The sequence below is a fragment of the Chanodichthys erythropterus genome, chromosome 15 (genome assembly GCF_024489055.1).
Source record: "Chanodichthys erythropterus isolate Z2021 chromosome 15, ASM2448905v1, whole genome shotgun sequence".
NCBI lineage: Eukaryota > Metazoa > Chordata > Actinopteri > Cypriniformes > Xenocyprididae > Chanodichthys > Chanodichthys erythropterus.
This window is the reverse complement of record NC_090235.1, coordinates 21153491-21285785: the sequence shown is the minus strand read 5'-3', so window position 1 is coordinate 21285785 and position 132295 is coordinate 21153491. Positions and strand designations below refer to the sequence as shown.

Here is a 132295-nt window from a genome sequence, read left to right as displayed (position 1 = left end):
TTTTGGGGTGAACTAACCATTTATTTGAAAATAAAAATATTAGTCAAAGTCAATGAACAACAAATAAACCCATAAAATGTAACAGAACATGTTGCAGGTCTGTTAGTCTGCATTTAGTGCACGCATCTATTTTGAATATCCCCCCATCTATTGCTATGGTTATCACCATGTCAATCAATACAATTTTGGAATCAATACCACATTTAAATATATTTGTCATTCCTGAAACTTTGCAATGTGTACTTAGCAGCATGAAAAATAAAACTTTTATTCAAATTCTGAAAGGGTTATTTACAGACAGCAAACAAAGAGCGAATCCTTTATAATCACTAAAGCTGTCAATCACTTCAGCACAAGCTCACTGAGTTCTGCACTGTTAATCAAATGAAGCTGATAAATTTTATCATCAGTTGTCAAGGTTTTCCAGGATGGCTGGGAACCCTGCAGATGCATACACTATTAAAAAAAAAGAAAAAAGAAAAAAAGAAATGTACTGGCAGAAAATTACTAGGACATGATCTAGTAATTTTACGGACATTTCCGTTAACCCTAAATCAGTTCAAAATTCAAAATACAGGATAAACACCTGTAAAGAATAAATACGTAAACATCCATCAAATTAATACAGTACATTCTGCCCTATTTTTACAAAAAAATTGTATACATGTACACTTTTTTTTATTATGCAAACAGACAATTACAATATTTACAGATGAGAAATTAAATGCAAAATACAAAGTCCAACAAAACATACATAACAGCCAATAAGATTTGTGTGTGCGTGTGTGTGAAACTGTAAGTGAAACTGGGTGTACGAGTGGAAATATATGAATAAAGGAGCATGTAGGGAAGTACAACAGACATAACCAGGGTTAAAAAATAAGAATAAAAAGATAAATAAATGAAATGACAATTTTTTTTTAATGACAATACTAATGATGATGATACTAATAGTAATAATCACACAAAAAATGGAGAATGGAGGATGAGGAGAGTGAAAATAGTAATAGTAATAGCAATAATAATAATAATGATAAATTCAATTAATAAGAAATGACAACGAGTAATAATAGTATTAGTAATAATAGTAATGATAACCATATTAACAAATATATTCATTTCATCTGCACTGTAAAATGTTTATTGTCAAATTAACAGTAACTTACTGGCAACAATTATCCAGTAGTTGCTGTATTTAATACCACAGTAAAATTACCGTAAAAATAACTACAGTAGTTTTACTGTACTGTACTATAAAATAAAGTATAATGCTGTACTTTATTTTACAGTATGCCTAAAACTACTGTAGTTATTTTCACAGTTAATTTTTATTTATTTTAAGTTAACTGTTATATATTCAATAACACAAATTATTGCTTCAGATCAACTTTATTTAGGTTTCATCTTTTATATTTCTGAACTTCAATACAGAAATTTACCAGCATATTAATTTCATCAATTAACAAAAAAATACAATTAAATTCATACCACTAAAATCACATTAACACATTGTGCCAGTGGAAAATAAATGTTATAAAATATAAAAATAAAGTTTGAAGAGTTAAAGTACTTAATTAGTAGCAGTATACAACAATAACCAGTGAATACATATCTTCTTACATCTTAAAACCACATTCCATAAAGAAAATTGTCTTCTTTATTGCGACGACTCTTCCCCCCGTCTCACGATGGTTCAGCCCGTCTGCCAGCGCCGCTGCAGGAAAAAATGCTGTCAGCACGGCTTAACTGGGAAATAAGCGCCAGCAGCACCAAAAGTATTTATACCTTTAAGTTGCAAACAACATTGCTACAAAACAAAAAAAGTGATTACATGCGTTTTGACACAAGTTGACCTACCATTTTCACGAATGCTTTTCGTCTTCATAACGACTCTTCCCGCCTGTCTCACGTTAGTTCAGCCGGTCTCTGAAAGCGCCGCTGCGGGAGGAAAGAGCTACTTAGTGCGGCTTAACAGGGAAATGAGCACCCGCTTCGATGTTCTTACGGATATTTATAAACTAAAACATATTTATACCTTGCAAACAATATTAGTACAAAACAAAAAAAAGTGATTACATGCGTTTTAAAGTTGACCTACCATTTTCACGAATGCTTTTCGTCTTTACAACGACTCTTCTGTCTCACGTTAGTTCAGCCGGTCTCTGCCAGCGCCGCTGCGGGAGGAAAGAGCTACTTAGTGCGCCTAACAGGGAAATGAGCACCCGCTTCGATGTTCTTACGGATATTTATAAACTAAAACATATTTATACCTTGCAAACAATATTAGTACAAAACAAAAAAAAAGTGATTACATGCGTTTTAAAGTTGACCTACCATTTTCACGAATGCTTTTCGTCTTCACAACGACTCTTCTGTCTCACGTTAGTTCAGCCGGTCTCTGCCAGCGCCGCTGCGGGAGGAAAGAGCTACTTAGTGCGCCTAACAGGGAAATGAGCACCCGCTTCGATGTTCTTATGGATATTTATAAACTAAAACATATTTATACCTTGCAAACAATATTAGTACAAAACAAAAAAGGCGATTACATGCGTTTTAAAACTGACCTACCAATTTCAGGTAATAGGCTTTTTGTCTTCACAACGGCTCTTCCCGCCTGTCTCGCGATGGTCCAGCCGGTCTGCCAGCGCCGCTGCGGGAGGAAAATTCTAGTTAGTGCGGCTCAAATGGGAAATGCTCACCCGGTCCGATGTTCATACATATATTTATTAACTCAAAAGTATTTATACTTTGCAAATAACATTTGTGTAAAACAGATAAGGCAATTACATGTGTTTTAAAGTATACCCACCTACCAATTTCACGTAGGCTACTCCGTCCTCGGACTTTAATCTTCACCACGCTGCAGGAGGAAAATGGCAGAAAATGAACGCTTACTCATGTATTTTTATGGAAATGTATTAACTAAAACGTAGCTTTATATCTTGGAAATAACATCAGAATAAAACATAAAGTGAAAAAAAAAAGAAAAGTTAACCTACCATACTGTTGTAGGCTTTCATCTTCATGATGAGTCTGTCATGCGTGAGGAGGTGTGTGGTTGTTTTTCGCGGTCATTTAGTAGCCTACTGTATTTACATATACAGTAGGCTAATATTTTCCCAGAATGCATTGAAAATCTACAGTAACATACTGTACACAGCTTATACAGTTGGAAACTGTTAAGAATACAGTAACAAGCTGTGAAAACTACAAAATCTACAGTAATATGCTGTACTCAGATTCTACAGTAGGGAACTGTTGAGAACACAGTATAATACTGTGAAAACAACGGAAATCGTTTACAGTGTGGAATGAGGGGGAGGTAAAGGGATCAGGAAGAGGACAAATAAAAATTATAATAGTAGTAATAGCAATGATAATAATAATAGTAAAAATATTAATAATGGTAATATTGATACAGCTATTAACGATAAGGTATTATAAAGCTGTCTCTGATCCCTCCATGGCCACAGCATAGGTTAGACCCCCGCCAGCGTCATATTGCAACGGGTCATCAAGGTGAGGTGCTGCGGGGCCCAGGGTCCCAAAATCCACACCCATCTCCAGCCGCCCCACACATGCCACGCTTACCCCGTCTTTGCATTTTTATTATTATTATTATTATTATTATTATTATTTTTAATATGGCTGTATTCATTGTTATACTCATGGTAAGTGTATGTGTATGTCAACTAGTGTATAATGTTTTTAAGGATAAATATAACTATAATAATTAGAAAATTATAATATTTTTTTTTATTTTACGGAAAACTTGCAAAAATGAAAAAAATGCAGGGTTACCTGTAAACATGCAAGCAGCCTAAGACTATAATTAATTAGAAAATATTATATTACTATGATAAAAATCTGTGACAATAATTTCTTTATTTTTGTCAGGAGGTATGCAAAATCAAAAATGTATTTATTTTATTTTATTTTTATTTTATTAGTTTATTTAACAGGGACAATGCAGTATAACATTGCTACAATTTCAAGCAGCCGATGCTCCACATACAGGCTTCTAGCCAAAGGCTGATTTGCAACCCCAGTCCCTGGTTAGGCTTTTAACAGCAGTTAAACAATAATCACAGAAAAAAAAAAAAAAAAAAAACCCTAAACAAAAAATTAAAAAAATATAACAATAATAAAAAAGCTGAGACTGTGCATTACCATCAGTGTTCACAAACCTGCTGTTGTTTGAACCACTTTTTTAAATTTCTTTGAAAAATGTTTAACTCTGTTTGCATTTTCAGTTCAGCTGGCAGGCTGTTCCAAAGCAGTGTACCTTGAACTGAAAATGTGGATTGTGCAAATTTTGTTTTCCTTTTTGGTATTGTGCAATTTTGATTAGTTGCACCTCTAGTGATCCCCTTACTACTCTGTTTTAATATTAATTGACATATAATTTCTGGAGCAAGATTATGTACACATTTAAACACCATTTTAATAAGAGACAAATTTATACAAATTTTAAAACTAAGCAAACTATATTTTTGTAAAATATTACAATGATGCCATCTATTTGGTTTCTTGTCCAAACTTTTTAGTGTTTCTTTATATAGAGATCTAACAGGTTTGATAGTCTGTTGAGAAACCTGACTCCAGACAATCACACAATAAGATAAATGTGAGAAGACCATTGCATGCATGTATAATGTAGCTGCTTTTAGAGATATATGTGGTCTAATCATATAAAAACAATTCAGGTTTGTTCTGATTGTTCTACACAGTCTCTTCACATGCACATCAAATTTCAAATGAGAATCTAAAATAACACCTAAATATTTAAAATTGATAACTACCTCTATTGCCTTTTGATTGATCTTAATTATAAAATCATTCATTTCCTTCCTCCTAATTGAAAAACACATTGAGACAGTTTTTGAACAATTCAAGGTCAAACAGTTGTTTTGCAGCCACTGTGACACGACAGTCATTTCATTTGTTAATATATCGGCCGCTAAGCATGGATTCTGTGCTGATACATAAATGACTGTGACATTTAGATTCCTTACAACAATTTGGTAAATCATTGACATATGGAAAACAACAGTGGACCCAAAACTTACCCTTGACGGAGACCCATCTCCTTGTTTTGTAAAGCTGATCCTGAATTATTTGTTTTAACACACTGATCCAATTTATTGCCTGCTGAGAGAAGCTAAACAAATTTTATTTATTTAAGAGAATTTCATGATTCACAGTATCAAATGCCTTTTTAAGGTCTAAAAACACTGCACCTACCACATCTAAAGCTCCCTTCATAAATTCTGTGAGAAAGCAGTTTGCCATTTCTGTGGAGTACTTAGGCCTAAAACTGTTTAGAGTGAAGTAGATCATGCTTTTCTAGATAGTTTATAAGTTGTTCAGCTACCAACTTTTCAAAATTTTTGAAATTGCAGGGAGTATAATAATTCTGAACCTCATCAACTGACCCTGCCTTAAAAATTGGGGTTATAATAGAAGTTTTCCAATTTGAGGGGAATTTACTTTCTCTAATAGATAAGATTATCAAATTTACCAAGGGCTTTAGTAGATAAGCACTATATATTTTTTTTTACAAATGTGGTATCCATTCCAAATATATCTTTAGCCCTTGAATTATTATCCAGAGCACTTACTACTCCCTTTGTAGGGAGTTTTGGGTTTGGGGTTGGGGGAATAGTACAGTATGAACAAAATATTTAATGGAACTGCAAAGATTTTGTACTGGTGGTTGGGGCTGTCTGGGCCAATTTTTTGTCTCAGTCCAGCCCTGCATAAGAAAGCTGACCAAACTTGACATTTTCCACTCAAATTCAGTGAGGCTGTGAAGTAACGTTATTACCCAGGAGAGCAACTTTGGCCATGCACTTGGTGCCCTTTTTCAGTTTGTCAGCAAAAAGCATCCCAGCAGGTCTTGGCTGGCCTGCCTCCATACTGGTAAACCACTGATGGGTGATGTGTGAATGTGTGAGAAAATGGTCATGAGTTTATCTCATCTAAATTAGTTCATGGACAGACAGCCGTTTCTCAATATGCGCACTTGTCTGTACTTGTGGACGTTATCAGTCGCTGTCCAAGTACTGTTCCAATTCAAAGTTAACATTTAGCCAAGTACAGTTCAAATCCAAGGATGTGTTCTTGATCCGCCCCTTTTATCGAGGATGCATCGAGAGGTGACTTGTGCAGATTTGAGACAGCCAGGTATCCCAGAATGCATATCACACTAACCAGCAAGCGTCAATAGTAAAGGAGAAAATCCGCATAATTTAATGATATGTAGTTTTAAGAGTTTTTCAGGCGAGAATGTGCTGGTTTAAAGCTCAAATTTGTGGTTTATTGATAAAGATAGCACCTTTCTGAAAATTTGATCTGACGTTGTCGGAGTTGTGAGATCCAGGCGATCACCGGACGCTCAGCGCTCATGTACCCAGCCGAGAGCAGCCTTACCTCGGCTAGTCCTTCTGACGTTTGCCGCTGGCTCCGTTTTGGCTGAGGGCAACTTGACGTTTCATAACTTTATACATATGGCTATTTAACTTTTGTGTCCTACAAAAGCGCTGATTTTGTACGCTTGACTGGATTGTTTGCTTTATTTCTTATACGTTTAATGTCTATTTTTGATAATTAAAACATTTAACAAAAAGAGACAGGGTTGTGTTTTATGTTATAGCCTATTTAATTACAGAAAAGATAATAAGAATATGCACAAATAGTATTACATTTGATATTTTTGAAATATATACGAAAAGAGGCAGGGTTGTTTAATATTTCGTTTTGTTGCAGACCTTGCAGAATCAATCACTCGTTGGCTGTGGCTATTAATATGTTTTTGTTTGTTTAATATGTTTTAGTGGTGTTTTATTACATACAGAGATAACCGGAGAAGCCAGGGCGAGCTGAGTGACGTTATCAAGTACGCTGCTGTTCCATTTCCAGAATCACCGGACTTGCGTCCTTCCGTCCACCTGAGTCCTTTCTCCTGAGTGGAACTTGCCAAGTCCTAACTACCAAGGACGCGAGTCCGAACTTTGCGAACTTGGTTTTGAGAAACGCCTAAGGTAACTACGTGTACAACGTGTGAAATCATGAAGGCCCATCCCTAAACCAAGTCCCCAATGGATTAGAGCAAATGCCGGTTGAAAATGCCCATTGTGGTTTGTAAAGGTCCCACTGTTTAGGAAACACCAACTAGAGTTTTGCAGAGATGCATACCTGCATGATCTTGTGGTCATCAACTACAAATCACTGTTAGTTCAATGTCACTGTCTCCACCCATGTGTGCTGTCAGCTTTCATCAAAATTTCAATGCTGATCCAACACACTTTAAACATTGAAATTTCAGTCTCAACCAAAAACCAAAACTCAACATTGTATCAATGTCACCATTCGATCTGGGTGTGCACTGTATAAATAAATAAATAAACAAATAGGCTACATAAAACAAGCACATGGAAGATGATTTACAGTCACTTTTTCTTTGGAATGATTGTTTATAATATTTATTCCAATAATATTTTGTATAAGCACTGAAGTACTTTTTAGTTATAATAATGGAATTATTTTTGGTCTGTGAATTGCTAAATTATCAGGGATAACTTATGACTTGTGATGTTTTCTTCTGTACTTTAATTTTCTTGGGACCCCTGAAGAATTTTCTCTTGTATTCTGTTCCATTCATTCTGGTATTGTTTCTTAATTAAAAAGTGTAACTAATTTACCTGATTTATCTTTACTTAATATGGTGTGTGGTAAAAGCTTATGTCACTGTTTTGCCTGTTCAGTGTTCTAGGACATTTATTTTGAAGTGTATTTTCTGTTTCCAGTGAGGGTTTCCCCTGACTGTTCTGGGAAAAGATTAAAAACTTCTAGAGAGTCGAAAACAGTGCCGTCTGGTGGTTAGTAAAAAATAAAGCAGCCAAAAGCTTGTGGAAGAAGTTCCTTTGGATGAAGCAGCCACCTCTGTAATGAATCGGGACACGACGTGGGATCCATGTGCCGGCTTTATTAAGCAATATTCGTGGTCAAACAAGGCAGAATCGTGGTCGTGGAACAGGCAGTAGATCAGGGCAGGCAGATATCAATCACGAGTCCAAATCCAAAGGGCAGGCAGCAGAGAATCGTACACGGGAAACAGACAGGATCAGTAACAGGCAGACAAACACAATGACAAACGCTCAGAAATGCAAACCGCAGTAATACAAGACCTTGCAATGAGTGTGAGAATGAGAGTGGCTTAAATAGTCCAGGTAATGTGCTGCAGCTGGGTGTGGGTGATTGCTGATTGGTGGAGTGAGTGCAGGTGATTGGCAGGGAGGATTATGGGAAATGGAGTCCGGGAATGACTGGAACTGTGACAACCACACACTCCATAGATATGAAATAATATAATTTAATATGATGTAATAGAAGTATAATATAGACATATTATGCCTAACAGAGTTGCATATGGCAAGTATTTTGCCTGAAATAATTTGTATTCTTCATATTAGTTGTATGACTAGTAAAGTAAAATCTGGGGTTCGAACATGCAAAATGAATCACGTGATTTTACAGAAAGTGAAGGTGCGTTCACGCGGCCTCGTAATTCCTGTAGTTACGAGATTCTAGCTTGTAAAAAGTGTTCACGTCCTCGTAGAGCTCGTAATTACAGTTTGTAAGCTGGGAGTTTTCTGAAAGCTCCCAGATGTACCATGTGCCGCTGTACCACCTGACTGCTGTAGATTCATAGGCGTTGATTGTGGTGCCATGGAAACGCATAATTCTCAATCCAAGGACATGAACAGCTCCAAATATAACGTCACATGTTGTCATCTCAAGATTCCAGTAAATACGAGGTGGCGTGAATGCAGCATGAGTCTATAGGTGTGTTCGACATCGACTGCGGCTGGATGCAACCGATCGTCCAGAGTAGCCACGTGCAGGCGGGGAGGAGCTGAAAAGTTGGACACTTTCTGCTTCCCGTAGTGACGCTTGCACTGCGTTTGCATACTTTATCACAGCTGAAGTGAAATGAATGCAATATTTCACTAATACACTGATGGGATATCATTCACATTACTATGACAGGTTTGGCCTCAGTCAAGTCAAGTCACCTTTGTTTATATAGCGCTTTTTACAATGAAGATTGTGTCAAAGCAGCTTTACATTGATAACTGGTATATCATTTTGGCTGCATAGCAGCTCTTAAAGAATAGTGTCAATGCAGGCAGATCAAAGCCTCGTTGAATATCAAATGTCAAGTCAAATGTCAAGTGTCCCCAACTAAGCAAGCCAAAAGCGACAGCAGCAAGGAACCCAATCAGGTGACATCAGGTGCAAACAGGTGGCAAATAGGTGTTAAAATGGAGAGAAAAAAAAAACCCTTGGGATAACCAGGCTTAGTCGGGGGCCAGTTCTCCTCTGGCGAACAGTGCTTTGTTACGATTCAGGTTGCTATCATAAGTCCGATAGGATCGCAACATTCAAAGTATTTATTTCAGTTCCATCCAGTTGAGGATCGTATTCATCACGCCGGTATGGACGGTCTGTTGAGGAACTGTGCCACTGGCTGTCTTGTCGATGAGGACTTCACAGTGGATGATCCAGTTAACTCAATCTCTGCTGATACTTCAGGGCTGCGTTGTGGTCGTGTCAGGGTGCCAGTCCTCGATCTCACCTGGATACGGCCCGGATTCGGCTGACTACGGTAAACCTCGGGATAAACAGAAAGACTAATATTAGCATAGATGCCATTCTTCTTCTGATGTAACGAGTACATCTGGTGTTATAGGAAGTGTTCCCGGTTCCAGCTGACCTAATTTATGCAGCCTAATAATTTTGAAAATATAAATTTATAATGTGTTATGTGTATGCCAGGTTAAAGAGATGCATTTTAAGTCTAGATTTAAACTGAGAGAGTGTGTCTGCTTCCCGAACAATGCTAGGAAGATTGTTCCAGAGTTTAGGTGCCATATTCTAGGTATTATCAGCTGGCCTGAATTCTGAGATCGCAATAGACGTGAAGGACTATAATGTATTAAGAGCTTGCTTAGGTACTGGGGGGCTAAACCATTTAGTGTTTTGTAAGTAATTAGTTAGATTTTAAAATCTATACGATGTTTAACAGGAAGCCAATGCAGTGATGACAGAACTGGGCTAATATGGTCATACTTCCTAGTTCTAGTAAGAACTCTAGCTGCTGCATTTTGTACGAGCTGTAGTTTATTTATCAAGCGGGAGGAACAACCACCCAGTAGAGCGTTACAGTAATCTAGCCTTGAGGTCATGAACGCATGAACTAACTGTTCTGCATTTTTCATTGAGAGCATATGTCGTAGTTTAGATATATTTTTAAGATGGAAGAATGCAGTTTTACAGATGCTAGTAACATGGCCTTCAAATGAAAGATTGGTATCAAAGAGCAGGTTCCTAGCTGATGACGAAGACTTAACAGAGCAGCCATCAAGTATTCGAATCTCTGTTTTTTCTGAATTTAGTAGTAGGAAATTACTGGTCATCCAGTTTTTTATATCAGCTATACATTCTGTTAATTTTGCGAATTGGTAAGTTTCGTCAGGGCGTGAAGAAATATATAGAGCTGAGTATCATCAGCGTAACAATGAAAACTAATGCCATGCTTCCTAATGATATCTCCCAAGGGTAGCATGTACAGAGTGAAAAGCAACAGTCCTAGTACTGAGCCTTGCCAACCTCAGTGATGCTTGATAACTTTTTTCTTATGCCTTATTCATTTGCATTGTGAATATAAGACATCTCTGTCAGTCAGAGGGTAAGATTATAAATGTCACAAGGATGAGGAATTTATTTTTATTTTCACAACTGTCACGTTACTTACAATAAATTAGTAACTAATAACAAAATGTTTCTAACAATAAGTTTTGTACTTTGCAGGAATCTTGGCATAGTACACTGAAATACACGTTTCAACAGGAAAACTCTTGTAGACCTGAAAATCATGGATTGCATTTTATGTTGCAATAAAGTAAAGGTGTGGTTACATTTGTGAAATTCCATTGAAAGTTTGTTGGCATAAAAATCTATTGTCCAGGTGTAGTGATGTAATGTATGAAGCACATCTCGCACAGAAGTCACTTTCAAGCAGCTTTATCTTGGTCAATGGTGCAAATTTGAGTGACCAACAAAATTTTGTGTGGATTCCTGTTGAAATACATTAAGATAATTCAAACTCATTTTCTTACCAATAAAATATACTTGTATTCCAAACTAGTATGCCTGGTATGGCCTTATGGGATTCAATTACGGTACAATGTTGCCTCAAGGCAACATGCCATTTTTTGTAATGTCCTATGATACATTTGATGATATATAATGCAAACGCAAAGAACTGGGCAAATACTTTGCATATAAAATGTGACTATTAATATGTTTAAATGGAAACTCTTCAGTGATCAGTTTGTAAGAAGCTAGCTTAGGTGTTTTATTTCATATTGGACTCATCAAAGTTTAAATAAAAACAACAACACAAGGATACAGTTTCAGTTCTGAGTTTATTATATCATTGATAATACTAATGCGCTTTGCATAGTAGTTCATTGTTTTACAATGTTGTAGCTATGAGAAAGTCAGTGCATTGAAGCGGAGTACAAAAACTTCCTGTAAAAGATTCATTCATAAACACTGATTAATTCATGAATAAAGTACCATGTAGATGGATGATTAAAAATACGTTCTCAAATGCAAAATCATTTATTAAATGGCAAATCAATTTGACTGTAATTCTATTAATGTTTATTTCACATGAATTAAGTTTGGATGTTTGATTAATCAATCCTCAAGAGTTTGAAAGCCTCTTTCACTTTGACAGTTTTTGAAAAGAGGTTCCCCGAGGTCATGGGAGTTGTTTCCTTACAACACCAACTCTATAATAGATAGAAATGCAACTTGTAAAATGAGCAAACACAAAACTATACATTGCATGAGATAAATCTATTAATCATTATTTCAGCTTGATGATTAGGCATGATTAATACAGCAACATGAAGTTTGTTTTACCGCTGCAGCACCCCCACTGGCCAGTCGCAGTCTTGCAGCAGAACTTCTCAGCTGGGCAGTAGACATTTCCTTCACAGTGAACGGTTTCAATTTCGTTCTGCCTTTCAAGATCCTGGTCATTTCAATTCACAGGAATTATGTTAGTAAACACCTAACCATAAATTCACCTGCTTAGAAAAATCTCTAAATGAACCATTTAAATTTTTTTTTACAGCTTAAATAAATAGAACATAGCAGAATAATCAAACAGAATGAACTAAAGCATATTTCTGCTTTTAAACCATCCAGAATTCCATTGTTTATTTTCACAAACAGAGAGAGAAATTAAAATGACTATTTATGATAATCAAAAACATAGAATGTTTTTTGAAACCCAACTATTTCTTTAAAGATTAGAAGAAGTCATATGACATTGTCTGTAAAGATTGTCAAGTATGTAGGTCATTGTAACATGATAGCTTTACTTTAGAGTCTGAGTACTGAAATACCTGAGTTTTCTGGATAGCTCTGGAGGCCGGCTGAGGAGAAGACGGCAATCTCAACCACCCCCTCAAACAGTGGGTCGATGTCGAATCGCAGTGATAACCATGACGGCAGCAATGAACTCCATCTCTGCAGCACTGACCCTGAAGGAGCGGGCAGAAAAAACAAAGGTTAAACCTTAAACTTAATGGAGTATAAAACAGTTACACATTTTACTGTGATTTACCATTGAGAATGGACAGCAGCTCCACACTCCATAAGGACTCAGACAGCATGTTGTTCCATCAGGACACACAGTAGCAGCATCACAGTGAACCACAGAGACAGACTCACTATCAGAGAGATCCATCAGTGTCTCATCTGCAGCTACAAGAGCTGCCATGAGTAACATCAACACTGGAACCATCTGAAAATATGACATGAAAATATAATAATATAATATGTTACAATATTGATTATTGAAAAAAATGTTAATCTGCTTTAACATGTGATATTACTGATAATGTGGCAAGGTCTAAAGTCAATTACAGATCGATTGACAGTAAGAATAAGAACATTTACCTTGCTTTTAGTCTGGGTTTCTTCTTTGTGGATTGTGTTTTGCTGCTGTCTGAGCTGTCCTGTGATGTTCTGATTGTATCTCTTATATATATACACACACACACACACAGCTCCTCCCCTGTAAAACAGGAAATGTGTTGAGCCAAAAATTTAACCATGAAGTTTAGATAATGCTTTTTTTAATTTTTTAAACATACGGAAGTCCTTATATGAATGTCCTGTAATAGGATATGAAAGAATGGCAATAGGAGTAAGACAGAAACATACATGGGTAGTAAGAGGATCACTTCCTCTCATCCCATCATATACATTTAAAACCATTTTAAAACCACTTTCAGAAATCATTCCAATAATTCTGCTCTCACTTTTGATCAATTTAGTGTGTCCTTGTTGAATAAAAGTATTAAAGGTGCCCTAGAATCAAAAATTGAATTTACCTCAGCATAGCTGAATAAGAGTTCAGTACATGGAAATGACATACATTGAGTTTCAAACTCCATTGTTTCCTCCTTCTTATGTAAATCTCATTTGTTAAAAAGACCTCCGAAAAACAGGCGAATCTCAACATAACACCGACTGTTACGTAACAGTTGGGATCATTAATATGTACAATATTTGCATATGCCAGCCCATGTTCAAGGCATTAGACAAGGGCAGCCAGTATTAACATCTGGATCTGTGCACAGCTGAATCATCAGACTAGGTAAGCAAGCAAGAACAATAGCGAAAAATATCAGATGGAGCGATAATAACTGACATGATCCATGATATCATGATATTTTTAGTGATATTTGTAAATTGTCTTTCTAAATGTTTTGTTAGCATGTTGCTAATGTACTGTTAAATGTGGTTAAAGTTACCATCGTTTCTTACTGTATTCACAGAGACAAGAGCCGTCGCTATTTTCTTTTTTAAACACTTGCAGTCTGTATAATTCATAAACACAACTTCATTCTTTATAAATCTCTCCAACAGTGTAGCATTAGCCCGTTAGCCACAGAGCAATATCAAACTCATTCAGAAATCAAATGTAAACATCCAAATAATTACTATACTCACATGATCCGAAGCATGCATGCTGCATGCATGACGAACATCTTGTAAAGATCCATTTGAGGATTATATTAGCTGTGTGAACTTTGTAAATACACTATATTATAGAGAGAGCGCAATTTAAAGGGGCCGCAGCCTAAATCGGTGCATAGTTAATGATGCCCCAAAATAGGCATTTAAAAAAAGTAATTAAAAAAATCTATGGGGTATTTTGAGCTGAAACTTCACAGATACATTCAGGGGACACCTTAGACTTATATTACATCTTTTAAAAACTGGTTATAGGGCACCTTTAAATAAAATCTCACTGATGACAAACAAAATGATACTTTTTTTTTTTTTAACTTGGGAAGAGTTCAGCCATCAATATTTGGTGGATTAACCCTGATTTCCCATCACAGTGTTTTAATGTGTCTTGGCATGCTAACTACCAGACTTTCACATTGCTGTTGAGACTGTGGAGTTTGGGCTGGTCATGATAGGGTCATGATCTGCTGGTCCTCCATCCACACCTTGATTGGCCTTGCTCTGTGCCATGGAGCATTGTCCTGCGGGACAAACCAGTCCTTCAAGTTGGAGAACATTGTCAGAGCAGAAAAAAGCAAGTTTTCTTCCAGGATAACCTGTATTGAAGGGAAAATGGATGCCGAGGAAAACCCTCTGCTAGACAGCTGAAGATGGGCAGGTCATTCACATTCCAACAAACATACCGCCAAAAGAACAATGCAATGGCTTAAGGATAGGAAGGTGAATGTCTTTGAGTGGCCAAGTTAAGTCAGAGCCCTGACTTAAATCAGATCTAGTGTAACCGACGTAGGCTGGTAAGAGCTGTGTGTGTGCTGCGATGTTAGAGCACCCGACACCCATGCCGGCGGACCAGGGTTTGAGTCCCATTTAGAGCGGGCGGTTCGAACAGGAGGGGTTATATTGGTGCCGTGACCCTGATGGGAGTGAGCTTTGGGGGGGGGGGGGTGAGTGGGGGGGGGTGAGTGTAACCGACGTAGGCCGGTAAGAGCTGTGCGTGTAAACCTCACTCCCCTGATCTCAAGAGCTGATCTATCGACTGATACTAGAGACTGTGGTCTTTAGCCCCCTTGTTAGAGTGCGATACTCCCATGCTGGCAGACCCGGGTTCGGATCCCACTTAGAGTGGGCGGTTCAAACAGGAGGGGTTACACTAGGAGTGCAAAGCTAGTACAGACATATCCAAAAAGATTAATGGCTGTAATTATAGCAAAAGTTGGCTCTACAAAGTATTAAATCAAGGGACTTTCCAACCCTGTTATTCTATTTTTTATTTTTTTTATTAACTTTCAGAACTTTTGCATTTTCTTTCATTAGTTTGATGTTGTAAGGCAAAATTTGTAAAGAAAAAGAAAAAGAAAAAAAAAAGTTAGAAAAGGTTTTAGACCTTTTGCTTTTGATTTCAGGCTGTACAACAAATAACTATTACAAATGATGATATTCTTTAGGCATATATGTATATATATGTATATATATATATATATATATATATATATATATATATAGGCCTATATGTTAACTGAGAATGAAAAAAATATTTGCTGTAAAAAACATTTTCACTCAGTAATTGCTGGTAAATTTCAAAAACAATTTAAAAGAAACAGTAAGTAACACATTTTGGAAACAAATTTGGAAATAGAAACACTGAAATAGTATTTTCATGTAAAGTGTACTCCAGTAATCTTTATTTACAACTTCAAAAAATCTTTCTTACAGTGTAGTTCCATCACAGGTACATAAAAATAATCAAAAACATGTGCTTCAAACATCTTTTGAGATTCAGATAGTAATTGTTATATAAGAATTTTATGTGAGGTTTGTTTTAAAGCTTCACATGATTCCTGTTCTGGTTAAAATGTCCTAGCAATGAAAGTTACTTTGAACAAAACTTAAATTTGTCTTAATGCCAAGGGAGTTGAGGAAATTGCACCTCAAAGATTTCCTAATTAAAATCTTCCAGATTTGATACAACATTTGCAAACCGGATATTTTTAATCTGATTTTCCCGTTCACTGGTTATAACTTTGAATATAAACATATATTTCGAAACCACACTAACTGCCTACACTTTCACTTCACTTTTTTTAATGAAAATTGAGCAATTCCTACACAAGGAAATATGACATATTTTACATTTTGTGTCCATGGTTAGTGTCTTGAGGTTGTCAGTCTGTCACAACCTGATATACAGTTGAGGTCATACAGGACCTAACTACAGACTACAATTTTGCAAGTATCAAGTGCAAACTTTGTCTGATTTCTTTTGCCCTATTTTTGATAATCTATTAATCCATTATTAATCCTATTCTGTCAAAACATACTGTTATGTGGTTTAATTAAAAATGATTATTCATACATGTAAATAGGCACTACTTTAACATTTTCATGATCCCAGCCTGTGTTCCTCTGTGGTTACCGCAGGATGCAAAAATAAAATGCTATTTAAGTGCAGCAGTCCTTTATTAAAAATAATTCAAAGCACTCAGAACAAGAAAGCAGATATATTACTATAACTATAAACTGACAAGATGCGACAAAGAATTGAACAAAATACAGGGCTAAAATACTGAGACAAACTAATCAAAGAAACAAGACCCAGCTGTGACAACTTAATCGGTAACCAGCAACAAACTAGTAAACACAGAGAAACGAACTGAAAACTAGAACACAGAACTGAATACAAAACCCACCCCAGAAACAGAATATAACACAGAAACTCATTACACCCTGGTTCATGTGTGCATTTTTATGTTTCTTCCTGTTCTTCGCCATATCTTGCAAACATGCCCCTGTGGGGCCCATGCTGGCTTTTTGCGGGCACAGTAGGGCCAGCCCACACCAAACCTAAACAGGCCCAGTGTGGGCTTGCCCAGGCGAGGCCCACAGCTCTGGGCTCACTGCGGGCTCTCTGTGGGCTGCCCACTAGCAGACTGCCCTTATTAAGCCCATGCCAGCCTGTTCAGGCCCAGAGCAATTTACTCTCTAACCCCCTGAAGGTCAGTGAGTAATTCACACCCTGACTAAGACACATTGGGGGAAACATTTCAATAACCCTGTGAATGCATATAAAAATGCTGAATCGAATCAAATTAATCGAATCGCATCGAATTTTAATGTGAATCGTCTCGAATTGAATCATTCTGAATTTGCAAAAATCGAACATGAATCGTGAATCTCGCCAAAGATCCACAGCCCTAATATCAGCTCATGCATGTGTATTGTTGCTAGCTAATTGTTAACTAAAAGAGATTTACATTTTACAGAGGATGATTAAGGATATTTTACCTTAATTTTACAGTTTTTGTTTGGCAGATGCTTCTGCCAGTCATTGACAGTTGCCAGTAATTTCTTTTTTAATGATCTTTAAAGGGGCTCTATGTAGGAATGACACCCAGTGGTCGAAAAAGGTACTGCAGTCCGAATTCAAAATATTGTTTGCCCCGCCCCCTCGTTCAAAGACGCGGGTGGCCAGCTTTAGGACACGCAACAAGAGGGAGCGCAATTGACAATGAAAGCTGAGGAGACTTACACACTGTAAGCTGATGAGTTGATTTATCTGTGTTTTAATATGCTGTCGTTCATAGAGATTTTTAGATGGATGCAGAGGCTTTTTAGGTCGGGTAGAATCTGCGATTCTCTAACACAGTTTGTTTGCTGGTTTCTATGGCTGCAATACGCAGTGTTTTCCACCAACTGGCAACCTGTGATGTCCAAATACTATTGGATAAACTGGCAGCACGCGGTTTCGCACAGACCAAAACAAAGACAGACATTCCGACACGGAACGCACATTTCAAAGCAGAATGTCTGGCTGTAGCATTGTTTTTCTGAGAAACATGTAGGTGAACTTAGCATGTTTCCTTAAATATCTGCAAACATATTGGGGTATTTTTATGCTTTATTAAAGTAAAAATCTTACATATAGCCCCTTTAACCGTTATTTTCATTAATGGTAAACATTTGGCACCCTGTGCTGCCAGGTTTATTATTGTAGATTAATAGTGCAGGCCCTGTGTGGGCTGCCCATGCAGGGCCAACATTTTGCCAATGAGCAAATTCTCAGGGGCCCTGCGCTGGCAGCCTGCTGGAGGCCCTTACGCTAGCCCTAATTGGGCCTGTAAAGGGCCAGTGCAGACTTATTTGCAGGGTATTTTGTAGTTTTCTCAGTTGATTAGTTCTGTGATCAGGTGTGTCTTGTTTGCCTATTACCCCCTCTATATTTATATCCCAGTGTTTCTCGTTGTCCTACATGGCTGTGCTTTGATGTGCTCATTCTGTTCCCTGGATCACTGGTCTCCATGTTGGATTGTTATTATGTTTATTCTATCATTAAACTCACTGCATATGGATCCCTTATTTTTGAGTTCACCAGCGTTACAAACATCGATGCAAGGCAATGTAGCTGGTGTGGAAATGTCAGGAATGTCTGTAACCAAACAGGTCTCATTTACTACCATAGTAGGAAAAATAAATAGTATAGTAGACAATGGGGGTGAGATCTGCTTGGTTACTGACATTCTTCTGAACATCTTCCTTTGTGTTCAGCAGAACAAAGAAATTCATAGAGGGTTGGAACTACTTGAGGGTGATTAAATTATGGCAGAATTTCCATTTTTGGGTAAACTATCTCTTTAAGAATAGCAGTCACAGCAGCAATCGTTCTCCTTTTTGCCATGTTTAAAGTTCATGGCACGGCCAACTCTGGGCATCAAAATTAGCTCAGAGTTTCCCAGTAGTAAATACAACTTGAGAGGGTGGTGACGTCCAATTTCTGACTAGGAAACTTGTATTTATGATAAATCTGATAACACTTAAAGGCAGCTTTATTGCTGTGCTGGCAGAGCTGAATTTTCAGCATCATTACTCCAGTCTTTAGTGTCACATGATCCTTCAGAAATCATTCAAATATGCTGATTTGCTGCTAAAAAAAATAAATAAATTCTTATTATCAATGTGGAAAACAGTTGTGCTGATTAATACTTTTCTGGAAACTGTGAAACATTTTATCAGGATTCATTGTCTCATTTTATCATTTTACTCCATTATCTTTCTCCATCCCTTCAACAAATCCATCAGATCAACATTTTTACATCTACATTTTTTTTTTTTTTTTAAATAGAAACTAAAAGAGATTTTGCCTTTCTAACCTCTTAATAATGGTTCCCATCAAGTTATGCAAAATGTCTTCCTGTCGAAAGTTACAAGATTTCAACACCAGCCTAACTCCCCAACATTTCACATCACTTTTTTGAGTAGTAATAAACTGAGAAAAAACATAACACCACCACCAGTATTGCATGAAAATTACCTTAATCGTAACTTGAGAAAGCTTGCTGAGCTTCTTATATAGAATTCAAATGCAGAGAAAGACCATCTGCTCAGGAGATTGATAGCTGATGTTGAAACTCCACGTTCGGCTACTGCGGTGGCTGCCTCAATCCTGAAGAAATGTCCAGTACATAGAAGGGGAGATACAGTAGATTACAGTTTTCTAAGACAGTAGCTAAGTGAGTATTGAACCAGGCCTTAGTAAGAGGTACTCCATTAGATAAGATAAATAGGGGAAGTGATCTGAAGTTCTAGGACGAACTTTGAGATATTTAATCATGGATGTGAGGTGAAGGAAACCATTATTAATTTTTCTTCATGGAACCATCAATGCCTTGTCTGGCTATCACCAGACCAAGCTCAATTTAAAATTGAACATTGGTCTGCTATGTATTTTCTACTGCACAAGAGGCGTGATCAAAGAGCATTATTCACGCAATTGGATAGTCCTTCAACCAATCAGATCAACGATCCGGGTGACGTACTTTGCAGAGCAACGCGAAAACTCCAGACAGGTTTAGTTTGTATTGGTTTGTAGCATTGATGCAGAAGCAGCAATGGCATCGATGGCATAGTTTGCTAAACTAAAGAAGTCATTCAGCATCGTCGAGAGATTAAAAGGAATTGGATTGACGGTCGTGCTTTCCGTCTCTTCTCCATCGTCATTGTGTTATACCCGCCAATAGCGAGCAAGGTGGATAAGCCAGTCTGTGATTGGTTCCCGCAAAAGTGTAACAGAAGCAGTAGAAATGAATGTACAGGTTTCCAGACTGAGGTGCCGGGCGAAATCAAATCGCCGGCAGATCAGGTTGGGTTTACCCAGTCTAATCAATGCCAATTAAAACCTTTATTTTTAAGAGTGTAGGGTACAGAATTTAATTAGTGCAGCTGTTTGGTCAAGTCAGGTGATCTATGTCGATCACAAGAAAATTGCATTGAGATCACAAGAAAAAAAAAGTATGTTGTGGAGATCACAAGAAAATTATGTCAAGGTCATGAGTAAAAAAGAAAGAAAAAACAATGCAGTGCCTCATGGCTCATGCGGTTTTAAGAATCTCATTGACTAACTTTGACTCATACAAAAGCAGAAGTGCCTTTAATGTACTGTTCTGTCAGTAGACACTGAATCTTATTTCTGTGCATTTTTATAGTTTGCATTGGTTGAAAGATGTTGAGCTAGAAAAATATTTTAGTTTCATACTCAAAATGCTTTTCATACCCTATTTTGGAATCCATATTAAAATTAAACATGAACTTTATTTTTCTCAATGAAATAAATTGCATGGTATCCTCTACTATGAGGTTTTGAATCAATAAAAAATATTTTTATACTGTATATAGTATAACAAGCAGTTACACATACTCACCCATTATATACTGTATGTATATGGCCATTACATCAGGATATTGTTGCATATTGTTTATTGGCCTTGGATACAAATGTACTCAGGGTTTCAGAGCTGCTTGTTTTTGTAACTAAAGGTAATAAAGTGACAGTTTGTAACTGATTACTTTCCTCTGATATTTTTTATATGGATTTTCTGTTATTCTTCTATCTTTTCAAGTGTAAGACTTGATTTTTCTGCTAAGACAAAAGCTGAGATCAAGCACCCTGCAATATAACTGCCTTGCCTAAACTCAGCCATTGGGATCTTCTGCAGCCATTGGGATCTTCTGAAGTTAGAAAACCCCGTGCAGTGATGGGTGAATGTCTGAAGACACTAACACACCACTGTGTGATGCATTTCTACTCTTAGAGTCATTTTTGAGCAATTGATGTTATGTATTTATTGTTTCTGAATTGGCTTCTAATTGTCTAATTAGCATGATGCATTTTTACCTGAAGAATAAAATGTTATATTTGATTTCCTCTGGATTATTCTGAAATCATTCTGACCAGTAGATTACTGGAGTCCATATTTCCGCAAATCTGGTCAGGATAGGTCAAACTAAAGGCTCAATGAAAGATGTGAGACCTTTTGATTTCTGTCTATCAGTGACTTAGCAAGTTGCAGTATTGTGACTAAGAAAACTGTGTTTTTGTATGAACAAGCATGTGACTCAAATGCATCAGTAAACTCTGCATCCTCTGACTAAGAATCAGAAACTGACAAATTTGTGTTGTGAGAAGTACATATTCGGCCGATGTAACTTCCTGTGCAATATCGGGTCCATAATGAACGAATATTCGAAAGTACGGGTTACCCAGAATAATCAAATATTTAAATTAATACATGACCAATGATTAATTCCTAATTAGAAACACAATCTAAGAGTAATAGTCATTTGAAATTGGAGTCAGATTAAATGAGCAGCTAAAGTAAAATTGAAACTAAATTTCAATTTAGCGCTGAAAAGACATATGAAAAGACATACATGCATTATACCTTCGCCCACACTGTTGGATTCTGTTTATTGGGCTGATGGGTGGTTCTTACAATGCAAGCCACCTTTCCCACACTTTAAATCACAAATTTGCCATTCTTGCAAGAGTGTAGTAGGCGAACAGAGCGGTTAAAGGTGTATATTGTTAACCTCATAGCATAATTGCCCAGATCATATTTCAAAGGCAGATATCACAATTTGGCCAAAAAATGACTTAGGCAATTATGCTATGAGGTTAACGATATGCCATCAAACAGTTGTGAACTTAAAACAAAAGTAAGAAGTGGATTCTTCCGGATGAAAAAAAAATAAATAAATAACAGAAGAGGAAGACCAGAATGACAATATGTTGGAAATGTTCAGTTCTTATCAGACAAAATGAGAGACTATCAGATTGCGGCTTAATAGATTTGAAAATATTTCTGCTCCACTCTTAAAACTTCATTGTGTACTTCATTAAGTTTTGTCATGACCAAGATTTCTCAACTGCAAGTTCTCATAATCTTTCCTGTTCAAATAATCAAAAAAAGACAAACAGCTTTATTTTTTTATTTATTTTAAGCTTTTAAGCTTTCAAGCTGTAAATGAACCGATTTATAGTTATATAGTTTATGGAGCGGTTGTTATAGTTTATGGCTACTTTTGGCTGGTGCTCCTTCAGTGAATTCTGTGAAGTTAAACAGAGACTTGTTTGCTTTGAGTCTATGCAAAATGGAAATACTCACATGACTTTCTAACTTTTACGGGATACAACAGTAAGACGTAAGTTATGCGCTGAGGAAAACCACATAGCATCTGACATGAGGTCAAGCCGATTTATAAACATACCCTATTGAGTGAGTTTGAAGCACTTTAATTTAAAGCACTTTTAGTTTGTTTTTTCATGTTTAGGACATCTTGGACCATGTACTTTTACTGCAGCAGCTCAATCTGTGCCCTTTGTTATTTTTCAGATGCGTTCGTAACATAATTTAGGCCTAAACGGTTTTGTGGGGGTGGGGAACAAAGAGTTTCAAATTAACCACTGCACATGCAAAACTTCATACACAGAAGCTCCACACGTACAGTGGTTAAAACAGCTGCATGATCTAAATAGGTCGATCTATTTTATATTCAAAAGTTTGGGGTCAGTATGATTAAAAAAGAAGATTAATAGTTTTATTTAGCCATGACACATTAAATTGATCAAAAGTGACAGTAGACACTATATTTCTATTTCTATTTTACTAGATTTCTATTTCAAATGGACGCTGTTCTGTCAGGTGAGGTTAGGGATGAGTGAGAAATGATGGGCCCTATCATACACCCGGCGCAATGCGACGCCAGGTGCGACGCAAGTGTTTTTTGCTAGTTTCAGCCTGACGCAGTTATCATTTTCACATCCAGCGCCTACATTGTTTAAATAGCAAATGCACTCACGGCCATCTGTTCGCCCATAGGCATGCTGATCTGAAAACGAGGTGCATTGTTGGCGTGTTGCTATTTTGAGGCAACTGAAAACGACTGCGCCATTGACCAACAAAAACCTGCTCTAAAGTCAATGGAGCAGTATTTTTTTGTTATTTAAAGGGCACGTGAGTAAGATGTGCAGGTGCACAACACTTGTACACTCTACTTGTTACACACACAGGGATGCGCAGCAGCACACAAACATGCCAAATATTAAAAATAAAAGGACTACAATGTAAATGATTATTATTGTGAACATGAAGATAAAAATGCCTACATGTCATAATGGATAGTCATTGCATGTATCAGAATTACCTATTTGCAATAATGACGAATGAAACTGGCTAATTATTTGACCAATCGTGTAATACACACATGCATTTAAACTGACTCGTCAGGTTGAGGGTGTCTGTATTCTGCTGTGTAAATACACTCTAAAAAATGCTGGGTTAAAAACAACCCAAGTTGGGTTGAAAATGGACAAATTGGGTTGTTTTAACCCAGCGGTTGGGTTAAATGTTTGCCCAACCTGCTGGGCAGTTTTATTTAACTCAACTATTATTTAAAAATTGCTATATGGCTAGCTTAAAATGAACCCAAAATAGTTGGGAAATTAAAAACCAGATGCAATTAGAGACAACAATAATAGACAAAAGGTGAATGTTTATTAATAAGCTTTAATATTTTATTAATATAAATTTAATAGTTTATTAATATAAATTTATGAATAAGCAATTTAATAAATGTTTATTGTTTAATAATTATTCATTGAACATTAATAAATGTTCATTTCCAACATACTTTGGGTTAATTTTAATTAAGCAATACAGTCATTTTTAAACAATAGTTGAGTTAAATAAAACTACCCAGCAGGTTGGGCAAACATTTAACCCTACCGCTGGGTTAAAACAACCCAATTGCTGGGTTTGTCCATTTTCAACCCAACTTGGGTTGTTTTTAACCCAGCATTTTTTAGAGTATAGCGAATCCATCATGGTGCAAGCGCAGCTGGCTTTTAAAGAGAATGGGAGATGACGCTCTTATTGGTTTATTGTATGTTAAGTCCAAAACACACCCATGACTCATTAAGAGACTTGGTACAACCCTTTTGAACCATGCCAACCATTTTTTTTTTTGTCGTTAAACTAGCAAAAGTGGATTCGGACATGCCCTAAGTGCACCTGTGCCATGCGCTTTAGACCATGAGCTTAGTTTGTTAAAATAGGGCACAATTAGTAACACAATTAATTACTTTTTTAGGGAGTAACACAATAAAAAGTATCTTTCCCCAACACTGAATTTCATGTAGGAAGAATTGCTGACAACACACACAAGAATTGATGCAGGAAATAACTTGGATTGGATTTCTTCTTGTTGAAATGATGCATGTAAGAAGCTTGTTCAATTCAATTCACATTTCTTTGTAAAGCACAATACAGCTTTAGAGAAAATGCATGTCAACATTACAATTTGGAGTGATCTGTTATCAGAGGTACAAGTTATGTAATTTCAGAAATGTAATTATACAAATCTCACAGTTAGCTAACAATATATTAATTTAAACAATGTATTCATTTGAGGAAGGAACATTGGGCTCAATGAAATAATAAATACATGTAAACAATGATTAGGATATATCGGAAGATTTGCATTGGTGCATGTTGATCCAGAGTTGTGATCGGTTAAATAAACAGGAACTAAACTTAAGGGCCTTATAGGTCTGTTGCAGTACTTTATAATCGATGCTGAACTTAATAGGTAACCAGGTGCATTTTGGACTAATTGTACTTTGTATATTGAGGATGCAGGACAACTACCTAGTAATGCTTTAAAGTAATCTAGTCTAGACGTCATGAAAGCATGAACTAACTTTTCTGTAACAGAAACAGATAACATGTTCCATAGCTTAGCAATGTTTTTGTGGTGGAAGAAGGCTGTTTTTGTGACATTTGAAATATGATTTTCGAAGGACAAGTTGCTGTCTAATGTAACACCCAGGTTTGAGAGGATGAATTAACAGTACATCCTTCTAAATGCAAATTGTACTTTAAAAGATTCTGTGTACCTCCGTCTTATCTGAATTTAACAAAAGAAAATTACAGGTCATCCAATATTTTATATCTTTAACACACTCTGCCACACTCATCTGGTCATGTTGAAATATATAACTGAGTATCATCGGCATAAGAGTGGAAACTAATTCCATGTTTTCTTATAATATTACCTTGTGGCAGCATATTGAAAATAACACAGATCCTTGTGACAATTTACTGACGTTATCTTAGATTTTTCCCCATTTAAATAGACAAAATGGTGACGGTCTGATAAGTATGATCACCTTAATGCCTTTCCCTGAATACCAGTATAATTTTGTAGTCGATCTAAGAGTATTTTATGATCTATGGAGTAGAACGCAGCACAAAGATCAAGTAAAACTATTGGGCTCAGTATTGAGATACAGCCTTGGTCAGAAGCTAAAAGTAAGTCATTTGTAATTTTAAAGAGTGCAGTTTCTGTGCTATGATGAGGTTTGCATCCCGACTGAAGCTTGTGATCCAAGTTGTCTGTGCGCTGAGAGAAGGTTTGCTTGCAGAAGCTATGCTTGCTGATGTTGTGTTGCAGATCTATAACTCTTCCCCCTGAACTTTCCTTTGCCCTGTATTTTGCGCTCTCATTCACTGTAGGTCATCGCCAATGTTATTTCAGGTCAAAAACACATTTCACACTGCATAACTTTGAGTTGCAGACATTTAGCATGCTAATATTTCATAGTTATCAGCGAGGCATTTGTTGGCGATTTTCACAAATTTGTTGGAGAGTGAAAATCGGGGCTAATATCATGCAGTGTACCGACAGAAAACAGTTGCTGCAACAATGTAAATTATAAGAAAAATAATGAGTTTTTTAACATAAAGCCCCAGTTTCACAGACAGGGATTAGCCTAAGCCAGGATTAGGCTTTAGTTCAATTAGGATATTTAAGATATATTTTTAAAAAAATTACTGGTGTGAATCTTGAGACAAAACAATGACTCTGATATATATGTGAATTAGCATAATAGGTCCTTCTATAAGCATCATAAGCATTTTGTCACATGAGGTCATTTTGCTCCAATGGCAAAATTATCTTTTTATGTTCAATACAACATATTTTGCACAGTATACATACTATATGCTTCAACAACAGTAAGTTGTAGTAGGATATTCTATTCTGAATGTAGCTGAGGAGACTTCAGTAAAGAGAAATATGAGTACAAATATTAATTCATAAACACTGATTAATCCATGAACAAAACACTACGTAGATGAATGATTAAAAATACACTTTCTCATTCTCAAATCATTTATTAAATGGCAAATCAGTTTGACTGTAATTCTATTAATGATTATACATGAATTAAGTTTGGATGTTGAAAGCCTCTGTCACTTTGATAGTCTTGATAGTTCACCGAGGTCATGGGAGTTGTTTCCTTACAACACCAACCCTATAATAGATAGAAATGCAACTTGTAAAATGAGTAAACACAAAACTTGACATTCCATGCATTTTTATTATAAATATAGGTTATATTAAATCTATAATGCATCCACATTTATTTCAGCTTGATGATTAGGCATGATTAATACAGCAACATGAAGTTTGTTTTACCGCTGCAGCACCCCCACTGGCCAGTCGCAGTCCTGCAGCAGAACTTCTCAGCTGGGCAGTAGACATTTCCCTCACAGTGAACAATCTCAGTCTCGGTCTGACTTTCAAGATCCTGGTCCTTTCAATTCACAGGAATTATGTTAGTAAACATATAACAAAAATGCGTAGAAAAATCTCTAAATGGGCCGTTTATATTTTTACAGCTCAAATAACATTATATAATGAACTAAAGCACATTCCTGCTTTTAAACCACCTAAAACAAAAACAGAGGGATGAATTTGAAATGACTATTTATGATAATCGAGAAAACATAATGTTTTTGAACATCTTTGAACAACCTTTTTGTATTGGTCACTGTTTATTGTTTGCAGCAAATGTTGATTAGAAGTCATGTTACATTGTAAAGATGGTCAAGGCCATTGTCAGGTCAGTGTTACATGATAGTCTGCATTTCTGGTTGCCGGTTTCTTTACTTTGGAGTCATAAATAGAGTACTGGCATACCTGAGTTTTCTGGATAGCTTTGGAGGCCAGCTGAGGAGAAGATGGCAGTCTCAACCACCCACTCACACAGTGGGCTGATGTCGAATCGCAGTAAGAACTATGAGGACAGCAATGGCGTCCATCTTTGCAGCAATGACCCTAAAGTAGTGGGCAGAAAAAAAACATGTTAATGTTAATATGATAGACAGTATAAACAATTTCGTATTTCCATTCACTTACCATTGGGTACACACAGCAGCCCCACTGTCCGTAAAGATTCAGACAGCATGTTGTTCCATCAGGACACACAGTAGCAGCATCACAGCGCACACCAGAGACAGAGTCACTATCAGACTCTGAGCCTGTGAGATCCATCAGTGTCTCATCTGCAGCTACAAGAGCTGCCATGAGTAACATCAACACTGGAACCATCTGAAAATATGACATGAAAATATTATGTGTATAATATAATATAAAAATATTAATACAGGAAAATATATAAATATATAGAACATGAAAACATATAAAATAACCTTTTCCATCTGCATTTGACATGTGATATTACTGATAATGTGACACGGTCGAGTCATTAATAGACTGATCAGCAGTGAGAATAAGAACATTTACCTTGCTCATGGGATGGGTTTCTTCTTTGTGGATTGTGTTCTGCTGTCTGAGCTGTCCTGTGATGTTCTGACTGTATGCCTTTTATTTACATACACACGTCTCCTCCCACTGTAAAAACTGTGAATTTACCAATCTGAAATTGGCCCACTCCTGTTACCCCATACGCTCACATGTTAAGTGATCACTCACATGATTTTTTTCTTGATTAAATATTTTATTTATACATTAATATTTACTAATTATTTTAGAATGGTGGATTATGCAACAGATATTATACAACCTTCATCGGTTTGTTATATCTGGCTTTTAGGATTTAAATTGATCAAAAATTGGCCAATTAACATTGGTGGTGGCCGATATGCCAGTGCATTGTAAAAAACTGAAAATGAAAATGAAGAATTCTGTCATTAATTACTCATCCTCATGTCGTTCCAAACCTGTAAGATCTTCATTTATATCTGGAACACAAATGAAGGTATTTTTGATGAAATCCAAGTGTTCTATGACTCCTCTAGCAATTTAACCAGCAATGTCAAAGTCCAGAAAGGTACTTAAAATAGTCGACGTGACTATAGTGGGTCAACCTTAATTTTATAAGGCTACGAGAATATTTTTTCTGCGCAAAAACAAAACAAAAATAACTACTTTATTCAATAATCTCTTCTCTTCCCTGTCAGTTTCTTGTCCGTTTTAAATAAAATAATATTATATTATAACTTAATCTTAATATTTTATTCACAAGTGTCATGTTTGTGAGTTTTATTCTTCATGTAGGACAGCTTCTGACAAAACATTAGTCTATGGCAAAAATACAGTGCTTCTACTGGGCAATTTAATTGAATTAGTGCTGCTGTATGATAACAGGTCGGATGTTTGTCGAAATCACAAGAAAAAAAAATCCATTATGTTGAAATCACAAGAAAACAACTTTCGTAATGTTGAGTTCGCACTAAAACTTTGTTGAGGTCAGGAAAAAAAACAAGAAATAAAAAATAATGCATATCCTATTTTATTGTTTCTAATTCTCTTGATTTGACTCATACAAATGCAGAAGTTCCTTTTATTTACTGTTCTGTCAGTGAAATTAATTTATGTGCATTTCTGTTGTTTGCATTGGTTATAATATTTTGAACTAGACAATAATATTAGTTTGTCCGCAAAAATGCTTTTTTTATCCCCCATTTTAAAAACCCTTTAGAATGGAACATGAACTTTCTGATAATATCATCTACAATGCTGCACTCAAAAAAATATTTAAGCATGTTTAAGGTTTACGCATTTCAATTACTTTCAATAAATTCCATCAAACTGAATTAATCCTTAAACTATTTACATTAGAAATTAAGAATTTAAAATGATTATAAAACTCCAGTTTATTGAGCTTAATAAAGTATTTTATTAATTCTAATAAGTGGGAATGCACCATTTCAGTTTATGTGATTTGTGTTCATAAATTTCAAAGAATTTAGGTTTTCACATATAAATGGTGTTAAAGTTTACACATTTTTTACAGAATGTGCTAATCAATGACTTTAACACACAAAACAACACACATGAAAAGGGAAACAACCCCCGCTATATGCACAAACACAGAATAGACATGGAGCATGGGCATCAGGATCCCAAGCGAAACCAGACTAGACAGGAAGTCAGGATCCAGACCGCATGTTCCAAACACGACAAATGACAAGAAAGCACAGCCAGGGAAAAAAAACTGAAGTTGTGTGCATGCCAACTGAACATAAGAAGGACAGGAACATAAGTGTCAGGATCCTGATAAATCACTATATTAGAAGGATTTCTGAAGGATTTCTTTTTTCATCCTTGTTGAGCATATAAAGACTTAAAAAAAAAAAAAAAAACTTTAAATAATTTTACCGACCCCAAACTTTTTAACGGTAGTGTAGGCCTACCTAATATATATTTTATATACCTATTTATAAATGTACTTAATTATGGACCCTTTTCGTATTTTTCACTTTGTGTGAGAGGTCTTCCTATACGAATTTTCTCCTGGGCCCAGTCATTAATCAGTCTGTGTGTACCACGATCAACCTCAAGATGGCGCCATTGAATCACTGTGTATGTATGCAGTGTGTGTTGAGCTTCAAAGAGAAACAGGAAGGACATACCCTGTAATGACAGAGACAGGTGTTAAGATTGTATCTAAATGAGTAGTGTGCATATGTGTATTTTACAATGGCTTGCACACTTTGACACAAACACAACTTTGTGTAACAGAGGCCAGCTAGTAGTTGCTGCGCAAGTAAACCTCACTGATCTCAAGAGATGCTCTAGCTACTGATGCTGTTGCAGCCTTTAGCCTTCTTGTTAGAGCGTCCGACTCCCACACCGGAGACCCAAGTTCGAGGCCCACGCAGAGCAGGGCGAGTAGGATCTCGGTGAGGGGTTACATTTGCTTGGCATTTATCTGTGGTTTGCTTCCTGTACATTTGCGGATGGCTTCCTCTGCATTTGTGGATCACAGTAGGGATTTTTAAACATTTCTAAAATCAAGACAAACCTGATTGTAAGGCAAATCATTGATTGATTGATTGATTGGGGTGAAAGTGTGCGACAATTGGTCAGCAATGGGGCTGTTATCTGATTGGCTTAAGTAAATGGTGGGTGGAGTCTAGCTATTTGTGTGTGTTTTGACCACTTCACAACTTATTCAGAGAAATAAGGCTCAGTGACTGCATATGGATTTAAATACACAAAAACCTAATTTCCAAGCATGTATACTGTCGCTCCCAGATGATGCATGGTAAACCTTGGATTTTTCCCAGTTATTGACTGACACTTCTCCTGTCCCCATGTTGAGAGAAATCGGGAGTAATGCAGAATTATCGTAAATAGGTAAAAATTGCACATAAATGCCCTCTGATGTCGTGTTTACCACTGGAAAGTTCGGAAATAATTTTGATTTCCCAAATTCCCGAGATGGGTGTGCCATAAACTTTACACATGGGGGAGTGGAGAACTAATGCTGTGACAGGTATGATTTATTAGTTAATAGATAGATTGTCTTGTTATTGATGTAGTACATATTTACACATGTGAATAATCATTTGAAGCGTATTTTATACACAGCGAAAATAGCCTGTATTATTTGACCGATATTACAGAATCATCAGCAAACTGACTATCTAGATAGCATCGTGAATGTTTATATGGTTGTCAGTACATGGGACACTAAATATAATTTTAAAATTTTGCCAATAAATAGGGAAGAATAAACCGTGTGTCTTCCATGATTCATTCCGAAAATAAGCTCGTAATCACGACTTCTGAAGTGGGAATTATGAAATTTCCCATAGCACGTGAAGGTAGCATATGTGCCGAGGCTGTGTGAGCTTTGTAAACATGATGGTTATTGTAGTTCTAAATGTGGGCATGTATTTACTCATCTCACTTGCACAAAAACAGATTCACTATTCCTCAAAATTAATAAAAACTGTGAAATGCAAACTCAGAACATTATGCAAACTTGCAAAAGTTAAAGGTGCCGTCGAATTGAAAATTGAATTTACCTCGGCATAGTTGAATAACAAGAGTGAGATACATGGAAATGACATACAGTGAGTCTCAAACTCCATTGTTTCCTCCTTCTTATATAAATCTCATTTGTTTAAAAGACCTCAGAAGAACAGGCGAATCTCAACATCATTAATATGTACGCCCCCAATATTTGCATATGCCAGCTCATGTTCAAGGCATTACACAAGGGCAGCCAGTATTAACGTCTGGATCTGTGCACAGCTGAATCATCAGACTACGTAAGCAAGCAAGAACAATAGTGAAAAATAGCAGATGGAGCAATAATAACTGACATGATCCATGATATCATGATATTTTTTGTGATATTTGTAAATTGTCTTTCTAAATGTTTGGTTAGCATGTTGCTAATGTACTGTTAAATGTGGTTAAAGTTACCATCGTTTATTACTGTATTCACGGAGACAAGAGCCGTCGCTATTTTCATTATTAAACACTTGCAGTCTGTATAATTCATAAACACAACTTCATTCTTTATAAATCTCTCCAACAGTGTGTAATGTTAGCTTTAGCCACTGAGCACTATCAAACTCATTCAGAATCAAATGTAAACATCCAAATAAATACTGTACTTACGCGATTAGACATGTTGCATGATAAACACTTTGTAAAGATCCATTTTGAGGGTTATATTAGCTGTGTGAACTTTGTTTATGCTGTTCAAGGCAAGCGCGAGCTCCGGGGGCGGGGGAGCGTGAGCATTTAAAGGGGCCGCAGCCTAAATCGGCTCATAGTTAATGATGCCCCAAAATAGGCAGTTAAAAAAATTAATTAAAAAAATCTATGGGGTATTTTGAGCTGAAACTTCAGACACATTCAGGGGACACCTTAGACTTATATTACATCTTTTAAAAAGACGTTCTACGGCACCTTTAAATAATACAAACATACATTGTATTTAATCTTACTTTATTATGATCCAATTAAACCTTTTCCTGCAGTTTATTTGAGCGGTGCCCTCTACTGTACAGGTGTGAATTTGCATTTCCTTTTGCTTTTGAACTTTTGGGGCCCTATCAAACACCTACTGCAAAACAGCGCAAAAAAGTGTTTTTTGCTACTTTCAGCCCGACGCAGTTATCATTTTCAAGTCCAGTGCCCACATTGTTTAAATAGTAAATGATCTCACGGCCATCTGTTCAGGTGCATTGTTGGCGTGTTGCTATTTTGAGGCTGAAACTGAAAACGACTGCGCCATTGACCAACAAAAACCTGCTTTAAAGTCAATGGAGCAGTATTTTTTTGTTATTTAAAGGGCATGTTAGTAATATGTGCAGATGCACAACACTTGTACACTCTACTTGTTACACACACAGGGATGCGCAGCAGCACACAGACATTCCAAATATTAAAAATAAAAGGATTACAATGTAAAAGATAAAGATAAAAATGCCTACATGTCTTAATGGATAGTCATTGCATGTATCAGAATTACCTATTTGCAGTATTGACGAATGAAGTTGGCTAATTATTTGACCAATCGTGGCAATACACACATGTATTTAAACCAACTCGTCAGGTTGAGGGTGTCTGTATTCCGCCATGTAAATAGTGAATCCATCATGGTGCAAGCGCACATGGCCTTTAAAAGGAATGGGAGATGACACTCTGATTGGTTTATTGCACGTTACGCCCAAAACACACCCACGACTCATTAAGACACTAGGTTTTTTCTGTCGTTAAATTAGCAAAAGTTGATTTTGAAATGCCTTAAGTGCACCTGCACCATGAGCTTCAGACCATGCTGATGATCACTATGAGTCCTCCACCTGAACTTTCCTTTGCCCTTTATTTTGCGCTCTCATTCGCTGTAGGTCATTGCCAATTTGTTATTTCTGTCATATTGTGTCTTTGATCTTACTCACTACATGATTGGCACTCACGTGAATGAGCACCGCTTTGCCTCCGATTTCAGGCAAATCTTTTGGTGAGTGAAAATTGGGGCTAATATCATGCAGTGTGCACTGTGTACCCGACATAAAACAGAGCATTCAGACAGAGGATGAAAGATTGCTGATTGCTGCAACAATGTAAATTATTAGAAAAATCATAAGTTTTGAACTTTGTTTTGAACATTAAATCATGTAAACATATTGTAGTGAACCACAAAAAAGTATATAAATTATCATAATAGGTCCTCTTTAGGCATCATAAGCATTTTGTCACATGAGGTCATTTTGCTCCAAGGGCATTATCATCTTTTATGTTCAATACTTACAGAAACAATACATGTTGTGCATAGTATACATACTATATGCTACAACAACATTAAGTCGGACAGTAGTATGCTAGTAGGCTATTCTATTCTGAATGTAGCTGAGGAGAAATATGAGGAGAATAATTTCCCTTAAAAGACTCATTCATAAACATTTATTCATTCATGAATACCATGTATGGTATTCCATCCATGTACCATCCATCAGAGGTGTAAAGTACTTGAGTAAATGTAATTAGTTACTGTACTTAAGTATCTTTTTGGCTACTTTGTAGTTGTACTGAGTATGAAAGATATCGTCAACTTTTACTCTCTACTTGACTACATTTTTGAGCAAGTAAATGCACTTTTTACTCCACTACATTTGTGATGAGTAATGCAATTACAAATGACATTTTTCATGGCAGCTAACTTTTTCTGCAGCAGTTTGTTTCTGATATAAAGAAGCAATATCGCCATCTAAGGGCATTGAAGGTACTTTACTTTACTCACCCAAAACTTCTCAACAAGGATACTTTACGTGAATGTGAACGCATTAGCAGGTAGTTTCTGATTGCAGATGTTTTATTTATTAGATGAGGAAATGACTGCAGCTGGTGATGAGGCACAAACCAGCACATACAGTAGACTTTGACTATTTAATTTTACTTTACATTATTTTATTTATCTGCTATACTGACAAGATCGTTTTGAAGATTATTAGTTTACTTATGGCCTTTCTGTGCACTTGAGCTTAACTGAGACTTGAGAGTTTGTAGACGTTTAAAAGGTTGTTGTGTCGACCTTGATTTAATGCAACATTGAGATGTTCAGTTTTATTTTGAGTTCAGAAAATAAACTTGATTTCTCATCTTACAAATCAATTGTTTCTTATTTTCACTGGCATGTCTCGCAGTGCATCTCCGAGCCTACATCCAGCATGAGTAATCATTCAAAACAGAATAATTTTCGATGGAAGGTATCAGTACTTTTACTCAAGTATGGTTTTCAGGTACTCTTTACACCTCTGCCATCCATGTTTGGTGTAACATCCATACCAAAATACCATGTATGGATGGATGATTAAAAATACAAACACTTTCTCAAAACAATCATTTATTAAATGACAAATCAATTTGACTGTAATTCCATTCATTTTTATTAGACATGAATTCAGTTTGGATGTTGGATTCATCTATTTTCTCAAGAGTTTGAAAGCTTCTTCACCGAGGTTCACCAAAGTCATGGGAGTTGTTTACTTACAACACCAACCCTATAAAAAGACAGAAATACAACTTTTAATATAAGCAAGCAAAAAACTTTACATTGCATGAGTTTTTTTTTTTTTTTTTTTTTTAATATAGGTTATATTACTGTAAATCCATAATTGATCCACATTTAATTTAACTTGATGATTAGACATGATTAATACAGCAACATGAAGTTTGTTTTACCGCTGCAACACCCCCACTGGCCAGTCGCAGTCTTGCAGCAGAACTTCTCAGCTGGGCAGTAGACATTTCCCTCACAGTGAACAATCTCAGTCTCGGTCTGCCTTTCAAGATCCTGGTCATTTCAATTCACAGGAATTATGTTAGTAAACACATAATTAGAAGTTTACCTGCTTAGAAAAATCTCTGAATTAACCATTTATATTTTTACAGCTCAATCTTATATAGCTTTATATAGTATAATATAATTAATTAAAGCATATTTCTGCTTTTAAACCACCCAGAATGTATTGCCCCATTGTTTACTTTAACAAACAGAGGGAGAAACTAAAATTACTATTTGTGATAATCAAGAAAATAGAAACATTAAACATTTCTTTAGCTGTTCCAAAAGTCATATCATATTCCTTTTTTATTGCTGTTAATTGTTTGCAGCAAATGTTGATTAGAAATCATATGGCATTGTCTGTAAAGATGGTCAAGGCCATTGTCAGGTCAGTGTTACATGATAGTCTGCATTTCTGGTTGCTGGTTTCTTTACTGTCATAGATAGAGTACTGACATACCTGAGTTTTCTGGATAGCTTTGGAGGCCAGCTGAGGAGAAGATGGCAGTCTCAACCTTCCACTTACACAATAGCTTGATGTTGAGTCGCAGTAAGAACTATGAGGACAGCAATGAAGTCCATCTCTGCAGCAATGACCCTAAAGTAGTGGGCAGAAAAAAACAAACATTACATGTTAATATGAATAGAGTATAATAGATTAATCCATTTACTTACCAATGGGTATGGACAGCAGCCCCACTGTCCGTAAAGATTCAGACAGCATGTTGTTCCATCAGAACATGCAGTAACAGCATCACAGCGCACACCAGAGACAGAGTCACTATCAGACTCTACTGAGCCTGTGAGATCCATCAGTGTCTCATCTGCAGCTACAAGAGCTGCCATGAGTAACATCAACACTGGAACCATCTGAAAATATGACATGACAAAATTGTAAATATACTGCATTTTAGAAATGATTAAAACTTTTTACTTTAACATGTGATGTTACTGATAATGTGACCAGGTCTAAAGTCAATAAGAACATTTACCTTGCTCATGGGCTGGGTTTCTTCTTTGTGGATTGTGTTCTGCTGCTGTCTGAGCTGTCCTGTGATGTTCTGACTATACACCTTATATGTATACATATGTCTCCTCCCACTATAAAAACAGGAAATTTATCATAAATAGTCATTTCAATTCTCCCTGATTTGGTAAAATAAAAAATGAGAATTTATGAGTTTTTAATCATGCAGAAGTCCTTGTATAAACAGGCTGTAATAGAATATAAAAGAATGGGAATAAGAGTAAGACAGAGCCTTACAGATGTAGTGGGAGGATCACTTCCTCTCATCCAAACATATATTTAAAACTAAATTCGTAATGAAAAAAAAAATATTATCACTGTGGTCTATTTTTATATACTTGAAAATTTAATTTATTCCTGTAATGCAAAGCTGAATTTTCAGCATCATTACTAAAGTTTTCAGTGTCACATGATCCTCAATCATTGATCAATACAATCATTCTAGTCTCATTTTTTATCAATGTAATGTGTCCTTTTCAAAATCCACAGTTTTGAACATATATATGCTAATTTTTACATGACGTGCCAATTTGGTTGAGAAATGTTTTTATTTGACTCAACCTATCCAAGAATCAAGCAATAACAGAGTTTCCTACCATGAATGCATTGAGTTCCTTTGTAATGATTTTCATTGGTTAAATATATAAATACAAATAAATAATTAAAAAACCCACAGACAGACAAAAAGGGTGACCAATATGATTTATGGGAAAAATAATGATTTATGGAACGAAATATAGACACACATTTGATATATAAACGAAATATAATATTCCAAGGCTCTGTAGACACACACACACACACAATACACTAAAAATGTCAGTTTTCACCAGGAATTGTTAATAAATTTCACAATTTAATTGTTAGCAGTATTGTTTCTTTGTAATTAGTACAACAAAATAATATACTGTCAACATTTTCACTTCACATTTTTTAATGCAAATTGTGACTTTTTTTTTTTACCTCTAGACAAGGACATGATGGCATGATTGTGGTATAGTAAATTGCATGGTTAGTGTCTTGAGGTTGTCAGTCTGTCACATGTTTGTCTCATGTACAGTTGAGGTATATTTGAGGGAAATGACAGCTTAAATGTTGACATTTGAAAGTGGACAGCAAGTAGATAAACTGAAGTTTACACTGTAAAAAAAGAATTGTTGGTTTAACTTAAAAAAGTAAGTTACCTGGTTGCCTTAAAATTTGGAGTTCGTTGAAATTAAAAAATTGAGTTAATACAATGAAGGCGATTGTTTTAATCAACAGAAACTCAAATTATGATGTTATCTGAACCACATTAATTATCTAAGTTGATTTGACAAAAGAAAAAATGTTGTGATAAATCATGAAAACATTTTTTTACAGTGTACCTTCAGCACTCAAGATTATTTGGGCATGTAAATTACACGCCCAGCCAACATTACAGATATAAGAGAGGCAGAAATTAATAAAAAACAAAACAAAAAAAAAAGACAACATGACAACCTTCAGAGATTATTTTGCTATCAAATATTTCTTCTTAACATTAACTCGTATATGAACTCATACTTAAATTCAATTGGAAATGTTGAAACCCTTAGCTGTGCCACCCCCTCGTTGCAAATGGTGATTTTTTTTTTTCATGGTCTTCATCCAAACCAGACTGCAGGCATTTTCACTGTTTCCGAAATACTCCTATTCATGGCTCACATGTTAAGTCATCACTTACTTAAATTACTCCAAGCTTTACTCACCCTCAAGCCATCCTAGGTGTATATGACTTTCTTCTTTCTGATGAACACAATTGGAGAAATATTAATAAATATCCTGATGCATCTGAGCTTTATAATGGCAGTGAGTGGGATCAGTGAGTATGAAGCTGAAGAAAGTGCCTCCATCCTCATCCCCGTTTTTTCATAATTTATGTACAGAAGGTGGTCTGGCAGGAATGATCCTTCAGAAATCATTCTACTATGATGATTTTAGCATCCGATAGAGTTCCTTTTATTTTTATTATCCATTTTAAATAAAATTATATTATATTATAATTTAATCTTAATATTTTATTTACAGGTGTCATGCTTGTGAGTTATATTCTATACAGCTTCAGACCAAAAATATGTTATAAGTCTACAGCAAAAGTACAGTGCTCCTAATAGGCAATTTAATGTGGGATAACAAGTCGGGTGTATATGTTGAGATCATGAGAAAATAACTTTCATTTTATTGAGATCACAAGAAAACTTTGTCGAGGTCAGGATAAAACAAGAAAGAAGAAATAACGTATATCCTCTTAGGCCTTGTATTTTCAGATTCTCTTTGGCTAGATTTGACTAGACTACAAAAAACCTGACTATAAAAGCAGAAGTCCCTTTAATTTATTGTTCTGTCCGTGGACACTGAAACCCATTTCTGTGCATTTCTATTGTTTGCATTGAAGATGTTGAGCCAAACAATAATTTCAGTTTTGTCCACAAAACGCTTTATAGCTACCCCATTTTGGAACCCATTAGAATGGTACATGAACTTTATTTCTTTCTGAATTAAACTGTATGATATCTTGTACAATGCTACACTCAAAAAATATTCAAGCATGTTTAAGGCATTTCAATTAATAAGTTTCCACTTTAGTTGCCGCAATTAGAAAAAATGAGGATTTTCCTGGTATTGTAGCAGGGGGACAAATATATAAGCTTATGCTTTATGCAGATGACATTTTATTAATTGTCTCTGGACCTGGTAGGTCTATACCTCGTCTCCTTAGAACAATTGACATTTTCTCTAAATTTTCAGGTTATAGGGTGAATTGGTCTAAATTGGAAGCCCTTGCACTGAATTTTTGCCCTTCCTCAGCTTTTCATCCTGGCATGTTCCAATGGCCTAAGTCAGTCAGGTATTAGATATTTTGGAATTCTATGTCCCCCAAATTTAAATGACTTAGTGAGAGCTAATTTTGACCCCATAATGAAAAAGATTTCCTGCGATATGGATAGATGGGCTCCACTCCATGCAAAAGTCAATGTAATTCAAATGAGTTGTATGCCAAAATTGAATTATTTATTATTTATTACAGTCTCTCCCAATACAAATACTGCTTTACTATTTTAAACAGTTTTAAGCATCCTCAGATGCATTCTAATAAGTTACAGAGACCTGTTGAGAAAGGTGGTCTAAGCCTGCCTAATGTTTTGTTTTATTATTATGCTTTCAGTTTCAGACTCTCATTGGTCACTTCTTCCTGAGCAAGCTCCTCCTTCATATATGATTGAACAATCTGTCTTGCCTTCGATTTCATTATTGCAGAGTCTGTTCATTAAACTGGATAGAGAGGTGAAAAAACATCCTATTATTTCACACTTGTATACAGTATGGTTAAAGATTTCCCGTCTGCGTAGCTCTGACCCTTACCTGAATGCTTGTTCAAGTATATGGTTGAACCCTAAACTGTGTGTTAAAGGGATAGTTCACCCAAAAACAAAAATTTGATGTTTATCTGCTTACTCCCAGGGCATCCAAGATGTATGTATGTATGATTTTTAACTCCAACCGTTGCGGTCTGTCAGTCGTATAATGCATGTCAATGGCAACACAATCTATGAGAGTAAAAAAAAACATGCACAGACAAATCCAAATTAAACCCTGGGGCTCGTGACGACACATTGAAGTCCTAAGACACAAAACGATCGGTTTGTGTGAGAAACCGAACAGTATTTATATCATTTTTTACCTCTAATACACCACTATGTCCAAATGCCTTGAGCATCCGATTGGTAAGGTCTGAAAAAGCGCTCTGATGACGGAAGAGATCTCTCATGCTTTGCTTCAATGAGTGCAAGACATCACTTCCGTTGTCAGAGCGAGTTCAGATCTTGCTAACTGGGTGCGCAACGCAGTTGGACATAGTGTTTTACTGTTGTCAGTATTCAGTTCTTTGTCCAGCTCAGTTCAGTTCTTGTATATCAGCGCCAATAAAATCAGATAAATAATGTTGTTGGATATCAAGTGTCCCCAACTAAGCACGCCAGAGGTGACAGTGGCAAAGAATCCAAACTCCATCAAGTGACAGAACGGAGAGAAAAGAAAAAAAAAAACCTTGGGAGAAACCAGGCTCAGTCAGAAGGGCCAGTTCTCCTCTGGCCAATGAATGAACATGGTGTGATTATGATTCAGGCTGTATAACGTGTTGTTATGGCAACACGTCAAGCTTTAATATTTTTGGGGTGTTTTTTTGAGACAATTAGTATGCTTCAAATTACATGAAACTTGACACACGCATAAGTGTTGTCAGCCAGTAGACATAGGCAAAGCCTTTAGATATGGGCATGTAGAAGGGGCTCAGTAGCACCACCTTTGACTAAAGTGGTGGGTTAGTTTTACCTACAGTAACCAAACTCGGTACATATATTGTTCTCATCAAGCCAGACAACTTTCTAAATGTATTCCACTTTTCCCACACTTCAAATCAGAAACCTAGCATGAGTATAGTCATTTTTAAATGTTGCTTTTAAAAGTAATGCATTACAATATTGCGTTAGTTACTTTTCATGAAAAGTAATGTGTTACATTACTTTTTCTCACCTGGGCTGTGTGTGTAATTAATTTAATATAGTTAATTATTACAGGTTTGCATATAATTCTGAGATTTCGTTTCACTGTTTTTATTCATTTTGAGGAATACTGAATGTTTTCATGCAAGTGAGATGAGTAAATGCATGTTCACATTTAGACCAGAACTACAATAACCATCTTGTTCACACAGAGCACACAACACCCCTGAACTTTATTTCTCTCAACATGAGGATATCTGTCAGTCAATACATGTGAAAAAGTAACTTGCGTTACTTATTTGAAAAAGTAGCTTGGATATTTTGTTGTAAATTGAAAAAGTAATGTGTTACTTTACTAGTTACTTGAAAAAGTAATCTGATTACGTAACTTATGTTACTTGTAATGCATTACCCCCAACACTGTATATTTCACAATAGAGTTTTTTTTTTTGTTTTTTTTTTTCATGAAAGAAAATAAGAGATTTCTTTCAAAATCTTACCGACAATGTATTCCATCATAGTTCCTTTCTGAATTTTTGACGGTGTGGGAGATTTAAAGTCCTGTGTAGGAGAATCTTCTAAAACTGTGCCCAGCCATTTATCATTCTGTGTGTACCACAATCAACCTCAAGATGGCGCCATTGAATCACTGTGTGCCACTGTGTATGTCTACTGATCACTGAGCTGCAGTGTGTTGAGCTTCACAGGAAAACAGGAAGGTCATCTCCTGTACAGTGACAAAAGCAGATGTTAAAAGATGTGAATGTTTGTATCTAAATGAGTATGTTCTTGTATCTAAATGTGTATGTATGCATTTTTCTTTTTCTTTTTCTTTTTTTCTTTACACTTGCTTGGATAGTTGTGCTGAGCATTGGTCTTCTGCGTTGACACTGTGCAGGATGGAAAGATGTGGCCTGAGCCAAGAGAGACTGGAGGGAGGCCACAGTGACACTGCAATGAGCCTACTTCAATGAAGATGAGGTATTGCTTACTCATGTAATTTCGATGGTCCACTTTAGACATTCTATTAACTTTAAGTAACTTTGCCAACTACATGTCAACTAACTCTCATTACAGTATTGGTTGACTGTAGTAGACTCTTTGGTCAGGGTTAGATGTTAGGGTTTGGGTTGGTAGAGTAAGTTGAAATGTAGTTGCAAAGATACTTGTTTACAGATATTAAGCAGATATAAGCAGCTAATAATACTCTAATGAGAGTTAGGCCGCATTTACATGACATTGTTTAAGTGATTTTTTTCCCCTGAATATGACCCAAATGTGTAAGCAGAAAAAAGAACATGGATTCCGATATTCTCAGATCAGTTTCAGGCCTCATTCATATGTGGAAATAAATCTGATATGAATCGGATATGTGCATTTGCGTCTACCAGGTAAGCAGACAGATCGGATATTCCCCTGTCAATGTGAGTCATTCATCATTGAAAAAGCGACGGTGGCGAATGAGGTCAACTCAGGTGGACACCAACCACGATCACATGACTCTTTTCAATGCCCAGGATGCAACAAGGGCTCTCCTCTCTTTTCTCCACCTTAAGAGAGCAACATTTTGCTGACCTTTAAAGATGGTGCAGAAAGCAAAACTAACCCTCATCACATGACCCTTTTCAGTGGCGCAATGGAGGACGAAGGCCCCACTCAATGTTTTGCTGACCTTTTAAAGATGGTGCGGAAAGCAAAAGCTTGTATTATCATTTCATCTGCGTCCATTGCAAATCGTAGCATTTTTATTTCCTTTTTGTCTTAAGATTTTCCAGGTCAGTACATCTACCTTGGGTTATTTCGCCAAGTGTATAGTGTAAATGTAACCAATATAGTTAACCAATCGGAATTGGGCATCAAGACCTGCAGTGTAAATGCAGCCTTAGTTGACATGTTCAGTTGTGGACAGTAATGAAGTATTTCTACTTTGTTACTGTCAGGGCTTGACATTAACTTTTTTGCTCACCAGCCACTGTGGTTAGTGGTTTTCCAAATGTACTAGCCACTGAGCATTTTCACTGGCCACAATTTTGATGTTGGTAAATTACATTTTATATGATTAAAGTTGATTTTGTTATGCTTAAATTACTTTATTTTGAGTCATTTTACTTGATTTATAAGATTTAAAACCCTTTCAAACTTTTAAAAGCAGATTGACCACCCAAATCAAGACTACATTGTATATCAGCTGGTATGTACAGGTGGGCAAGAGGTGGACAATATAAGCATGGGCTAATATGAGAAATTGTATAAGTTATTTGTGTTAGGCTATATAAAAGAACAAAGAAGCAAATTACAAAAACAATAGTAAATTAAAAATAATCTTTTTTCAGATTATTTAACATCTTTTGTTGTTTGATTAACATTAATGACAGAGATGTATTTAATTGGGCTGCTGAATGCATGGACGTAACTGACGCATATCCAGTTATTACCCACCTGTTTACGTCCACTTAAGCCATAACCGACTGTATTCACGCGAGATACTCCACACGATGGACATTTAGACATCTGTGTGCACTGTTTAACTATTCAGGCGCGAGGAGAACTGATCGCGCGCGCGACAGAGCGCTTCTGTTGTGTCATTCAGCGCAATTCTGCCTATCCCTCATTCACTAACTGCACGTAGCCTAAATAACGAATTGTGTGATTGGATTTTAATTTTGTGCTACGACGATCTTCGACGATCATTTGGCTGTAAACTGAAATTATATTCAACCAGCCAAAGTGGCTAGTGGGAGTGGCTGTCTTACCCGCCACAGCTGAAATCATCTACCCGCATTTGGCGGGTTGGCGGGTGTTAATGTCAAGCCCTGGTTACTGTACTTAAGTCCTTTTTTTCAAGTATCTGTACGTTATCAGAGTATTTTTGTATTTTTAGAAACTTTTACTTTCACTTCACTACATTCCAAAGCATAGTATCATACTTTTCACTCCACTACATTTCATGCAGGTCATGTGTCAGATCAGTTTTGCAGGTGAGGTGTTGCATGTCACTGCTCTACATTAGCAACAAGACCCTAGTTGCGTCCCAAATGACGCACTATACACTACACACTTATACACTATGTACTTGTGCACTATGCACTCATTCATGTAGTGCGTGAATTATATAAGGTTATTTTGTCATTTAACAACGGAGTCCGATCCTCCCTTCCACTCCACTACGTAATTAAAGCTGCGACAGTTGAGTGCATGAAGTGTTCAACATTCCACACTTCGTTTTTCCGTTAATTTAGTGCATCATCCGGGTATTTAAAGTGTACTTTTTCTTTTTGGAATTTTCTGTGTGAACGCACTACTCACACTATTTATATTTAAAAACGTCATAGAATAGTGCATAAGTACACGAATTGGGACGCATCTCCTGTTCTTCCAACAGAAACACATCGAAGTCCTCCCTGTCAGACGCCCTCCGCTCTGAGGCCAAAAGCTCCAGCTGCAGACTCTCAGCACTAACTCACACTAGGAGCCAACATCAAGACTTGAGCCCCTACAGTGCCTCACACTTGCGGCTGGGAAAAGGCTTCGCTTCTCTTGATTATCATTGCAGTCAGGCAATCTGGTTGGCACTTTCACTGGTCAGTTATTCTCCTCACAACGGCAGGATTTTATCCCACAACATGTGAGACCCTGAGATAATCATCCGGCACGTCCAATCTCAATGACATGACTGTACATGCGGCCCTGCACTAATGTACTCTAGAGGCTCTAGCCATACAGACGTCATGTTCTGCTGTAGTTTTCCTCCCACGTTTCTTTAGTAATGCTGTGTTTGACTGATGGTCTGTGGCGTAAGAATACTTAGTCATGCCTGAAGCTGCATGTTTTACATTGTCACACAATAACTCTGTTGCTGAACCCAAGGCATAACCCTAACTGAAATCGAACCTCATAAATGATATTGTGGAATGCTTTATATACAAATATCTAATACAGCCTCTCCCCATGCAAAGCGCACAGGAGACTAGACTATCCGCTTGTTAAGTTGTGACCGCATCCAAGACTCTCATTTCACTTGAGAATATTATCTCAACAGCCGCTTATTATTATGAGCACTGTTTATTCATAATATAGATTGAAGGTAAACTTTTAAAAACGTAGGGTGTACACTACAGTCTCTTTATAAAAAATTAATCACTTTTTGGCCATCAGGGATTTCGGTATTGAGATAAATTTAGGATCAGGATTTTATGGTAATTTTACAGCACACCGTGAGTGTATTTGTACCATTTGTTGATTGCTTTTGGCATCTTATAGAGCATTTGGACCCTAAAGCGGTGAAACGTGACATCGTTAACAATCGGATTGATGTCAATACAGGTGACAGAGGAGAAATCATGTGAGAATTTAAATAAGCATAAATATACATAATAAACACACATTTTTATTTTCACACATTTATTACACATTCAATTATTTTAAACATTTTTTGTTTTACTTTTCACTGTTGAATGAACTTTATTATATAATTCTCATTTTGTGCACTATCTTGGGTTAATTTTTTTTTTCACTGTGCTTGTTGCAGTGCATTATGGGAATGCATTCTCTGCTAAGGATAACTTTCATAACAGCCATTGTTTAGAGAGTCTATGATGGCTTAAAATCTTGCCTAATGAGAAAAAATTCAAGGCTTTGGTACAGTGCTTGTGTGTTAACACTTTTTTGCCTTCTTGGGGCCTCTTGGGGCCAGCAGAGTGAGGTTTCCCTGCACAGCTCTTACTAGCTAGCCTCCATTACACTCAACCCTCTAAACCGCACTCTCATCCGGGTCACGGCACCAAATGTTACTGGATCTACTCAACCCACTCCAAGCGGGATTCGAACCTGCGTCTCTGGCATGAGAGGTGGGCATGCTTACAAGGATACTAAAGACTGCAATCTCTAGTGTCAGTTGCTAGTGTGCTTCTTAGAGCCAGGGGAGGGAGGTTTACCTACACAGCTCTTACTAGCTTGGGTCATGGCACCAAATGTAACTGGTCCTACTTGACCCACTCCAAGTGGAACCGGCGTCTCTGGCATGGAAGGCGGGCGCGATAACAAGGACACTAAAGAACGCAGTCTCTACCGTGCTTCTTGAGGCCAGGGAAGTGAGGTTTACCTGCAAAGCTATTACTAGCTAGCCTCCGGTACACTCAGCCCTCTAAACCTCACTTCCATCCGGGTCACGGCACCAAATGTAACTGGTCCTACTCAACACACTCCAAGTGGGATTCAAGCCTGCGTCTCTGGCATGGGAGGTGGGCACGCTAACAAGGATGCTAAAGACTGCAATCTCTAGTGTCAGTTGCTAACGCGCTTCTTGGGGACAGGGGAGGGAGGTTTACCTGCGCAGCTCTTACTAGCAAGCCTCTGGTACACTCACCCCTCTAAACCTCACTCCCACCCGGGTCACGGCACCAAATGTAACTGGTCCTACTTGACCCACTCCAAGTGGGATTCGAACTGGCGTCTCTGGCATAGAAGGCGGGCACGATAACAAGGACACTAAAGAACGCAGTCTATACCGTGCTTCTTGAGGCCAGGTGAGGGAGGTTTACCTGCGCAGCTCTTACTAGATAGCCTCTGGTATACTCACCCCTCTAAACCTCACTCCCATCCGGGTCACGGCACCAAATGTAACTGTTCCTACTTGACCCATTCCAAGTGGGATTCGAACTGGCTTCTCTGGCATGGAAGACGGGCACGATAACAAGGATGCTAAAGACTGCAATCTCTAGTGTCAGTTGCTAACACGCTTCTTGGGGACAGGGGAGTGAGGTTTACCTGCGCAGCTCTTACTAGCAAGCCTCCAGTACACTCACCCCTCTAAACCTCACTCCCATCCGGGTCACTGCACCAAATGTAACGGGTCCTACTCAATCCACTCCAAGCGGGATTTGAACCCGTGAGGTGGTCGCGCTAAAAAGGATGCTAAAGCTCGCAATCTCTAGTGTCAGTTGTTAGCGTGCCTCTTGGGGCCGGAGAGGGAGGTTTACCTGCACAGCTATTACTAGCTTGCCTCTGTTGCATATGGAAAAACATTCAGATGATGAATGGGAGAAACCATGATACTCAGTATAGCAGCTGTTTCAACTACAGCCTTTCAACTACAAGAGCCAATCATCTTATTGATACACTCTTAAAATGAATGTTCCAAAAAGTAGGGTTTCACAGCGATGCCATAGAAGAACCATTTCTGTGCCACTGAAGAACCTTTCAGTCAACATTCTAAAAACAATTTTTTTTTAGTGTGAAGAACATTTTAATGCTCTAAAGATTATTTTTCCATTAACAACCTTCTGTGATATTGAAAAGTCGCAATAAAGAACTGTTTTTTTGTAAGAGTGTAAAGGCATTGTCTGTTTGTTTGTTTGTTTTGTTTAATCTACAGTGAGCATGTGCATTAGCTAGATTATATTAAAAATATCTATTTTTTTAGCATGATTAATGCTGAGGACTTGTGTTAAAAGTATGTTCTCAATGTCAGAAACCTCTTGACAAATAGTTTTGGACATCTATGGCTATTTTCTACACAGAAAATGCTGCTTTGGAGACTCAATTCATAAATGCAGGTAAAGAACAAAATATACATAAAGGAGGAAGGGATAACTAGAGTCTCTAGAAGGGATGACAGGGGGCGGAGCCATCCTATCAAAGCAATCTTTGGCTTTGAGCTTCATCTCACTAAGAATATATATACACATACACACATGGGCTACATATATATAATTTCTGTGCTGTATTTATTTATATTTACATACTATGGGAATATAAATGAATTATTCAAGTAGGAATGTGTGTGCATCAGTGATTTATTTTCTTCACATCAAGCACATTTCCCTCATTCTCTAAGTACTTGGCCTCAGCCTGCCCGCCTTGTTGCACAGCTTTGCCTGAAAACGTCTTCACATTCTTTACTTCGTAACGGCTCACACAGTCAGAACAGTAGTGTCTATGTGTGTGAGAGTGAGAGAGACGGCGACGTCTGCACTTCTGCCTCGCCTCTTTAACGCATTCCACTTTCACTCAGCTATCTCGCCCACACACTCGGCATGTGACTGCCAGTGACAGGAAATCAAGGATGTCAAATCCTGCACTCAGCTATGCAGCTCCACGCTCTCTCCAAGAAGGCCTTCTCCAAAGCTCGCAGAGCATTACCATGTTGTCCAATTCCAGAAGTTTTGCATTAATAAATCAAGAATTCCACAGTAAAAGTTGGGATAAATGCAGGTTTTTTCCATAGCTTTCAGTTTTGCACCAATCCCTCACATGCATATTTTTGTAACCTTAAAGGTGCAGTAAGTGATTTCTGAGAAACACTGTTGAAAGTGGATCGGACCGAGCACTACAATAAACTTGTAGCCAGTCAGCAGTGTCCACTCATGATGGGGGAGGAGAGAGAGTGAGCAAGAGGGGGGTTTGAAGGAAGACTGTAGAAAGAGAGATTGTGGAGAGACATTACAAAAAAGAAAAGGTCAGAGGAGTATCACTGGACCTAAGTGGGAAGGCCTAAAAATGAAAAAAATAAATAAATAAATAATAATAATAAAAAAAAAATAATAATGTGAGTAACTTTTTGAGTGTGTGCTACTGGCGACTAACAACAAACTCTTGCTTCACTCTAAAAAATTCTGGGTTAAAAACAACCCAAGTTGGGTTAAATATCCTAGCGTTTGAGTTGTTTTGACCCAGTGGTTGGGTTAAATGTTTGCCCAACCTGCTGGGCAGTTTTATTTAACTCAACTATTGTTTAAAAAATACTATATGGCTAAAATGAACCCCAAATAGTTTGGAAATTAACAATCAGACACATAATTACTAGAGGCAACAGTAATAATCTAAAGGTAAACATTTATTATTAAGCGATTTAACAAATGTTTATTATTTAATTATTATTTATTAAACATATTAATAAATGTTAATTTATTAAACATAATTTCCAACCTATATTGGGTTCATTTTAAACAAGTAATACAGTAATTTTTAAACAATAGTTGAGTTAAATAAAACTACCCAGCAGGTTGGGCAAACATTTAAAGATGCCTTAGAATCAAAAATTGAATTTACCTTGGCATAGTTGAATAACAAGAGTTCAGTACATGGAAAAGACATACACTGAGTTTTAAACACCATTGTTTCCTCCTTCTTATGTAAATCTCATTTGTTTAAAAGACCTCAGAAGAACAGGTAAATCTCAACATAACACCGACTGTTACGTAACAGTGGGGATCATTAATATGTACGCCCCCAATATTTGCATATGCCAGCTCATGATCAAGGCATTACACAAGGGCAGCCAGTATTAATGTCTGGATCTGTGCACAGCTGAATCATCAGACTAGGTAAGCAAGCAAGGACAATAGTGAAAAATGGCAGATGGAGCAATAATAACTGACATGATCCATGATAACATTATATTTTTAGTGATATTTGTAAATTGTCTTTCTAAATGTTTCGTTAGCATGTTGCTAATGTACTGTTAAATGTGGTTAAAGTATTCACAAGAGCCGTCGCTATTTTCATTTTTAAACACTTGCAGTCTGTATAATTCATAAACACAACTTCATTCTTTATAAATCTCTCCAACAGTGTGTAATGTTAGCTTTAGCCACGTAGCACTATCAAACTAATTCAAAATCAAATGTAAACATCCAAATAAATACTATACTCACATGTGAGTACTTTGTTTATGCACTGTATTACAGTCGAGAGCTCGGGGGGCGGGGAGCGCGAGATTTAAAGGGGCCGCAGCCTGAATCGGTGCATAGTTAATGATGCCCCCAAAAAAATTAATTAAAAAAAAATCTATGGGGTATTTTGAGCTGAAACTTCACAGACAAAATCAGGGGACACCTTAGACTTATATTACAGCTTGTGAAAGATGTAACCGAACCACTGGGTCAAAACAACCCAGTCGCTGGGTTTGTCCATTTTTAACCCAACTTGGGTTATTTTTAACCCAGCATTTTTTAGAGTGTTGTTTATACTTGTGTACCTTTTTATTTGTTCTTCCTTGTCATTTGTTATCCGCTTTATTTTGCGTGTTTGTGCATTTTGCGGACGGAGCAATGAAGTGAGGTTTTTGGGGTTTCAAATATCAACAGTGTTCAACAATGACTCTCAGAAATTGCTTACCGCACCTTTAAAATACTTTTTTTATGGAATATTGCAGTATTTATTATAAATTATCTGTTCACATCATTTTTTTTTTTTTTAAATCTTGCAGCGACATCTCTTCTCTGATGACATGTTTACTGGTGTGAGGGCAGGACAACCTGTCTCTCACATGACATCACAGCAACAGCAAACCACAACCATCCAATCAGTTCCCAGTGGACAAAATCAAGTTCCGTCCTACATTTTTTTTCTTGTCTGAGAAGCCGTTTCACTCAGATATATGTCACAATAGGGGGAAAAAAAACTATATCAACTTCCATTTCATGACAAGTGTAAAGGGCAATGGGTTATTTAAAAAAAAAATTTACAGTTCCCTAAAGTGTTTAGCACTGACACTTCTCGGCTGTAGTTCTGTAGAGCTGAGTTTTAAAGAGCCACATTATGATCTCAAATGATGTCATTGTTGTTTGGTCTGGAGAAGACTGGTTTGAAAATTGGTCAGCTTGACAGCATGAAGACTGGTCAGTTTTCCACGCCACTCATTTGAACCAAACCACTCTTCTACAGCTAGATCAGAGCCCATAGATTTTAATGGATTGACCTGACTGTTTTTATTATTATTATTACAACAGAATTACCAGAGGTACAAGAGGGCTGTTGTTCACTTGGAAAGAGTGGGACGTGTCCACAGTCCCTCCAAACGCCCACAATATGATGTCATATTCAAGAGATTGGAGGTAAAACAGTTCATGTCTTTCTGAGGTAGCTGAGATTTGAGAACTGTAGCTGCTATAAATCATTCTGTCAAGTCAAGTAATTTTGCTCAGCTGTGGTAAATGCAATGCAACTACCCACCTGACCTTCCTCATGCACTCACACAACTCACGTGTTGTTCTCCTCCCTCACAGACTGAGTGGATCAAGAGATGATGAAAATACTCAGAGGGAAGCCAGGGCAAGTTTGCACTCATGTGATGTAATCAAAAGACATGGTTTTCCAAATATGCAGCATGCATGCGTTAGCTGCCAGACAGAAAGAGCCAGAGGTATTTTGGCTCATGTGTTTACTCTGTCACCAAATTATTTAAAAGACAAGCCAGATGGGACTAATTTAACGGCACACACACATATTGCTTCACCAAAAGGTTCAATGTTACATTCTGTGGTTAACACGACCATGATTCATGTAAATATGATAGATTTCTAAACATGTGGTTTTATTATTTTGAAAAAAGATCTCTTAAACCTTATTCACGCAGGTAAATCATTCAAGTCTCATGGGAGGCATGATGATTGGAGAAAAACTGGCACTGCATTATGCATTGTATAATGATTATGCAAATTTAAATCAAAGTACCGGTAGCGGCACATTCAAAGGCCCAATCAAAGTCTTTAAGATAAAATGATCCTTTATTTCCTTTTATGGCATTCATAAAGGACAAAACTATAAAGGACTATATGAATTTATGACTACAATATTTATGCAGTGTGGTTACTTGGCATATTGCACAATAAGGGTAGTGACAAAGCGATAACACAAAGTAAGTGAGAATATGATGAGAACCACAGTTTCCACTGGAATGTCATTGTTGACAAAGCAAGCAAAAGCAAAGCTGTTGCTAAGCGACAACATCGGATATCTTGCACTCATCTTACACAAAGAAAATGACACTTCCTTCACTATGTTGGTTGCTTCTAAGTAAATATTTGAAGTAGCATTCTGCAAAACAGATGTAACAAGTGGCATACAAATGCCTACAGTAAAATGCAACAGATAAAAATATATTCACCTTAAAATGAACACAACACAGTACTGAACTGAATGGAAATATGAAATTGAAATATTGCGTGCAGCCCGCGATGTAAACTGAACAGAGGGACGTGTTTTCTTACCATTATTTCAGGACATGATCCTTTTTTACCTTGGATAAATAAAAAGGTCAGTTTAGGATTTTAACAATGCTATCGATATCGTTCATTACTCGGTATCCATATAGCCTATACATTCCCCAACCCTACTTATTATACAGTAAAGCAAATTAATAATCACTTCTCTCAGCTGAAGAGTTTGAGAGTCACAAAGTGTTGGGTAACTGATTACATGATGTAATCTGGATTAAAGGGTTAGTTCACCCAAAAATGTAAATACTGTCATTTATTATTCACCCTCATGCCGTTCCACATCCGTAAGACCTTAGTTAATCTTCAGAACACAAATTAAGATATTTTAGTTGAAATCCGATGGCTCCGTGAGGCCTCCATAGGGAGCAATGGACACTTCCTCTCTCAAGATCCATAAAGGTACTAAAAACATATTTAAATCAGTTCATGTGAGTAATACAGTGGTTCAATATTAATATTATAAAGCGACGAGAATATTTTTGGAGTGCCAAAAAAAACAAAATAACGACTTGTTTAGTGATGGCCGATTTCAAAACACTGCTTCAGGAAGCATCGGAGCACAAATGAATCAGTGTGTCGAATCTGCTGTTCGGAGCGCCAAAGTCATGTGATTTCAGCCGTTGTCAGTTTGACACGCGATCTGAATCATGATTCGACACACTGATTCATTTGTGCTCTGAATCTTCCTGAAGCAGTGTTTTGAAATCGGCCAGCACTAAATAAGTCGTTATTTTGTTTTTTTGGTGCACTAAAAGTATTCTTGTCGCTTTATAATATTAATATTGAACCACTGTACTCACATGAACTGATTTAAATATGTTTTTAGTACCTTTATGGATCTTGAGAGAGGAAGAGTCCATTGCTCCCTATGGAGGCCTCACGGAGCCATCGGATTTCAACTAAAATATCTTAATTTGTGTTCTGAAGATTAACGAAGGTCTTACGGGTGTGGAACGGCATGAGGGTGAGTAATAAATGACAGAATTAAATTTTTTGGGTGAACTTACCCTTTAAGTAATCAGATTCCAAAAATTAAGTACTTAGTTGTAATTAGAATATATTACATTTTAAAATACTCTTAATCAGACTATAGTTACTATTTTATTGATTAAATGATTCATAATTTATTGATTCTCCCCAATTCTTCTTCTTTTTTATGTTTTCAGCTAATTAAAGGTGCAATATGTAAGCATTTTGTAGTAAAATATCCAAAAACCACTAGGCCAGTGTTATATATTTTGTTCACTTGAGTACTTACAATATCCCAAATGTTTCCAACTATTTGTAAATCATGAGGAAATTGCAGTTTTAACCAAGGCTCCGAGACGTGTGAGGAGTCGCCTGTCAATTGTGTTATACCCGCGTTACCCTCGGTTTCCGGGTTTTATTTTGTAGAAACCATGGAAACACCAAAGACGCTTTAGTACATGTTTTATTAGACAAGGAAACAACTGTTTTGATATATTTATAGACAGAAAACGAATTATTGTTATATAGCTTAGTCTTATAACTTATAACTTAGTCTTGTTTAGTCTTATTGTTTAAATCTAATTTTCTTGATTTTTTGCGAGTACCATGCTTTACCATGCCTCAGAGAAAAACACTATTTTGTCAAGTAGCTAACATAGCATAATCAGATGCAGCTTTATTTTTAGTGACAGTAATACAGCATTTTCTCCATCATCCAATACGTTTTAAAATGAATTCCATGCCATTTATCAACACAAGCCATCCAGAATTTAATATGATATTGAATCGATCTAGCTTACTGTAGTGTGCAACAGTGTCTCACAGCAGCCGCTGAGCGAACGCACAGAGTAACATTATAACATCATTTTCAACACACTCAAATGTATCTAATATGATAAACAGAGCTGTGTTACCTCATACTCATGACCAGAAAAGCGGAAGCGGCGCCGGCGACTGTGGCATAATAAAAGTTCCGCTCCTCGCAGCGTGTGTTGCGCAGTCGCTCCAGCGGCCTCTTTCAGCTCCCACAACACTCGCTCCTGCTCTGCTTCATACTACAGTAACGTTAATAATCGCATCCATGAACATGATTTCTGAGTCCTATCCCTATAATTTTCCACCGGCTTGTGAGTTGAAGACCACATGTCCCAAGATTCCGCGCCCAAAATTGGCGTCATTAAGCTACTTGTTTTGAATTGGCCTCTAGCGACCTCTAGCGGACAGAAAATTTTACGTACTGCACCTTTAATTATTAGCTTTTCATTAAACTCACAAACCCCCTGCAGTTCCTTCACGAACACCAGCCGCATAATCTGTTTTCATGTTTTTTAACAAAGAATGAAATATATTTTCTTTCTCTTTGTATTTTTATATAAATATGGTACAATATTATCCTATTCAATTCAATGTTGAATGAACAACTTAGGTCAAAAGTAATCTAAAAGTAGTCAAAAAGTAGTCGGATTACATTACCTAAAATGTTTTTTACGTTACTAACTAAATTTTTTCGTCATGGAATTTGGAATCACTAATGCACTACAATTTGTAAGTAACCTACCCAGCACTGCACCTTAACTGACCCCAAATGAACTCTCACAGTCATTCATAGCCTATGAAATGATGTACAGTATACATCTGAATTTCTCCAAACACAAACGTACCCTGGTTTTGGAACAGTGCTTCATTTTCACATGAATGTGAGGAGCAGCTGTCAGTTTAGACAGTTTAAGGGGCAGCTCTGTGTGAGCTCTGCTAACCCAAGGCTCGGAGCCGAATAAACAGTAGACAGCTGGCCTGGGACAATGGCACCTCAGTTAATGATTAATGCTGTTAATGAACAAATCAAGAAAGCTCTTGATACTTTCCAGAACTCTTTACTCACAGCCAGCGATGTGTTGACCCTTAAAGGCCCCTCGTCACGGGTCTGTGGTAGAAGTGCATTGGGAAGGAGAAGCAGAAAATTTCAGTCACTATTTGTATCATTACAGTCCCCCCTGAAAAACACCAGATACGCATGAGTCAGCACGGTATGGACTGGCTGTCTTTTTCATGTTTAAACAGTACTAATGCAACATCGTTACTGCGTTTAGCCCCAAATGCTGATGTAATCATCACAATATACGCAATTTCCTGTGCTGAGGAAGCTTCTGCTAAGAACATAAATTCTGATCTGCCACAAAACACAGCGTTAGCATTGATTCTCCACTGCGACAGTGAAAGCTTTGAGATCTATGGGATATCCTTACGATGTTTATTCCGCCAGCGCACAGTCCCCTCACAAATCACTGATAAATGGCTATTCATGTAAGTGATAACAGATGTGAGGGTCTCATTGAGAGCCAGTGAAAGTGTGTTCTGTATGATGTGTAAAAGCGCTGTGTGTTCGGCCCTCCATTTGCAGAGGTGGCAGGTGTTCCTCCGTTCTCCAAAAAAGCAAGTTTTTATGTTCCTCCTCAAGTTAGTTACTTGGTTTCCATGGAAATGCTCAACAGAAAGAGTCTTGTCTTAAGGGGCCTGTGCCGGGGAAGGCTTTACTAGCTGCCTGGACCGGACTTTAGTGAAGAGGGAGAGAAAAAAGGGGAAAAAAAGATGAAAAATCAATCCAACATGGAAAAACAACTGAGCATTGTCTCTGTGCCTGATGCTGAGATTGAATGGAGATGTTCAGAGCAGATGTTTCATATGAGAGAGTACTGGTTCTTTCACATCATTTAATCGCTTTCAAATTTCCTAATTATAAGTGTATTTAAAGTGGTCCTATGCTTTTTTCTCTCTCTCTTTTTTTTTTTTTTTTACATTTTCAACTTTCTTTAGTGTGTAATGTTTCTGTTTGAGCATGAAAAATGTATGCAAAGTTACAAAGTCATTTCAAAAGGAGTTATTCTCTATATCAGTGTGTTTCTGAACGCCCTGAAACGCATCGATTGTAGTTTTGAGTTTTCACAATATTCCTCATTTAAATAATTCCCATCCGAGGCATATGCAAAAAAGGGGCAGGCCTGGTTGAGTTGCATTAGTAATGCGTTAAAACTTGTGGTTATGGTAAGGGGCGTGTTGATCAATCACAACACATTGGTCCATCCGACCAATCAGAGCACATTGTACTTGTATGGTGTTTTTTAATATATATTAATACTTTTATTCAGTAAGGACAACATAAAATTGATCAAAAGTGACAGTAAAGACATTCAAAATGTTACAAAAGTTTCAAATAAACTTTCTATTCTTCAAAGAATCCTGAAAAAAAAAACCTACATCACAGTTTTCCCAAAAATATGAAACTGTTTTAAACATTGATAATAATAAGAAAAAAAATTTAAGGAGCAAATCAGCATATATTTCTGAAGGATCATGTGATACTGAAGACTGGAGTATTAATGCTGAACATTCAGCTTTGCATCACAGAAATAAATTACATTTTAAAATATATTAAAACAGAAAACAGTTATTTTGAATGGTAATAATATTTCACAACATTACTGTTTTTACTGTATTTTTGATCAAATAAATGCAGCCTTGATGAGCACATAAAATCCAAATCTACAACTTCTGAGGAACACAAAAGAAGATATTTTGAAGAATTTAGTAGCTGTTTTTGTCCAAACTATGAAAGTCAGTGGTTCCAAAACAACATCACTGGACCATTTGACTTTAATTTTATGGACAAAAACAAACTAAAAAACGCAGGCATTTTCGAAATGTCTTTCTACTGTCATTGGTCAGAGAGTAATGCTTTTTGGTGTAATGTAATGTAATCTCCTTCATGCATAGATGTAAAGCAAACATAAGGTTGTTTTATCATTAACAAACCACACACAGATGCTGCATTTCGGGTGTGGTCAGCAGTTATTCTGTGCAGTGAGGGGACAGTGAATCGACTAAGAGTAACATGAGGACTATCGAGATCACTTTCACAAATGCTGCCTCCATGTGTGGCTGAATCTGATTTGAGAAAGCTGATCTGCAAGGCTGCTGTCGGGCCGACTGGTGTCTGGTCAGAAGTGTATGGGGTGGAAAGGTAATCTGGTAGAATGTCACCTGTTCTCCAATGGAGAGAGTCTCTCTTACATAGACAGACTGATCCCCATCTGCCACTCAAGCTTCTCAAATAACCGCAGAGATTGTCATTTAAAAAGCACTGATAGTGTATGATTGGACCCTTTCATCCAGTCATTGTAACGATAAGCAAAGCATATGCAAAAAGACACATAAGACGATTGAACTCGTGCAACAAATGGTATATATACTTTCTCTATTTAAAACCTCAAATCCCAAAAGCCGGAAAGCTTTAACATTAGCGAGGCAACAGAATTCGCATCTCCTGATGCTTTTATGCAGTACTGTGCGACCTTTACCTTGTTCATAATACACAATATAAACATGAATATTGTGAAGGGTGTCCAAAGAGTCACTGAAAAATAGTTCTTTTAGAAGTAAAAAACAGGAAATTCTCACCGCATTTACATATTCGCCCTAAATTGTTCACTTTTGATTTGAAGCATGTGTTTGTTTTCATAAACCATTAAAGCTTTTACTGGGAGACAATTAAAATGCCTTGGTAAGAGATAATTATCTCAACCACAAAATTCCTTTTCATCCTTACACATAAAGACAAACGTTAAAACAGCGTGCTTGTCCCCAAGAATGATTTAATGTTAAACATTTTGATCATATTTTCTGCAGTCTTATTTTATGTATCCATTCAGTGACTCATCTGAGTCTTGTTTTATGACATCCGTCTCGCACAGAACGTGCAACTGTTTCTTCTTTTTCAAAATGACTACTTTGGCATGGCTCAAAGGACAGTGAGCATACCACACACAAACCAATTTAATTGTTTTGTTTTTCACTGCCTAATAAGCATGTGTATGCATCGTAATGTATTCAATCTGGGAAATGGCTCTCAGAGCTCATTTAAAATGAACAATCATGATGCATAAATGTACAGGGAAGCCTTTGCAGTTATTGGTTTAGAGCCCATTGTGTGTAAAGTGTGCTTTGTGATGCAAAAAAGTTGAATTTTAAGTTGACAAGAGGGGGCATGCATGGGGAAACTGTATTGGCAGACAAACCTACTTCAAACTCATCATCTGCCCCCATGCCGAACTGCTCTCACTCAAATCAACAAGCGTTCGGTTTCTCTGAATACTGAAGACGAGCAGACTCATTCACCTCATCGAACCACAAAGCCCCCCCACTATACAGTTCATTTAGGAAGATTCACCCATATTCTCTGCCTGATTGACTTCTTTTTGTTTTAAAGTGCAATAGAGGAACCTGGCTTTCATATGGCTTTGAAATAAAATATAAAATGAAAAAAGCCTTTCAGTGGAACAAACACGCATACATTTACCGGCCACTTTATTAGGTACACCATGCATCGGTTTGGACCCCCTTTTGCCTTCAAAACTGCCTTAATTCAGATTCAACAAGGTCCTGGAAACATTCCTCTTAGATTTTGGTCCATATTGACACAATAGAATCACGCAGTTGCTGCAGATTTGTCGGATGTGCATCCATGAAGTGAATCTCCTGTTCCAGCACATCCCAAAAGTGCTCTATTGGATTGAGATCTGCTGACTGTGGAGGTCATTTGAGTACAGTGAACTCATTGCCATGTACAAGAAACCGGCTTAAGTTGATTTGAGTTTTGTGACATGGTGTGTTATCCTGCTGTAAGTAACCATCGGAAGATGGGTACACTGTGGTCATGAAGGGATGGACATGGTCAGCAACAATATTCAGGTAGGCTGTGGCGTTTAAATGACACTCGATTGGTACCAAGAAAATACACTCCATACCATTACCACCAGCCTGATTACGACAAAAATCCATAACATCTGAAAGTCGCAGCAGAAATCAAGTGTCATCAGACCAGGCAACGTTTTTCCAGTCTTCTGTTGCCCAATTTTGTTGAGCCTGTGTGAATTGTACCTCAGTTAGCAGGAGTAGCACCCGGTGTGTCTTCTGCTGCTGTAGCCCATCTGCTTCAAGGTTGGATGTGTTGTGTGTTCAGAGATGCTCTTCTGCAGACCTCGGCTGTAACGAGTGGTTAAGTTACTGTTGTATTTCTATCAGCTCGAACCAGTCTGGCCATTCTCCTCTGACCTCTGGCATCTACCAGGCATTTTAGTCCACAGAACTGCTGCTCACTGGATATCTTCCCTTTTTTGGATCATTCTCTGTAAACCCTAGAGACAGTTGTGCATGAAAATCCCAGAAGATCATCAGTTTCTGAAATACTCAGACCAGCCAGTCTGGCACCAACGGCACCAACAGTCTGGCCATGGCACGTTTAAAGTCACATAAATCACCTTTCTTCCCCATACTGAAACTCAATTTGAACTTCAGCAGATATATCTACAAACCTAAATGCAATTGCTGAAATGTGATTGGCTGATTAGATATTTGCGTTAACAAGCAGTTGAACAGGTGTACCTAAAAAAAGTGGCCTGTGTATGTATGTATGTATATATATATATATATATATACATTAGTGGTCAAAAGTGATGTCTGGCTTAGGAAAATTGACATCTTTACAAATTTAAAAATTTGCTAAAAGATTTTGTAAGCATATTGCGTAGTTGTGACTGGAGTAAATTGTTTTATTTCTGATAATGTGAGGACAATTTTTTGTCTGGCTGTCATACAAAGAAATTATGAACACATGCGAAAACAAGAGAACCACTGAAATATTAATAACTGATTATATCGTAGTCACTGTGAGCTTTTTGTTTTTCTATGTATTTTTTTTATTTTTTTGTATAATTAAATAAATACTGGTACTGTAGTTTGTCCTTTTTTACCAAATAATTTTGTCAGATAAATACTTTAACCAAGTTTTCTTCTTCCCTCTTATTTAAAATATGAAAAAAAAAAAAACTATTTACCTCATATTTTGATGGCTTAATCGAACTTGTAGGTGACAAAATAGATGCATAAACAGTGTCCAACAACTTGTGAATAGATTTAGCTGTTTTACCAACACATGTGACAGTAAAATAATGCACTAAACATCATAATATGTAACATAAAACTCAATAAATGTACATATCTGCTAAAATGATAAATTATTTACCATCATTTTTCATTCACAAAGAAACAATATTTTATGCAATTTATAACCTTTATAGTAAAATTACATGCAATTTCCTGTTAAACTACTGTATGTTTATGACTAATAAAGTTTTTACTGTAGCATTTCCCCCTATAAAACATACACATTTGGTGCATCTCAGCTTATCAATCCGCAGTGCAAAAGCTTTATTTTTACCAACCTGATTTAACACGTTAAAGAAAACCAATGATGCGATTCAAGATTGCAGTGCAGTTATTGATAAGGTAAATTTACTGTATGCATTATTTAGAAGAGGTCATCCGTTGCCTCACTAATGTGGATTTTCAGATCCACAAAGTTTCCATTAGATGCATCCAATAACCTTTCCGCGTCCCAGCTCTTTCCCCCGCGGTGATCCCGTTTTGACACCGAGACAAAAACAAAAAAGCAGTATGAATGGTGAAGGAGCGAGCAGGCAGGGAGAAAGCAAGAGGAGGCGGTTAGTCTTTGTAGTCGGTGAGGAATGCGGAAACGCTCCTGCTCTGTGTCAAACTGCTCTGAAGGGGGTCAAGGCACATTCAGCCAGCGTGGGAAAGCGAGGAGGAGACCGAGCACACACACACGCTGCATATTCCTGCATAGATGGGAAAAACATAAAGGGGGAAGGACGGCCACAGCAGATCGATGAAAATCAGTCACTTTTTTGTATACACTCTGCTTTCTTGAGGGACCGATCAGACGTTCTTTTACTTGATCTGCTGTTGCAGTGGTACTGCTGGGAGATGGGGCTTAGCGCGTGCACCATCCGACTACCTGTGTGGCCCGTTGCGAGGACACTGCACGAGCTGTGATGCGTGTGGAGACGCTGGGAAAGTTACTGAAGTTTATGAATGACGCGACTCTCCGGGAGGAATATAGGCTAACAAACGGGGTAACTATACTGGCCAAACTCCTATTCACTTGTGTTACTTATATCATTGGACGTTCATTGCGCGTTTGTACGCGCATGCACGCACGCGAGATGGTTTATTAGAGTAAGCAAAAGTAGGCGCTTTAGTTCCAGAGTTTATTGATATGCACAGCTAAACAATGCAATCAGTAGATTACCACGTGCTCAAGGCTGTGTGGCACAAAGAAGAGTAGGACTTGTCATTAGAAAGCTCAGATCGTTTATCTTTTATTGACAATAAGCGCACGTGTTAGATTCAAAACTTGACTTTATTGCAATCGCTTACTGTACGGAGACGAGTTATATTAAGCACACCTGAGTTGACTCAAAGGTTAACGAGTAATTCTGTGTTAGTGACGTGAAGAAGTTCAAGTTATTAAAAAAATAATAAAAAAATGCAAATCATGATTTAAATAGTTTTTTTTTTCCTGTGTTGAACGTTAACTTCTGAATTAAACGCTGTGGTGATGTTATTTTGATATTATTTTATTTAAATAAATTTGATTATATATTTAAAATCATTTTTACTTTGAGTAATATATATGTCTCTATATTTGTGGGGCTTAAAATAAAAAAACGTCAGGGTGGTCTAACTGTTCTGGAGGAAAAGTCCTGTTAAAAGACAATTTTAGCTTACTATTTACTTTTACTATTTTTTAGTATTTTGAATTATTTAGACTATTTAAAGTTGTGTTTTTTACAGTAGGCTTATTATTGATTGATTGATTTAAAAAAAAAAAACTGTCAATGTGGTCTAACCAGCATGCAAGAAGCCATTTTGTTGTCATGTGACACGAAAAAACTATAAATCAGGAAATGATGTCACAGTGAGGTCCCCTGTATAGACGCATAACTGTCATTATTATTATTAATAAATGTACATATTGACTTTTAAATGAAAAAGCACGTTTTGTTCAAGTCAAATTGAGTAAAAAAAAATAACTTTTCATATTTTTGACTTGAAAAATATTTGTGGGGAAAAAAAGGACACTTGAAAATATAAACACTCTTTGAAAATGATTAAGCTGTATACAATCACATGACATATTCAAGCTGCAAAGTATATATTTTTTTCTTGATGGTAATGCCACTTGATTAAGCTTTATGATTTGTAGCCTATGGTATGAAACCAACTTGAATGCAAAGGTTGAAATTATAAGAATTTAGCAAATGTGCCAAAACTAGACCTTTTAAAAGTTTTTTCTTTTATATTATTCGAGACATCATTCACCCACATTCTTTATTACTGTGTGGACTCCAGATATAGCTATGTTGATATATTAACTTGACTTTTCTTTATATTTGGCTATAAAAGCGGCTTAACTAGCTTTGTGTATGTTGTATATTTATGGTTTAAGACACATATCTGTTATCTTTAGTTCTTAGATAAGCTTTGATTTAACTTTGATCACATTGGTGTTTACCTCTGCCTCCTTTTGTGCTCGCGCTCTACAGGCAGTGCACGTGCCAGCGCCGCTCTCCCAATAATGCCTTTGTGAAATATCCGCGCGCTCGTCACGTTTCGGGATTCCCCGCAGTACCTCGCCGTGTGAGAAAAAAAAAATGGACAAAGAGAGCTTAGCCCAACAATATGAGCCGGTGGCTGAGATCGGCGAAGGTGCATATGGAAAGGTGTACAAAGCACGGGACTTGAAGAACGGGGGCCGCTTTGTAGCCCTGAAAAGAGTTCGGGTGCAGACCGAGGAAGAGGGAATGCCGCTGTCAACAATCCGCGAGGTGGCGGTGCTGAGGCAGCTGGAGTCCTTTGAGCATCCCAATGTGGTCAGGTAAAGGAAGGGAAGGGGAGGGCAGGGGGGTCCTGTTTTATTTTGTTTATAAATGATAACTTCACATACTTCCTCTTGTTATATGCGTTTCCTGCTAGGGTGTAGGTTTGTTTGAAAGTTGGACATATTACAAGCAGACAACCCTGATATTATAATTTTTTAAAACAAACCAGTGATTAAAGGACTGATGCAGAGGACATTAATCACATCCAGAATGTTGTTAAGAAAATGAAAATAACATTATTCCTCATATGAGTAGTTTCATTTCCTGTATGTTTTTATACCCCACAATATTAAAGGTGCCATAGAATTGAAAATTTAATTTACCTTGGCATAGCTGAATAACAAGAGTTCAGTACATGGAAATGACAGAGGGTCTCAAACACCATTGTTTCCTCCTTATGTAAATTTGATTTGTTTAAAAGACCTTCGAAGAACAGGCGAATCTCAACATAATCATCAACAGATCATTAATATGTACGCCCCCAATATTTGCATATGCCAGCTCATGTTCAAGGCATTAGACAAGGGCAGCCAGTATTAACGTCTGGATCTGTGCACAGCTGAATCATCAGACTAGGTAAGCAAGCAAGGACAACAGCGAAAAATGGCAGATGGAGCAATAATAACTGACAAGATCCATGATTACATGATATTTTTAGTGATATTTGTAAATTGTCTTTCTAAATGTTTCGTTAGCATGTTGCTACTGTACTGTTAAATGTGGTTAAAGTTACCATAGTTTATTACTGTATTCACGGAGACAAGAGCCGTCGCTATTTTAATTTTTAAACACTTGCAGTCTGTATAATTCATAAACACAACTTCATTCTTTATAAATCTGTCCAACAGTGTAGCTTTAGCCCGTTAGCCACGGAGCACTATCAAACTCATTCAGAATCAAATGTAAACATCCAAATAAATACTATACTCATATGATCTGATGCATGCATGCAGCATGCATGACAAACATTTTGTGAAGATCCATTTTGAGGGTTATATTAGCTGTGTGAACCTTATGCAATGTATTATAGAGTTGCGAGCTCAGGGGGCGGGGAGCGCGAGGATTTAAAGGGGAAGCAGCCTGAACTGGCGCATATTTAATGATGCCCCAAAATAGGCAGTTAAAAAAAATTTATAAAAAAAAAATCTATGGGGTATTTTGAGCTGAAACTTCACAGACACATTCAGTGGACACCTTAGACTTATATTACATCTTGTGAAAAAGCATTCTATGGCACCTTTAAATATGTTTGCTGATATCAGAGGGTATTTCACTCAAAATCCTGTCATTCACATGACATCGCAGCAATAGAACTTAATCAGGGTAGTGTCATATTTAAGTTTTGACAGGAATAAAAGCGAGGCTGTGACGGACAGAAGAACAGTGCGTTCAATGTATTGCACTGTTGTTTAACAACATATATTTTTCAGCTGACAACTTTCATTAGACAAAAACTCAATAAAACGGTTTTGAAAGTTGTGAGTAGAGTTGTCAAAAGTACCGACCACGATACCAAGTTGGTACTGTAATTTTACAAATGTGACACTTTGAGTGCTGTTGAGCGGATTCGTAAACACCTCTGATTGGCCTTTGTGTTCATGTGCTCATCAGATATTCTGTGATTGGCTACAATGATCAATGCACGGGAGTGTTTGAATTTAAAAGCATCTTGAAAGCGAGAACAGGAGCGTTTGAAACGCCGGTCTGCTGATAGACGCCTGCTTTCAAACACTCCCATGTGTATCTGTGTAAGCGCTCGGTGAAGACCATCATTGATGTCTATTTACAACATGTTTTTGAAGTGTTGATCATTGTAGCCAATCACAGACAGGTTTAGCGCATGAACACAATTGCTAATCGGAGGTGTTTACGAATCCGCTCAACAGCGCTCAAAGCGTCACGTTTTTAAAATTTCAATAACGACTTGATGTCACTGTCAATACTTTTGACAACACTAGTTGTGAAAATTATGTGGTCTAGGACCTTTATACAGTGTTTGCCATTGTAAGTACCACAAATTTATCCCTCACATCCTTGTTTTCATCTACATCAAATTCAATATGGCATCTAAACGTAACCACAATGATCCAATCAGTCCCCAATGTACAAAATGAAGTCCCCTCCTACATTTTTTTTCTTGTTCAAGAAGCCAATTCCCTCAGCTATACATCACAATAGTGAAGAAAAGACTATAGCAACTTCAGTTTCATGCCGACTTTAAGTACTGGCGGTCATGTAAACGGGAGATCTAGTAATAGGCGAGATAGCATGGCAGCTGTCACACGTTCCTTTAAAACACTTCACCAGAATGATTTCTAGTGTGTAGGCATTTCACACCCGTTATTTCCTGTCACATCATTTTGCCCTCATCGACCCTTGTTCAAGGGAGATCCCCGAAGAACTTCGAAGACACTCCCCTAACAAGACACGTTTTTTCCAATTGAAGCTAACTGCAAAATTTGGTGGATTAATCTCCATCAGTTTGTTTTGTTATGGAGCAATGTGTGGGTTTTCTCAGGTACTGAAATAACTCAAGTGTGGGGAGCTTGTAATTAAATTCACAATAGACTGATATATTGGGCAATTTGAGATTACTGGCGTTGGATGATAGTCATGCTAATTTAAGAGCAATGAGTAGTTTTCAGATTTTTTTATTGAATTGTGAGTAAATATGATTTAGAGTTACTTTAATTTGAGCATTCATGCAAATCTTTTGCAATATTATCACCATTGGCCCCTGATGCAACCATATCTGTCAATCACTAGCCACCATAATGATTAAATAAGTAATCTTTCCAATGTATAAACATGTTAAAAAAGCTAAGCACCTTCTGCAAAAGATCATCTAGTCAACCCAAACATTTAGGATTAGGATGTCTGCAAGGAACAGCTATGCGGGTCCCATTGTTTTGATAATTAGATTGTCAAATGCAAATGGTACCATTGACGCGTGCACCTCTCTGACAATTCACCTTTCCTGGGCAACTGAAACGATATCCATTGTTGACCTTTATGTGCAGATGTGAAACCATTGTTGCGCAAATATCTGTGAGCAGTCGGCCGTCTTTCTCGACAGCGAATAGATGCATTTTAATTCCTCATTGTCTGTGTCTGGCATCAAGGTCGTCTTGTATTGTTTTGGTAATGTGTGTTGACTTTTTTCTTTTTTAGCTTGGTAGCTTATGAATGTCAAAATGGGGAGGTGGAAAATCACCGATGTCCCTATCAGGAGAGTTCTTGCAACTAATGGATTGAAGGGCTTATCTACATTCAATTGATGACAGAACTCACGTCATTGGCTGGCCTAACTCAAGGCCTTAACCTTGGCATGGAGCATTGCGCACTAAAAGCTGCTGAACATGCGCACTTCATTCTTTTGACTAGACCAGACAAGGTCTGGATTGCAAATGTAAATTTTGGTGGTTTGTAATTCGTCCATGGATGCAGATGAATCTTTTTCATGTATAGGTTGTCAGTTTGCTTTTCCCCTTTGCATTATTGACAACAGCGTTTGAGGTGCATGAACTTGTCAAAAAAACCTGATGATCATGTTCTTCAGCATGATTTGAAATGATCCAAAGTGTATCTTGAGGTTCAATGGAAGAACATGATTTGTGCCATAAATTTGCACATTTGATTAGTGACCTATTTCTCATCCACTTAAAACTGTTCTTTCATTGGGGTTCCAGACTTTTGAACCCCAATGTATTTTTGAGTACATAAAGTATATTTTTGTAGAGTGCAAAGTGGAGAAGAGAATGCAAGAAGAAACTTGTTTTAAATTAAACACTAAAGGATGTAGGGACTCCTATAGGGTCGTGTGTTTGGAATGCTGTGAAAGTGCAGGCAACCTCTCAATGCTTATAATGAGAATATTATTCATGCCATATGTTTTGTTGGTTAAGAGGCTTCATTGTGGAGGCACAATCTGGATTCCAGCAGAAGCGTTTCCTGGAGAAGTTCAGTTTATGATGTCATGGGATCGGGTAACTTACCATGAAAGAATCTTTTCGTAGATTAAGGATACTTGACTTTGTCTGTCACTAAAAGTCAGGGATAATTCATTATCTTCGCAAGTGATTATCTTCGAAATTTGAGAACTCATCCCCTTCTGTCAAATATCTTATCTTGTGATATAGCATGCATCTATGTCCTTGTAGACCAATTTTAGTTTTGGGATTTGGCCCTCTTGCATTGAAAGGTCTTGCCAATGTCAGCTTGAGGACAGTATAAGCTTGTCTTTTTGTAGAAGGTTTCTGCTCCTTTGAACTCCTCATCGAAGATCATATTGTAAAATCATATTGCATATGCCATTCAAATGTATTATATGAACTTGTCAAAGGTGATACTTAAACACTCAAACAGCTTTTAATGAAAGTGTTCTTGATTATGCTTTTCCCTCATCTAGGTTGTTTGACGTATGCACAGTTTCCAGGACTGACCGGGAAACCAAACTAACTTTGGTCTTTGAACACGTGGACCAAGATTTAACCACATATTTGGAGAAAGCACCTGATCCAGGAGTGCCACCTGAAACCATAAAGGTACCTTCATACCAGCAGATTCATCTCAGCACTTATGATCAAGCAAAGAAACTGTAACCTGATGCTTTTAGCCCAGAACTGTAAAGGTTAAGGTCAACATGAAATCAAAATGAACCTTTTTTAATGCACATATTTAATGTAAATCCTAGTCTTATTGTGCACAATTCATAATTATTGTTTCATATGATTTTAATCAAAATATAAACATTTCCTCTGCCTCCTAAAACAACTTTCCTTATATAATATCTTCTCACGTTTTACTATACAGTTTTATTCTTAAAGGTGCAGGAAGTGATTTCTGAGAAACACTGTTTAAAGTGGATCGGACAGAGCACCAGAACACACTTGTAGCTAATCAGCATTAAGGGGCGTATACACTCATTAGGGGGGAGGTGCCTGTGTTGCATAACATATTTGTGGATTTGGGGGCGGAGCTATCAAGATAGGGGTGTGGTCCTTTTGGGTAGGGGCATGTTTGTTTTGGTGATTTCAAATATCAACAGTTTCTCAGAAATCGCTTACTGCACCTTTACCCAAGTCTGATTATGGAAGTAAAGCGGGTTGCAACTAATTTCATATTAGCTTTGTTTCCATCCACCTATTTTTATTTGCATTTTGGGATGTTGCATTAAAAAAAAACACTGGATGTAAACTCCTAGATGTGTATAATTTCTAAAAATGTGCATAACTATTGAGGTGGATAAATTTTTTATCCGCTGAGAAGACAATGGAAACACATTTACCAAATAAATTCCTAAATGCGTGGATGTGGATGTAATTGGATAACTGGCCTAACCAGCAGAGCAGTTTCACTGCACTGCATCTCAAATGTTGGTTTAATCATTTTGAAATGCTTGAGCCAAAGGCCCTTGTCTTGTTGACTCACAATGGCCACTGCGTACGCAAGTCCACACGACCGTAGAGTGTCCCATTCGTCATTTTAGCTTTCAGAAGGGTGCTCGCGAGCGCCCCCCTATGTGCCCTCGATGCGCACTTCTGCTGAGCCCGCAAGTCTGCGAGCTACGCAGAGGACTTCTAACCGGCAGTCAAAGCGGCATTACGTCACGAAAGTTCAGACTCAGAGGAAGACCGTGATGGTTTAGGGTACCATTTGGGATAGGGCCAAAGTCTGTCATCAGAATTATTTTGTATAATGACCTCCCAGAACTCTCTCATAATTGTGTTCCTAAACACCAGGCATCTGAAAGCAAGATAACATGACAGCATTTATTGCATTTCGTCTGCATGCTCTGAGATGCAAGTCTTTTATGATGGAGGAAAAAAGAGCCACAGTGGCTTCCTCAATTGCAGCAGCTTCCATTTTTATTACAGATATTTTGTGTCAGTTTCCTAGGAAGTGATGGTTATGTTCTCTTAAACCAGGGGTGTCCAGTCCTGCTCCTGAAGAGTTTAGCTCCAACCCCAATTAAACACACCTGAACAGCTAATCAATGTCTTACTAGGAATACCAAAAACTTACAAGCAGGTCTGTTGAGGCAAGTTGGATCTAAACTCTGAACTGTGGCCCTCCAGGACATAGTTGTACACTCCTTTATTGACTATAATAACTAGCTTTTGGCAGATATCCGTACGCATTGATTTGCGACAGAAGAGAAACCCCTGACTCGACGCATGACACGATGATGAACGTGGAAGCGCAGAGGATAGAGCAAAACAAAACACCGGTCATGACTTCTAAAATGAGAAATTTTATAGAGAAATGTCAGAGAATTTCAATAGAAGAGGAGGTGGAGTTTGTTTCACAGCGTTATTTGTTAGAACCGCGAGAGGCGTCTAAGCTTACGTTACTCCTACATCCTACGTCAAACATCACGTCAGGGGGTTACTCTTGTGGCACAAGTTGGCTTGCGCAGTATGTGTACGGTCGTCTGCCGGAAGCTAGTTATTTTAGTTAAAGTTTTAAATATGGATATTTCGCTTCAGAAGGCTTTTATTAACCCCTTGGAGCCGTATGGATTATTTCTTCAATGGATGGACAATTTTTTTTGGGGCTTCAAAATCACGCCCCCCATTCACTACCGTTATAAAGCTCTGAAGAGACAGGATATTTTTAAATATATGCCAGATTGTTTTCGTCTGAAAGAAGATAGTCATATACACCAAGGATGGCTTGAGGGATCGTTTTCATTTTTGCGTGAACTATCCCTTTAAAGCAGATTTTATTTCCGTTCTCTGTAATTTTACATTTACATTAATGCATTTGGCAGACGCTTTTATCCAAAGGGACTTGCCTTGCATTCAAGGTATCCATTTTATCATTTCTTGCTTTCCCTGGGAATTAAACCCATGACCTTGGCATTGCTAGTGCCATGCTCTACTGTTTGAGATACAGGAAGGCTACTCTGTATCTTCTTCAAACAGCTGTTTATAAAATCAAATAAAAAATAGGGACATCTTTTTTTTTATTTGTACTTTGAGGCCTTTAAGAAAAAAATGGGTGTTTTGGCATTCTAAGTCAGCAGATGAAGGATGGAGCTCCCTCAGATCACAGAGTCTTGTCCTTTTGATGGGCAGTGCATGTGGTGGATGGGCTTCTAATTAAAGGCTTGGGTGCCTGTATGCCTCTATTTTCATTCAGCTCTGGCTTTCACCAAAGATTGGCCAGAGGAATGTTGTTTCAGTTTATGTGTGCATGCAAAGCGTTTGTGTAAGTGGCCTCCCTCTCAGCCTTTCACTAGTATAAACCTGTGGACTACAAGGGGCTTCCTTAAGTCATTCAAGCCAGATATCATTTTCCTTAGACTAGAAATAATCCTGCTGCGTGTCGGTGTCCTCTTACGTTCATCTGGAAAGGTTTGAGCGGAAACGTTGGATTTGTTTTGTCCTGATCATCTACTCTCCTGTAATCTATTTTGACTTTTTCCCACATGGTAGTCTTACAAATCCATTCATCATATTTCGCTACCTCTCCCCCTAGGACATCTTGCATTGAGCGCTGGAACGAACCGTATCTCTCTCTTTGTCATTTGTGCCAAATTGAAATAGAAACAGAAGCTATGAAACATTTGGGGTTTCCTAAGGGGTTTCCTTTGTGAGTTTTGTGTATCAGTAAGGAAGGATTGTGTATCGAAAGGGACTTTCGAACATAACGCAGTCTTGGTTTGAGATAAATGTGCGGTTTTGCATTTCCCCAGTGATCTGTTATATATCAATTATTTATTTTCTAATTTCTAATAAATTCTGTTCTTTTGAATTTTCTGTTCATCAAAGTATCCAAAAAGTATTGTCTCCACAAAAATATTAGGCGGCACAACTGTTTACAACATTCTTCATAATAAATGTTTCTTGAGCAGCAAATCAGCATATTAGAATGATTTCTGAAGGATCATGTGACACTGAAGACTGGAGTAATGATGCTGAAAATTCAGCTTTGATCGCAGGAATAAATTATGTTATAATATATTAAAATAGAAAAAATATTTTTAAATTGTTTTTTTTAATTTTATAGTTTTTACAGTTTTTTTATCAAATAAATGCAGATACTTCTTTCAATTATATAAATTATATAAAAATGTATATAGTTTTCCTCACATTGTTAAAATTAAATAGAAAATAAAGTAAATTAGCAGAGATGATATTTTTATATGTATAAATGAGTAACCATTTATACGCTCTAAAAAAAAATAGCTGTAACAAATTTACTGTTTTCCATTGAAACGGTAATATACTACCGTGAAAGCAATGCATTTTGGGTAATTTTATCTGTCATTTTCGAGAAAGTATGACAAATATTAGCCAGAATGCATTGTTTTTTACGGTATATTACTTCTATATATTACAATGCATTCTGGATAATTTTTCATTTTCGAGAACGTAACTTATAGGCTACTTTCTCGAAAAACAAGAAATATTAACCAGAATGCACTGTTTTTACGGTATATTACTTCTATATATTACAATGCATTCTGAGTAATATTTTTTGTCATTTTCTGTGACAAATATTGCCCAAAATGCATTGTTTTTACAGTACATTACTGTTTCAATGGAAACAATGTTTTACTGTGTAAATTTGTTTCTTTTTTTTACAGCTATTTTTTAAAGTGTAGTCAATGTATGCAATACACAGGCTTCCAGAGTCTGAATATTTTAACCTAAGAGCTTGTGAATATGCATTAGTGAGATTTCATTTTGTCGGGCCACACAAGCATCAGATAACAGACATCAGTTGCAGACTGTGCGGCCCTCTCAAAGATGCCCGGCAACCTTATTCACCACCCTCCTCGGGACACCAGATTGCAGAGGTCCCAGCCTCCACCCCATTCCAGCCCCCAAACTGCCCACTCCTGCCCCATTTCAGACCCACCGCATGCTAATTGATGAGAGAGGCCCCGGGAATCAAATGAGCTGGAAGGAGATCAAGCGGCTGGCCCTGTGTTGGGGAGTGCGGCTAGGCTCTCCGGCCCCGCGCCTTCCCGAAGCCTGTCTCTGGCCCATAAAGGAGAGCCTAATGAAGCATGGGGAAGGAATTACACTAACGCTAACTGGCAGATGTCCTGCATTGTGCCGGGGTACAATAAACAATATGGCTGCCTCTCATGAATTAGCATGAGAAAGGGGGGTGCCTTCTGGAAGCTCTGTTTTGACTGCTGTTTTTGGGGAGTTTTTTTTTCCACTCTATCCTCCTCGGCTTTATTTCCTCCCTTTTTCTGAGAAGAGGTACTTTAGGACAGGTGCTATCAAATCTTTCCTTTGTTTCGATTGTGAATGCCTCTCAACAAAGCCTGGTTATTTCAGGTTGGTAGTGTTGGTTTTATTTTAAGGCTTTAATGTTTTGATTGTAAAATGCGGTTCCTCTGTTGTGTGAACAGCATGTTACAACAAAGGACCTTCTCCGAGGAATCATTCAGATTCCACCTGTTGGGTTACTCCTTTTGAGATTACAATAACAGATTGTATGACAGGTAAATCAAGCTTGATTTTCCACTTAACTAAAGTGCTTTCCAGAGTATCTCTAAAGCAGATCAATCATAATTACAATGAAAATAGTAACACCCCTTAAAGTACTGTTAATAATTGAGGAATCTGCACCCGCAGAATTCTCCAGAATTCAAAAGGCCTTCATTTGCAAATGAAGCATGTGTTCATACATTGGGGCTAATTATTACTTATTAATTATGAATTATTTCTAACGTTCAAACGTTTTGGGTCGGTGCGATTTAAAAAAAATAAAAAATAAAATGCTCACCAAGGCTGCATTTAATATGCAGTAATATTGTGAAAAATAACTGCAATAATATATTTTAAGATGCAGTTTATTCCTGGGATGTCATTCAGTGTCACATGATCCTTCAGAAATCATTCTAATATGCTGATTTGCTGCTCAAGAAACGTTTACTACTATTGACGTTGAAAAAAATTGTGCTGGTTAATGTTTTTGTGGAAACTGTGATATTTTTCAGGATTCTTTGGTGAATAGAAAGTTTAAAAAAAAGAATAATTTTGTAATTTTATCAGTGACTTCACCATCACTCTGCATCCTCGCTGAATAAAAGTATTAATTTCTTCGACCCCAAACACTTGAACAGTAGTGCATATTTATTATATAATATTATATTAAGCCACCACTTTATGCATTTTAATGACGTAATCTGCAGATTTTCCTCCAAAAGTGGTGCTGAAAATGTGCACATTTGTCATGATAATTAGATCACACGTCCATAAAAGCTACACAAGTACTTAATAAGTATTTAGAGGAGGCGAGTGTTTATCCTCGGGTCACGCTTCTGAGGTGGTTGTGTACCTTTCCTTTTCTTTTCACTTTTGTCTCAAGCAAAGTGGGCCAACCGTGGGCCATTTTAGGCCAAGACAGAGGAGCTGGTAGGGGGTGATGCCGTTTTAGGAGCTCCCAGAATAACTGCCTGTGCCTGAAGGTCTGAGAGGTCATGGCTGGATGGGCATTCAGAAAGGCTCCTTGTTTATGCTGGCTGCCTGACTCTAACACACGCGCGTTCCCTGGTGCAGGCCCCCAGCACACACATTGTGAGGACCTCTGTCCCCTTCCCCTCGCCCGGTCTGACTCGCGCCGTTTGCAGTTTTCTGCTTGAGTGTGCACCCCATTGTTTCAGTGGTTTTAATCACTCACCAGCTGGTTGGGGAATGAACAGTGCTGTGGGCTCAGATCCATGTCACTTGTGAGGTCTTGGCAGCGGGTTTCTCAGGGGTAGGCTGCCACCGCTTGATACCTCTGCTTTGGAACAAGTCAAGCAGCAACTGTGAGCAAATGCTCCCCGCTCGGCACTCCAACTCCACTTCTTTTTCTCTCCCTTTCTTATGCACAACCCCTTTTTTTCTTATCTGTTTTTCAGTTAGGGCTTCCACGGCCATTATTGTCAGTTTCTACCAAAGGAAATGGCAGTTAGGTTGCTGTCTTTTTCCCCACCTTCTCTTGAGTTTCAGTATCATGGTCTGATTTCATATTGGCCCGTAGGCAGAACGAGGCTATTCACAATTAGCTGTGATCCCGGAACAGCTGCAGGGAAGCGGAGGCCTACAGGGATGGAGCCTTACGGCAGCGTGTCTTTCCTGCTCAGCCATCATGTTCATTATTAACATCTGCCAAACTTGAACTTTAAAGAGACATGCTCACTTTTTCCCCCCTCCACACATATATATGTATTACACCCCCTTTGAAAAGTAACATTTTAAACAATATCTCAATGAATACAAAAACAATTTCCAAAATGTTGACAAGACTATGTTAATATAACATCTGTTTAACTTATAACATGAAAGTAAGGTAATAATATAACTTGGATTACACATTTTTCAGTTTTACTCAAATTAGGGTGATGCAAAAGTGAGTACACCCCACAACAAAAACTACTACATCTAGTATTTTGTATGGCCTCGATGATTTTTAATGACAGCACCAAGTCTTCTAGGCATGGAATGAACAAGCTGGCAACATTTTGCAACATCCATCTTTTTCCATTCTTCAAGAATGACCTCTTTTAGAGACTGGATGCTGGATGGAGAGTGATGCTCAACTCGTCTCTTCAGAATTCCCAATAGGTGTTTGATTGGGTTCAGATCAGGAGCCACTGAATCACTTTCACCCTGTTCTTCTTCAGAAATCCAACAGTGGCCTTAGATGTGTGTTTAGGATCATTGTCATGTTGGAAAAGGGCACAGAGTGATGGTAGCATCTTCTCTTTCAGCATAGAGCAGTACATCTGTGAATTCATGATGCCATTAATGAAACGCAGCTCCCCGACACCAGCAGCACTCATGCAGCGCCACATAGGACACTGCCATCACCATGTTACACTGTAGGAACATGCATTTCTCTTTGTATTCCTCACCTTTGCGACGCCATACAGTTTAGAAGCCATCAGTTCCAAAAACATTTATCTTGGTCTCATCACTCCAGAGTATAGAGTCCCAGTAGTCTTCATCTTTGTCAGCATGGGCCCTGGAAAACTCTAGGTGGGATTTTTTGCGCCTGGGCTTTAGGAGAGGCTTCTTTCGTGGACGGCACCCATGCATGCCATTCCTCTGCAGTGTACGCCGTATTGTGTCACGGGAAATAGTCACCCCAGTTTGGCTTTCTACTTCTTTAGATAACTGCAGTGAACTTGCATGCCGATTTTCTTCAACCCTTCTCATCAGAAGACGCTCCTGTCGAGGTGTTAACTTCCGTGGACGACCTGGACGTCTCTGTGAGATGGCTGCAGTTCCATCTTTTTTAAATTTTTGTACCACTTTTGCTACAATATTCTGACTGATAAGTAAAGCTTTGCTGATCGTCTTGTAGCCTTCACCTTTCCCAGGTCCTGTGACATTTCTCTTCCATGTGCTGCCATTGCTGACAGCATGAAATGGGAAGGGGTTTTAACACCCTTTTATAGTCAACTGTCTGCTGGACACCTGTGTAATGAATAATTAGACTCACCTGTGGTTGAATTCTTGTTAAATTAGACATTTGTAGTCTAAAATTTAGCTTTGCTCCAGAGACTTTCAGTGGGGTGTACTCATTTTTGCATCACCCTAATTTGAGTAAAACTGAAAATTTTGTTCTCTACCTTTTATATTATTAACCTTACTTTCATGTTATAAGTTAAACAAATGTTATATATAACTTAGTCTTGTCAACATTTTGGAAATAGTTTTTGTGTTCATTGAGATATTGTTTAAAATGTTACTTTTCAAAGGGGGTGTACTCATTAACGCTGAGCGCTGAAGAAAAAATATATATATGTATATAATATTAGATATTCTCTTGAGCCTCTCTTGGTACTGTTCCATCTGTTTTTTTGATCCACTTCAGGTTATTAAAATATATTTTAGACTTATATATTTGGAGTGGCTCAGGTCTTTTGGTCTTGTTTTGGCAGGATATGATGTACCAGCTGCTGCAGGGTCTGGATTTCCTCCACTCTCACCGTGTGGTTCATCGAGATCTTAAGCCTCAAAACATTCTAGTCACCAGTGGAGGACAGATCAAGCTGGCTGATTTTGGTCTGGCGCGGATCTACAGCTTTCAGATGGCTCTTACTTCTGTGGTGAGTAACGGGGTTGCACAACTGTCTTCCATAGTGAATGAAGCAGTACTATTTGTTAATTTTACAGGATGTCACACAAATGCTTCACACACACACGTTTCACTATATTAGTGAGGAAATTGCATAGACTTCCATTGATTTTATATGATTTTTTTTTCTATCACCTAAAAAACCAAAACCCCTTCCCTTAAACCAACCTACCCATCAAAGATACATGCATTTTAACATTTTAATTAGTGAAGACCAGTAAAATGTCCTCACTAGTCGGCTGTCATAATATTTCACGATATAAGTGAGGTCATTTGGCCCTCACAAGTATAGCCAAACACACACAATAATTAATGGATGAGACCCAATGTGTAAAGCCCGGGACACACCAAGCTGACGTCAAAGAACTTGCAGTGACGAAAGCTGACTGCGTTGTCACCTCTTGTCGGCTGCGTCTTGGCCAAAAAGCTGCGCTTGAACACACCAATAGGACTAAAGGAGACCGTCAACTAGCATGTGCGCTCTGCGCCTGCATGTAAATATCTGTCTATATCAGCAGGTGTTATTAGTCTATTTTCACAACATTCAAAAATGGAAACGGAAACTAGGACTGCAGATATACAAACCGTAAACAAAGCTTACCATTTTGAATATCAATTATGCCAATCAATTTCTTCATTCCAGTCAGCTCATGTTATTATGAAAATATTCGTGCATTGAATTCTCGTGTAAGATGACATAAATTTAGTTTATTCTCGTGCACTGACTTACTGTAGCTTGTCAAATTTGCCCCTATTTGGGTGAGATCAAAAACCGCCATTTTGTGTGTCCCTTTAAATGCAAATGAGCTGCTGCTCCCGGCCCCCTTTCCAGAAGAGGGCGGAGCTTTAACAGCTCGTGCTTCAATTGCTCAACAACAGCAAAGCTGGAGAATCTCACACAGCCAAAATGAGGATTGTCAGTAACGGTGTTCAGCCTTACATTGTTCAAACCGGAGTTGACACTGATGGAGAGACTCGGGAAGAAGTTACAAATTTTAGAATGAAACTGGACGTTTCTGAATGGTTAGTGGATAAATTTATGTGGTTGCTGTAGAGTTGATTCAACTCATCCACTAGCATGTGCCGTCATGTTAATCTTTTGTGCAAATCCAGCATTGAATTGACCCTCGTTTGTGAAGCAGTCCGGCGTAAAATGACGGCATGTCAACAATACTCTACTACAACAACGTTTCCTCCTCTCTAAAGCAGCCCAACATGGCCTCACCCACTTTGTTGCGTGTTCCCAGGGGCGGGGTTTATGTAAATTTTGTGGTTTGTGATGTCACTAACCCGGGAAAAAGCTCTGTGTAGTCCCTATCAGCTGTTTGTTGTAGTCCTTAAAAAGTGATTTCTTGTACAGAAAACATCTCCCTTTGAGCATTGTAACTTTGCAGATGTTGTTTATGCTCAAACAGCAACATTACACACTAACTAAAGTTTAAAAAAGTGAAATCATAATCAAGGACCCCTTTAATTCCCCTTGTGTACATTATGCAGATGACACAGCAAACTCTGTCTTGGTCTACTGTAGTACAGTATAGACATCTTCGATGTCCTCTTCATAGCTTCTAGGGGTGTGACATGCCATCATACAGATAGATCCCTTGAGACACATATGGATGATGTCCAATCAGATGTGGTAGCACTGAAAGGCCACCCATCAGACATGTGCCTGAAAGCGAGCGCATAATGTGTAAAATGATCCCTGCTGTCCTATGTCTTTGGACGCACAAAGTGACCTAAGCTGAGATGAAACGGACTGCGATTGAGTCCCATCAATTCCCTCCTGCCATTCTTTGAAGTCACATTCTCTTGAGGACGGCTCTGATGTCAAAAGATAGCACATAGGCTTTGAACAGTCATTGTGGGTTTTTTTTTTTTTTATGCTGCTTAGAGATCTTGTGCAAGTTAAGTCACTGGCTATTTTAATTTTTTTTATATTTTGCGTATATTTTACATGGCTGATTTATCACATTCTGTACATTTTAGTCAAGATGTTTACAGCGAATATTGAATTTCTCCTATCTAATTATAGTCGTTACCATGGCCATATCACATGCACAAGGGAGTGCAAGAGCATGCTACATTAACCCACTTTTTTCACATCTCATTCAGTTTGCAGATTCTGAATGACTGCCAGCGCCTTCTGTCAGTTGTGCGGTTTCGGTGGTTTTGGTTGCTGAGCAAAATAACTTTGTTTCAGTTCTTTAATAAGGGGCTGCTGGCTGTTAAATCGTTGGGCGGGTGATTCTCTGTGAGTTCACCTGGGAATCTACCACTAGAAAATATCCCCACCGTTTCACCCCACCCCACATATACTGAGAAAAAAAAAAATCGTGCAGTAGATAAGGCAGGGGGGTGCTTACAGTGATCATGGACTCTCTGGCTCTCCTGATTAATGTTCCTGTGCCTGGAATCCCCCTATCACCCGCCCTTCAAGCAGCTAAAAAAAATCCATTTCCTCTCTCTCTTGGCAGTTACAGGAATGTCGTTATTGTGTATGCAAAAGCAGACGTGCTGTTATGGCTTTTGGCTCCTTGTTCTATGACAACATACAATGTTAGCTACTAGTTTGCCATGCTGACATAAACTGTACATTAGAAGACTTGAGAACTGCTGAATGGACCAAACACGGTTGGCTGAGTCATAACTGCCCACCAGAACTCTTGCGGAATTAAGATGATTCAAAACAGACTACCGTTCTCAATGCAAAGGGGTTCAGTCAGGCTGTTTATATGAAGTAAATGATACCTGTTTTGCATAAAGCATAAAGGAATATCCCCTTTGGGGGTTTTTGTGCAATGCCGTATTTGTCACTTCTTACCAAATATTATATGTATATATTTCACACCGATTTACAGAATATACTTCTTTTTGTCATTGTTGTTAAAGGTGTTAATAGGAACTACTAAACTCCGCTTTAGAGGTTTCCCACTCTGCCCACGCCATGTAGATGAGAAACACTGAGCAGTGTTAAAAGTATTTGAGTAATGTATATAGTTACTGTTCTTAAAGAAACATTTTCCAACTCCCCTAGAGTTAAACAGTAGAGTTTTACCGTTTTCGAATCCATTCAGCCGATCTTCGGTTCTGGCGGTACCACTTTTAGCATAGCTTAGCATAGTTCATTGAATCTGATTAGACCGTTAGCATCGCGCTTAAAAATGACCAAAGAGTTTTGATATTTTTCCTATTTAAAACTTGACTCTTCTGTAGTTAAATCGTGTACTAAGACCGACAGAAAATGAAAAGTTGCGATTTTCTAGGCTGATATGGCTAGGAACTATACTCTCATTCAGGCGTAATAATCAAGGAACTTTGCTGCCGTATCATGGCTGCAGCAGTGCAATGATATTACGCAGCGTCTCTCACTTGACTCTCCTGTAGTTAAATCGTGTACTAAGACCGACAGAAAATGAAAAGTTGCGATTTTCTAGGCTGATATGGCTAGGAACTATACTCTCATTCAGGCGTAATAATCAAGGAACTTTGCTGCCGTATCATGGCTGCAGCAGTGCAATGATATTACGCAGCGTCTCTCACTTGACTCTCCTGTAGTTAAATCGTGTACTAAGACCGACAGAAAATGAAAAGTTGCGATTTTCTAGGCTGATATGGCTAGGAACTATACTCTCATTCAGGCGTAATAATCAAGGAACTTTGCTGCCGTATCATGGCTGCAGCAGTGCAATGATATTACGCAGCGTCTCTCACTTGACTCTTCTGTAGTTAAATCGTGAGAGACGCTGCGTAATATCATTGCACTGCTGCAGCCATGATACGGCAGCAAAGTTCCTTGATTATTACGCCTGAATGAGAGTATAGTTCCTAGCCATATCAGCCTAGAAAATCGCAACTTTTCATTTTCTTAGTACACGATTTAACTACAGAAGAGACAAGTTTTAAATAGGAAAAATATCAAAACTCTTTGGTCATTTTTAAGCGTGATGCTAACGGTCTAATCAGATTCAATGAACTATGCTAAGCTATGCTAAAAGTGGTACCGCCAGAACCGGAGATCGGCTGAATGGATTCGAAAACGGTAAAACTAACCTGTTTAACTCTAGGGGAGTTGGAAAATGAGCCTATTTTCAAAAAAGGTGGAGTGTTCCTTTAAGTATCTTTTTGGCTACTAAGATTTTAGCGATGTTTTCTTGTCTAAATTTTTGAATAAATATATGTACTCTTTACTCCAATACGTTTGTGATGAGTAATACAATTACTCATTACATTTTGTGCTGTCTCGTGTAGTCAGACCTGGCGGTAGAAGGTCTGGAATCCATAGCAGCTTTAATTGGCCAAGGACCGCCCAGAGGCCGTCTGACTGACATGTAAAGCAACCAGTCGCAGTTCGTTTTGTTACGTGTCATGTTTAGGGGCATGAAAATGTAACATTGATGTTCCTACAATAACGTTTAAAACTCTAAACACGATTGCTTACTACTTCCATGAGGGGGTTTGGCATCACGGCAGCTTTGTTTCCAGGTGGACCATTAAAGAATGCGTCACACACCTCTCCAGAGCATCCTGTAGAATTAAACCAATCAGATGACGACTTTGAAAATCCTGAAGAGTTTCCAGTTAAAAGGGATAGTTCACACAAAAATGAAAATACTGTGATCATTTACTCACCCTTTAGTAGTTCCAAACCTGTATGAATGTCAGATCTCGCCCCCACTTACTACCATAGTAGGAAAAATAAATACTATGGTAGTCAATGGGGGCGATATCTGTTTGGTTACTGAAATTCTTCCAAATATCTACCTTTGTGTTCAGCAGATCAAAGGCATTCATACAGGTTTGGAACTACTTGAGGGTGAGTAAATGGTGAAAGAATTTTCATTTTTGGGTCAACTATCTCTTTAAGTGTGCCATATGCAAAAGAAGTGATATCGCCATCTACAGGGCACTGAAGGTATATCTTGTGCGTTTTGCCCTTAACCACCCAAACTTGTCAACGAGGCTACTTTTTGTATGCAAGTGCATTAGAAGGTAGTATGTCCAGTGCAGGTAGGCTTTGACTTATATTGAAGAGACATTTTTGAAGGATATACTGGTTTACTCATGCTTTTCTGAGCACTTAAGTTTAACTGAGAGTTGAGTGTTTGTAGACATTTAAGAGGCTGTTGTGATTTATTTTAAGGTGTTCAATTTTAATTTGATTTTAGAAAATAAATGTGATTGCTCTCCTCACCACTCAACGGTTTCTTGTTTTTCACTGACATGTCTCTTAGGTTTTGAGGACTAGTGCATCTTTGAGCCAACATTCAGTACAAGTACTGTTAAAATTTACTTTAGTCGAATTGGAATTGGTGACTTGGAGTAATTTTCACTCTAAGGTAGGGCTGGGCGATATATCGAATGCTTTTGTCACGCGCATTTCGTCAGTAAAGCCGGTTCCCTGATTACCGCTAAATCACCATCACCTGCTTTCAAATGAAGTGGCATTTAATAGATAGAGCCGTAGTTCACTGATAAGCCACGCAATATCGCGTTCAATATCGACGGCGATTTATATCGTTATTGAACGCGATATTGCGTGTCTTATCAGTGAACTACGGCTCTGTCTATTAAATGCCGCTTCATTTGAAAGCAGGTGATGGCGATTTAGCTGTAATCAGGGAACCGGCCTTACTGACGAAATGCGCGTGACAAAAGCATTCGATATATCGCCCAGCCCTACTCTAAGATATCTGTACTTTTACTCGAGTATGGTTTTAAGGTACTCTTTACACCTCTGACACGGGGTGACCAAAGACTGGATGGACCACCCATCGGGTGCCCTAAGAGGTGGAGATTAGCCTGACCTTACAAATCTCATGGGTCTGTCGCATTGTTGATTGTTAGAATGACTCTGGTTCTCTCGGTGGCTTTTGTCCATCTCTGATTGACAGCCTAAAGCACAAACACAAAACACACTAACGTTTATTTCCCCCCTTTTGCCTTTTTGGGTGCATTAAAAATGCAATTTTTTTTCCCAAACCCAAGCTCACTGGAAAACGAGCGTTCAGTTTTATCTGAAAAAGATAAACTTGAATCTGGCAACAATTTTATTACATCGGTGGCTGTATGAAATGTCTAGTGAGGGGCTCGTAAAGTTAATTCTCTATCGCATTTGACATTAAACACTAAACGACGATAATCTGCCTCTGAAAACATAATTTGTGTGAAAAGGTATAAAAGTTGGTGTTTTACTGCCAATAATATTCATTTCAGCTGGAAACTGCAGCTAATTGTATAGGTATGTTTTTGGAGGTTTTTTTTTTTTAAATATAGGTACAGGCATATTTTTCTAATTAGCCTATAGTTGCTTTTATTTCAGCTCATGTTCAGTCAGAAGCTGCACTTGACACTACGATGCATGCAAACTGTAATCTAGCTATACTCGATGGGGTTGAAATCGATTGTGGCCTCTTCCTTAATACCAAATGGAGTTATTGTAAAAATGGAGGCTGCTGGGATTGTCCCATGAAAGCGATTAGGATCCTGCTCAAGCAAACATCATGTGCGCCACATTGCTCATGAAATTGGATTTACGGAACAGCAGGCGAATGCCTCAGATCATTTATCCGACTGATTGTTGTACAATTTTTACATCTTTTAAGTGTTAAGTAAACATACTTTAATCTATTGCTATGCTGCATCTGCAAGACCTCCAAACATTTTTGCATTAAACAAAGTGAATGGGCTTCCCTTGGCCATTTATCATCTTATAAAACATATTTATAGGCCTTTCTGAAGTAGTTGCCATCTGCAAAAGTGATCCAAAAGTGCAGGAGAATCCTGCAAGGCCAGGCTGCTTTCAGTGGGTTGTGTAGATTTGCTGTACAAGTGGCTGTCATGGCTCAAATTATGCTGAGATAAAAAAGAATCCCTCTTTTCCTGCAACCGTTTTTCTGCATACCACAAACTTCATAACAGTCTGTGCTGTGGGAGTCCTGTGGGCCCTGTCACTTCCTTCCCCTCTGATGGTAGAATGAATCCCTTATGTTTGTATCACCTAGTGCTCATAGCTTGCTAGACTTTCGTCCTCTAACCCAAACCATCCCACAATTCGATGCTGATTGAGTTTCAGTGAACAAATGTGGACGATGGATGTGTTCAAATGTGATGCAAATTGTGTCATTTGACATCTAATGATGTTGGGGCTTCAATTTACAAATAACTTATATGAGCCATTTGTTTTTAGTGATTCAAAAACATAGTGTGACCGATCGATGCCTCTTATGAGGTGATTTTTATGGAATGGTACAAGACTCTCGAACTTAAGAGCAACTGTTTTGAATCAGACTGTTTGAACTGATTCACAAACAAATGACTCTTATGAGTTAGTTCTTAATTGTTAAAAAAGACAAAACTTATTTTTTCGTGAATAAGGCTAGACTGATCACAATGTATGTTAAAGGAATTTGAGTCATTTGTAAGTTAATTTGTAAGTATGTTAAAGCTGTAAGAGTCATTTGTTCCTGAATGAAACCAATCTGTTAGTATGATTCAGTCAGAATCATTGATTCAGGAACAAATTACTCTTATGAGCCAGTTCTTGTAAAGGAATCATACAAGACTCTCAAACTCAAGAGCAACCGTTTTGAATCGGCCTGATTGAACTGATTTACAAACAAGTAAATCATAATCATAATTAATTTTGAAAGACTCACAAAACTTACAACTTAATGATTCTGACTCAATCACACTAACAGATTGGTTTGATTCAGAAACAAATGACTCTTATGAGCCAGTTCTTTTAAAGAATCATTCTCAAAGACTTGCATCTTCCTTCTGACTGCCTTATATCATGCAAATATGAGATCAGATTCATGAACAAACAACACTTGTGTAATGATTATTTCAAAAAGACTCCTAACTTACTGGTTTGAATCATTCTGCCATGATTAAATCATACAAATAATGTTCAATTCACAAACAAAAATGACATTGTGAACCGATTCCTTTAATAAATCGAAAAGATATTTGAAAGGAAGTTCGAAAAGACTCAAGTTACAATCTGAATTAGTCTGACTAATCCTTTAGTGAATAAACTCAGCTGCCTAAGCTTTCGGGCACAGCTAGTGATGTCCGTTTCAAAAATTAAGCAAGTTTTGTGTGCTTAAAGGGATAGTTCACCCAAAACCCATAACCAAACCCATAAGACTTCCATTCATCTTCTGAACACAAATGAAGATCTTTTTGATGAAATATGAGAGCTTTCTGTCCCTCCATAGATGGCTAACCAACTGACACTTTGATGCTTCAAAAAGTTTTTAAAGAGATTGTAAATCTAATCCGTATGAATTGAACGGTTTAGTCCAAGTTTTCTGAAGAGACTTCATCACTTTATATGATGAACAGATTGAATTTAGGCTTTTATTCACATGTAAACATTAATCAACTCACACATCAGTTGTGGTAAACAGAAGCTCAAGCATGTTCACATGACGTGCAAGAACCAATGAGGTTCATTCTCGTGTTACGCAGAATGTTTGAGCTTCTGTTTATGTTCGCTGATGAATGTTTATATGTGAATAAAAGCCTAAATTAAATCCATTCATCGTATAAAGTGATGAAGTCTCTTCAGCAAATTTGGACTAAACCTCTCAATTCATATGGATTAGTTTTACGATCTCTTTATCTGCTTTTGGAGGCATCAAAGTGTCAGTTGCGTAGCTGTCAATGGAGGGACAGAAAGCTGTCAGATTTCATCAAAAAGATCCAAAGATGAACGTAGGGCTGCTCGATTATGGCAAAAATCATAATCACGATTATTTTGGTCAATACTGAAATCACGATTATTTAACACGATTACTGGTGGGTGATATGATCAGTCTTATTTCATGATATGAGTCATTTTAAATGTCACTGAAGTTTCACAATTATCAATACTTCAGCAAACATTATTAACCTAGTATTAAGTTAATTAAAAAGTCCTCAAAACATCTACAGAAGACAATAAACAGTCAATAATTAAATAAGAACAGAACAAAGAAACTAATTACAAACAAAGCAGACAAATACACAAATGAAATAAACAGTGCTTTAGGTTTCAGATAGATGTACTAACAGTGGTATTCAGATAAATAATACCCAACAGAAACTGAATAAAGTAATCAAATATAAAATAACTGCTGTATACATTAAATATAGACTAATTCTTATTTAAAACTAAAAAAGTTATTCATTCAAGAGCAGTGAGTGATTTTTATGGAAGAGGATTAGGGCCAAGCAATAATAAAAAAAATTAAACCATCTCGAGATTAAAGTTGTTACATTTCGAGAAAAAAGTCGAGATAAAATGTTGAGAATAAACTCATTAAATTACGAGAAAAAAATCATTAAATTTCGAGAAAAAGGTAGAGATAAAATGTTGAGAATAAACTCATTAAATTACGAGAAAAAAATCATTAAATTTCGAGAAAAAGGTAGAGATAAAATGTTGAGAAACTCATTAAATAACGAGAAAAAAGTTGTTAAATTACGAATTTGTTCTCATAATTTAAGGACTTTTTTCTCGTAATTTAATGACTTTATTCTCAACATTTTATCTTGACTTTTTTCAAAAAAATTAAGAGTTTTTTCTCGAAATTTAACAAATTAATCTCGAGATGGTTTTATTTTTTTATTATTGTTTGGCCCTAATCCTCTTCCGTAGATTTTATCTTCGTCTTTTCTTGTTAGATTAACAATAACTTTAGCAACCATTAATGTTGGCTGCTGTCCCTTTAAGAGCTGCACGGACCCAATATAAGCCCACTGTTATGCTGCCTTCATGAGGTCTCGGAATTATGGTAAATACGAGTTTTTCTAGGTAAAAATTGCACATGAACACCCTTTTTATTTTTGAAACATGAATGCGATGAGTTCATAATCACGACTGCAGTAGTGGTAATTATCAAATTTCCAATAGCACGTGAAGGCAGCAATACACACACGCACTTTCTCTGTGTTCACTTAAGACATAAGACATACCGAAACTGCATTTCGATATATTTCTGTTGGCTATTTGACTGTTTAGGCTAGTGTTGTCACGATACCAAAATTTTGACTTTGATACGATACCAAACTTAAATCTCACAATACTGATACTCAAACGATACTACAGCAAAAACCTAAAACGGCAGGAAAAGTAAGTAAATTACACATATGACAGAACTTCTTTCTTCACCAGTGTACAGGCTGATAATTCTGGATTTGAGCTTCATTGCCGTGAAGTTAGAGTTAGATTTAATATAATTTTAAATGTTTATTATTTTCATGCTCAGTAAAATTGTAAATTATTTGGTGTTATTTGCTGTTTTTTATACAATGTGTTTTTGACCGTAAGATTATTGTAAAAATTAGATTGTTATATATTATATATATTCAATGTTATTAAAGCATAAATTGGTTTAAAATAACTGTATATACCCTTCACATATTTATGTATTTTTAAATTTTATTTTTGCAACCAGATATCACTTATTAAACTTAGACTCAATAATACACCCCAGGTCTGCTTGCACGAGTAAAATAAATAAAAAACACTAATTTAATGTTTGAGAGCATAAACATAATGCTGGTATCACACTAACCTGTCGCTCTTTAAATTCTTTGTACAAATCGGGATGTTTGTCAGCAAGATGCTTTTGACACCTTTCGCTTGCGTTATTTTGTAACAATCTTTTGCAGACGGGCTTTGTAGTGTCGGCAATGTAAGCAAAATAATGCCATATTTCGCTTTGTGCATCTGCTTTCTAAACAATTTGTGGATGGTCTGCAAGAGAACCTGTATATGCAACCATACCTCTCGTTTCGTCACCATAAAAGCCATTGCGCAGTTGAAAGGAATAAAGACGCACTCAATTTGCCTTAGAAGCGGCGCGCTGCAGGCACACTGCCCCCTGCTGTCGCACTTTAGGAAATACAGCAGGCACTCAAAGTACCGGTACTGATAAAATGAAGAACCAGACCGTTTTTAAAAGCAGGGTGTCGCGATACCTTTCTAGTATCGGTATATCGTGCAACACTAGTTTAAGCGCGTATCTGAAGCCCTTTGCTATGCACGTTCCGCACCGTCTCGGTGGCCGCCTAGGGAACTGCATCCGTTTCGCTGCTTAATGTGCTTTTAATAGCACTGTTTGTTTAATATCAAGCACGTCCCGAAGTTTAGCAACAGTAGACTGCATTTTACATCCCTCTCTTAGTCGGCTGATTTGGATGCTAAGTTTGTGTTAGGGAGGAATGAAAGCGCACTGCTATGGAGGAAAGGACGGTGTGCTGGACGGAATGTGGCAGCGGTACATTGATTATCTTGTTTTCATAATCGTTGGAAGCCAAAATCGAAAATACGATTAATTGCACAGCCCTGGATGAAAGAAAGTCTTATGGCTTTGGAAAAACATGAGTAATTAATGACAGAAGTTTAATTTTTGGGTGAACTATCCCTTTAAGTTCATAAATATAATTTCTGACTGGTTGTTGTTCATATGACAATGTGTAAAGATATACATTTTTTCAACTTTGTTAATATTTGAGTTTTGACCAACTTACACAAAAATTGACTGGCACTTCTTAATCCTTTCATGACAACTGTAACAATCGTGTATAGTAGCTACTTATTCTGGCAGATGAATGAGATGAGCCAAGGCTTTTTTGGCTATCCAAACAGCTTGACAGAGAAGGGCCACAGTCCAAAAAACTGATAATGCAATTAACGGTCCACTCCATCTGTCCTCTCATTAAGCACGTCTGGTCAGATTTGCATTCGGAGACTCGCGCTTCTTCTAATCTGTCCTGGATGCAGGCTGTTGTAGATGATAATCATTGTGATGCGAGTATGAATAGGAAGAGGCGCACAGACAACCTGTTGTGTTTAAAAGTCCCTGCTCTGACTGAAAATGAAGCAAGCCATCCTTAAATGAGCCTGTAGTTGTTTCAATACACGTGTGGGCAGGGGAAATGACTCATTGTTCAACAGCAGAAATTATTCAACCCCTTTTACGAAATGAATCTGCTTAATGGGATTTCCATTTTGAGCTCAGCTTCACTGTCCACTGCAAACCAACTGTATCTAATCAGATCTTCCCCTTTCAACTAGTATGTAGCTTGCTAGATCAGCGAGGGATAAGTATGATGCCCAGATGAAGCTTGCTAACGGAAGTCTTAAAGAAACTTAATAGTTTAAACATGTTTAAACCGTGTACGTCCCATTTTAGCTTTGTGTTTGGAAACGTTTGTTGTGTGTCATGACAACGAAAAGCTAGTGATGCTCTATTAAATATTTCTTAAAGGGATAGTTCGGCTAAAAATAAAAATTCTGTTATTTACTCACCCTAATGTTGTTCCAAACCTGTGTAACATTCTTCTACTGATATTTTAATAAGAATAAGATAACATTGGACTCCGTTGACTTTCATTGTAGGGATGATAAATAAATAAACAGACACATCATCTTTTGTGTTCCACAGAAGAAAGTATTTTATACAAGTTTGGAACGAGATCACATTCTCATCATTGCTTGGCAGGACCCCTTGTCCCACTCCTACACTTCAAAAGAGGTCACACTTTTGCAGGAGATACGCGGGACACATGCGCTTTAGTGTTTCTACTTGTCCAAAAGAGTTTCGTTCGTGTTAAACCTTTCATGTGACCATGAAACTTGCAAAAAATGCAGCCAGGCTGAAACAAGCTCTGGGTGTTTGCCATTGAAACAAGGTTTGAAAAGCGCTGGGGGGTTGGTACATTGAGTTTTCCCAAATAGTTGTGTTTCTTAGCAAGACATTCTGTCCAAATCATAAATCTTAATTATGAAAAATTGTTTAGGTTCAGCTGAATCCATCCAGATTTTTTTTTTTAGACCGGTCTTGGTTTGAGCTGAGCGCAGCAGCTTGTTCGTTGCCAGACAATGTGCTTCTGCTTTGGACAGACTCAGAGGCAGCGGCATGTCTGGAAAAAGGAAAACATGGCACGCAGGAGAGCACGTGCGGCACACTTTGGGAATGTTTAGATATCTCCCCCGGTATTCCAAAAAGGAGAAAGGAAGAGAAAAAAAAAATCCAGCGGAAAAAGCGGGGGGCTTCCAAACACCAACAGACACACAAAGAGTGCAGCAGCACAATGCACAGGGAAGGTCTTATTTGGTATTTCCTGTGTGACCTCGTTTGCTAGCGGTCCACAGAGAGCGCTGAACCCTTGCTCCAGGACCTTGTCAGGATTATTTGTTGACGGGCTGATGGATGCAGGCCAACCGGGAAAAGAGAACTGATTTGGGGGTACATTGCAGGATCCAATGGCATCTGGATATTAAAGCCTTGCCTGTACCAGAGCGCAAAAAAAGAAAAAAAAAAAAATTACAGCATATATCAGGAATTTTCCAACTAATGATGTGCGGATGTGGTAGCGCTGGGGAAAAGGAGTCTGACTGTGCTTTCTTTGTTCGCTCAGAGAGGGCCCCATACAGCATTCCTGTAAGCTCTGCATACTTTGGCAACAGTTGTGGAGTTTTTTTTTTTTTTTTTTTTTACTGTATACAGTTTATGAATGCTGCTTACTTGAGCTTTCATATATCTTTCTCCAATCTCCAAACCTGGTAGTATTGTTGCCATTTTAAAGGGATTTTTAGGGGAAAACCCTCGGGCTTCACAATAACAGTGTTTACAGCCCGTTTGGCTGGGAGGGAAAGAATGGCTTGTCCTAAGACAAAACATGGCTGGAGGTGAGGAGGGAAGCTTGTTCAGTACGACTGCAATGTGCAAGCACAGCGAACACAAAAATAGCCTGTTTTTAGTCCCAACTGTGAGTGTATAATTAAAATTTTATTACTGAAAACTTTCAGCTCCAAAATATAGCTCATCTTAGCTATTTTGCCATCATAACTACTAAATTATGATAAAAAAAAAATGATGCAAAAATGCACCTGTTCATAGGCATGGCCAATACATGATATTTAAAGAGCGCCATATACAATAGTGTACGGGAATGTCACCAATTAGTGAGGTCAGCTAGTTTAACTTGGCAACACATAACACATAACATAACATAACATAACATAACATAACATAACATAACATAACATAACATAACATAACATAACATAACATAACATAACATAACATAACATAACATAACATAACATAACATAACATAACATAACTTATTGTAATTTGTAATGTTTTATTTTTAATACATTTTATATTTTAAGCACCATCACTTCAACCAGTCATGCATCTCGCCATGATCTTAGTTTAGCATTTTTATATATACACAATGATCAGGCATAACATTATGACCACTGACAGGTGATGTGAATAGCACTGATTATCTCCTCATCACGGCACCTGCTAGTGGGTGGGATGTATTAGGCACATTTTGTCCTCAATGTTGATGTGTTAGAAGCAGGAAAAATGGGCAAGCGTAAAGATTTGAGCGAGTTTGACAAGGGCCAAATTGTGATGGCTACACGACTGGGTCAGAGCATCTTCAAAACTGCAGATCTTGTGGGGTGTTCCCGGTCTGCAGTGGTCAGTATCTATCAAAAGTGCTCCAAGGAAGGAACAGTGGTGAACCGGCAACAGGGTCATGGGCGGCCAAAGCTCATTGATGGACCACATGGGCCAGCCTTCGCTCCCCGATTCAACAGATGAGCTACTGTAGCTCAAGAAGTTAATGCTGGATCTGATAGAAAGGTGTCAGAATACACAGTGCATCACAGTTTGTTGCGTATGAGGCTGCATAGCCGCAGACCAGTCAGGGTGCCCATGCTGACCCCTGTCCACCACTGAAAGCACCAACGGTGGGCACGTGAGCATCAGAACTGGACCATGGAGCAATGGAAGAAGGTGGCCTGGTCTGATGAATCACGTTTTCTTTTACATCACATGGATGGCCGGGTGCGTGTGCGTCTCTTACCTGGGGAAGACACGACACCAGGATGCACTATGGGATGATGTCAAGCCAGCGGAGGCAGTGTGATGCTTTGGACAGTGTTCTGCTGGGAAACCTTGGGTCCTGCCATCCATGTGGATGTTACTTTGACACGTACCACCTACCTAAGCATTATTGCAGACCATGTACACCCTTTCATGGAAACGGTATTCCCTGGTGGCTGTGGCCTCTTTCAGCAGGATAATGCTCCTGCCACAAAGCAGAAATGGTTCAGGAATGGTTTGAGGAGCACAACAATGAGTTTGAGGTGTTGATTTGGCCCCCACATTCCCCAGATATCAATCCAATCAAGCATCTGTGGGATGTGTTGAACAAACAAGTCCGATCCATGGAGGCTCCACCTCGCAACTTACAGGACGTAAAGGATCTGCTACTAACATCTTGGTGCAGATACTACAGCACACCTTCAGGGGTCTAGAGGAGTCCATGCCTCAATGGGTCAGGGCTGTTTTGGCAGCAAAAGGGGGACCGACACAATATTAGGAAGGTTGTCATAATGTTATGCCTGATTGGTGCATATGTATATGCATCAGTTTTTACTTATTTTTAACAAACAACAACTTTTAAAATAGTCGTAATAAACTTTTACAAACTCCTGCATTCTGTTCCATTCCAGTGTGCTTAGCTGTTTTTGAATATAAGAACGTCTTATGTTCATTCCCACATGAGAAATGCATAAATATGCAAGGATTTCTTAGGTTTGGCTTGTTGACTAGTCATTCATGCAATCAACCAACTTATCAGTTTTGAGCATATGTTGTTTTGCACATGGCTAATGTTCAGAGGACTTTCAGGAGCTAGCTAATGATATCACTCACTGATCTATTACCAGCTGAATAATGGGTCATCATGGAGGCTCATTTTTAGTGAGCGGCATTGTGCTCTGCCAAGTTAGTGGACTTGCCCCTTTAAAAGTGTCCGGGGGCGGCCTGAAAGAATGCGGATGAACGTCTTGTGTTGAAGGGGCCTTTCATCCTTCGCTTCCTTTGAGAGAGACAATGTAAACAGAGGCTCCAAGCCAACTCCATCAGCCAGGCTTATTCTGAATCACATTGTGTCTCTATTGTTTTAAATATATCGGGGTGAATAAAAAGGAGGGGTTTGGGTAATGGGTGCTAGAGTGCATTAGCTGGAGTGGGGTATGGAGAAGTGCAGGGTGGCCCAGTGCAAGAGTTGATCCGCTGGGCCGTTGTGGATATGCTTGGTCAGTGGCGCTGAGAAGAGTTTTTTGGTTTCCCTCGTGCTGAGACGGCCCACACTGTCTCACCAGATAGGAATGCATAGAATGCTCTCTTTTAATCTGGAGTCAGCCAGAGCTGCTTTATCTGACCCTTTTATTAGCGGACAGTTTCAGAAAAACCTCTGTAGGCTATCCTGTCGCACAACCACTTGCACGGTTCGAAACTTAGAGAGGAGGAGAGAGAGACTTTAAAAGCTAGCATGTATTCATGCTCAATCCAAAGGATACAGACTGGAATTGTCTCACTGAAAGGACATTCTTTCAAAAGCAACTGCTATATGCAATCAAATCAAAAGCAAACCACATCCAAAGATAAAATATTTTCAAAATGTTAATGCTCACATTCATGATGTCGACTATTCAACTAATAGCCCAACAACCAATTAATAAGATTGACTTGTGAATCTAGATGTTGTGATATGCTACATATACACTATCTTTCAAAAGTTTGGGGTCGGTATACGATTTTAATTGTTTTTGAAAGAAGTCTCTTTTGCTCACAAAGGCTTTATTTTATCAAAAGCAACCACAGTAAAACAGTAATACTGTGAAATATTGTTACAATTTAAAACAACTGTTTACTGTTTGAAAATGTTTTAAAATGTAATTTATTCCTGTGATCAAAGCTGAATTTTCAGCATCATTACTCCAGTCTTCAGTGTCACATGATCCTTATGAACTCATTCTAATATGCTGATTTGCTGCTAAAGAAATGTTTCTTTATTTTTTAGTTAAAGGTTCTAAAGAGGATGTTTTGTTTTATACATTTTTGCAATATTACTTGAAACTGTCTTTACTAACTGATAAAAGACTATTTATTAGGTGCACTGAAAGGAATAATATTAATATACATCATCTGTGCACGAGGTAGGGCCTTAAAAACATCAGCCAATCATTTACGCGATCATCGCGTAAAAGGTTGGCCCTCTGGCTTGTCAATCACTGCCGTGACGTTCCTTGTGAAAGACGTGCGCGGCTGCGCTCTCCAGTAACTTTCCACACTCCACAGGCGCCGCATGCAATGTTTTTGTCCGGAGACAGGAGTAACAACTGCAGATTATGAGTTACCTGCGGTGAGTCCGACATAATGAATCCACTAACACGACACAGCGAATGCCGGTGGTAAACACTCGTGTTCCAATACTCGTGTTTACGAGTTTTGGGAGGCGTTCCTTCGAAGGAGGGGGTTGTTCTTACGCATGCGCTCATTTCAAAAACTCAGTAACAGTCTTTGGTTTCTCAGTCAACGAAAAGATCCTCTTTAGCACCTTTAACTTCTAATAACTCCTGTTTTCTGTTCCACTACATTGCAGCTGTTTTAGAACGCACCTTGTCTTTATTAGAATTATTTGCACAATCTTTCTTGTGAACAGGGCTTAACATTAACATAGGGTGACCATTTGTACCATTTTCCCAGGACGCGTCCTGTCCAGGATTTCTAAATTGCCTAAAATGGCTTGAGCCCTTGCCTCTTTAATCCTGAAAGTGGTCATATCGATGTCGCGATTTAGGAACACGATTTCTAAACGGAGGTCTGTGCAAGCCACTGTTCTTATTGACAGTCTTCATGCAATGCATTAAAATGTTGTCGAATTTGCAATGCTTTGACCGTTCTCTGTAGATCCAGCCTACTGGCAAGCCACGATTGGTCATGTATAATACACGCTATTGGTAAAATAATTTTTTAGTCATTACCTTCCGCAATTATGAAAACAAAACCAAAACTACATTTTATGCAACTTAGAAATCCTGGACAGGATGTGTCCTGGGAAAACAGAAGTCTAAATGTCCATCGTGTGGAGTATCTTGCGTGAATGCAGTCGGTTATGGCTTAAGTGGATGTAAACAGGTGGGTAATAACTGAATATGCGTCAGTTACGTCCATGCATGCAGCAGCCCAATTAAATAGGCCTACCTGTCTGTCATTAATGTTAATCAAACAACAAAAGATGTTAAATAAATGTAGGCTATATGTTAAATAAACCTACTGTATCTGAAAAAAATATTATTTTTTAATTTACTACTGTTTTTGTAATTTGCTTCTTTGTTCTTTTATATAGCCTAACACAAATAACTTATAAAATTTATCATATTACCCCATGTTCATTTTGTCCACCTCTTGCCCACCTGTACATACCAGCTGATATACAATGTAGTCTTGATTTGGGTGGTCAATCTGCATTTAAAAGTTTGAAAGGGTTTTAAATCTTCTAAATCAAGTAAAATGACTCAAAATAAATTAATTTAAGCATAACAAAGTTAACTTTAATCATATAAAATGTAATTTACCAGCATCAAAATTGTGGCCAGTGAAAATGCTGAGTGGCTAGTAACTTTGGAAAACCACTAGCCACAGTGGCAGGTGAGCAAAAAAGTTAATGTCAAGCCCTGCTTGTGAACATACTGTACAGTTTTCATGCAATTTAAGACAATTTAAATTTGGCAACTTTAGTGACTGATGGGCACACATGTCTAGAACAGAACCTCTCATTGGAAACTATGCAGACATTGAGATAATTTGGCATTTTCCTCACTGGTCACTAAATAAGCCAGGTGTGACAGGATGAATTAAACACCACCACATTTTCCAGCAACTTGTACAAAAGCTTTCAAAGTTTGTCTGCTTGTATGCAAGTTGACTTTAAAAAGTCACCTAGTTTTGCGTAGCCAGATCTTCAGACTTGGCAGCTTTAATTGGCCAAGGACCGCCCAAGAGGCCGTCTGACTGACATAAAGCAACCAATCACAGTTTGTTTTGTTCAACATCATGTTTAGGGGCGTGAAAATGTAAAGTCACTGTCCCTACAACAACAGACCGGCAACAAACTCTTGGACAGGAGCCTATGCCGTGAACTTCACACATTTTTAGAAATCCAGTGTTCGGTTGATCCTGATAAGTGCTTATTGTCACAGTTGTAAACAAAAGGGCTTTTGGCATCATGACGGCTTTGTTTCCAGATGGACCATTAAAGAATGCGACACACACGTCTCCTGGAAATCAGATGATGACTTTGAAAATCCCGAAGTGTTTCCCATTTTGTGTGCCTTATGCATCAGACATCTGAGACTGAATACAATACTTACATATGCTAAAAGAGTGGTTTAAAGTGCCTCTATTATGCTTTTTCGAATATTACCTTTCATGTAGTGTGTAATATAGCTGTTTGTGGTTGTAAAATGTAAGATTAAAGTGCACACAACAAATAAAGTTATAGTCTCCTAAAAGAAACAATCAATTCTGAACTTCGGAAACGAGTCATCAGCAATTCCATTCTTACTTCCGGTTACATATTGCATAACAATGTAGCAAATTTGTATAATGCCAGTCTATGGTCTTCATCAGCTGCCTGCGAACAGCGTCTACTTTTAACAATGTTGTTGTAGCTGAAACTGGAAGAGTTTGGTTCGTGTTTTAGACAAGATGCCATTTTCCGCACTACAAATCCACTTTGCATGCTATTCAAAAGGATGAGGACTTGTGCTGGAATTTATACGGAAAAACCAACGCCATCGTTACTGTTCTGATCACTGTGTATCAAGTGCTGAGGAAGAGCTGAAATTCAGATATGGTAATAGGCGCTTTGTTTGCGACCTGCACTGTAAGGGGTAGACCAATCACAACAGAATGAGCCGTGTGACCAATCAGAGCAGAGTAGGCTCTCGGAATGGTGTGGTTTAATGAGCCTGAATTTTTGAACGAACCATTTACGACTCTGAGAAAAGAGGTGACGTGCAGTGTATATTATGAGACAATTAAAGTGTTTTTTGACCTTGGATGCATGTAAACCTATTGTAGGAGACCTCTAAAAAAACAATAGTATAATAGAGGCACTTTAAATTTAGTTGCCAGTCAGATTAATCTTGATTTTAAGCTTCCTCAAAACTTTTATTAACTTGCATAACCTGCTTTGCTTTCATCTAACTTATACAGTATGATGATCATGATAAAACTGTTCTTATTCTGCTTGTCTTTGTCAATTCACGTCAGAAGCTTACGTGTGTGTTCTTTGAGGTCATAGAGTACAACCGCTCTGATCTGTCCCGTTTGACGAGCTCGAGTGACGCGAGTACACTGCATCGTACGCTTCCATTGGTTTCGTGATGCAAACTGTGGCATGTGCCGTTTGACAGAGGAACTCTGTGGGTAAATGTTCTGTTGCCATCTTCGAGTGTAACCCTTGAAAGAAACATTGAAGAAAACCACAGCTCTTGCGTGCATTCTGACATTTTCAGAGTGCATTTTTATTATGCCTCTTTTTATGATAATTCATCTGTAGCGCTGTTAGTTAGTTCATCTTGTACTTCTGAGGGTTTACAGTGTTTAATCACTGCAGTGTATCTTATCCTTGCTAAGTAAGCTGCAGCCTTCTAGCAAGATGCTGTGTGAGCCAGCGAGTGCGTGTCTGTGTTTGCGGTGTGGCCTTTTATTAACACTCTCATACAAGCGGATATACTTCAGCTTGAACATCAGTTAGCAGTGGTATGTGGTTCTTCCTAGAAGTCAAGCAGCGTACCCTCTTTTTTTTATACTTTTGTAGTGTACATTTAGATAAGACATCAGCTTAGGGTTTGTTTAATTGCAGTTAACATACTCAGCTGAGCCATGATTAAAGATGACAGAGTCAGGTTGGGCCTGCAGACTAGCCCTCTGAAATGATTGTTCACGTTTGGCTCAATAAAAAACGTCTTTTAAAATTCTTTAGAGTTTGATATTGAAGGAGGCGTTTAGATGAGCCAACATAAACTTTGTTGTCCTTATCATAGTGGGTTGTTTTTATATTAATAAACAAATTTCAGTCGAAGTCTGACTCAAATGGTTTGACTCACCACGTGTCTGATCTGGGACTTCTAAAAGTCAGAAAAAAATGAAATTCACCAGAATAATCTATTTTAGAATATGTTATGTGCTTTTTCTGTGGTCACATGGCAACAAAGAGGCCAAAATGTTTCATCCTTTTTATTTCACCTTCAACTTCCTCTCCATTTCCACTAAACCAGGAAGACTTAAATGAGAAAGCGTCAACACAGCACATGCGGTCCTTTCACTAAATATAGTCTGTTATACATATGAAATACGTGATCGCATTTCGCACCGCGACCATTGTAACATCAATGAGTCATTTTGCTGTTAAAAATTCAGTTCAAATGAATTGGAGCTGATGATGTCGTCATCTAGAATTGATTCCCTGTCATGTCGTGTTTTCTCATTGCCTATAGACCCCCAAGATATTATATTGAAATTACATTTTAATTCAGTATTAGGCTTAATATTAAATTATACACTTAAAATGCTAGGTTTACAACAACCTGAGTTAGGTTGAAAATGGACAAACCCAGCGATTGGGTAGTTTTAACCCAGCAAATGGGTTGTTTTAACCCAGCGGTTGGGTTAAATGTTTGCCCAACCTGCTGGGTAGTCAGTTTTCAACCCAACATTTTTTACCGTTAAAAATATGGTGATAGTGTTTGTTATTACAGGATGGCATATTGCTGCATCTATATTTTACAACTTATAAAATTTTGTTTATAAACAACCCTAGTTGGGTTGAAAATGGACAAACCCAGCAGTTGGGTTAAATGTTTACCCAACGTGCTGGGCAGTTTTATTTAACCCAAGTATTGTTTAAAAATTACTATATGTCTGGCTTAAAATGAACCCAATATTGGTTGGAAATAAATAATCAGACATAATTATAGAGGCAACAGTGATAATCAAAAGGTGAACATTTATTAATAAGCCATTTTAATAAATGTTTGTTTAATTATTATTAAACTTTTTTCATAAATGTTAATTTTCAACATATTTTGGGTTCATTTTAAGCAAGCAATACAGTAATTTTTAAACAATAGTTAAGTAAACTATCCAGGAGGTTGGGTAAACATTTAACCCAACCGCTGCGTTAAAAACAACCCATTTGCCATGTTAAAACAACCCAGTTGCTGGGGTTGTCCATTTTCAACCCAACTTGGGTTGTTTTTAACCCAGCAGTTTTGTACTACGGTACAAAACTGTTGGGTTAAAAAAAACCCAAATTTATTTTTTTTAAAATGACATTTATTTTTTAAAATGACAATGGTAATATACTAATCAACTTAAAGTACTAAAACCTGCTTTTCACTTTAAAATGTACTGATAATCAGGGGTTTATCATTTGGATGTGTTTTGTCTCGCCAATTAACACATTCAAACGATTTTAAAAGTGGAAGAAGAGGTGAAAATCTTGACTTGTGAGCTGTTATCTGTGAGCACAGCCTCACATCTCCGATGACAGTCAGACAGGGCTCGAACACTGAATTAATTCCTCTTTCACGTTTACTTGCACTTAAACGGACACACACAAACACAATTATGTCAAAATTCCTGTCTCAGCAAGTTATGTCATAAGTGAACAGTTGAGAAAGAAACCAGATGTGTATCAGTTATTCGGTCCACGCTTTCCTTCTTAAAGTGATAGCAGCCTAATATTCTTGCTGTTGTCTGTCATTAATGTTAAAAAAATTCATTATCATCATCTACCATGTTTGAGAGAAAAAAGGATAGTCAGGGAGAAAGTGATGAAGACATCTTTTAGGATAAGTGTGTCGTGTAAAGTGTGAGTACCAAGCAACATCTCCAGGTGCTCCCTTGAGAACCAGACCAGTAAAGTTATGTACACCCCTGCTGATAATCAACTTTCCCATTCAGAGGCGCATTTTAAAAACCGTTGGAGGCTCCCCCCACCCCCACCCCAATGTTAAAAATAGACAAAAACATTGTATACAATTCAACTCCAAATTCTTTCTCTCTGTTAGACCTATATTTAACAACGTTATCTCATATTTCACTCTTACCACCAGAATACAGACTGTAAAATCTGCCTTATTTTTAACACAAGACTGTAACTTGTCATTTGTAACTTGAATGTATGAAGCTTCCATTATCATCCACTTCCAGTTATTTTAGCTGTACAAAAACAGTTCATTATGCTGCTTGACATTGCCAGCTAGTATTTATGATATTTAATTTATGATCACAATCATGAACAAACTGGATTGTAGCAAAAATAGTTTACCATTTACTGCACTTAGTTATTCTTCTAGTTATTTACCTATAGCGGCTAATGAATCGGAAGTCTTGCACATTGACAGAAAATGGCTTACTTCTGCATTGGCAATACTCGTTTAGGGACGATGCACAAGGTCACACTCACAGAGAAAAAACATCATCATGGTAACACACATGGCACTAAAATAAAGATCACAAAAATAAGAAGAAACAAAACTATTTATATAAAATATAATCATATGTGATCTGTCAGGCAGGGACTTCTGGGAATGTCATTTTACTGTTTTTCGCCATTAATTATATGGAATTTCATAGTTTTTACTTTCAAAAACTGTAAATTTGACAGTTTTACAGTAAAATTACATATAATACAATGTTAAAAAATGTACAGTTTTTCACTGTATATGGAAAAGTATTTTTTCTGTAAGTTTAATTTTTTTTTTTACAGTATAGATATGTCTGATTAATTAATCAAACCAGTCCTTGATGCAGCTTATCTTTATAATGTCAGTTACAGTGCGTTTCGCTGTAAGGACGACCCTCCGTTTATTTTTCCTTCAATTCCTCTGGCGTACCCTCGAGCGCTGCGAGTTTTAGGATACGAGTCACTGATATACGCTCTAGGCTTTGCTTACAAACACAGGCCTGACTGATTTGGCTGATAAGCCTGGGGGTTTCTGGGCCCAGAGCCTACTGGGAGGAGAGTGAGAGAGCGCTGAGGAGGGAAAGCACCTGGAAGCCGTCCACCCTGGAGCAGGGTCACTGAGTTTTGTCTGGAGGCTCTCCCTACTGTAGCTGTTAACAGCAGAATCATGCATACTGAGTATTCCTGGGCTCCTGCAGCCTGTATAAGGACTTCAATTGGTCAGTGGGGTCTGTTTAGAGTTAGAGATACAATATAGAATGAAAAAATGCTTTTGTGTGGACATTGCCAGCAGTGATTTCAATCTTTTGTGATTCTAATTGATTATACAGTACAATTAAGAAATTGTAAAATTAACTTAAAATATTATATAACTTAAAAGCACTTTATTTCGATGGTCCACTTTAGACATTCTACTAACTATAAGTAGCTTTACAACTTCATGTCAACTAGCTGTCATTAGAGTATTAGTAGACTGTCTGCTTAACATCTGCTAACACTTTATTTTGATACTCCCAACAGACATTTAATGACTAGCAGTAACTACGTCATCTTGTTCTTCTAATACTCTGAGAGTTGACATGTAGTTGCAAATTAATGAGTTAGTTGACATGTAGTTGAAAAGTTACTTATAGTTAGAAGAATGTCTATATCAAAATATAATATAATATTGTACGATATTTAAATCTTATTTTATGTTTATGGTATTATATTTTATTGGACTAATTTTCTAAAAGAATCGTCACTGATTATATAGACAAGCATCTACTGCCATTTTAGACTTATAGGGCCATATTTACTAACAGATTGCGCCAGCGCAAACCCTCTTTTGGCGTTAAAAAAACTACTGTCGGGATTTACTAAAGACACACAGTGCAAAATTAGCGCTGAAAAGGCGTGGCCTGAGTTGTTTTTGCGGCTGACCTTATTGCATATGCATTTGTAGGACTTTCCCTTTCAAATTCATGGGAGGAGAGTATTTAAACGAATCACGCAATGTGATTTACTAATGTTTGCGCTAGTCAAATTACTGGTATTTGTGGCATTATTTAACGGCCAAAAAAGCATGTCTTAACCCATTTTGTGACATGGCTGCAATTGTTGCTGCTAGGAGGAGACACTGCAGAGAACAGAGAGCGTGTGGTAGAAGGGAGAAAATATTTTCCACTCCTTTCCAAATATTTTCCACTCATATTAATTTCTTTGGAATGCCAGAGGAAGACGTTATCCCTATATTACATGTAACAAGTTGCGCCTGTGTCGACCTGCACCAGATGAGCATCTGCCCTGCTTATTTGTGACCCAACGCTAATTTGCGCTGCTCTTGTTAGATTGTTGCGTTGGTTCGATTTGCAGTAGATCACGCGCAAAACTTGCCACTCCCATCGGCGCATTTGTGGATTTGCACTTTCACACTAATTTGCCCTGTTTAGTAAATCTGGCCCCTAGGGGTTAGTGATCAAATTTTTATCATAATTTTTTGTATGTTTGCAGGTTGTGACGTTATGGTATCGAGCTCCCGAGGTGCTGCTTCAGTCCAGCTATGCTACTCCTGTGGATCTGTGGAGTGTCGGCTGCATCTTTGCTGAGATGTTCAGACGCCGGTAAGTTTGCGCAGCATCGTTATCGAACTCGCTCGCTTATAACCCTGACTAGCTGACTGTAAAATGAAGAAAGATGTTGGATGCTCAGTTAAACAAGTCTAGCATGGATGACCTGATTGCTCGCATGTGTCTGGCACAAGTGTAATGATTTCCCTTGTGTCTATAAATATTGCACAGGGTGTGTCTTGAATAATAATAGGCTTAAAATTAAAATATTTGAAATGCATATTTTAAAGTGCAAAATATTACTTTAATTTCTTTTTGGTCCACTTTATTAGTGATGGGGCCAACTTTCCATTCACACTGAAGAATATTTTATATATATATATATATATATATATATATATATATATATATATATATATATATATATATATATATATATATATATATATATATATATATATATATATATATATATATATATATATATATATATATATATATATATATATATATAAAGGTGGCATTTTGAGTTGTTTTTTTGGTCCATAATCCAGACTTTAAAATGGAAATCTGACATAAAATAATAATGAAATTGAAAAGCACTGATATTAGATAGAAAGATGGTAGAAATTAGATATTTTTCCCCTTTTATAGTTTTATGAAACTGTTTTAATATTATATTTTATTGTTTAATGTTCATGGTATTGTATTGTATTTATCAAAATCTGAAAAAGAAAAGAAAAATCAGAAATGCTAAAAGATAAAACGAAATTTTTAAAATGGATTTTGTAGTGCCACACTGCTTCTGACCACATTTTTGCAGGAGGCTGAGGTTATTAAAACAGACATAAAAAACCGTCACTGTGGTTGTGACAGGCACTGCAGACCTGGAGTGATCCGTTCATCTGTGTGCGGTTTAACGAATCTTTCCAACTGCTCAACTCAACACTGGCACATTAATAAAGCTGCTCAATCTAGTGACAGCAGGATTTAATGGTTCAACGGTTCTTTCTTTGTGGCTTCTAATGTACTTCATCAGCTTGTAGCATATTATAAGGCTCTAAGAAGAGAGAAATATTAAGTTTTGCAAATTATTTTTTTTGTCATTTCTTATTTCAATGAGAATACTGTAGATGGAGATGCTAATATCCAGATGAGGTTCGTAAAGCAATTTCACTCATTAAATTGTTGACCAATTCAAACATGTGAGAAATCCCTTCTTAAGCGCCAGAAAGGCACGGATTTCAAAACAGATACAAGTGTATATGCATTGCAGTGTTATTTTAGTTTTATTAATATTTTGAATTAGCTTAGTTAATATTTTTGTTTAATTTGTAGTAATTTGTAGTAATTCTGTTATGTGCTCTTGTCATTTTGTTAGGTTTTGATATTATTGATATTTAGGTTTTTATTTCCAGTTAATACAAAGTTCTGTCATGAATCTGCTTGCAATCACATCATTCTCTATAGGGCACAACTGATTGGTTCCTGTTACGTCAGCAGCCAATGAGCTCGCTGCTCAACCTTCAAATACTTGGTCAGCATTTGCTGTAGCAGTTTGCAGCATGCTTTCAGAAACCCTCCACCTTCCCCAGCTCCACCTGTATAGATCTGCTATGGGTAATTCATGTATGCTATATTGTACAGCAGCAGTATGTCTTACTTGCTCACAGCAGTGTGTTGTGTTTGTATTGGCAGTAGCAAGTCCCGTACCTGATCTGCTGCAGCAGCATAGCAGATCAATTTTGCCAAGACTTTAGTGCTTCAACTTAAATATTTCAGTTATTGCCAGGGCAACAATTGTTTAGTTTAAGTTTTTCTACTAATATTTATGTGTCAAGTGTTGGCAAAAAGAGTCGCAATGCGCACAGGCTAATTTCGAGCTACAGGCAAAACAAGTAATACATTTTTGTCGAATTTGAGGTTTTCACAAAATTGAGTTCATTAAGCCCTCGTTTAGTGATCCCAACGCTCCAAATAGCAATTAAACCTCTAAAAGTATCTTTATTTGTATGTTTTATGAGAGGAGTACCTTTCCCTTGTCCATGAAAATTGCAGTTTTTCTCTGCTCACTTCTGGACGTTTGGTATAGACCCCTTAATCGCCTACGTCACTGTGACGTCACCGCTCTAGCTGGAGGCAAAACATAAATAAGATCTCATAGCAGGCACGCTAAAAATTTGAGTTTTGACTTTAAAATGTTGTCTTGTTGTGTTTTTGGCTGCCAGAATAGAAGGAACCGGACTTTTGGTTCAAAACTAAAGTTTTACCAGATCCCGGCAGACATTGCTTCACAGAAATCAAGTTGACAATTGTGGTTGAATGCAATACGGCGTACAGACTGGACTGACATGATCATAAATAATGCTTGTGTTTGCAATGCACACTTTATATCAGGTAAAATAATCGGTGCATATGTAATGGTGTGTTGGTTTTATCTAGTACAAATCAGCAAGTTTCTGTTTTATAGGTGAACATCGCCAACCTTCAGCGCACAAGCTAGCTTAAATGTTAAACAAACATACAGCGATAGATGAGTGTGCCATCCTTTGAATGGTCTCTTAAAATAATCCACATAGCTAGCCATAATCATAGTTAGCCCAGCGTTAGGTTACATTAGACAATAAGCCTTGACAAAATTCCCTGAACCATCCGAAAGTAATTCATATGTTGTCTAGGAAATATCCTAAACTTAAGTTAATTTACAAAAATAGCTGTCACGGTCCCGCAGAGTCAGCGACTGTACATATTCGGACAGTTCTGAACCTTGTTCTGCATCTGTGTTTAATAAATCCCTCCTAAAACATGCTAGTGTTCGCTTGTCAACATTGAGTCCAGCGTCTCTTTTTGCCTCCAGCTAAGCCCCGCCCACCAGGAAACCTTGCAATGTTTACAAACTTTTAAGGGGTCTATTGTTATAAAGCATTCCAACTTTGTGAATATTCATAGTGAATTCTCAATAGCATGAGTCTGAACCAATGAAATGTGATTTTCAAAGTCATGCTGATGTAAACAAAACAATCTTAATGACTGACAGATCCGAAGCGGGCGCACAAAGACGCCTCAAACAGCGCACAGTCCCGATATACACAGAATTACAGTATTACAAAATATCTGTCTGTCTTAGCGAGTATTCACACAAACATTATCTGTTGTGTCTTAAGTGAACGTTTGGTTAACTGGTTAATTTCATTTCATGTTAATCAAACAATTGTGGTATCATGGAAAAAATAAGTTGAATATATATTTTTCCTATAGATATTTGGTTTTGATTTGGTGTGTGCAAAATCTGGTGTTATTACCAGGGATTTGAAGGTATGGTTGCTAGGTGATTTTGTTTTGGAACCTTCAGAAAACTTTAACTAGATTTTTCTCAAAATTGACTTTGCTGATTCTATCGACTTCAAACAGGTGTAGCTCAGTCATTTTTTTTTAGCGTGAAAATAATTGCGACTCATTTTGCCAGCACAGGTCACATATTTTATTTCAGCTTTATTTCAATTACCAGAAAAGTTTTTATCAGTTTTAGTCACCGATAATAATGCATTGTTAACCCATTTCATTCTAGCCTGTCGATGATGTTGAATTACCCGCCCCTCCTCGTGCCGCTGGGGGCGATTGCGTGGGCTGATGTTTTCCTCTCCTGACGCGCCATAACAAGTGCATAATCGGATGAACAGGGAGATTTGTAATGGAAAGCGCAGACACACGAGCACGGACACACTTTCACACACATCCTGTGTTTCACATTCTAACGGACCCACCTGTCCGCGCCTTCCGCCATCCATTGATGGTGTTTGCTTTGCAGGAACGGTAGATAAACATTAGCTGACTCAGTGCTTAATACAATAATCCCATAGTTCAGATAGGAAAGTTATGTTTAGTTTCGGGCGCATAACTATCTGTTTAAATAGTGGCTTTGCATTTGTTAATTACTATGGAAACCTTAAAACAGCAGTTATATCCATTCAAGTGTTTGGTTTCCACTCTCTAAAGCCATGTGCCATAAAAACGCCACTGTGCTGGGCTCCTGGCATGCCTCCATTAGTGCCTGGAGGTGGGAGGGTAAGGGGGGCTTTCATTGCTGCTACCAGCACACCTTTTCTCCTCCTGCAGGTGATTAAGAATGCTTTTTAAAAGGCCACCTGTTGCAGATTAAAGGGCACCTGGGACCCGGTTTCTCCTCTGATGTTTGAGAAGTGCACCGCGCTGTAAGCGCCAATCCCAGTAATGGATGTTTTCGATTCACCTGAGAGTTATAAAGATGTAGCACGCCTCAGCCAGCAACATATTGTATGGCTTTGTTTAAGATGGAACTTTAACTGTTGATGGGACAGCATTTTCCTGGAGAGGGAGTGTGTAATGTGGGCTGTAGAGTCTGCTCTGCTTCAGTTGTTTTGTTGAGGGTTTTATAAAAGATCTTTACTTGTCTGATGCTCGCAGTGTGCAAAGTTTAGAATCAGACATACTTCGTGCAAGTCTGTATCTTTTGGAGGATGTAGTGATCAGTCAGTGTGTTTCTGAATGACAGAAAGTGCTTTTGACATTCTGCTTTTCCAAGGGTTGAACATATTGCGTGAAGGGTCAACATGCGATGGCTTTCAGATCCTCATTTGCTCTCTCACAACCTTAAGCTGCTCTCTCAAAAAGTAGAGATACCAACTATGTCATTTATTGTCATTTATTAAAGGTGCAGTGTGTAAATTTTAGCGGCATCTAGCTGTGTGGTTGCGAATTGCAACCAAAGGCTTAGTCCAGCACTCACCCCTCCCTTTTGAAGCACATAGAGAAGCTACGGTGGCCGACACAGGACAAAGATGTCGTTGTCTGAGACAGAAGAGAGTAGCCAGTCAAGCAAACGCAGTTTGTCCATTTAGGGCTACTGTAGAAACATGGCGGCACAAAATGGCGACTTCCATGTAGGGGGAGTATACGGAGTATGTAGATAGAAATGGCTCATTCTAAGTTCATTATGTAAGGTCTTTATACACCACTGAAAACATAGTTATGTATATTATATTGCATTTATATCAATATATCCTCCTATATATTACACACTGGACCTTTAATTTATTCAAAAATGAATTAAATATATTAATTTATTCCAGCACACACCTCCCTAAATGTTTAGTATTTTTCAGTAGGATGCAGAATTGCATTACAGTTAATGATTTTGACCTTTGTTCGCCAAATCAGAAACATGTAGGGGGGAAAAAATATCCCCCGAGATCATAGAGAGGACCTCTGCAGAGATGTGTATAGGAATATATATGTATGAATATTAATTTTTTACTCAATGGATATACCACATGACATTTTAGACTTTTCTTGAAATAGTATAAAAGTTTTTCAAAACCATATGAAACTAACTGACATGGACACAAATGAGCACTTTTTTAAGAAACTGGCATGTGTGTTTTAAACTAAATTTGCCTCTTATTCGCCAGGCAAACCAGTTTTCACAGATTCGGATACACCGATGCATTCCAGAGGTCGCGCGGGTGGAATGTGGATAGAGACACTGGCACTTGGAGCGTGACTCAACTGCGTGTACTGGCCTGGTGTGAGCGCCGTGTGTGTTGTGCCCACTCACTCAGGAAGCTTTTGCCCAGGCATAATGTCTGCCTTGTGCAAAAAGCCACTAATTCATTCAAACTACCAAGTCGCCCAAGGGAAGGCAAAATGTGCTCTAGAGATATTCAGCCATACTTGTTTTGGCATGACACTGCTTTAGGTGAGATCTTCCCCCCTTCACTGTTAGAAAATAGAACAGCTTTTGTCTTGCCTTAACTACTCGGGACTGACTTTTTGCCTTTGAGGGTTTCAGCAGTTGATGCTGCATGTGAACGGCACAATAAAGGCAATTTTCTTTTTAACAAGCGAGTTCAAAGAGAAAAGGAGCGCGAGAATCTAATGCGTTCGCCTCACCTGTGAAGAATGTTCAGCATCTGAACCGTAAAAAGATGTCTCTGCATAGTAGCTAGCTAATTATATAGTTTTAAAAAATCGTTCTAAACTTAAAAGAATAGCAAAGTCCACATCACAACTATAACAATAACGACACAAAGGAACGATATAATTGGAATTACTTTCAGAACTTTTTTTTCCAGCTGATAAAAGAATATATCCTGCTTTAAAGAGCTTGAGCATTTAAAGTGGCAGACAACAAAACTATAGAACATGCTTAGAATAGACCCGATTCACATTTCCGTGTTTCCAGAGACTACACAGTAAAATCCCCAGAGTTAAATCAACTCTGCTCAGAGTACATATGGTCCCTCTCTAAATTGTGTTAACGTTACACTGAAGCAGAGTTAAAGTTGAGATAATTAAGCAATTAAGTAATGATTGTGCCTTAGTGATGAACACCTGCTGTTAACAAGCAGAATCACTGAAGAAATAAGAAAAAAACACAAAAACTACAAGTGACTTAAGTCACAGCCTTATTAATTGCTTAAAAGTGCCCTCGAATGAAAAATTGAATTTATCTTGGCATAGTTGAATAACAAGAGTTCAGTACATGGAAAAGACATACAGTGAGTCTCAAACACCATTGCTTCCTCTTTCTTATGTAAATCTCATTTGTTTAAAAGACTTCCAGAAAACACTCGGATCTCAACATAACACCGACTGTTACGTAACAGGATCATTAATATGTATGACCCCAATATTTGCATAATGCCACAACGCATTAGACAAGGAAAGGCAGTATTAACAGCTGGATCTATGCACAGACAAGGTAAGCAAGCAAGAACAACAGCGAAAAATGGCAGATGGAGCAATAATAACTGACATGATCCATGATATCATGATATTTTTAGTGATATTTGTAAATTGTCTTTCTAAATGTTTCATTAGCATGTTGCTAATATACTGTTAAATGTGGTTAAAGTTACCATCATTTCTTACTATATTCACGGAGACGAGAGCCGTCGCTATTTTCATTTTTAAACACGTGCAGTCTGTATAATTCATAAACACAACTTCATTCTTTATAAATCTCTCCAACAGTGTGTAATGTTAGCTTTAGCCCGTTAGCCACAGAGCATAGCCTCAAACTAACACAGAATCAAATGTAACCATCTAAATAAATACTGTACTCACATAATTCGAAGCATGCATGCAGCATGCATGACGAACATCTTGTAAAGATCCATTTGAGGGTTATATTAGCTGTGTGAACTGTGTTTATGCGATGTATAGTTGAGAGCTCATGTGGCAGAGGAAGCGCATCTCTTAAAGGGGCCGTGCTGAAAAAATCAGTGCATAGTTAATGATGCCCCAAAATAGGCAGTTAAAAAAAATAATGTAAAAAAAATCTATGAGGTATTTTGAGCTGAAACTTCACAGACACATTCAGGGGACACCTAGGACTTATATTACATCTTGTAAAAAAACAATCTAGGGCACCTTTTATTATCTCATTAACTTTAACTCTGCTTCAGTGTTACTTTAACACTATTTACAGAGGGACCATGAGCAGAGTTGATTTAACTTTGGGGATTTTGCTGTGTATAGATATAGAAAGATTGTTCAATCCTGTCAGATATGAATGGGAGAAACTGCAATGGGCAATGTGGCGGAATACATCCCGCCTTCTAAGTAAAAGAGCCAATTGCTGATTGGTAAAGTCATTGCGTCACTGCAGCTGCTGTTAGAAGCTCCGATTCCCATTCCCATATCCAGACTCTCACTTAGGACTGCACATGCCATTGGCTTGTATAGCCTGAAAAATAAGCTTTTTTTAATGCTATTTATGCATAAGAAACAACATATATGGGATAATTCATGTCAGATTTTGTTGTTTATTTGAAATATTTTATTTAATTGTGAGTTCACCAGCAATTTTTGAGATTTCAGGCTTCCAAATATGGCCGCCGAGTGAACAGACTTTCCATGAAAGGGACGTGGGTGTTTCTCAGAAGCGGAAATCGTTATAAATGTGTAAACTTTTATAGTGGTGAATGAGAGACTACATTAAATATATATTTCTGTGTGTGTGGAGCTTTTCTTTTGCGCACATAGCAAAAGAAAAGCTCCACAATAGTGTTTTCACAACTTTCAAAAAGACGGGAAAAAATGGAGAGCGAATGATAGCGGCAGTCAGAAGAGAGAAAGATGTCATTTTTACCGTCACTCCCATTGCTGCTGTATTAGAAACACCCTCGCAGCAGTATTAAAGGCCCGCTGAAGTGTCTTGGAACACACAGCATGAAACAGGAAGACAGGGTGGGACATATCAAACAGCTCTGCCCCTTTTTAAAAATAGCATTTCGTTTATACCACAGCTCGGCCAGAGCCGGTAAAACCTCAGTTTCCTTCTAATATCTAACCGTTTCTCCCAAACGTGCCACACAAGCATAGACAGTAAAAGAAATGGACACAGCGACCCCATTGGAACTCAATTGAGTCAAGTGAAGCCCATTTTTAGCGATTTTTAGCACTTCCTTTTCTGACACGCAGACTCACACTAAGCTTGATGACGTCCGCAACCTGTCTGACAGATGTAAATCTTCTAGTAGCTGTGCATGCAAACTGCCATCGTTAATCTTGCAGAGACGGCGAGCTTGAGCGGGGAGTTCTTTGGCGTGAGTGAGCAGGAGTAAGTATTCTGATTAATTAGTTTGTATAGTATTTTAAAATGTAACGCCAGTACGCCATATTAAGATAATCTCCCAGATTGCCTGCGAGCTTCTCCTCCTGTCTGTACGGTAATTTCGCTACTGTGCGACAGAGAGTCGAGTGGTTATGACGCAATCGTTAGCCTATTTTTACAAAAACTGTTTCTACGGGGCCATAATGTAACATAGAAGGTAATGGAGCCCTTTATACATTGTCGTGTATCTTTGGAAATAAATAATAGACAAATGGAGTCTTTAAACGCCTCAGATGTAAAGTTATTCGCTGTCAAAGTGACGCCAAAATGAATGGGAGTCAATGGGGATGCTAACGCAAGTGAAGTTCTGCTACAAGATGGCGGCACGTGGCCGACTTCAACTTCCGGTCGACTTCCTTGGGCACTGCACACAAGTCCTCAAAAGTGAAGCCAAAGCATCTCGATCGCCCCCAGGTGGCTGGAAGCAGTATAGGTCATAAACCCTGCCCTCTCTACGAAATGTAATGGGACCTGAGACAAACTAAACAATCAATTTACACTTTAAACTTGTTTCTGTCATTTTAAGCAGTTTTTTTCACCCTGTTAGTTCAAGTGTTTGTTCTTTAAATAAGTTTGGTTTTAGTTAGTTATTTGATGCTAGAAAAACAGGGGTGAAACGTCATGATTGGCAGCTTAGGTTGACAGCTTCTGAGTGAAGTAGTCACTGAGGCGCCAACAGACCTTTTTCTGGATCTTCGTGAGGTGATTGGATCTATAACTTTAATTTCTACATTTCCATAACTGTTTATTTCACACCAAAAGTTTTTCTGAGTTTGGACGGGACCTTGATATCGCGGCTCCATTTTTTGCTCACTACTGCGTAGACTCGGGCTCCACGTTCACTATGCACAGACTCGAGACTCAAGATGTCAGCGCCATTTTGGCACACTGACGGCTTCAGTTACTACAATGAAAGAGAGTGAAGGTGTGTCGTCCATATTCTTTTACAGTCTATGGTTTCTCCTCATAATCTCCTCTATATCTCTTTAAAATACAGTGTTCTGTGCAGTATTCAAATGGGTCCGATACCTTTGTGGTCTGAGCCGACTCGCGGTCCGCGAATGTGAGCCGCTCTTGTGTCTTTGGACCAGAGCAGACTGTGCTCGCTCTGCAGTGGTTCACGTGACACTAAAGTGAAAACGGACTTGAATGGAAAGCATATTTATACTGTCTGAATCGTTCACTATTCTCTATATAGTGCATTCATGTAGAAAATAGTTAACGTGTGAACAAGTGAACGATTTCAGCCGCAGCTTCAGCGTCTGTTGACAGTGTAGGAGGGGGGCGGTACTTCAGATTCTAGAGAGCATTTGATTGGACGGAAAATCTGACTGAAGTGCGATGTGATGTCATGAAAATCCGTGATCTATTTTAGCGGAAGTGAGAGACTGTAAGTTTTGAATGCTTATATGTCCTAAATGCGAATTTTGTGATTGTTTTGGAACATACCAGCTTATTCATAACATTAAGGCTAACATATTCACACTAAAAGCTAAAAAACTTAAATTTTGATTTCAGGTGGACTTTAAATAGTTTTTTGTAATGTAATATAAATACAATACTATAATATAATGTAATATAATACGAAACACAGTGTTAAATGTACATACATTTAAAAAAAAATGAAAATATAAAAAAACTTTGCAGGATTTACCACATTGGTGACTGTTAAAACGCATCATCACAGTCTGTGAAAAGAGTCAGACCAGGTCATATGTCATCTTCCGTTAGTGTGTACGCTACACTTATGTAGTAACGTTATAGTTATTCTTTTTTTACTGGAAAATATGCAGACTTCTGTCTGTCTGTTTCTCACTAATCTTTAAATAAAGTCTTGAGGGCTGCTTTTGAACCTCATCATGCAATAATGGAGGCGTAAGGAAACCGTGCACGTGCTCACTCTGGCCCTTTGTCTGATTACAGTTGAGATTAAGTTTGCTCTGTGTGGCTGTGAAGAAAGTGACTTTGAGAGTTTGCTGCTTGACTTGCTGTAGGGCGACATCTGGTGGCGACATGGGAAATTGCAAGCGCATTTCTTGCAGCTGATTCAAAGACTTGACTATGGAAATGATTTAAGAGTGAGCTTAATTTAGTTAATAATTCACGTATGTCTCTGTTTCTGTACTTTTGGTTTTGTTCTTTCACACGGTTCATTTTTGCTCTCTCACATAGAGGTTTGTGGAGAGCGAAAGCAGACGGCAGGGATAAATAGCTTTTTTTCTGTCTCTTTTACTCGGTGTGGTGTGTTTTGGAGACTGAGCCCTGTGCTTGTGGCTCCTGGAATTTGTGTGCATGCCAAGGGAAGCATGCCCGCCCACGGGTGTCCTAACTGGCCTGAAGCCACAGGCACCAGTAGCAGTCCGGGCGGGTGGACTCCAGCATGTGCTGAAAAAGCCCTCAGATCTTTCAGCCTCGGGCTGGCCAGGAAACAACACATATACAGTGGACCAATGTCTGTTATGTGGCTTTAGGACCTTATTTATACAGTGCAGCCTATAAGGATGTTCTTTCTCTTTGCCTTCTTTGCCTCTGGCAGACAGGCAGGAGATATTCATGATTATTGCAGAATTAGGAGCGAACATCTAAACACATAACCTTTGTTTGTTTTATGACTGTCACCGGCCTGCAGCCTGGCATATGGTGTTTTAATCTGTGCATTAATTATTTATTTGCTTGTTTATTTCATTTTGCATTTATTCATTTTGGTTTTATATAAGATAATATATTTTATTTTTATTCATTTTAGTTTATTCATTTCCATTTTATTGAAGATCAAGATCAATGTATATTATTTTAATTTTATTTTATTTTATTATTTCTGTGTTATTTTAGTATCATTGAGATAATATTATCATTTTTTAAATATTTTAAATTAGTTTTTATTTTTATATTTCCAATTTTATTTTAATTCTAGTTAGTTTTAATATTACTAATTATATATATATATATATTATAGTTTTTTTTTTCTTTTCGATTTTAGTACATATAGTTACATAAACTTATTTATTTCAGCTAGTTGCCATTTTAAAGTTTTTTATATTATATTTTATTTGAGTTGACGTCTATTTTATTTCAAGCAACAAAACCTTTTTTTATGGCTTTAGTTTTAGTTTCAGTTAACTATAATAACTGTTTTTTTCTTTATTTTTCTTTATTCCGTTTTATACAAGATTATTTATTTATTTATTTTAATTGATCTATTTTAGTCTATTTATTTTAATTGATTCATTATGAGTAAAAACTAAAGCGTCATTTAGGTCTAGTTACTGCTGTAAAATCAATCATGAAATTAATTGCAGTCTTTCACCTTTCTCTTCCTTCAGCCCTCTTTTCCGTGGGAACTCTGATGTTGACCAGTTAGGCAAGATTTTTGAGTGAGTGCTATTTAATGAAAATAATATAATGCTCTAATAACATGTTGATCATGTGTTTATGAAGACAGCGTTGAGATGCAGTACCTGATTGTTTTGATTGTGATATTCCAGTGTGGTTGGGGTCCCTTCTCCAGAGGACTGGCCACAGGAGGTGGGTTTGCCCCAGAGTGCCTTTTCCCCTCGCCCTCCCCAGCCCATAGAGGACCTCGTGCCTGACATGGACGAGCTGGGCAAATCACTTTTACTTGTAAGTAGGAGATATCAACGCTGAGGATATGTTGAATGTCATTCTGTGAAAAGATACCTTTTCTAGTTTGATACATTATCACATGATGTTTTATTGTTAATAAATTGCATTGTGCTGAATGAATGCATTTGATTAATTTCAGTATATACTGTCAGTATATACTGATATTTTTTGGGATGCAATTATTTCTTCAAGAAAATATGGACTGTTACAGTGTAAATATTATATGTTGTGAAACTACATGGTAGCTTCTTTTTAATCATCTTCAGTCACTTGCTATAGGGTACAATCATAACAATAAAAGAAAGTTGTAAAGAAGACTTCAAAGTGTCCCTATTATGCTTTTTATGTTCCCTTTTATGTAATGTGTAATATAAGCTATATGTGAATGTCAGAGGTCTGAGAATGAGGATGTGAACAACTCATCTACAATGTACAACAAACTAAACAAAATACCACTTAGAAGTGTCCTGCTACCGTCTTTACTGTTCGTATCACTGTGCTGAGGAAGCTTCCAGAGCTGAAATTCAGATATGGTAATGGGCAATTGGTTTCAGACACACACTGCAAGCGGTCGACCATTCAGAACAGAGTGGGCCGTCTGACCAATCAGAGCAGAGCAAGCTCTCAGAAACGAGGGGTTTACAGAAACTGAATCCTTGATCAAACCATTTCAGACACTTTGAGAAAAGAGATTTTAATGATTTTTAGAGATTTTTTTTTTCACTTATTTTAGGAGACTCCAAAACTAAATTAGGAACCTTTTTAATTCTGTCATTACTGTAATTACTCACCCTCATGTTGTTCCACACCCATAAGACTTTCGTTCATCTTCGGAACACAAATAAAGGTCTTTTTGATGAAATCTGAGAGCTTTCTGTCCCTCCATTGACAGTTTACGCAACTACCACCTTGACGCTTCAAAAAGTAGTCGTAAAACTAATCCATAAGAATTGAGCGAATTTTTGAAGAAGAGATTTGATCACTTTATATGACGAACAGTTTGAATTTACGCTTTTATTCGCATATAAACATTCATCAACTCAAACATCAGTTGTGGTAAACAGAAGCTCAAGCATGTTTCCTTGACTCGTGCAAGAACCAATGAGGTTCATTCTTGTGTATTACCAAAGTCCCTTTAAGACAAGTAATTTCAACTCGGCGGCCATCTTTGAAACGCCTCTCGGGCATCCTGGGCATCATGCAGCTCCGATCTCTTTGAATGGGGAAACATAAGATTCTCCAAAACTGTTCGTCAACCTTACGATTAAATTTGATATTTGAAATCACCAATGAAATCTAACAACAACCGGCTCATAAATTTAGTTTCTAAACGCTCGAATCATGACAAAAAAACTCAAGCTAATGCGCATGCGCAGACCTAAATGCGCGTCTCTTTGGAGGCGCACGTCTGACTTAGAAACCGGTGATTCTAACGGCCGCTGAAGTGACGCGATGACTTTACCAGTCGGCGATTGGCTCTTGGCTTTAGAAGGCGGGACTTATTCCGCCATATTGCGCGTTACACTTTCTCCCATTCAAAACAATACGAGTGACACGTCTTGTGTTATTCTATAGTCTTTGGTGTTACTCAGCGTTTGATTTTCCGCAAGAGGTTTGTTCTCGTGCGTCGCTCAGGTTCGGTTGAGCTTCTGTTTGTGTTCACTGATTAATGTTTATATGTGAATAAAAGCCTAAATTCAATCTGTTCATCATATAACACGATCGAGTCTCTTCGAAAAATTTGGACTACACAGCTCAATTCATATGGATTAGTTTTACAATCCAACGTCAAAATGTCAGTTGCGTTGCTGTCAATGGAGGAACAGAAAGCTCTTTGATTTCATCAAAAAGATCGTCATTTGTGTTCCGAAGATGAACGAAAGTCTTACGGATTTGGAACGACATGAGGGTGAGTAATTAATGACAGAATTTAAAATTTTTGGGTGAACTGCCCCTTTAAAATAGCATAAAAGGGGCACTTTAACTTGTCATTGAAGAATTAATTTCATGAAAGGAACATGTCATTCTAAACGCAAGATTGAATTGCTTTTATTTTTATTCCTATATCATGTGGGTTTATCATTCTTCATATATTCTATCATATAGGTGCCATAGACTGTTTACTTATCGTTCTCTCTTCTCGTTTTGTCCCTGCACAGCGTTTCCTGTCATTTAACCCCTCCAGAAGGATATCAGCTTATGATGCACTGTCTCACCCATACTTCCAGAGTCTCGACAGCACCAGCAAGAGTCTGTACGCCCAACCCTTCCCCAGCAAAAAGCCCTCCCTGGAGGAGAGAGCTGCTTGAAAGACGTGGTTTCCCGCTGTAGACACAGACCCCCATCCGGTCCCCCCTCCTTTGAACTAGTCTTCCATAGCATAATGTCACATGCTGCTTTTAGAAACATCACCGCAACTATTGGTCGATCGTATTTTTTCTTTGCCCTCACTACTGCCAGCTAATACAAACCAACAACATGCTGCCTGGAATTACATTTTTTACAACATCAAAAGCTGCTCTCGTCTCCCACCCGCCTTCCTCAAAGGAAGTTTGTCTGCTCAGAGGAAAATGTGCATCACAACACTGCCAGGGATTGTCCGTCTGTTTCCATGAATGCAATGCACAGTACATGTACAGGTCTAAACTGAGTCTTAGCTGCATATCACTGCCATGAACCAGCAAGGTCTTACGTGGGGCCGTGTCAGTCTCACTCGGATTGAGCACATGTAGAACCACAACTACTGCAAATTCAGGCCCGTTGAACGGAACCTCTTATTTTACACCTTAAGATATAATCGCTAATTCACTTCACTTTTGTTTGAGCTCACTTTCGAAGTCCTCTCAATCACAGGCCAGGAGGATTTTTGTATTGTTTTCTGCCATTTCGTTTCTCTGCAGTTCAAGCAGGAGAGTGTGGACACATCTCCACGTGTGACTTTTTCTCACGACTGCATAACCACGGACACACAGAATCATTTAGTGCTCTATTTTGCCACAAGCGTCCTGTGTTCTTGTCCAGGACAGATGCTTTGAAGCACTATTTAACACCACATTTCCTTAACATTATAATGTAATTCAACTTGTTTGTTTTTTTTCTCCATATAAATTCCACATCATGTTCACTTATTTTATTATGTCAGTGTTGATTGTTGACATTTTTATTTTTGGCATGTTATGTCTTAATTTTAGTGAACTTGAAGGTGTAGGTTGTTGTAGAAGACTCGTTGATGTGCACCAAACAGTCTGCACCCTGTCGTCAGGGATTTAGACGTAGTCGAAGGATGACCCGCGCCGGGTCGCATGTTGACTTTAGGGTTGGTTTAGAGATGGGTAACAGAAATACATGTATGAAAGAGTTAGCGCGTAGTCATGAAAGTCTAGTTAACGTAGCTATAGAGTTGGCGAGTGTTATGTTCGAAGTCAGGTTGCGAGATTCGTTCGAGGCTCGGAGAGTGATGTGTTATCCCATAATTGATCGATTAAAGGGTTAGTTCACTTCAGAATTCAAATTTCCTGATAATTTACTCACCCCCTTGTCAAGATGTTTATGTCTTTCTTTCTTCAGTTGAAAAGAAATTAAGTTTTTTTTAGGAAAACATTCTAGGATTTTTCTCCATATAGTGGACTTCAATGGGGACCAACAGTTCGAAGTGCAAAATTGTAGTTTCAGTGCAGCTTCAACATGATCCCGGACGAGGAATGAGGGTCTTATCTAGTGAAACAATTGGCCTTTTTTTAAAAAAAATAAAAAATGATATACTTTTTAACCATAAATGCTCGTCTTGCACTGCTCTGCGCCACGCATTACATAATCACGTTGGAAAGGTCACGTGTGACGTAGGCTTCAAAATCTTCAATATTAACTTCAAAATCTTCCAACATCATTGTTTTACCTTTTTTTTTGGAAAAGGCCATTTGACGTAGTCTTTGTACATTCGCTTTGTAGACACTGGATCGGTACTTCCACCTATGTCATGACCTTTCTAATGTAATTACATAATGCGTGGCACATTTGTAGTTAAACTATAAACTATAAAAAAAATTATTTTATTTTTTAGAAAATGACTGACTGTTTCACTAGAGAAGATCCTTATTCCTCATCTGGGAGCATGTAGAGCCCTTTAAAGCTGCATTGAAACTGCAATTTGAACCTTCAACCCGTTGGTCCCCATTGAAGTCCACTATATGGAGCAAAATCCTGGAATGTTTTCCTCAGAAACCTTCATTTCTTTTTCGACTGAAGAAAGAAAGACATAAACATCTTGACATGGGGGTGAGTAAATTATCAGGAAATTTGAATTCTGAAGTGAACTAATCCTTTAAGTCCAGGTCCTTTTTAAATACATGCAATGCTACATCCTTCCATTTCCCATTTCACTTAATTGTCCGGATAGATCATCACAAAAACATGTACCAAGCCGCAATAGATGGATTGCTGTTGGCCATTCAGTGCCTTTGTGTTTAGCATGTGACGAAAAAGTGGAGGGAAGGAAGGACGGACGCTGCTTCAGGATTTAGCATATAGCCTGGTGAATCCAGGTGAAGCTGTTTGATGAGGGATGAGGATCTATAGGCAGGCACTGTAGTACTACAAAACATTCACACAGTTAAAGGGATAGTTCACCCCTCACATCATGTACTCACCCTCATGTTGTATCAAACCTGTATGACTTTTTTATGGAACACAAAAGAAGATATTATGTTGGTAACCAAACAGGTTTCCTTTGACTTCCATATATGGACAAGACAAACACTGAGACATTTAATATCTTTTTTTGTGTGTGTGTTCTGTGGAAGAAAGGAAGTCATGCAGGTTTGGAACGAAATGAGGGTGAGTAAAAACAATGGCAGAATGATCTTTTGGGGTGGACTATCCCTTTAAGCACTGATGCTTGATTCATTCTCTCAGGATCAGTTTACTCATTCTGTCACATTCCATGCTCAGGTCTATTTATGACTAGTTTTAGATTCAACGAGGGTTCAGGTTTTAGCTTAACTAGTAATACTTATGGTCTCAAAGCTATCTGGATACAATAGTGTTGGGTTATTTATATCATTCACTTAAATTTCCATAAATGGAAAAGATGATGAAACATACAGGTGGTCATTTCAGCATTTATTTTTATTTATATAATATTATTATTAATATTATATTTTATGTATTAGATCACTGTTGTGTGGCAACTTTTGTACTGTTAACATTTTCATAAATTCTGTGATGCATCAGTCTAACAAATGATTTCAATTGGTCGTCGGTGAATAACGCCACCATTTTTCAAATCTCCACTGTACTGATGTTACGCTGGCACAGCTTTACCCTCCTCCAAATAAGTCTGTGATTGGATTTGGTGATTTCAGAGGGCATTAGAAATCGAACAATGTAACTGTATGCCTTAATGTTTGTGGGTCTTGTATAGAACTAATCTGATTTGTTAGCTGTTTTTTTTTTTTTTTTTTTTTTTTAGCTTTAGCTTTAGCTTGGTTGGCCTGGTGAATAATTCATAGTGTTTTAACATTATAAATGTATTAAATGTTAGGCTTTCGAATGTACGACCCGTTCTTTTTAGTGATGGAATTTGAATTTTGGCATGATGTGATGCTGAAAAAAATAGCACCTTTTGATATTTACCCATCTCAGTGCTTTCCCCCATGAAAAATGTTTTTTTTTTTAGTGAATCTGTTGTGTATCATTTAACTTTGTTTTAAAGAAAATGTCTTTTGTTGTTTGAAATGATATTCTTTAGTTAGTCATTTTTATAATCAATTCGGTTTATGTAATCGGATATCATTTGAAGCAAATTCCTTTTGAAACGGCTTGAAATTGCTGGACATTGGTACATAATGTTTTGCTCCCTATACATTTTCTTCTTATTTATTGACATTTCGTATTTTTTTTTTTTTTTAGTTGACCGAAATGCGTAAGAAGGCATTCTGTCAATTGTAATACTCAAATTTGTATCTGATTTGGACAGCGATGAACTAATGGTGCTACACCTCGTGTCACTGCTGACTTGAACAACTGTAATCAATTAGGCAAACTTGTTCTCGAGAGAAGAGCAACAATAAAAGTGTCTTTTTAAATATTCTATTATTTTATTTTGGTTGCTTTTTATTGTATTTTATTTGTATTATATTTTACCATTTGTGCTATGTTTTCCCATTCTGATTTAAGTAATTTATAATGTATCATCCCAGACAGAGAAAATCATTAAGCTGGAAAATTCTATACACAATAATCTAATATGCTAAATCATCAACAATGAATACATATTCTAATCAATGTGCACAATGTTTTCATTCAGTTTAGCTGCTGCACAGACACTGTGTATGAAAATTATTATCATTATATTACGACTTTTTAATGTTATCAGCAGCTTAATTATTATATTTTATTAATGGATAATTAAGTGTTATCTCACTTTAGACTGCATCACATGTATTTGGTTCATTCTACTTTTTTTGTTGAATAATTAGGTAAACTGCGTGGAATGATTTCTGATGTTTTATGATCTCCATTTTATAATCATAATATGTATATCTTATAATTTCTCATATGTTGCTCTTTGTTTTATGGATTTATGTAATCATTTTAAAAGTAATTATTTTAACTGTGCACATTGATTAGAAGTGGGAAGTTTTGGTCAGGGTTTTCTTTTTCTTTTTTACATTGGCTGGAGAGTGATGTTTTCATTTTTTGTAAGCACCCAATCTGTGGTGTAAATTGATTTTAGCGGTTTGTTCGTTTTTTTAGAGTGGGGATGGAAAAATGTGTACATGGAAGTACTTTTTTCTTTATCAACGCTTTGATTTGGAAAGTCTTGTTCAACTGTATGTAATTCTACTGCTAAATCATTCTGCATTCTTCTGCTTTTAGCATCTATATATATATATATTTGTTTGTTTTGTTACTGTAGATCACGTGCACGTGACATACCTTTAATTTTGTTTAAAAAAAAAATTGTCTGGTTCATCTAGTCATGATTAGTAATGATGGTTAATCATACAATAAGTAGAATGTATCTCCTTTTATTATGAAATACTGAAATTCAGTTTAAAACGAATCTCTCTTAAGCTATGTTCCTTTGTTAAAACAGCACATTCTTAAGTTTTAAAGCAAATGTTTTGTTGCTAAATTCATTAATTGAGCTATACTCTTGTCTGTAAAGTGCAAAGAATTGTACGATTTTGCAAGAACCAAATTGAAGAGAGAGTTGGACATTGTGCCCTTACAGAACCATATTAGTGTGTTTTTGTTTGAAAAAGGGTGAATGAGATATGGTAGTATTTTGTATCTTTGTTTTTTCTGGACTGGTTTTGCTGCTAATGTTTGTCTTAGGCTCTGGCTCCTGTATGAGTTTTATTAAACTGGCCCACCTAAAGATTCCGATTTGCTGCCATTGAGAGAAAAAAAAAGCTGCTTTTGCATTTGTTTTATATCTGTAACTGCCTGACGTTTTCATATTTTTGTAAAATAAATATTCCACTGTGTAAAACTGGGTTGTACAATTGACTTCTGTGATGAGAGAGAACAAAATGCTTCACTAAATCTCCCACACATAATTCCTTGTTTCATTATTTTACTTCAGCTCTTCTAATGAAACTAGAGGTAATTTGATAAATTACAGCCAGTGTTAAACACTCTAAAAATGCTGGGTTAAAAACAACCCAAATTGGGTTAAAAATGGTCAAACCCAGTGATTGGGTTGTTTTGACCCAGCTGTTGGGTTGAATCTTTAACCCAACCTGCTGGGTAGTTTTATTTAACTCAACTGATGTTTAAAAATCAATTTATTGATCACTTAAAATGAACCCAAAATAGGTTGGAAAATAACATTTATTAATATGTTTAATTAATAATAATTAAATAATAAACATTTATTAAATTACTTATTAATAAATGTTCATCTTTTGATTATTATTGTTGCCTCTAGTAATAATGTGTCTGATTTTTAATTTCCAACATATTTTGCTCTCATTTTAAGCCAGCCATATAGTCATTTTTAAACAATAGTTGAGTTAAATAAAACTACCCAGCACATTGGGCAAACATTTAACCCAACCGCTGGGTTTGTCCATATTTAACCCAACTTGGGTTGTTTTTAACCCAGCATTTTTTAGAGTGTAGGCAATTTTGGAGAGGCTAGCAATAAGTTAGCTTTGCAAGCATAAGATCGCTCTTCAAAGCCACGCCTCCTTCAAAACACATGAACGCGCACAGCCAGAGCAAAGTCTGTAAAGTCACGAGTATGTCTCAAAACACACACTAATAATGAACGTAAACAACTTTCAGAGCTCTTACTTGCTGCAGATTCATTTCAGCGTTGACATAGAAATGCGTAAATCTTTGTCTGAGGACGTGAACAGCTCCGAGTAGAACATCACGGGTTGCCATCTTGTAATTATGGTTATGAGAATACAGCACAAGCTCGTTTTGGTTCAAGAGGAAAGAAATGCAATGACTGGACAAACATTTTTGGGTCCTGAGACCTCCACAGAAGATATATACACGTTTTAATCACAGACTGTATAAAACAATGGACGTAGCATGCGTGATGTCACCCGTAGGTTTCTGAAGAGCATTTTTGAAGCCCAAAGTGGGCGGAGCTGGCCATCACCATATTGACAGCGCGTCACTCCCAGATAACCGAAAATAGGCAAAGAGGCGGGGCGTGGGTGAAGCAGACAAAGCGCTAATAGTGACAAGCAGCGGCAATTCACCTGTCACTCAAGTGGCCACGCCTTTAATTATGCAGAAGTTTAAGGATTAATATAATTTAAACATTGAGTTATAAAAAATGTCATCTCCCTCACATTTGCCATGAAGGGCAAAATTAGCTGTATAGACCAAAGCCAGAATTATTTATCCAATGGGGAGAATATACAGCAAGGGACTTTTTGTAGGGTCAGGCGTTCCCTGGTTAGGGACAGCATACCCTTTTGTGTTGTAATTTCTGTCCAGTCTTCAGTAGTTTTCCTTTTGTGCTTTCACATTGATTTTTTGCAAGGGTCTCTCTGAGGGCTTTTATGAAAGCAGGACTAAGATCAACTGTCTGAGGAGTCTTTGTGTCACTTTGGCTTAGGGGTATATGAAACTGAATCCATTCGTCTGGATTTTTATCATTAGCGCTATTAGCAGAATATTAATAGCTGCTACAACGCAATTACAACTGATATTGCTTTCATTCATTAATTCTATAAATAATAACAAGTAAATTATTTTCAAACAAAATGTATCATTTTACGACATATGCTACTGTTCAAACTTTTGGGGTTTAGGGTTGCATTTATTTGATAAACATAGTAATTTTGTGAAATATTTTTACAATTTAAAATAACTGTTTTCTATGTGAATATGTTTTAAAATGTAATTTATTCCTGTGATCAAAGCAGAATTTTCAGCATCATTACTCCAGTCTTCAGTGTCACATGATCCTTCAGAAATCATTCTAATATGCTGATTTGCTGCTCAAGAAACATTTCTGTTTATTATCAATGCATACAGTTGTGATTCTTTTTTTTCTTTCTTTTTTTCAGGGTTCTTTGATAAATAGAAAGATCGAAAGAACAGCATTTAGGCTGTTTGAAATAAAAAATATATATTAAAAAAAGATTTTTTCCAGATCATATTTTAACAACACAGATTATCTAATAATTGTACTAGATCATTTCTCATTTTATGACAGAATATTTCATTATAGACCAATATGTCTTTTTATGATATTAATAATTCTAAAAAAAAAAACATTTTTGCCAGATTACGTCATTTTTGCTAGACAATATGTAGTTTAACCACAGAAGGTCTAGTTATAATGACATAATTGAAAAAAACTTTTTTGCATTTAAATTCGAGATGAAACGGAAGTTGCGAGAGTTGTTTTTTTTTTTGTTTTGTTTCCTATTGTGACATATATCCAGTGTTGCCAAGTCCGCAGTTTTTCCGCAGAATTGGGCTACTTTTACACTGTTGGCGCGGGTTGTTTTTCACGTCCGCGGGTTGAAACGAACCCGAATTACATGATATTTAGCCCCCGAATAGCAAATTTTACCAGGGGAACCCCTCCAAAAATGCAAATTTTACCCCCTGGAACTTGATTTTTTACCGAGGGAACCCCCGTGAAACGCCATTGGGCTATTTTTGGGCTGGTTTTGAGTAGCAATTGGGTGGGTTTTGTTGTGAAAACATGGCAACCCTGTATATATCTGAGTGAAACAGCTTCTAGAAGAAGAAAGAATGTAGTGCAGGACTTTATTTTGACCATTGGGAATTGATTGAATTGTTGTGGTTTACTATTGGTCAGTCTCATGTGAGTGACAGGCTGACCCGCCCTCATAGCAGTAAACGCTTCATCAGAGAAGAGAAGAGATGTCACTGCAAGAGGCAGGGGAAGTTATTTTGATTAAAGATTATGATCACACATGAATTTAAAAAAAAAAAGAAAAAAAAAAAAGATGTGCACAGATAAATCATTTATAATAAAAACGTCAATATTCCATAAAAAAACATCAATCGGATATATGCACGGTTACTGGTTGTCGTTAAGCCAGCTCGGGGATTTCCAGTGAACTGTTAGCTGTTTATTCTGTACTCACTGTACATCGAAAAACCCTCAATGGTTGACCTTTTAATGTTGTATTCATATTAATGCAGTTATCACATTTACCTTATTTGCCAATAAACATTATTTCTTCGTCCTTCGGAGATTGTGCCCATTGTAAAACCGAACGTTTAAAAAAATGTAGGAAATTCAACATTTGATAGAAAACACTTATTTAAAAATAAAAAAGACAATAATTATCACTTTGACCAGCAGGTGGCGGCAAAGTAGTATTTATTTGTGCATATATCAGCCATTTCCTCTAATCTAATATTAAACATTATAAAATAACTAGGTTTAAAAATACATTTTTGTCAATGTGAAGTATGAAATACTCAAAAAATCTTAAGAAAAACAATACCTTTTCTTGTGAATGAATAACACAGAAAGCCAGCACTTGAATAAAGTGCTTTCCCTTTATAATCACAGCAGCTGTCAGTCAGTGCAGCGCAAAATCAATGATTTCAGCACACTTGTAAAAACACACATTTTATTCAATTAATCTAACTAAAGTGCACAATAAATATTTAATTTTTGAAGCTTTTTTCACATAAAAGTGTGAAAGCTGATGGCTGAATTTAGCCGAGGGGGAACAATGACGTGTCTTTATTTATTTATTTTTTTATGCTGTCCTATGTTTGAATAACTAAATTAATGCTATGTCTGACTATTTAAGTGACTATATTCTGATTATAAACTAAGTATTACACTACTGATGCTCAACACACCAGCAAATGACATCTCACCGGAAGTTTTCGAGCTGGCTTATATTATTGCGGAAGCTCTAAAGAACGCTAATGTGGATTTCATGGTGACTTTAATTACCAAATAAGAGGAGGAAGCGCCCCCTAGTGATCATGTTGCTGAACAACCGCTAGTTGGCAATTATTCAGAAATCCTCTCTGCACACTGGGAGCCACCGCCAGCACCAGAGACATGTAAACAAAAAGCGAATTTAATAGATTTTGGCCTCTATGTTTTAGGCAAAATCTGCAGAGATGGGCAAGCGAGATAACAGAGTGGTAAGTAAAGATAGTTTACGGACTCGCAACTTTCTAATATTTTAAGAGAAATAATCAAGAGGCCTTTAAGTCGCAATGCTAACGCGTCAAAAACACTTAGCCAAACAGATTAGCCACGTCCACTCACAGAATGAATGAATAAGCCAGGTCAAGACAGTTGTTATGCATTGTGTTTATGTTTGCAGTCTGACGCAGCTTGTAAAATGTGGCTAATGCCTAGATAGTTTGCTAGTATGGCTAATGTTTGTGGCTCAGACATGCTAACTCAGCTAGCACATATTCAACTTAAATGTCCCGTTATATAGGCTGTTTGCTGCTGTATTTCTGTTGAGCATGTGAAAAGTAATGCATTTGCAGTTTAAATTGATAAAAAGTGAAATGATGTAGTATGCAGTTATTTTAACAACTGGACGCTGAAGGGTGTTTACCATGCCTCTGTTTTGTGATTTTCAAGGGTGTGCTGGCTGAATGTTAAAATATGATTGTGTTTCAGGCGTACTTGAATCCAATAGCTGCTGCCAGAGCCAGAGGACCTGCACCCAACACCGGAACCACCATTCAGGATTATCTCAGCAGACCACGGCCATCATGGTACGGACAGAGGCATGATATTGATCAAATTTGATGAATCAGTTGTGGATATATGAGATTACGATGTCATATTTCTTTATGCATCTGTTCTGTATATCAGGGAGGAGGTAAAAGAACAGCTGGAAAAGAAGAAGAAAGGCTCCAGAGCCCTGGCTGATTTCGAGGACAGAATGAACGAGGTAGAGATGATTTCTGCATTTCAGAAGTCAGTGGATTTCCAATAGACCTAGATCTGCTGTTTGGATCATATGTGCTCTCTCTCATCTTTCTCAGCGATGGAAGAAGGAACTGGAGAAAAACAGGGAGAAGGTACTTGGTGGAGGTGAAAAGAAAGAAAAAGACAAAGAGAGGGAAAAGAAGGAGGTAAGAGTTTGTGTAGTGATCTGGGGCCTCTTTTATGAAACGCAAGTACAGTCAGATTTGATCCCAATTTCAATGTATTTAATCCTACGTCAAAAGTGAGAAACAAATCAGGATTTATGAAGGCAGAAACTTTTTAAGAAGTTTTTAAAGTCGGTTATTATAGTTATGATAGATTCTTTTTTTTATTATGTGCAAATGAGCAACATTTTACCTGCTTTGTGATAATTATGTCACTGTAAATAATTAATTAATTATATTAAAGGGATAGTTCACCCAAAAATGAAAATTTGATGTTTATCTGCTTACCCCCAGTGCATCCAAGATGTAGATTACTTTTTTTCTTCAGTCGAACGCAAATTATGATTTTTAACTGCAACCGCTGCTGTCTGTCAGTCAAATAATAGCAGTGGATGGGAACTTGAACAATAAGAGTCGAAAAAACTTCCATAGACAATTCCAAATGAAACCCTGCAGCTCGTGACGGCACATTGATGTCCTAAGACACGAAACGATCGGTTTGTGCGAGAAACTGAACAGTATTTATATATTTTTTACCTCTAATACACCACTATGTCCAACTTCGTTCATCTTCCGGCTAGTGAGGTCGGATCGCGCTCTGACAACGGAAGTGATGTCTCGCGCTCATTGAAGTATATGGGCGAGACATCACTTCCGTCATCACAACGCGTTTTTTGACCTCACTAACAGGAAGCTGAACGAAGTTGGACATAGTGGTGTATTAGAGGTAAAAAATTATATAAATACTGTTCGGTTTCTCGCACAAACCGATCGTTTCGTGTCTTAGGACATCAATGTGTCGTCACGAGCCGCAGTGTTTAATTTGGTTTGTCTAAGCAAGTTTTATCTACTGTTATAGTTCAAGTTCCCATCTACTGCTATTATTTGACTGACAGACGGCAGCGGTTGCAGTTAAAAATCATAATTTGCGTTCGACTGAAGAAAAAAAGTCACCTGCATCTTGGATGCACTGGGGGTAAGCAGATAAACATCAAATTTTCATTTTTGGGTGAACTATCCCTTTAATGTTTGAGTTGATGTGCTTGTTCACATTGTGCTTGAATTTAAGATGAAGTGTGGGATGCATTTGCGTTTTTGTGCATACAGATGTTATATAAATCACTCAGAGGAGCATCTGTGTCAAAAACAAAGTGTCGTACATTCACTTTTAGGATTGTACTATGCACGTCTTTATAAATGAGGCTCATGGTTTGTTGCATGTAAAAAAGCTTGGCTATGATTATCTGATATTTATCTTTGTTTTTCCAGAAAAAGAAGAAGGAGAAGAAAAAGTCCAGTAGGGTGAGGAGAGCTCTCCATGTTCATATCTTGAGCAACTGTAAACCAGTAATTAATTGATAATGGTAAAGTGGAATATTGGTTTCAGATAGTGATGGGTGCTTATGAAACACTGCTTCATGAAGCTTTGAAACCTTTACAAATCTTTTATTTTCGAAGCAGTGGTTCGGAGCGTGTTTCAAACTGACAGTCACGTGATTTCAATCAACTAGGCTTCTTTCTGTCATAACTGTTTCGAAACGTTTCAAAATTTCAATGGTTCACCACTAGGGGTGATCTCTGTGAACTTAGGAATCATGTGGATTCACCGAGATCGCCCCCCAGCGGTGAATCGTTGAACAAGTGTCTATAGCTGCGTCCAAAATCATTCGAATTTACTTCACGACCATTGAAAAAGTACGTTCTATATAGTACAAATGCATGTAGTATGAATGAATTTGGACATACTACATCCACAAATACTATGAATTCGGACATACTACTCTGTTCGCATACTGTTTTTCGCATACTATGTAGTAGAGAAGTATTTGATTTCGGACACAGCGTAAGTCTATTACCTTAGTATTAAGTGTCTATTACCTGGTCTCTGATAGTGATGGGCAGAGCGAGGCTTCGTGAAACACTGAAGCAGTTGAATCAAATGTGCCGTGATGTTTCGAGGCTTCGAAACAATCTGACACCCGACTCCACGGTGACACCTAGTGGTCAGAACAGTGTAAATGCAACAAAACTCACACTAAACATGCAGTAAAAACACCTTTTACAAATCTATTGCAAATGTTTTATTGAGAGTAAAACCAATCAAATGCAAATAACTAATAATCTAATAAGATTAAATATATTGTGTCTGTATATATATGTGTTCTTTTATCAATTTTCAAGGCTTGTTTCTCTGTTCTTTTATCAATTTTCAAGGCTTGTTTCTCTGTTCTATGGCTCAAGCTAAACAGGCAAATAAGAGAATAACTACCATTATTTATTTTGACTATTCTAATGTCTAATTAAAACATCTACAAATTTATAAAACTGATCAGAGATCAGGTAAAACCCACAGACACTTTTTCAACAGTTCTCAGTGAATCTGAATGATTTATGGGTTAACTTTATCATCGCCCTCTACCGGTGAACCACTGAAATTTCAAACTGTTTTGAAATGTTTCGAAACAGTGATGACGTAATGAAGCCTCGTTTACTAAAATCACGTGACTTTGGCAGTTTGATACACGCTCCGAATCACTGATTCGAAACAAATGATTCATGAAGCTTCGGAGCTTCATGAAGCACGTGTTTCGAAATCGGCCATCACTAGTCTCTGATGGGTGATGAGGTATTTGTGTAATTAAAATGAATGTATGTTTAGCTGACCCATCCATAGATCATGTCAAACAAGCCCTGAAAAGAATAAATATTATAAAAACACTTAATTCTTAACTGTATTAAATGATTAGTTAATTGCATCTGATAGATTATACTTTGAATAAAACATTTCTAATTGATTTGTAAAAGCTGTTTTTATGCATTTTTGGCCTGAGTTTTTGTTGCATTTACACAGTTTTGACCAGCAGGCGCCACCAGCGTTTTTTTTTTTGTTTTTTTTAACGCTTCTAAACAGTGAATCATTTTGCAAAGCAATTGGTTAAATAGATTTGAAGCTTTGAAAAGCTTAATTTCTCCCATCACTAGTTTCAAATAATGTTCCTTACTGGAAGAGGCATTTGCTTTTTTAGAGTATTCAGGATAAGTCTGGCCTGTTATCCACTGGTCACAGGGTCAGTTTTTTTGAGTGACTTAAAATCTAACAAATTCTGCTTCTGTTGTGTTTGGTCAAGCATTCCTCATCTTCCTCCTCCTCCTCATCGAGTTCTGATTCCTCCTCCAGTTCCCCCTCAGACTCTGAAGATGATGTAAGTCTTGCTAATTATATGCTCATTTATTTGCATGCATTGTTAAAACGCATTATCGCTGAATATTCTCCTGTTTACGCCTTTTCAGGATGAGAAGAAAAATTTGAAAAAGAAGAAAAAGAGAAAAAGATCCTCTGCCCGGAGAGCATCCGATGATTCTGACACGGAGTCCGAGACTGATAGCAGGGTATTGTTGCTTTATATCTGCAAGGAAAAACATAGTTTAAAGGTGCCCTAGAACCAGTTTTTACAATATGTAATATAAGTCTAAGGTGTCCCCTGAATGTGTCTGTGAAGTTTCAGCTCAAAATACCCCATAGATTTTTTTTTTTATTAATTTTTTTTAACTGCCTATTTTGGGGCATCATTAACTATGCACCGATTCAGGCTGCGGCCCCTTTAAATTTCGCGCTCCCTGCCCCCCGAGCTCTCGACAATATAGTGCATTTACAAAGTTCGCACAGATAATATAACCCTCAAATGGATCTTTATAAAATGTTCATCATGCATGTTGCATGCATGCGTCGGATCATGTGAGTAAAGTATTTATTTGGATGTTTACATTTGATTCTGAATGAGTTTGATATTGCTCCATGGCTAACGGGCTAACGCTACACTGTTGGAGAGATTTATAAAGTTGTGTTTATGCATTATACAGAGTGAAAATAGCGGCGGCTCTTTTCTCTGTGAATACAGTCAGAAACGATGGTAACTTTAACCACATTTAACAGTACATTAGCAACATGCTAACGAAACATTTAGAAAGACAATTCACAAAAATCACTAAAAATATCATGATATCATGGATCATGTCAGTTATTATTGCTCCATCTGCCATTTTTCGCTATTGTTCTTGCTTGCTTACCTAGTCTGATGATTCAGCTGTGCACAGATCCAGACATTAATACTGGCTTGTGTAATGCCTTGATCATGAGCTGGCATATGCAAATATTGGGGGCGTACATATTAATGATCTCGATTGTTACGTAACAGTCGGTGTTATGTTGAGATTCGCCTGTTCTTCGGAGGTCTTTTAAACAAATGAGATTTACATAAGAAGGAGGAAGCCATAGAGTTTGAGACTCACTGTATGTCATTTCCATGTACTGAACTCTTGTTATTCAACTATGCCAAGGTAAATTCAATTTGTGATTCTAGGGCACCTTTAAAAGGATTAATGTCAGTTATGGAAGTATCTGGATTAACTGTAAAGGCCCCGATATGCTTCAAGCATAGTCGGAGAACGAACTGGTAGGACGTCATTCTGAACACGGGTGCCAAAGCGAATGTTCCAGAAAAGTTTGTAAACGCATTCGAACTACTATTGGTCCGATTACGTAATAGGTAGGTGTGTCTCTAAGGCCCTACCTTCTTTAACGTGGAAATCTTCTCTGGTTCATTTCTTCTGTTCAGTCCATTGAGGTCAGACGTCCACAGGCAAAAACATGAACACACCAGAGAGCCGCTTTATGGTAGAAAATGAAGTTGTAATTCTAATAGAAAGCGACTCTGACACTGTTTTTAAGTTTAATACTGTAAAGTTGTTTAATTTAAAGCAATCTATTGAATAAAAGGCTATAATTAAACATGACGTGACTCATGCCAGGATGTTTGCTAACAGAATATCGCTGCACAGTTATTGCAAACTTATTGCAAAGCGAAGAACGAAAAAGAACTTCACCGTGAGAATATCGGGGACATTATCCACAATGAATAACACATTATTCTAGATTGGCCACTCTTCTAGAAATTGCTGTTGAATTGTCTTCATGAATATTCATTTCCACTGCTGAATTATCATAAAAGCTAAATTGCTGGTGATACAGAAGTGATTTGTCAAGACTTGTGAGACTGAGTCCTGATGTTTTTTTATGTCTAGGAGTCATTCAAGAAAAAAAGGAAGAAAATGGATGGAGAGAAAGACAAGGTACTGAACTCATTTAAAGACATTAAGGAAATAAATCACTCAAAAAAAGAAGAAAAAGAACATTCAATTACCTTCATTTAATTTCAAACAAAAACAGAGATTTTGAGGTTTTTATTTCCAGTATAACAACAGTTCATAGTAACATATCCAGCATAATAGATTAGAATGATTTCTGAAGGATCATGTGACACTGAAGACTGACTTAACGATGCTGAAAATTCGGCTTTGCATCACAGAAAGAAATGACATTTTAAAATATATTCAAATAGAACAGTTATTGTAAATTGTAATAATATTTCTGTTTTTACTGTATTTTTGATCAAATAAGACTTTTTTTTTTTACTTTTTAAAATCATACAGACCCAAAACTTTTGTGTTGTTTTGTATTGTATCATAAACATTTTTTTTTCCCTTTTGAAAGGATGAAAAGGATGGTCGAAGGAAGAGGAAAGCTGAAAGGAGTCACTCTGAGTCTTCAGACGAGTCTGATGTAGATAGAGATGTGAGCATGTATTTAAACCCTCTGTGACCTTAATACATGTCATTAAACTGTTTTAGCACAGCAAATACCATGTGACGTGCAAAACTCATCTGTGAATGTTTTTGTTTTTCAGGGTGAGCCCAAAAAAAAGAAACACAGTAGTGAAGAGAAGGAGAAAATTACAGTAAGTCTTCAGTGTAATGCGGCTTATCCGTGACTTTGGCTTGTTTTTGCCCTTACGAGGGCGGAAACGACTGAACATGCTTCCCGCATCACTCACAGAAATGTTATAAATAGTGGATTCGCAAAACAGAACTTAAACTTTAACCCCTATTGTGCTATTTTAAAAGTTCCTAATTTAATTTTAGAGGTCTCCTACCATAAGTTTGCATGCATCCAAGGTCAAAAACCAATTACATTTTCTCATTATATACATTGAACGTCACCTCATTTCTCAAAAGATTCTGAAAAAGGTTCATTCAAAGATAGTCTCATTAAGATTCATCTCATTGGGTAGTTGTGGCCTAATGGTTAGGATTGGACTTGTAGGCTGGTTCAAGTCTCAGTACCAGCAGGGAATGTAGGTGGGGGAGTCGATGAACAGCGCTTTCTTCCATTCCATTTCATTAGCCATATCTGAGGTGCCCTTGATCAAGGCACC

The 132295-nt window shown here is 37.5% G+C and overlaps 5 protein-coding genes across 5 annotated transcripts in view; 2 read left to right on the top strand and 3 right to left on the bottom strand.

The window, feature by feature from the left end:
- Positions 1 to 11473: 11473 nt before the first annotated feature.
- On the bottom strand, positions 11474 to 13159 carry LOC137037228 (progranulin-like). The gene is made up of 5 exons (XM_067411049.1): positions 13042 to 13159; positions 12707 to 12886; positions 12486 to 12623; positions 11998 to 12109; positions 11474 to 11864 (listed from the first exon to the last, which is right to left on the bottom strand). Exons 2-5 carry the CDS (start codon positions 12884 to 12886, stop codon positions 11851 to 11853), a joined length of 444 nt encoding a protein of 147 aa, XP_067267150.1. The 5' UTR covers positions 13042 to 13159; the 3' UTR covers positions 11474 to 11850.
- A 13245-nt stretch (positions 13160 to 26404) lies between these two features.
- On the bottom strand, positions 26405 to 28192 carry LOC137037227 (progranulin-like). The gene is made up of 5 exons (XM_067411048.1): positions 28039 to 28192; positions 27652 to 27843; positions 27433 to 27570; positions 26929 to 27046; positions 26405 to 26764 (listed from the first exon to the last, which is right to left on the bottom strand). Exons 1-5 carry the CDS (start codon positions 28045 to 28047, stop codon positions 26751 to 26753), a joined length of 471 nt encoding a protein of 156 aa, XP_067267149.1. The 5' UTR covers positions 28048 to 28192; the 3' UTR covers positions 26405 to 26750.
- A 6739-nt stretch (positions 28193 to 34931) lies between these two features.
- On the bottom strand, positions 34932 to 54820 carry LOC137002057 (progranulin-like). The gene is made up of 6 exons (XM_067361505.1): positions 54749 to 54820; positions 36340 to 36448; positions 36023 to 36217; positions 35808 to 35945; positions 35245 to 35356; positions 34932 to 35063 (listed from the first exon to the last, which is right to left on the bottom strand). Exons 2-6 carry the CDS (start codon positions 36433 to 36435, stop codon positions 35050 to 35052), a joined length of 555 nt encoding a protein of 184 aa, XP_067217606.1. The 5' UTR covers positions 36436 to 36448; positions 54749 to 54820; the 3' UTR covers positions 34932 to 35049.
- A 5698-nt stretch (positions 54821 to 60518) lies between these two features.
- On the top strand, positions 60519 to 117335 carry cdk6 (cyclin dependent kinase 6). The gene is made up of 8 exons (XM_067410804.1): positions 60519 to 60854; positions 62328 to 62659; positions 67072 to 67207; positions 75562 to 75729; positions 101097 to 101206; positions 113132 to 113182; positions 113294 to 113429; positions 115592 to 117335. The coding sequence occupies exons 2-8, from the start codon at positions 62436 to 62438 to the stop codon at positions 115739 to 115741; spliced, it is 975 nt and encodes a 324-aa protein (XP_067266905.1). The 5' UTR covers positions 60519 to 60854; positions 62328 to 62435; the 3' UTR covers positions 115742 to 117335.
- A 7576-nt stretch (positions 117336 to 124911) lies between these two features.
- The window catches only part of fam133b (family with sequence similarity 133 member B), an 8544-nt gene continuing 1160 nt past the window's right edge, over positions 124912 to 132295 (top strand). Inside the window, exons 1-10 of the mRNA XM_067412335.1 lie at positions 124912 to 125051; positions 125545 to 125642; positions 125743 to 125821; positions 125916 to 126005; positions 127293 to 127325; positions 129152 to 129226; positions 129315 to 129413; positions 131106 to 131153; positions 131575 to 131655; positions 131768 to 131818. Coding sequence (XP_067268436.1) covers positions 125028 to 125051; positions 125545 to 125642; positions 125743 to 125821; positions 125916 to 126005; positions 127293 to 127325; positions 129152 to 129226; positions 129315 to 129413; positions 131106 to 131153; positions 131575 to 131655; positions 131768 to 131818 — 678 coding nt within the window. The 5' untranslated portion in view covers positions 124912 to 125027. The remainder of the gene's footprint in view (positions 125052 to 125544; positions 125643 to 125742; positions 125822 to 125915; positions 126006 to 127292; positions 127326 to 129151; positions 129227 to 129314; positions 129414 to 131105; positions 131154 to 131574; positions 131656 to 131767; positions 131819 to 132295) is intronic.

Bases quoted from the DNA above. Each gene is read 5' to 3' on its own strand.
- LOC137037228 (XM_067411049.1), bottom strand. From the start codon at position 12,886: ATGGTTCCAGTGTTGATGTTACTCATGGCAGCTCTTGTAGCTGCAGAT. The intron at 12,624-12,706 runs GTAAATCACAGT...CCGCTCCTTCAG, and splicing joins GCTGCTGTCCATTCTCAATG to GGTCAGTGCTGCAGAGATGG. The intron at 12,110-12,485 runs GTATTTCAGTAC...TGAAATGACCAG, and splicing joins GAGCTATCCAGAAAACTCAG to GATCTTGAAAGGCAGAACGA.
- LOC137037227 (XM_067411048.1), bottom strand. The intron at 27,571-27,651 runs GTAAGTGAATGG...CCACTACTTTAG, and splicing joins GCTGCTGTGTGTACCCAATG to GGTCATTGCTGCAAAGATGG. The intron at 27,047-27,432 runs GTATGCCAGTAC...GTGAATTGAAAG, and splicing joins AAGCTATCCAGAAAACTCAG to GACCAGGATCTTGAAAGTCA.
- LOC137002057 (XM_067361505.1), bottom strand. From the start codon at position 36,435: ATGTATACATATAAGGTGTATAGTCAGAACATCACAGGACAGCTCAGA. The intron at 36,218-36,339 runs GTAAATGTTCTT...TCATATTTTCAG, and splicing joins AAACCCAGCCCATGAGCAAG to ATGGTTCCAGTGTTGATGTT. The intron at 35,357-35,807 runs GTATGTCAGTAC...TGAAATGACCAG, and splicing joins AAGCTATCCAGAAAACTCAG to GATCTTGAAAGGCAGACCGA.
- cdk6 (XM_067410804.1), top strand. From the start codon at position 62,436: ATGGACAAAGAGAGCTTAGCCCAACAATATGAGCCGGTGGCTGAGATC. The intron at 62,660-67,071 runs GTAAAGGAAGGG...TCCCTCATCTAG, and splicing joins GAGCATCCCAATGTGGTCAG to GTTGTTTGACGTATGCACAG. The intron at 113,183-113,293 runs GTGAGTGCTATT...GTGATATTCCAG, and splicing joins CAGTTAGGCAAGATTTTTGA to TGTGGTTGGGGTCCCTTCTC.